The sequence below is a fragment of the Amblyomma maculatum genome, unplaced genomic scaffold (assembly GCF_055883805.1).
Source record: "Amblyomma maculatum isolate TAMU_Amacu unplaced genomic scaffold, ASM5588380v1 scaffold_13, whole genome shotgun sequence".
In the NCBI taxonomy this organism is placed as follows: Eukaryota; Metazoa; Arthropoda; class Arachnida; order Ixodida; family Ixodidae; genus Amblyomma; species Amblyomma maculatum.
The window spans coordinates 14,996,791-15,140,969 of NW_028146738.1; the positions used below are offsets into that span (position 1 = coordinate 14,996,791).

The window sequence follows — 144,179 nt, forward strand, 5'->3', positions numbered from 1 at the left end:
GATCCACGAACATTTTTTTTTTTATTTCGCCTCCGTTGAAATGCGGCTGGAATACGATGCTGCGGCTGCACGGCTTTGTTGATTTTCTGGACGTATGCCACTCGATCTTGCACAACATATACCAGTACACGCCAAATTTTACAGCGCGTACTGAGTAGTGTGCCCCAACCAGCGTGCGACTCCCCGAGTCAGAAGTTTATACCGTTTCCTCCGCTCACGGGCAATCGTCTTATTTTAGCTTCTTGGCGTCTGTACGCCAATGGCCCCATAACAAAACAAATTTCAGTTACATTACTCTCTCGCAGCCAATATCTCCTTCTCTCATCATTCTCCCAGCAAGCGGTACGCTTAGGTCTCCTTCGTGATTGTGGTAGTCTTTCTCGCCGCCCTTGCGCTTATTTTTATTCTTGTTCACATTCGTAGTAGTCGAAGCATCGCACGAGACCACTGAAGTCACTAAATGAGTAAATCACACTCACTGGGATAACAAAACGCGAACGCAGAAGGAACACAGCGGCCGCAACATATACGGCGTCAGCTTCTGCGCCGACTCAGTATTAGCTCCCGTCGGCCGCCAGGTGGCGCCACATGTCTCAGCAAACTCCATTGCAGGTTGCCTATGGCTACAGGTGGTGTAAAACAGGAGTAAGTGGAGGTCAGAGGTCTTTATCTGCGGCGCGCTTTGAAGCAGATAACTAAAGACAACCAAATTTATAGATCATTAGTTTGGTGACGCCGCATCGTCGGTACTTAAGAGAGAAATGACGATAAGATTCCGGGGTGGCGCGGGCCACCAAATGACACCCGTTTATTCCGATGACGATGCTTATATATAGATGAAAGTAGGTTGTGCTCGCAATCCATAAAATAGCGCCCTCTATACTCAACAATTAGCTAATATGATGCTGCTTGTAGTCCTGTTCATTGTAGCATTTCCTCCGTCAGATTGCAATCGTGCACTAACAGCCTACTTATGTGCAAGGATAATCGCATATGTAGCCCTGCAGCCAGGTTGCAGTGCATCTACTTTACAGATGTGTTCTCAGTGGAAAAGAACTAACCGTTCAGCGACATCGTTCAGAATTGGCACTCCTGACGGTAACGGCGGATACTAATAGCCATAGCTAATGTTGCATAGCGGAACTTTAGCTTTGAGTAAACAGCCCTTACATTTCTAGATAACACGAAGATATCGTGCGCATTTTGAAAGGGGATGTCCCATATGAGGCAATCCGGATGGGCAGCGGTCGCGGTGGAGGGAAAGGGTAGGGAGGTAAGGCTGTGTGGCATGGTGTCTGTGTGGCATGGGTTCTGCGAAATTTATTTTGAGAGCTCACGTTCTAAGACAAACAGTTATAACCTCTTAACCTTGCGTTTTGTGGTCTGTGACCAAATTTCAAACATTTTGAGAGAAGCAGACGGAAGGGCCACGTACGAATTGACTTGTGGGGTGCATTGCCAGCCAGGAAGGTGTAGAAGACACGAAAGGCCACACTGTTGAGAGAGTGCAGAAGCAAGCTGCGCTTCAAATTATTGCGCCGGTCTGCCTTTGGGTTGAAATAAATGTTGCGCAGCAGTTCGGCCACTTTCAACGACAACTGCGGCTTGTCGTCAGGCATTAGTGGCAGCAGCTCTTTAGGCTCTACCACATCCCAAAGCTTAAATTCATAGTGCTCAATATTACAATTTGGCCGAAATTTGTCACGAGACCACGCTCTCTGAAAATAAATTTCTGCCAGCTTTGTCTTACAAAAGTTGGAAAATGCGATGAAACCGCAGTGGCAGCACACGGGGTAATTCAGTTTTGATGCTTTCAATGTTGCGAGAAGTTTATTCAACCTTAATTACTTCATAGAATACAGAAACTGACAAAAAACTCAATAATTCTTCAGTAATTTCATCAGCTAATCAGCGTGACATAGTCATACGGGAATAACTGCTGGCTGATGCTGTTAACTACGGCAACAAGAACAAGACATGCTAAGGGCTGCTTTTGCATAGATATCTGTTACTTGATTGCAGGTTTTAATGAGTCACGGATGATGTCTGTCACTTTGAGCACACATAAACAAATGGCATTGAACATGATCTGGAGTCTCCAAAGTTTGGCTTCAGGATAAAGATGAACGCAGCATCTTTTCATAAAGGCCAACATAGACTTATTGTCAGCGTCCTTTTAAAAAAGAGCACTCAAAGTGATTTGTCCGCACCAATATTGGTGCCTGCCAACATATGTTTACCGGCATGCATTGTAGTCAAACAACTAATTATTCAACAAAACCATCGTACCTTGAATCCAGGCACTCTCCGTGATTCTAGCAGAAGAGAGACATAGGACAGCTGAACGAGATCAACATCATCTAAGCTCCCCTTGTTTTTGGCAATGAGGGTTTTAAGCAGTTTGTGTGCCTTTGGGTTCCTGTTCATGAAGGAGAGTCCCTGTAGGAAAGTATTGACAGATTCCCGAGTGTATGATCGTGCAAAGAAAGAAGATGCTCTGCTGAAGGGCAATATAGTCAGTATAACAACACCGATGGCCTGAATTTGCATGAAAAATCAATAATCATAAGAAATGCAGGAAGGAGAACAGTACGATGACGGAGGTTTGATCGGGTCGACATTCGTCCATGATCATAATGGCTATGGCTACAGGTGGTGTAAAACAGGAATAAGTGGAGGTCAGAGGTCTTTATTTGCGGTGCGCTTTGAAGCAGACAACTAAAGACAACCAAATATATAGATCATTATTGTGGTGGCGCCGCAGCGTCGGTGCCCAAGAGAGAAATGACGATAAGATTGCGGGGTGGTGCGTGCCACCAAATGACACCCGTTTATTCCGATGACAATGTTTATATCCCCTTTAGGTTGCATAATGCGATGCTTTTTTTACTAGCAGCGAAACGAGCTGCGAACACATTGTGAAATTTGCAAAGTTCGTTTCCGAGTGCTCGTTCTCTCTGGGCATGGAAATCTCAGTTGCGAAGTGCCTAATGTGAAACATTCAGAAACGAAACTGGCCGCCTGTGGCTCCGCCAAGCACATGTTTTCTTTGCCATCCAACATTTAGGATCCCTTTGAGTTCTATTCGCGATAAAAGGACGTACGCGATTTCTAAACAAATCTACCTCCCACTGCAGGAATGTGATCGCAGTGCACATTTTTCATCCTCCGGAATTTCATACGCGTCATGACGCTTGAAATTTCTCGAATGGGCTTCGGCGGCGATGCCTGCATTTCTGTTCTTGCTCTTTTCTCGCTTGTCAACGCTTTTCTTCAATAACGGCAACATTCTTGTCATTGAAATGTCGCTGGTAGTTTTCCTCTCCACTGTCGCTTCATGGTATGACAATACTGCACCAGTGGTTCCGGTTTCTCGGCATTCCTCGCAGATTCTCGTTTGTGCGCATGCGCTTTGCTACCCGCTTAATTAATATCACGTGATTTGTGCCTTTATTATTCCAAACACACTGTGAGTTGCATGTAGTCGAAAACCACAACATCCACATAATGGGAAAGACTCCCCCGGCATAGATATAAATACCCGCTTTAACCAAGCCTGCTGGCTAGATTTACATCTCATCCTGCACATCTGATATCGAAGCCCGAGTTGCAGCGCCTTCCAGTTCGACCATGTCATGTGGTATCATGACGTCGCACAACCCGACAACCAGTCGCTGCGCAGCCGCCTCACCCGCGCGATGTCAGTGTTATGCCCTTGAGTTTCCGCTCGCAGCGCCAACGCTGGATTTTCTGGAGAACGGGGCCGTTATTGTTGATGGTAAGAAAATATATCTCCTGGACAGTGTATACCGAGGGGCCCCGAAGCATTCCTTCCCTCTTCGTTATTTTATAAATATGTTAACGCGCGAATATATTGCCAGTGGGCGCTCGGAGCGAAAGACTAAGCGAATCGGCTCCGCATTTGTAGGAGATAGCTAGAATTCGGACCGTGGAATTTCGCCAGTACCGGTTCAGTTAAGCTAGCCCCAGTCACCAACATCGTGACAATATGCATTTGCTGCCCGCCCGAGAAAGTCGAAATAGGGCTTAACGACCCTTATAGCTGCGAAAATGTGATATCAGTTTCTGGTTTTTCTTTCCCGTGAATATTATTCCATCACGCTCAGAATGGCGACAAAGTCCTAAATTGAGCTTCCCCATGCTGCACCAGTGGTTCCGGTTCCCGTCTCGGCTGCGGGAGGTGGTTAGTTCGAAACCCACCGCCGGACACCCACCGGTAAAAATGGGTACAAGCGTCCCCCGGCCTGGCGCTCGGCTTTTCCAGGGGTGTGCGTTTGGGAGAAGCTCCGTAAACCCCGCTGCGCGCCCCTCCTCCGCAGTGGGCCCAAACCCAGTTTCGAACCTCGCAGCCTGCAAAGGTGGTTCTGTTTGTCTTTCAAAGGTACTTCCTTTGACCCCTCACCTGAAGTGCTCGGCTCACTCAGCAGTCCTCACCTGAAGTGAAGGACTGCTGCAGCTGAGGCTCTAAGGGAGCACTTCAGGTGAGGGGTCAAAGGAAGTACCTTTGAAAGACAAACAGAACCACCTTTGCTCGGCTTTTCCAGGGGTGTGCGTTTGGGAGAAGCTCCGTAAACCCCGCTGCGCGCCCCTCCTCCGCAGTGGGCCCAAACCCAGTTTCGAACCTCGCAGCCTGCAAAGGTTCGATTTTTTTTTTTTTTTTTTTTTCACATCTACATTTTTAATGACAATTGAGATTACCCAGCCACCTTAGGAACCAAGGCCTTTACCACACGATTTGTCAGTTCTGATGAAACGTGATCCGCATCTCTGTAGGGATTTGCTGGAAAGAACTCTGATCGCCGTTCAGCCAGAAACAATAATAACCCATTAATGAAGGTTTCGAGTTGCTTGGCTCTTTTTTTTTTCAATGCCCATCTTCCGCAGCAGTTCACGCAGGTTTACAAAGAGCCTCAAGAAGTGGTGTGCTCCATATAGCAATGCTGGGGTTGCTGAATTCTCTACTAACAGTTCGCTCGACAGTATTGTACAGTCAAACTTGCTGTATGTCGTGCTCGGAGCAGCTTCAGATCTGTTTTCAGGTAGTGGGGGCGCAGGGGAACCAGCATCAGTGGTTCGCCGCCGCCTTCGGTCCGCCAACAGAGCGACAGGTGTTGCGTCAGAAAGCTCCCTCTGTGGAGAAGAATCATTGGGGTCATAAGTGCCCTGCAGGCCGTCAGCATTTGATGTTGATGCAACGTCTGATGCTGTTTCCAGTGGTTCCGGTTCATTTTGACTGGTGACTTTCCTTCCTTCATTGATTTCAGTAATGCGGGAACTCCTGATGGCGCGACCAAGAGACGTCAACAAACTGTGCTGAAGGTTCTCTTCCTTGTACAATAACAAATGAGGCAGGACGTGGGAAAACGTTATTCGTAGTTATTACTTCTTACAAAAACAGAAGTGCTTACAGGGAGGGGGTTAGCGAGGATGGGCACTTTACAAAGTATTTACATGCGGAAAAGCGCATGCAGTCATGGTATTCAATACAAACTATGCAGGGCTTCGGGCATGCAACGTGGGATAGTTCTATCTTTTTTGAACGTCGACCTGTCGGAGGGAGGCATGCAACCTTGTATAGTTCATATCGCTGATGCGGGTAAAAATGACATAGGGTCCATCATTATGGGCCAAGTCTCTGGTGAAGGCCACGCTGTCGTAGCCGTTACGAAAGCCAGACAGCGTTGCCCGGAGCATAAATTACATGCTAACAGCATTTACTGCAACATTCCTTGAATGGCTCTTGTGAAGCAACGGTTCGCAGGTGTGCCAGCTGTCGAGCTTCTGCGAGGGTATCGGCGACACAGGGTTCTTCACTTAGCGAAAACAGCGATATGATGTCCAGGGGGTGGCGTTTTGGCGAGGCCCACAGAAGAAAGGGCTCTAGCCCGTCGCCGATCACTTATTATGACCTGCGGTGGTTCTTTGCGTGAGATCACTGAGTGGTGCAGAAAGAGCGAGACTTAAGGAGCTGTTGCTGCAACTACAGCCGAAATGTAATAACCAAAGTGGTCGGTGTCACAATCAGTGGGGGTTAGGGGAAGACGTGGCAGTGCGTCGGCCGCTTTTATACTCCTGGAAACGAAGGGCCCATCGTACCCAGCAAGCCTTCACAAAGTTGTTACGCCAAAGGCCTTCGGGCAAAACGGGACATATGGGACGTCAGGGGCACCCTGTCAGCTGTCAGTCGTCCCTCTCTCTGCGCGCGCCACACCACTTTGTCTTGTTTCCTATCACATAGCTCTTCTTTACAACCCGTTACAATATGTCTTTTGTTCAATGCTCCCCCGAGTGTTTACACCCCCAGTGGCTTACTTGAAGGTCTTCAGCATATCGTTTATCTAAGGGAAACTCGTCAAGCTAATTTACGTGTTATTCCACTAATTTATGCGCTAGGTAGTCTGTCTGTGGCATGAATCGCGTGTGAATCGCTATACAAGGAAGGAAATAGTGAACATTGAAAACATGAAATATTCTTCAAAACTTCAAAGTTTATTTAGAAATAAATAAATCATTTGATTATACAGAAGGTTACAGAAAGAGGTCACAATGTTTGGAACTGTACTGCGACCTCTATGTACAAACGAAGGAAAGAGCTAATAACAACATGAAGCAACATTACATAGTTTAAAACTTGTTAGCGAAATTTAAATAGCTCTGCAAAGTCCGGAGCATAATAATGATGCATAATATCGGTGACACCTCCTAAAGGCAAGTAAATATGTTCTGCACGGTTAGCGGAGTGAATCGCTTAATTATAATACCGATTTCAACGCTTGAGATAAATACCTTTTAAAATTGCATTTAGGCAGCAAGGCTAATAAACCAAGGAAGAGCTGAACGCGATTAAACCCAAGTGGATAAAGCGAAAGCGCGCGACTCTTGATTGGATGTCTGCGGTCCTGAAAGACACCACAGCCGGGTCTAGACGACACGAAGGTGTCGGGGACAGTTTGAAGCGGGAAGTTATGCGTAGTTAATAATCCTCATAGCAACGATAGAAGTAAACCTAGTTTGCATGTGTCATTGAGTGTCAGGAAAACGACATGTGATATGAAGGTGATACTGCAAAGTTATTGGACGGTGTTTAAGTGCTGATAGAAAATTGTAACAAAATAATGAGGTTGTGACAAGGAGGTTATAGGGGAGTTTTGTACGGTTAACTGCGTTAAAGGAGAGGGTGAGTTCAATGTGGGTGCTTTTGGAATGCAAGGGTTCTGCGAATCTTAGTTTGAGAACTCACGCTCTAGACAAACAGTTATAACCTCTTAACCTTGAGTTTTGTGGTCTGTGACTAAATTTCAAACATTTTGAGAGAAGCAGAAGGAAGGGCCACGTGCGAATTGACTTGTGGGGTGCGTTGCCAGCCAAGAAGGTGTAGGAGACACGAAAGGCCACACTTTTGAGAGAGTGCAGAAGCAAGCTGCGTTCCAAATTTTTTCCCCGGTCTGCCTTTGGGTTGAAATAAATGTTGCGCAGCAGTTCGGCCACTTTCAACGACAACTGCGGCTTGTCGTCAGCCATTAGCGGTAGCAGCTCTTTAAGCTCTACCACATCCCAAAGCTTAAATTCATAGTGCTCAATATTACAATTTGGCCGAAATTTGTCACGAGACCACGCTCTCTGAAAATCATTTTCTGCCAGCTTTGTCTTACAAAAGTTGGAAATAGAAAAGTTGGAAAATGCGATGATAGCCGCAGTGGCAGCTCACGGGGTAATTCATTTTGGATGCTTTAAATGTTGCGAGAAGTTTATGAGGAAAGGAAAAGTGACCTCTGTGGAAACCAGCATTGCTTAGAGAAGGATCTCGGCAGTAGTAGAAAGGCTCGTGCAATCCTCTTAGTATCATGCAGCATTCACTAATAGGACGTCTTTTTTATAAACGAACACTACAACAAATTTGAACTATGGCTGTGCATTACAGAACGAGCTGTGAAAGTGGTCCAACCTTAATTACTTCATAGAATTCAGAAACAGAAAAAAAAAAATAATTCTCCAGTAGTTTCATCAGCTAATGAACATGATATGGTCATGCTGGAATAACTACTGGCTGATGTTGTTAACTAAGGCAACAAAATGAAGACATGCTAAGAGCTGCTTTTGCATAGGTATCTGATACTTGATTGTAGGCTTTTAATGAATCACGGATGATGTCGGTCACTTTGAGCACACATAAACAAGTGGCATTGAACATGATCTGGAGTCTCCAAAGCTTGGCTTCAGGATAGAGATGAACTCAGTGTCTTTTCATAAAGGGCAACATAGACGTATTGTCAGCGTTCCTTTAAAAAGAGCACTCAGTGATTTGTCCGCACAAATATTGGTGCCTGCCAACATGTTTACAGGCATGCATTGTAGTCAAACATCTAATGATTCAACAAAACCATCGTACCTTGAATCCAGGCACTCTCCGTTATTCTAGCAGAAGAGAGACATAGGACAGCTGAACGAGATCAACATCATCTAGGCTCTCCTTGTTTTTGGCAATGAGGGTTTTAAGCAGTGTTTGAGGCTTCGGATTCCTGTTCATGAAGGAGAGTCCCTGTAGGAAAGTATTGACAGATTCCCGAGCGTATGATCGTGCAAAGAAAGACGATGCTCTGCTGAAGGGCAATATAGTCAGTATAACAACACCGATGGCCTGAATTTGCATGAAAACTCAATAATCATAAGAAATGCAGGAAGGAGAACAGTACGACGACGGACGTTTGATCGGGTCGACATTCGTCCATGATCACAACGGCTATGGCTACAGGTGGTGTAAAACAGGAGTAAGTGGAGGTCAGAGGTCTTTATCTGCGGCGCGCTTTGAAGCAGATGTCTAAAGACAACCAAATTTATAGATCATTAGTGTGGTGACGCCGCATCGTCGGTACTTAAGAGAGAAATGACGATAAGATTCCGGGGTGGCGCGGGCCACCAAATGACACCCGTTTATTCCGATGACGATGCTTATATATGGATGAAAGTAGGTTGTGCTCGCAATCGATAAAATAGCGCCCTCTATACTCAACAATTAGCTAATATGATGCTGCTTGTAGTCCTGTTCATTGTAGCATTTCCTCCGTCAGATTGCAATCGTGCACTAACAGCCTACTTATGTGCAAGGATAATCGCATATGTAGCCCTGCAGCCAGGTTGCAGTGCATCTACTTTACAGATGTGTTCTCAGTGGAAAAGAACTAACCGTTCAGCGACATCGTTCAGAATTGGCACTCCTGACGGTAACGGCGGATACTAATAGCCATAGCTAATGTTGCATAGCGGAACTTTAGCTTTGAGTAAACAGCCCTTACATTTCTAGATAACACGAAGATATCGTACGCATTTTGAAAGGGGATGTCCCATATGAGGCAATCCGGATGGGCAGCGGTCGCGGTGGAGGGAAAGGGTAGGGAGGTAAGGCTGTGTGGCATAGTGTCTCTGTGGCATGGGTTCTGCGAAATTTAGTTTGAGAACTCACGTTCTAAGACAAACAGTTATAACCTCTTAACCTTGCGTTTTGTGGTCTGTGACCAAATTTCAAACATTTTGAGAGAAGCAGACGGAAGGGCCACGTACGAATTGACTTGTGGGGTGCGTTGCCAGCCAGGAAGGTTTAGAAGACACGAAAGGCCACACTGTTGAGAGAGTGCAGAAGCAAGCTGCGCTCCAAATTATTGCGCCGGTCTGCCTTTGGGTTGAAATAAATGTTGCGCAGCAGCTCGGCCACTTTCAACGACAACTGCGGCTTGTCGTCAGGCATTAGTGGCAGCAGCTCTTTAGGCTCTACCACATCCCAAAGCTTAAATTCATAGTGCTCAATATTACAATTTGGCCGAAATTTGTCACGAGACCACGCTCTCTGAAAATAAATTTCTGCCAGCTTTGTCTTACAAAAGTTTGAAAATGCGATGAAAGCCGCAGTGGCAGCACACAGGGTAATTCAGTTTTGATGCTTTCAATGTTGCGAGAAGTTTCTTCAACCTTAATTACTTCGTAGAATACAGAAACAGACAAAAAACTCAATAATTCTCCAGTAATTTCATCAGCTAATCAGCGTTACATAGTCATACGGGAATAACTGCTGGCTGATGCTGTTAACTACGGCAACAAGAACAAGACATGCTGAGGGCTGCTTTTGCATAGATATCTGTTACTTGATTGCAGGTTTTAATGAGTCACGGATGATGTCTATCACTTTGAGCACACATAAACAAATAGCACTGAACATGATCTGGAGTCTCCAAAGTTTGGCTTCAGGATAAAGATGAACGCAGCATCTTTTCATAAAGGCCAACATAGACTTATTGTCAGCGTCCTTTTAAAAAAGAGCACTCAAAGTGATTTGTCCGCACCAGTATTGGTGCCTGCCAACATATGTTTACCGGCATGCATTGTAGTCAAACAACTAATTATTCAACAACACCATCGTACCTTGAATCAAGGCACTCTCCGTGATTCTAGCAGAAGAGAGACATAGGACAGCTGAACGAGATCAACATCATCTAAGCTCTCCTTGTTTTTGGCAATGAGGGTTTTAAGCAGTTTGTGTGCCTTTGGGTTCCTGTTCATGAAGGAGAGTCCCTGTAGGAAAGTATTGACAGATTCCCGAGTGTATGATCGTGCAAAGAAAGAAGATGCTCTGCTGAAGGGCAATATAGTCAGTATAACAACACCGATAGCCTGAATTTGCATGAAAACTCAATAATCATAAGAAATGCAGGAAGGAGAACAGTACGATGACGGACGTTTGATCTGGTCGACATTCGTCCATGATCATAATGGCTATGGCTACAGGTGGTGTAAAACAGGAATAAGTGGAGGTCAGAGGTCTTTATTTGCGGTGCGCTTTGAAGCAGACAACTAAAGACAACCAAATATATAGATCATTATTGTGGTGGCGCCGCCGCGTCGGTGCCCAAGAGAGAAATGACGATAAGATTGCGGGGTGGTGCGTGCCACCAAATGACACCCGTTTATTCCGATGACGATGTTTATATCCCCTTTAGGTTGCATAATGCGATGCTTTTTTTATTAGCAGCGAAACGAGCTGCGAACACATTGTGAAATTTGCAAAGTTCGTTTCCGAGTGCTCGTTCTCTCTGGGCATGGAAATCTCAGTTGCGAAGTGCCTAATGTGAAACATTCAGAAACGAAACTGGCCGCCTGTGGCTCCGCCAAGCACATGTTTTCTTTGCCATCCAACATTTAGGATCCCTTTGAGTTCTATTCGCGATAAAAGGACGTACGCGATTTCTAAACAAATCTACCTCCCACTGCAGGAATGTGATCGCAGTGCACATTTTTCATCCTCCGGAATTTCATACGCGTCATAATGCTTGAAATTTCTCGAATGGGCTTCGGCGGCGATGCCTGCATTTCTGTTCTTGCTCTTTTCTCGCTTATCAACGCTTTTCTTCAATAACGGCAACATTCTTGTCATTGAAATGTCGCTGGTAGTTTTCCTCTCCACTGTCGCTTCATGGTATGACAATACTGCACCAGTGGTTCCGGTTTCTCGGCATTCCTCGCAGATTCTCGTTTGTGCGCATGCGCTTTGCTACCCGCTTAATTAATATCACGTGATTTGTGCCTTTATTATTCCAAACACACTGTGAGTTGCATGTAGTCGAAAACCACAACATCCACATAATGGGAAAGACTCCCCCGGCATAGATATAAATACCCGCTTTAACCAAGCCTGCTGGCTAGATTTACATCTCATCCTGCACATCTGATATCGAAGCCCGAGTTGCAGCGCCTTCCAGTTCGACCATGTCATGTGGTATCATGACGTCGCACAACCCGACAACCAGTCGCTGCGCAGCCGCCTCACCCGCGCGATGTCAGTGTTATGCCCTTGAGTTTCCGCTCGCAGCGCCAACGCTGGATTTTCTGGAGAACGGGGCCGTTATTGTTGATGGTAAGAAAATATATCTCCTGGACAGTGTATACCGAGGGGCCCCGAAGCATTCCTTCCCTCTTCGTTATTTTATAAATATGTTAACGCGCGAATATATTGCCAGTGGGCGCTCGGAGCGAAAGACTAAGCGAATCGGCTCCGCATTTGTAGGAGATAGCTAGAATTCGGACCGTGGAATTTCGCCAGTACCGGTTCAGTTAAGCTAGCCCCAGTCACCAACATTGTGACAATATGCATTTGCTGCCCGCCCGAGAAAGTCGAAATAGGGCTTAACGACCCTTATAGCTGCGAAAATGTGATATCAGTTTCTGGTTTTTCTTTCCCGTGAATATTATTCCATCACGCTCAGAATGGCGACAAAGTCCTAAATTGAGCTTCCCCATGCTGGGATTACTATTCTTGTTTTTATTTACTTCTTACAAAAACAGAAGTGCTTACAGGGAGGGGGTTAGCGAGGATGGGCACTTTACAAAGTATTTACATGCGGAAAAGCGCATGCAGTCATGGTATTGAATACAAACTATGCAGGGCTTCGGGCATGCAACGTGGGATAGTTATATCTTTTTTGAACGTCGACCTGTCGGACGGAGGCATGCAACCTTGTATAGTTCATATCGCTGATGCGGGTAAAAATGACATAGGGTCCATCATTATGGGCCAAGTCTCTGGTGAAGGCCACGCTGTCGTAGCCGTTACGAAAGCCAGACAGCGTTGCCCGGAGCATAAATTACATGCTAACAGCATTTACTGCAACATTCCTTGAATGGCTCTTGTGAAGCAACGGTTCGCAGGTGTGCCAGCTGTCGAGCTTCTGCGAGGGTATCGGCGACACAGGGTTCTTCACTTGGGGAAAACAGCGATATGATGTCCAGGGGGTGGCGTTTTGGCGAGGCCCACAGAAGAAAGGGCTCTAGCCCGTCGCCGATCACTTATTATGACCTGCGGTGGTTCTTTGCGTGAGATCACTGAGTGGTGCAGAAAGAGCGAGACTTAAGGAGCTGTTGCTGCAACTACAGCCGAAATGTAATAACCAAAGTGGTCGGTGTCACAATCAGTGGGGGTTAGGGGAAGACGTGGCAGTGCGTCGGCCGCTCTTATACTCCTGGAAACGAAGGGCCCATCGTACCCAGCAAGCCTTCACAAAGTTGTTACGCCAAAGGCCTTCGGGCAAAACGGGACATATGGGACGTCAGGGGCACCCTGTCAGCTGTCAGTCGTCCCTCTCTCTGCGCGCGCCACACCACTTTGTCTTGTTTCCTATCACATAGCTCTTCTTTGCAACCCGTTACAATATGTCTTTTGTTCAATGCTCCCCCGAGTGTTTACACCCCCAGTGGCTTACTTGAAGGTCTTCAGCATATCGTTTATCTAAGGGAAACTCGTCAAGCTAATTTACGTGTTATTCCACTAATTTATGCGCTAGGTAGTCTGTCTGTGGCATGAATCGCGTGTGTGTTGATACAAGGAAGGAAATAGCGAACATTGAAAACATGAAATATTCTTCAAAACTTCAAAGTTTATTCAGAAATAAATAAATCATTTGATTATACAGAAGGTTACAGAAAGAGGTCACAATGTTTGGAACTGTACTGCGACCTCTATGTACAAACGAAGGAAAGAGCTAATAACAACATGAAGCAACATTACATAGTTTAAAACTTGTTAGCGAAATTTAATTAGCTCTGCAAAGTCCGGAGCATAATAATGATGCATAATATCGGTGACACCTCCTAAAGGCAAGTAAATATGTTCTGCACGGTTAGCGGAGTGAATCGCTTAATTACGATACCGATTTCAACGCTTGAGAAAAATACCTTTAAAAATTGCATTTAGGCAGCAAGGCTAATAAACCAAGGAAGAGCTGAACGCGATTAAACCCAAGTGGATAAAGCGAAAGCGCGCGACTCTTGATTGGATGTCTGCGGTCCTGAAGGACACCACAGCCGGGTATAGACGACACGAAGGTGTCGCGGACAGTTTGAAGCGGGAAGTTATGCGTAGTTAATAATCCTCATAGCCACGATAGAAGTGAACCTAGTTTGCATGTGTCATTGAGTGTCAGGAAAACGACATGTGATATGAAGGTGATACTGTAAAGTTATTGGACGGTGTTTAAGTGCTGATAGAAAATTGTAACAAAATAATGAGGTTGTGACAAGGAGGTTATAGGGGAGTTGTGTATGGTTAACTGCGTTAAAGGAGAGGGTGAGTTCAATGTGGGTGCTTTTGGAATGCAAGGGTTCTGCGAAACTTAGTTTGAGAACTCACGCTCTAGACAAACAGTTATAACCTCTTAACCTTGAGTTTTGTGGTCTGTGACTAAATTTCAAACATTTTGAGAGAAGCAGAAGGAAGGGCCACGTGCGAATTGACTTGTGGGGTGCGTTGCCAGCCAAGAAGGTGTAGGAGACACGAAAGGCCACACTTTTGAGAGAGTGCAGAAGCAAGCTGCGTTCCAAATTTTTGCGCCGGTCTGCCTTTGGGTTGAAATAAATGTTGCGCAGCAGTTCGGCCACTTTCAACGACAACTGCGGCTTGTCGTCAGGCATTAGTGGCAGCAGCTCTTTAGGCTCTACCACATCCCAAAGCTTAAATTCATAGTGCTCAATATTACAATTTGGCCGAAATTTGTCACGAGACCACGCTCTCTGAAAATCATTTTCTGCCAGCTTTGTCTTACAAAAGTTGGAAATACAAAAGTTGGAAAATGCGATGAAAGCCGCAGTGGCAGCTCACGGGGTAATTCATTTTGGATGCTTTAAATGTTGCGAGAAGTTTATGGGGAAAGGAAAAGTGACCTCTGTGGAAACCAGTATTGCTTAGAGAAGGATCTCGGCAGTAGTAGAAAGGCTCGTGCAATCCTCTTAGTATCATGCAGCATTCACTAATAGGACGTCTTTTTTATAAACGAACACTACAACAAATTTGAACTATGGCTGTGCATTACAGAACGAGCTGTGAAAGTGGTCCAACCTTAATTACTTCATAGAATTCAGAAACAGAAAAAAAAAATAATTCTCCAGTAGTTTCATCAGCTAATGAACATGATATGGTCATGCTGGAATAACTACTGGCAACGAAGGCAACAAAATGAAGACATGCTAAGAGCTGCTTTTGCATAGGTATCTGATACTTGATTGTAGGCTTTTAATGAATCACGGATGATGTCGGTCACTTTGAGCACACATAAACAAGTGGCATTGAACATGATCTGGAGTCTCCAAAGCTTGGCTTCAGGATAGAGATGAACTCAGTGTCTTTTCACAAAGGGCAACAGAGACGTATTGTCAGTGTTCCTTTAAAAAGAGCACTCACAGTGATTTGTCCGCACAAATATTGGTGCCTGCCAACATGTTTACAGGCATGCATTGTAGTCAAACATCTAATGGTTCAACAAAACCATCGTACCTTGAATCCAGGCACTCTCCGTTATTCTAGCAGAAGAGAGACATAGGACAGCTGAACGAGATCAACATCATCTAGGCTCTCCTTGTTTTTGGCAATGAGGGTTTTAAGCAGTGTTTGAGGCTTCGGATTCCTGTTCATGAAGGAGAGTCCCTGTAGGAAAGTATTGAGAGATTCCCGAGCGTATGATCGTGCAAAGAAAGACGATGCTCTGCTGAAGGGCAATATAGTCAGTATAACAACACCGATGGCCTGAATTTGCATGAAAAATCAATAATCATAAGAAATGCAGGAAGGAGAACAGTACGACGACGGACGTTTGATCGGGTCGACATTCGTCCATGATCACAACGGCTATGGCTACAGGTGGTGTAAAACAGGAGTAAGTGGAGGTCAGAGGTCTTTATCTGCGGCGCGCTTTGAAGCAGATAACTAAAGACAACCAAATTTATAGATCATTAGTTTGGTGACGCCGCATCGTCGGTACTTAAGAGAGAAATGACGATAAGATTCCGGGGTGGCGCGGGCCACCAAATGACACCCGTTTATTCCGATGACGATGCTTATATATAGATGAAAGTAGGTTGTGCTCGCAATCCATAAAATAGCGCCCTCTATACTCAACAATTAGCTAATATGATGCTGCTTGTAGTCCTGTTCATTGTACCATTTCCTCCGTCAGATTGCAATCGTGCACTAACAGCCTACTTATGTGCAAGGATAATCGCATATGTAGCCCTGCAGCCAGGTTGCAGTGCATCTACTTTACAGATGTGTTCTCAGTGGAAAAGAACTAACCGTTCAGCGACATCGTTCAGAATTGGCACTCCTGACGGTAACGGCGGATACTAATAGCCATAGCTAATGTTGCATAGCGGAACTTTAGCTTTGAGTAAACAGCCCTTACATTTCTAGATAACACGAAGATATCGTACGCATTTTGAAAGGGGATGTCCCATATGAGGCAATCCGGATGGGCAGCGGTCGCGGTGGAGGGAAAGGGTAGGGAGGTAAGGCTGTGTGGCATGGTGTCTGTGTGGCATGGGTTCTGCGAAATTTAGTTTGAGAACTCACGCTCTAAGACAAACAGTTATAACCTCTTAACCTTGCGTTTTGTGGTTTGTGACCAAATTTCAAACATTTTGAGAGAAGCAGACGGAAGGGCCACGTACGAATTGACTTGTGGGGTGCGTTGCCAGCCAGGAAGGTGTAGAAGACACGAAAGGCCACACTGTTGAGAGAGTGCAGAAGCAAGCTGCGCTCCAAATTATTGCGCCGGTCTGCCTTTGGGTTGAAATAAATGTTGCGCAGCAGTTCGGCCACTTTCAACGACAACTGCGGCTTGTCGTCAGGCATTAGTGGCAGCAGCTCTTTAGGCTCTACCACATCCCAAAGCTTAAATTCATAGTGCTCAATATTACAATTTGGCCGAAATTTGTCACGAGACCACGCTCTCTGAAAATAAATTTCTGCCAGCTTTGTCTTACAAAAGTTGGAAAATGCGATGAAACCGCAGTGGCAGCACACGGGGGATATTCAGTTTTGATGCTTTCAATGTTGCGAGAAGTTTATTCAACCTTAATTACTTCATAGAATACAGAAACAGACAAAAAACTCAATAATTCTCCAGTAATTTCATCAGCTAATCAGCGTGACATAGTCATACGGGAATAACTGCTGGCTGATGCTGTTAACTACGGCAACAAGAACAAGACATGCTAAGGGCTGCTTTTGCATAGATATCTGTTACTTGATTGCAGGTTTTAATGAGTCACGGATGATGTCTGTCACTTTGAGCACACATAAACAAATGGCACTGAACATGATCTGGAGTCTCCAAAGTTTGGCTTCAGGATAAAGATGAACGCAGCATCTTTTCCTAAAGGCCAACATAGACTTATTGTCAGCGTCCTTTTAAAAAAGAGCACTCAAAGTGATTTGTCCGCACCAGTATTGGTGCCTGCCAACATATGTTTACCGGCATGCATTGTAGTCAAACAACTAATTATTCAACAAAACCATCGTACCTTGAATCCAGGCACTCTCCGTGATTCTAGCAGAAGAGAGACATGTCAGCGTCCTTTTAAAAAAGAGCACTCAAAGTGATTTGTCCGCACCAGTATTGGTGCCTGCCAACATATGTTTACCGGCATGCATTGTAGTCAAACAACTAATTATTCAACAAAACCATCGTACCTTGAATCCAGGCACTCTCCGTGATTCTAGCAGAAGAGAGACATAGGACAGCTGAACGAGATCAACATCATCTAAGCTCTCCTTGTTTTTGGCAATGAGGGTTTTAAGCAGTTTGTGTGCCTTTGGGTTCCTGTTCATGAAGGAGAGTCCCTGTAGGAAAGTATTGACAGATTCCCGAGTGTATGATCGTGCAAAGAAAGAAGATGCTCTGCTGAAGGGCAATATAGTCAGTATAACAACACCGATGGCCTGAATTTGCATGAAAACTCAATAATCATAAGAAATGCAGGAAGGAGAACAGTACGATGACGGACGTTTGATCGGGTCGACATTCGTCCATGATCATAATGGCTATGGCTACAGGTGGTGTAAAACAGGAATAAGTGGAGGTCAGAGGTCTTTATTTGCGGTGCGCTTTGAAGCAGACAACTAAAGACAACCAAATATATAGATCATTATTGTGGTGGCGCCGCCGCGTCGGTGCCCAAGAGAGAAATGACGATAAGATTGCGGGGTGGTGCGTGCCACCAAATGACACCCGTTTATTCCGATGACGATGTTTATATCCCCTTTAGGTTGCATAATGCGATGCTTTCTTTATTAGCAGCGAAACGAGCTGCAAACACATTGTGAAATTTGCAAAGTTCGTTTCCGAGTGCTCGTTCTCTCTGGGCATGGAAATCTCAGTTGCGAAGTGCCTAATGTGAAACATTCAGAAACGAAACTGGCCGCCTGTGGCTCCGCCAAGCACATGTTTTCTTTGCCATCCAACATTTAGGATCCCTTTGAGTTCTATTCGCGATAAAAGGACGTACGCGATTTCTAAACAAATCTACCTCCCACTGCAGGAATGTGATCGCAGTGCACATTTTTCATCCTCCGTAATTTCATACGCGTCATGACGCTTGAAATTTCTCGAATGGGCTTCGGCGGCGATGCCTGCATTTCTGTTCTTGCTCTTTTCTCGCTTATCAACGCTTTTCTTCAATAACGGCAACATTCTTGTCATTGAAATGTCGCTGGTAGTTTTCCTCTCCACTGTCGCTTCATGGTATGACAATACTGCACCAGTGGTTCCGGTTTCTCGGCATTCCTCGCAGATTCTCGTTTGTGCGCATGCGCTTTGCTACCCGCTTAATTAATATCACGTGATTTGTGCCTTTATTATTCCAAACACACTGTGAGTTGCATGTAGTCGAAAACCACAACATCCACATAATGGGAAAGACTCCCCCGGTATAGATATAAATACCCGCTTTAACCAAGCCTGCTGGCTAGATTTACATCTCATCCTGCACATCTGATATCGAAGCCCGAGTTGCAGCGCCTTTCAGTTCGACCATGTCATGTGGTATCATGACGTCGCACAACCCGACAACCAGTCGCTGCGCAGCCGCCTCACCCGCGCGATGTCAGTGTTATGCCCTTGAGTTTCCGCTCTCAGCGCCAACGCTGGATTTTCTGGAGAACGGGGCCGTTATTGTTGATGGTAAGAAAATATATCTCCTGGACAGTGTATACCGAGGGGCCCCGAAGCATTCCTTCCCTCTTCGTTATTTTATAAATATGTTAACGCGCGAATATATTGCCAGTGGGCGCTCGGAGCGAAAGACTAAGCGAATCGGCTCCGCATTTGTAGGAGATAGCTAGAATTCGGACCGTGGAATTTCGCCAGTACCGGTTCAGTTAAGCTAGCCCCAGTCACCAACATCGTGACAATATGCATTTGCTGCCCGCCCGAGAAAGTCGAAATAGGGCTTAACGACCCTTATAGCTGCGACAATGTGATATCAGTTTCTGGTTTTTCTTTCCCGTGAATATTATTCCATCACGCTCAGAATGGCGACAAAGTCCTAAATTGAGCTTCCCCATGCTGGGATTACTATTCTTGTTTTTATTTACTTCTTACAAAAACAGAAGTGCTTACAGGGAGGGGGTTAGCGAGGATGGGCACTTTACAAAGTATTTACATGCGGAAAAGCGCATGCAGTCATGGTATTCAATACAAACTATGCAGGGCTTCGGGCATGCAACGTGGGATAGTTCTATCTTTTTTGAACGTCGACCTGTCGGAGGGAGGCATGCAACCTTGTATAGTTCATATCGCTGATGCGGGTAAAAACGACATAGGGTCCATCATTATGGGCCAAGTCTCTGGTGAAGGCCACGCTGTCGTAGCCGTTACGAAAGCCAGACAGCGTTGCCCGGAGCATAAATTACATGCTAACAGCATTTACTGCAACATTCCTTGAATGGCTCTTGTGAAGCAACGGTTCGCAGGTGTGCCAGCTGTCGAGGTTCTGCGAGGGTATCGGCGACACAGGGTTCTTCACTTAGGGAAAACAGCGATATGATGTCCAGGGGGTGGCGTTTTGGCGAGGCCCACAGAAGAAAGGGCTCTAGCCCGTCGCCGATCACTTACTATGACCTGCGGTGGTTCTTTGCGTGAGAGCACTGAGTGGTGCAGAAAGAGCGAGACTTAAGGAGCTGTTGCTGCAACTACAGCCGAAATGTAATAACCAAAGTGGTCGGTGTCACAATCAGTGGGGGTTAGGGGAAGACGTGGCAGTGCGTCGGCCGCTCTTATACTCCTGGAAACGAAGGGCCCATCGTACCCAGCAAGCCTTCACAAAGTTGTTACGCCAAAGGCCTTCGGGCAAAACGGGACATATGGGACGTCAGGGGCACCCTGTCAGCTGTCAGTCGTCCCTCTCTCTGCGCGCGCCACACCACTTTGTCTTGTTTTCTATCACATAGCTCTTCTTTGCAACCCGTTACAATATGTCTTTTGTTCAATGCTCCCCCGAGTGTTTACACCCCCAGTGGCTTACTTGAAGGTCTTCAGCATATCGTTTATCTAAGGGAAACTCGTCAAGCTAATTTACGTGTTATTCCACTAATTTATGCGCTAGGTAGTCTGTCTGTGGCATGAATCGCGTGTGAATCGCTATACAAGGAAGGAAATAGCGAACATTGAAAACATGAAATATTCTTCAAAACTTCAAAGTTTATTCAGAAATAAATAAATCATTTGATTATACAGAAGGTTACAGAAAGAGGTCACAATGTTTGGAACTGTACTGCGACCTCTATGTGCAAACGAAGGAAAGAGCTAATAACAACATGAAGCAACATTACATAGTTTAAAACTTGTTAGCGAAATTTAAATAGCTCTGCAAAGTCCGGAGCATAATAATGATGCATAATATCGGTGACACCTCCTAAAGGCAAGTAAATATGTTCTGCACGGTTAGCGGAGTGAATCGCTTAATTACGATACCGATTTCAACGCTTGAGAAAAATACCTTTAAAAATTGCATTTAGGCAGCAAGGTTAATAAACCAAGGAAGAGCTGAACGCGATTAAACCCAAGTGGATAAAGCGAAAGCGCGCGACTCTTGATTGGATGTCTGCGGTCCTGAAGGACACCACAGCCGGGTCTAGACGACACGAAGGTGTCGGGGACAGTTTGAAGCGGGAAGTTATGCGTAGTTAATAATCCTCATAGCCTCGATAGAAGTGAACCTAGTTTGCATGTGTCATTGAGTGTCAGGAAAACGACATGTGATATGAAGGTGATACTGTAAAGTTATTGGACGGTGTTTAAGTGCTGATAGAAAATTGTAACAAAATAATGAGGTTGTGACAAGGAGGTTATAGGGGAGTTGTGTACGGTTAACTGCGTTAAAGGAGAGGGTGACTTCAATGTGGGTGCTTTTGGAATGCAAGGGTTCTGCGAAACTTAGTTTGAGAACTCACGCTCTAGACAAACAGTTATAACCTCTTAACCTTGAGTTTTGTGGTCTGTGACTAAATTTCAAACATTTTGAGAGAAGCAGAAGGAAGGGCCACGTGCGAATTGACTTGTGGGGTGCGTTGCCAGCCAAGAAGGTGTAGGAGACACGAAAGGCCACACTTTTGAGAGAGTGCAGAAGCAAGCTGCGCTCCAAATTATTGCGCCGGTCTGCCTTTGGGTTGAAATAAATGTTGCGCAGCAGTTCGGCCACTTTCAACGACAACTGCGGCTTGTCGTCAGGCATTAGTGGCAGCAGCTCTTTAGGCTCTACCACATCCCAAAGCTTAAATTCATAGTGCTCAATATTACAATTTGGCCGAAATTTGTCACGAGACCACGCTCTCTGAAAATCATTTTCTGCCAGCTTTGTCTTACAAAAGTTGGAAATACAAAAGTTGGAAAATGCGATGAAAGCCGCAGTGGCAGCTCACGGGGTAATTCATTTTGGATGCTTTAAATGTTGCGAGAAGTTTATGGGGAAAGGAAAAGTGACCTCTGTGGAAACCAGCATTGCTTAGAGAAGGATCTCGGCAGTAGTAGAAAGGCTCGTGCAATCCTCTTAGTATCATGCAGCATTCACTAATAGGACGTCTTTTTTATAAACGAACACTACAACAAATTTGAACTATGGCTGTGCATTACAGAACGAGCTGTGAAAGTGGTCCAACCTTAATTACTTCATAGAATTCAGAAACAGAAAAAAAAAATAATTCTCCAGTAGTTTCATCAGCTAATGAACATGATATGGTCATGCTGGAATAACTACTGGCTGATGTTGTTAACTAAGGCAACAAAATGAAGACATGCTAAGAGCTGCTTTTGCATAGTTATCTGATACTTTTGTAGGCTTCTAATGAATCACGGATGATGTCGGTCACTTTGAGCACACATAAACAAGTGGCATTGAACATGATCTGGAGTCTCCAAAGCTTGGCTTCAGGATAGAGATGAACTCAGTGTCTTTTCATAAAGGGCAACAGAGACGTATTGTCAGCGTTCCTTTAAAAAGAGCACTCACAGTGATTTGTCCGCACAAATATTGGTGCCTGCCAACATGTTTACAGGCATGCATTGTAGTCAAACATCTAATGATTCAACAAAACCATCGTACCTTGAATCCAGGCACTCTCCGTTATTCTAGCAGAAGAGAGACATAGGACAGCTGAACGAGATCAAATCATCTAGGCTCTCCTTGTTTTTGGCAATGAGGGTTTTAAGCAGTGTTTGAGGCTTCGGATTCCTGTTCATGAAGGAGAGTCCCTGTAGGAAAGTATTGAGAGATTCCCGAGCGTATGATCGTGCAAAGAAAGACGATGCTCTGCTGAAGGGCAATATAGTCAGTATAACAACACCGATGGCCTGAATTTGCATGAAAACTCAATAATCATAAGAAATGCAGGAAGGAGAACAGTACGACGACGGACGTTTGATCGGGTCGACATTCGTCCGTGATCACAACGGCTATAGGCAACCTGCAGTGGCCAGGCGGCGCTAGTGGAGCGCAGCGTTGGCGGCGCCGAGTAATCTGAGTAGGCTGGCGCGGTCGGGTTGCGTTCGCGTTGTACGGCTAGAAGCATCTCGGCTCTCATTTTCTGCAGTTTTAAGGCAATCGAATGCCTTGAGAGCTACTTCCGAAAACCAATACTGACGAAAGGACACCGCCTGTTCGAGAATGCTCATGTTTAAAACGTGAACGGTGTCGACGTCACCGCGAAGTGCGCGCCGCTCGCGACGGAACACCCGCGCGCACAGCTTTGAATGTCGCGTGAGTAGACGGAATTTTTTTTAACGAAATTTATTCTCTCAGGGCATTAGTCGGATATGTGATGATGAATTAAGAAATCATTAAATGAATGAAAAATGTTGTAAACGTAGCTTTTCATTCACCTATTGCGTTCACACCTCATACCCAAACATTGAAAGTGCAGAGAGAACCTGAGAAGAGATTGATCGCCGTTTCTTCTTTTTTTGTTCTTGCTGTTTGATTACAGCAGCATAATAATTTCCTCGCGGTTTTGCTTTAAAGTTTAATACCATGACGAACACTTTTGTTCGTGGTGCACCTTTCGACAGTGCCGCGGAAGTTACAGGAGGCATGGTGCGGTACCCGCTACGGATGTCGTGGCGATTGCAAGCACTGTGCGGTTGTAGCGTGCGTCATCAACGAAAACTGTGCGTGCCGGGGGCGGGGAGTAGGGAGCCTCCTACACCGTTGGAAAAATAAAGCCCTTAACAACAACAATAACTGGCATGCATTTTGTATCTTCGTACCTCAAGCTTGGGGAAAGCCGGCGGGAAATGCTGGCACTCAACGGCAAAGCTTCGTAACGGAGGTCGTTAAGAGTTAAAATTTTTTACTGTTGTTACTAATGATGAAATATTCTATCGTCTAAGACAAGAGACTCTTGAGTAGCTTGAGCAGTCGGTGAAAGAAATATTTGGCGCGGAACAATAGAACGAAGTTCCATTCTCAGCGTACACAGTATCACGGGCCTCTACACTCCACCACTTCAACTTTTTCAGCACCTTAAGAACTAATTTACAGATAAATATGCTTATTGAAATCTGTAATTGGAAGTTTTGAAGATATTTTGGCTTTGTGGTTCCGAATAGACACCGCATTAGAAATCCGGTTCACAGATCCACGAACATTTTTTTTTTTTATTTCGCCTCCGTTGAAATGCGGCTGGAATACGATGCTGCGGCTGCACGGCTTTGTTGATTTTCTGGACGTATGCCACTCGATCTTGCACAACATATACCAGTACACGCCAAATTTTACAGCGCGTACTGAGTAGTGTGCCCCAACCAGCGTGCGACTCCCCGAGTCAGAAGTTTATACCGTTTCCTCCGCTCACGGGCAATCGTCTTATTTTAGCTTCTTGGCGTCTGTACGCCAATGGCCCCATAACAAAACAAATTTCAGTTACATTACTCTCTCGCAGCCAATATCTCCTTCTCTCATCATTCTCCCAGCAAGCGGTACGCTTAGGTCTCCTTCGTGATTGTGGTAGTCTTTCTCGCCGCCCTTGCGCTTATTTTTATTCTTGTTCACATTCGTAGTAGTCGAAGCATCGCACGAGACCACTGAAGTCACTAAATGAGTAAATCACACTCACTGGGATAACAAAACGCGAACGCAGAAGGAACACAGCGGCCACAACATATACGGCGTCAGCTTCTGCGCCGACTCAGTATTAGCTCCCGTCGGCCGCCAGGTGGCGCCACATGTCTCAGCAAACTCCATTGCAGGTTGCCTATGGCTACAGGTGGTGTAAAACAGGAGTAAGTGGAGGTCAGAGGTCTTTATCTGCGGCGCGCTGTGAAGCAGATAACTAAAGACAACCAAATTTATAGATCATTAGTTTGGTGACGCCGCATCGTCGGTACTTAAGAGAGAAATGACGATAAGATTCCGGGGTGGCGCGGGCCACCAAATGACACCCGTTTATTCCGATGACGATGCTTATATATAGATGAAAGTAGGTTGTGCTCGCAATCCATAAAATAGCGCCCTCTATACTCAACAATTAGCTAATATGATGCTGCTTGTAGTCCTGTTCATTGTAGCATTTCCTCCGTCAGATTGCAATCGTGCACTAACAGCCTACTTATGTGCAAGGATAATCGCATATGTAGCCCTGCAGCCAGGTTGCAGTGCATCTACTTTACAGATGTGTTCTCAGTGGAAAAGAACTAACCGTTCAGCGACATCGTTCAGAATTGGCACTCCTGACGGTAACGGCGGATACTAATAGCCATAGCTAATGTTGCATAGCGGAACTTTAGCTTTGAGTAAACAGCCCTTACATTTCTAGATAACACGAAGATATCGTGCGCATTTTGAAAGGGGATGTCCCATATGAGGCAATCCGGATGGGCAGCGGTCGCGGTGGAGGGAAAGGGTAGGGAGGTAAGGCTGTGTGGCATGGTGTCTGTGTGGCATGGGTTCTGCGAAATTTATTTTGAGAGCTCACGTTCTAAGACAAACAGTTATAACCTCTTAACCTTGCGTTTTGTGGTCTGTGACCAAATTTCAAACATTTTGAGAGAAGCAGACGGAAGGGCCACGTACGAATTGACTTGTGGGGTGCATTGCCAGCCAGGAAGGTGTAGAAGACACGAAAGGCCACACTGTTGAGAGAGTGCAGAAGCAAGCTGCGCTTCAAATTATTGCGCCGGTCTGCCTTTGGGTTGAAATAAATGTTGCGCAGCAGTTCGGCCACTTTCAACGACAACTGCGGCTTGTCGTCAGGCATTAGTGGCAGCAGCTCTTTAGGCTCTACCACATCCCAAAGCTTAAATTCATAGTGCTCAATATTACAATTTGGCCGAAATTTGTCACGAGACCACGCTCTCTGAAAATAAATTTCTGCCAGCTTTGTCTTACAAAAGTTGGAAAATGCGATGAAACCGCAGTGGCAGCACACGGGGTAATTCAGTTTTGATGCTTTCAATGTTGCGAGAAGTTTATTCAACCTTAATTACTTCATAGAATACAGAAACAGACAAAAAACTCAATAATTCTCCAGTAATTTCATCAGCTAATCAGCGTGACATAGTCATACGGGAATAACTGCTGGCTGATGCTGTTAACTACGGCAACAAGAACAAGACATGCTAAGGGCTGCTTTTGCATAGATATCTGTTACTTGATTGCAGGTTTTAATGAGTCACGGATGATGTCTGTCACTTTGAGCACACATAAACAAATGGCATTGAACATGATCTGGAGTCTCCAAAGTTTGGCTTCAGGATAAAGATGAACGCAGCATCTTTTCATAAAGGCCAACATAGACTTATTGTCAGCGTCCTTTTAAAAAAGAGCACTCAAAGTGATTTGTCCGCACCAATATTGGTGCCTGCCAACATATGTTTACCGGCATGCATTGTAGTCAAACAACTAATTATTCAACAAAACCATCGTACCTTGAATCCAGGCACTCTCCGTGATTCTAGCAGAAGAGAGACATAGGACAGCTGAACGAGATCAACATCATCTAAGCTCCCCTTGTTTTTGGCAATGAGGGTTTTAAGCAGTTTGTGTGCCTTTGGGTTCCTGTTCATGAAGGAGAGTCCCTGTAGGAAAGTATTGACAGATTCCCGAGTGTATGATCGTGCAAAGAAAGAAGATGCTCTGCTGAAGGGCAATATAGTCAGTATAACAACACCGATGGCCTGAATTTGCATGAAAAATCAATAATCATAAGAAATGCAGGAAGGAGAACAGTACGATGACGGACGTTTGATCGGGTCGACATTCGTCCATGATCATAATGGCTATGGCTACAGGTGGTGTAAAACAGGAATAAGTGGAGGTCAGAGGTCTTTATTTGCGGTGCGCTTTGAAGCAGACAACTAAAGACAACCAAATATATAGATCATTATTGTGGTGGCGCCGCAGCGTCGGTGCCCAAGAGAGAAATGACGATAAGATTGCGGGGTGGTGCGTGCCACCAAATGACACCCGTTTATTCCGATGACAATGTTTATATCCCCTTTAGGTTGCATAATGCGATGCTTTTTTTACTAGCAGCGAAACGAGCTGCGAACACATTGTGAAATTTGCAAAGTTCGTTTCCGAGTGCTCGTTCTCTCTGGGCATGGAAATCTCAGTTGCGAAGTGCCTAATGTGAAACATTCAGAAACGAAACTGGCCGCCTGTGGCTCCGCCAAGCACATGTTTTCTTTGCCATCCAACATTTAGGATCCCTTTGAGTTCTATTCGCGATAAAAGGACGTACGCGATTTCTAAACAAATCTACCTCCCACTGCAGGAATGTGATCGCAGTGCACATTTTTCATCCTCCGGAATTTCATACGCGTCATGACGCTTGAAATTTCTCGAATGGGCTTCGGCGGCGATGCCTGCATTTCTGTTCTTGCTCTTTTCTCGCTTATCAACGCTTTTCTTCAATAACGGCAACATTCTTGTCATTGAAATGTCGCTGGTAGTTTTCCTCTCCACTGTCGCTTCATGGTATGACAATACTGCACCAATGGTTCCGGTTTCTCGGCATTCCTCGCAGATTCTCGTTTGTGCGCATGCGCTTTGCTACCCGCCTAATTAATATCACGTGATTTGTGCCTTTATTATTCCAAACACACTGTGAGTTGCATGTAGTCGAAAACCACAACATCCACATAATGGGAAAGACTCCCCCGGCATAGATATAAATACCCGCTTTAACCAAGCCTGCTGGCTAGATTTACATCTCATCCTGCACATCTGATATCGAAGCCCGAGTTGCAGCGCCTTCCAGTTCGACCATGTCATGTGGTATCATGACGTCGCACAACCCGACAACCAGTCGCTGCGCTGCCGCCTCACCCGCGCGATGTCAGTGTTATGCCCTTGAGTTTCCGCTCGCAGCGCCAACGCTGGATTTTCTGGAGAACGGGGCCGTTATTGTTGATGGTAAGAAAATATATCTCCTGGACAGTGTATACCGAGGGGCCCCGAAGCATTCCTTCCTTCTTCGTTATTTTATAAATATGTTAACGCGCGAATATATTGCCAGTGGGCGCTCGGAGCGAAAGACTAAGCGAATCGGCTCCGCATTTGTAGGAGATAGCTAGAATTCGGACCGTGGAATTTCGCCAGTACCGGTTCAGTTAAGCTAGCCCCAGTCACCAACATCGTGACAATATGCATTTGCTGCCCGCCCGAGAAAGTCGAAATAGGGCTTAACGACCCTTATAGCTGCGACAATGTGATATCAGTTTCTGGTTTTTCTTTCCTGTGAATATTATTCCATCACGCTCAGAATGGCGACAGTCCTAAATTGAGCTTCCCCATGCTGGGATTACTATTCTTGTTTTTATTTACTTCTTACAAAAACAGAAGTGCTTACAGGGAGGGGGTTAGCGAGGATGGGCACTTTACAAAGTATTTACATGCGGAAAAGCGCATGCAGTCATGGTATTCAATACAAACTATGCAGGGCTTCGGGCATGCAACGTGGGATAGTTCTATCTTTTTTGAACGTCGACCTGTCGGAGGGAGGCATGCAACCTTGTATAGTTCATATCGCTGATGCGGGTAAAAATGACATAGGGTCCATCATTATGGGCCAAGTCTCTGGTGAAGGCCACGCTGTCGTAGCCGTTACGAAAGCCAGACAGCGTTGCCCGGAGCATAAATTACATGCTAACAGCATTTACTGCAACATTCCTTGAATGGCTCTTGTGAAGCAACGGTTCGCAGGTGTGCCAGCTGTCGAGCTAGCTTCTGCGAGGGTATCGGCGACACAGGGTTCTTCACTTAGGGAAAACAGCGATATGATGTCCAGGGGGTGGCGTTTTGGCGAGGCCCACAGAAGAAAGGGCTCTAGCCCGTCGCCGATCACTTATTATGACCTGCGGTGGTTCTTTGCGTGAGATCACTGAGTGGTGCAGAAAGAGCGAGACTTAAGGAGCTGTTGCTGCAACTACAGCCGAAATGTAATAACCAAAGTGGTCGGTGTCACAATCAGTGGGGGTTAGGGGAAGACGTGGCAGTGCGTCGGCCGCTCTTATACTCCTGGAAACGAAGGGCCCATCGTACCCAGCAAGCCTTCACAAAGTTGTTACGCCAAAGGCCTTCGGGCAAAACGGGACATATGGGACGTCAGGGGCACCCTGTCAGCTGTCAGTCGTCCCTCTCTCTGCGCGCGCCACACCACTTTGTCTTGTTTCCTATCACATAGCTCTTCTTTGCAACCCGTTACAATATGTCTTTTGTTCAATGCTCCCCCGAGTGTTTACACCCCCAGTGGCTTACTTGAAGGTCTTCAGCATATCGTTTATCTAAGGGAAACTCGTCAAGCTAATTTACGTGTTATTCCACTAATTTATGCGCTAGGTAGTCTGTCTGTGGCATGAATCGCGTGTGAATCGCTATACAAGGAAGGAAATAGCGAACATTGAAAACATGAAATATTCTTCAAAACTTCAAAGTTTATTCAGAAATAAATAAATCATTTGATTATACAGAAGGTTACAGAAAGAGGTCACAATGTTTGGAACTGTACTGCGACCTCTATGTACAAACGAAGGAAAGAGCTAATAACAACATGAAGCAACATTACATAGTTTAAAACTTGTTAGCGAAATTTAAATAGCTCTGCAAAGTCCGGAGCATAATAATGATGCATAATATCGGTGACACATCCTAAAGGCAAGTAAATATGTTCTGCACGGTTAGCGGAGTGAATCGCTTAATTACGATACCGATTTCAACGCTTGAGAAAAATACCTTTAAAAATTGCATTTAGGCAGCAAGGCTAATAAACCAAGGAAGAGCTGAACGCGATTAAACCCAAGTGGATAAAGCGAAAGCGCGCGACTCTTGATTGGATGTCTGCGGTCCTGAAGGACACCACAGCCGGGTCTAGACGACACGAAGGTGTCGGGAACAGTTTGAAGCGGGAAGTTATGCGTAGTTAATAATCCTCATAGCCACGATAGAAGTGAACCTAGTTTGCATGTGTCATTGAGTGTCAGGAAAACGACATGTGATATGAAGGTGATACTGTAAAGTTATTGGACGGTGTTTAAGTGCTGATAGAAAATTGTAACAAAATAATGAGGTTGTGACAAGGAGGTTATAGGGGAGTTGTGTACGGTTAACTGCGTTGAAGGAGAGGGTGAGTTCAATGTGGGTGCTTTTGGAATGCAAGGGTTCTGCGAAACTTAGTTTGAGAACTCGCGCTCTAGACAAACAGTTATAACCTCTTAACCTTGAGTTTTGTGGTCTGTGACTAAATTTCAAACATTTTGAGAGAAGCAGAAGGAAGGGCCACGTACGAATTGACTTGTGGGGTGCGTTGCCAGCCAAGAAGGTGTAGGAGACACGAAAGGCCACACTTTTGAGAGAGTGCAGAAGCAAGCTGCGTTCCAAATTTTTGCGCCGGTCTGCCTTTGGGTTGAAATAAATGTTGCGCAGCAGTTCGGCCACTTTCAACGACAACTGCGGCTTGTCGTCAGCCATTAGTGGTAGCAGCTCTTTAAGCTCTACCACATCCCAAAGCTTAAATTCATAGTGCTCAATATTACAATTTGGCCGAAATTTGTCACGAGACCACGCTCTCTGAAAATCATTTTCTGCCAGCTTTGTCTTACAAAAGTTGGAAATACAAAAGTTGGAAAATGCGATGAAAGCCGCAGTGGCAGCTCACGGGGTAATCCGCCTTTTGCGCGAGTTTTCTGCGCATGCGCGAAGCCCCAGCGGCGACTGATGAAAACACATTGAGAGGCGTCGACGGCGCTTCTCGTCGCCGCACTCATAGCCAACGCACGGGGGCTGGAGGCGCGGTACGTTCACAGCCTCGGTAAAACGATGCCGACCACCTGTGCCGCTTACGGCTGCCACTCTCGAGGCGTGCCGGGATGCAAGACGCGTTTTGTTAGGTTTCCTTCGGCGAGCCGCGACCTGCAACGGCGTGAAGCTTGGATTAGGGCAACCAGGCGTCAAGACGTGAATGGGCGACCTTGGCAGCCGACTGCGTGCTCTCGACTGTGCGAAAAACACTTCGTTACAGGTACGTATGCATCTAAAGGAAATGTGCATGATGAAAAGTATCTACCGGAGTTTGCACCACCAGTGATAGCCGCAATGAGCACTTGTTCGGCGCGTCTGATGGCGATGTATTTTGTCGTTTATTTTTTTTATGTGCGAAGGGGCTGGGTAGTGCAGATATCACAGGTGGCTGTGTGCTCTAGACCGTAATATTTAGCATGTTTTATCGCGACTGCCGTCTGACTAAAAAAGAAAAAGTTGGACGTTTGTTGTGATGCACCGCCGTTCGCGAGCCGAGTGGTTGAGCTGGTCATGAGGCTCGCGAACGGCAGTGCATTAAAACGCCGTATTTTTTTTTTTCTTGTTAGTGAGGTGGCAGTCACGATAAAACATGCTCAATATTACGGCCTAGCGCACACAGCCGCCTGTGATACCTAAGCTACCTAGCCCTTTCGCACATAAAGATAAGAAGGGACAAAATACATCGCCTTCAGGCCCCGGTGCAACTGAAGCAATCACGCACCGAAGAAATCCTCATTGCAGCTATCACTGGTGCGCTACAGCCTGGGTGAAAACTCCAGTAGGTACTTTTCATCATGCCTATTTCGCTTAGATGCATACATACCTGTAGTATGTGTTTTTGCCGCTCGGAGCATATGACACACTTGCACGACGCACAGTATTTTTTTTTTTTTAATTGAAGGCTTGCCTTCGTGCACGCCAAAGCATCCGGATTTTGTTCCTTTGGTGTACGAATTATCAGATGCACTTCGTTAGGGAGCTTGATAATCGTCGTCTTCGTCCAACCGTTTGCAACGTCAAGGAAACCGCCCGGCACAATAAATGAGTCTCCTGGAGGGTTCATGCTCGTTCACTTGCAGAGTGGATCGCTCTGGACGTAGAACAGGGTTGGTTCCTGACCGAGATGCGCATCAGATATGTAGGAGATTAACATGTGTCACCAAGTTGTTGATTCCGCAGAAATCGCGGCGGAGGCAGAAATGAACGTTGGAGATCCTTTCACAACAGAATGACCATTCTCTGCGCACTGAGAACCTTTTCACCACTGCGACTACATCCGTTCTGACTCCAGAAACCGGCTACAGCTCTGAATCATCCATTGCCAGAAAAATGCAGCGCGTTTCCTGCAGGTATGCATTCCGGCTGGGACAATGCCCTTTTCACGGGGTGTGTATATGTGACTCTCTGCCAGCTCTGAATCATCCATTGCCAGAAAAATGCAGCGCGTTTCCTGCAGGTATGCATTCCGGCCGGGACAATGCCCTTTTCACGGGGTGTGTATATGTGACTCTCTGCCGATCTTCGTGGATGAAATCCTATAGCTGCACGGTTGTAGATGACGCGAGGAGGAAGCGACGCCCGTTGCACCATGCCGGCGCCGCGGTGACCGCATTGTGCTCGGTAACTCAAGACACCCCGCGCATATGCGCCGCTCAAAGTCACAGGAGACGATTCCACCTAGCTCTGCAGCATCAACAAACCCCTGGCTGCTTTGCCCTTTGAGATCCCTCTCTCTCTCTCTCTGCCCCCCCGCTCTCCTGTCTGCCGAAAACCTGCACGCTGAGAGCGTCTCATTCTGTCACGTCGAACACGGCCCGCGCTACACGCTCTTACAATACGAAGATAGTATATGCGTACGTGCGTTATGAGTGGATTGTGAAAACGCTCTACCTTCCCCCATACTGCGTGAACATGATATGCTGCAATCACTGTCACTACTTTCCGCTACGAGGCCAAAAAAGGGGGGAAGCTTTCGCTTTCTACCAGCGTTGGCGTGGCAATTTCGTATGGTGCGCTCTCGCGTCGTCTGCTACACTGCCGCTCAATGTGTTTCCCGCCCGCTCCCGCATGATGGCGCCACATCCTCGCGCAAAAGGCGGATTCATTTTGGATGCTTTAAATGTTGCGAGAAGTTTATGGGGAAAGGAAAAGTGACCTCTGTGGAAACCAGCATTGCTTAGAGAAGGATCTCGGCAGTAGTAGAAAGGCTCGTGCAATCCTCTTAGTATCATGCAGCATTCACTAATAGGACGTCTTTTTTATAAACGAACACTACAACAAATTTGAACTATGGCTGTGCATTACAGAACGAGCTGTGAAAGTGGTCCAACCTTAATTACTTCATAGAATTCAGAAACAGAAAAAAAAAAATAATTCTCCAGTAGTTTCATCAGCTAATGAACATGATACGGTCATGCTGGAATAACTACTGGCTGATGTTGTTAACTAAGGCAACAAAATGAAGACATGCTAAGAGCTGCTTTTGCATAGTTATCTGATACTTGATTGTATGCTTTTAATGAATCACGGATGATGTCGGTCACTTTGAGCACACATAAACAAGTGGCATTGAACATGATCTGGAGTCTCCAAAGCTTGGCTTCAGGATAGAGATGAACTCAGTGTCTTTTCATAAAGGGCAACAGAGACGTATTGTCAGCGTTCCTTTAAAAAGAGCACTCACAGTGATTTGTCCGCACAAATATTGGTGCCTGCCAACATATTTACAGGCATGCATTGTAGTCAAACATCTAATGGTTCAACAAAACCATCGTACCTTGAATCCAGGCACTCTCCGTTATTCTAGCAGAAGAGAGACATAGGACAGCTGAACGAGATCAACATCATCTAGGCTCTCCTTGTTTTTGGCAATGAGGGTTTTAAGCAGTGTTTGAGGCTTCGGATTCCTGTTCATGAAGGAGAGTCCCTGTAGGAAAGTATTGACAGATTCCCGAGTGTATGATCGTGCAAAGAAAGATGCTCTGCTGAAGGGCAATATAGTCAGTATAACAACACCGATGGCCTGAATTTGCATGAAAACTCAATAATCATAAGAAATGCAGGAAGGAGAACAGTACGACGACGGTGATCGGGTCGACATTCGTCCATGATCACAACGGCTATGGCTACAGGTGGTGTAAAACAGGAGTAAGTGGAGGTCAGAGGTCTTTATCTGCGGCGCGCTTTGAAGCAGATAACTAAAGACAACCAAATTTATAGATCATTAGTGTGGTGACGCCGCATCGTCGGTACTTAAGAGAGAAATGACGATAAGATTCCGGGGTGGCGCGGGCCACCAAATGACACCCGTTTATTCCGATGACGATGCTTATATATAGATGAAAGTAGGTTGTGCTCGCAATCGATAAAATAGCGCCCTCTATACTCAACAATTAGCTAATATGATGCTGCTTGTAGTCCTGTTCATTGTAGCAGTTCCTCCGTCAGATTGCAATCGTGCACTAACAGCCTACTTATGTGCAAGGATAATCGCATATGTAGCCCTGCAGCCAGGTTGCAGTGCATCTACTTTACAGATGTGTTCTCAGTGGAAAAGAACTAACCGTTCAGCGACATCGTTCAGAATTGGCACTCCTGACGGTAACGGCGGATACTAATAGCCATAGCTAATGTTGCATAGCGGAACTTTAGCTTTGAGTAAACAGCCCTTACATTTCTAGATAACACGAAGATATTGTACGCATTTTGAAAGGGGATGTCCCATATGAGGCAATCCGGATGGGCAGCGGTCGCGGTGGAGGGAAAGGGTAGGGAGGTAAGGCTGTGTGGCATGGTGTCTGTGTGGCATGGGTTCTGCGAAATTTATTTTGAGAGCTCACGTTCTAAGACAAACAGTTATAACCTCTTAACCTTGCGTTTTGTGGTCTGTGACCAAATTTCAAACATTTTGAGAGAAGCAGACGGAAGGGCCACGTACGAATTGACTTGTGGGGTGCATTGCCAGCCAGGAAGGTGTAGAAGACACGAAAGGCCACACTGTTGAGAGAGTGCAGAAGCAAGCTGCGCTTCAAATTATTGCGCCGGTCTGCCTTTGGGTTGAAATAAATGTTGCGCAGCAGTTCGGCCACTTTCAACGACAACTGCGGCTTGTCGTCAGGCATTAGTGGCAGCAGCTCTTTAGGCTCTACCACATCCCAAAGCTTAAATTCATAGTGCTCAATATTACAATTTGGCCGAAATTTGTCACGAGACCACGCTCTCTGAAAATAAATTTCTGCCAGCTTTGTCTTACAAAAGTTGGAAAATGCGATGAAACCGCAGTGGCAGCACACGGGGTAATTCAGTTTTGATGCTTTCAATGTTGCGAGAAGTTTATTCAACCTTAATTACTTCATAGAATACAGAAACAGACAAAAAACTCAATAATTCTCCAGTAATTTCATCAGCTAATCAGCGTGACATAGTCATACGGGAATAACTGCTGGCTGATGCTGTTAACTACGGCAACAAGAACAAGACATGCTAAGGGCTGCTTTTGCATAGATATCTGTTACTTGATTGCAGGTTTTAATGAGTCACGGATGATGTCTGTCACTTTGAGCACACATAAACAAATGGCATTGAACATGATCTGGAGTCTCCAAAGTTTGGCTTCAGGATAAAGATGAACGCAGCATCTTTTCATAAAGGCCAACATAGACTTATTGTCAGCGTCCTTTTAAAAAAGAGCACTCAAAGTGATTTGTCCGCACCAATATTGGTGCCTGCCAACATATGTTTACCGGCATGCATTGTAGTCAAACAACTAATTATTCAACAAAACCATCGTACCTTGAATCCAGGCACTCTCCGTGATTCTAGCAGAAGAGAGACATAGGACAGCTGAACGAGATCAACATCATCTAGGCTCTCCTTGTTTTTGGCAATGAGGGTTTTAAGCAGTGTGTGTGCCTTTGGGTTCCTGTTCATGAAGGAGAGTCCCTGTAGGAAGTATTGACAGATTCCCGAGTGTATGATCGTGCAAAGAAAGAAGATGCTCTGCTGAAGGGCAATATAGTCAGTATAACAACACCGATGGCCTGAATTTGCATGAAAACTGCATGAAAAGTGCTCGCTCCAGGAGGTGCCAAGAACCACCTGCAAAATGACAATAATACCGATTTCACAGGAAAAGGCGCAGTATGTCATACTTGTTCTGCGGGCACCTGAAGGGAAGCGGAGAGAGAAAGGGATGCCGTAGTGGAGGGCTTTTGAGTAATTTTGACCACCTTTGAAACTCTCACGCGCACTGACATCGCACAACTCACGGGCGCATCTTCAATTTGCCTCTATTAAAACACGGCTGTCAATAGTGAAGGTAGAATCCCGGTACTCTGGAAAAGCAGTAAGTAGGTCGTCTTAACCATTGCATCTACACGACGGGGCATGCGGGCAGAAAGTAGCCTTTTGTTATTCGCAAATGGAAGCGGTCAGGTCACGTGCAACTTCGTTAGCCTTGTCATAAAGCTCCAACAAGTCCATCATTAAGAAGTATACGATTGTATTGTCAATACGCCCTAAGTTTTTAATTTGAAATCATTCGTTTGCTTATAAGCCACATGTCAATGCCCCACCTATAGACTGCCATCTTGAGTCTTTACAAGCACACCCAGCTGACAGCCCCTTTTAGGAAGCAGTCAAACTCGGATATCTCGAACTCGAAGGGGATCGCGAAATAGTTGGATATATCGATAATTCGATATGCACAAATCGGCTTGAGACTCCGCTTGCCATCGTGAAAAATGATACTGTATTATTCGCGTAATCAACCCACTCGCATGATGAATCCACCGCCTATTTTTGCCCCCGAAAATTGTAAAAAAATAGCGTTCGGTGGCGCGCGCGTCCCTCCGTTTCGACCGTCGCATCCAAAGCTCGTTTATTGGCAGCGCCCCAAGATGCTGCGCAGCGATAACGTCAAAGCGTGTTTATCTTTGGACTATACTTTTGAGTAGTAAAAACATTTAAACAGAGGAGTTCGAGGCACGCAGGCCCCTGGGCCCCCGCACGGCCTCACTACACTCAAACGGTAATGTTCCTACAGTTCATGACGTCGGCAACTCTGTCTGTGGCGGTCTTCTGCCGGAGCACGCAGGCCCCTGGGCCCCCGCACGGCCTCACTACACTCAAACGGTAATGTTCCTACAGTTCATGACGTCGGCAACTCTGTCTGTGGCGGTCTTCTGCCGGACCGGGTCCTCGGAGCGTAGCAGGGTCTCCCATTCGTCCCAGGCGGTGAGGTGCTCCAGAACCCACGGAGGAGGATACTTTGATAGATCCTGTGGTGGCAGGGAGCGAACTTGGCAGAGTGCCCGTGATGGCTAAATTGCACAAGACTGGTTTGATTTATCATGACGCGCTTGGGGCGGGCGTAGTCCACTGCCACAAAATCATTGGAAAGCGTGATAGCTGCTAATGCCATTTGATAGCTGCTAATGCCCATATGGGAGAGGCCTTCGCCCTGCAGTGGGTATAGTCCGGCTGCTGCTGCTGCTGCTGCTGCTGCTGATGATGATGATGAATGCTAAAAGCCGGTGCCATGATCGCAGCTGACCGCGTGTTTTCGTGATTCATAGATGCAAGAGTGAACGACACTCACTCACACACACACAAAATCTGCCGCTTCTTAACGTCCGCAGCCGCCTTAGCTTACTCTGCGCCGCACGTTTATCACGACGGACGGCAAGGATGAACGGCTCTCGCAAAAAAAAAAGAAAAACCTCTTCCGTTTCTTGTCCGCAGCCGCCTTAGCTTACGCACGTTCAACATACGAGACGCGCATCGCATGCCGCCGTGCGTAGTGCGTGCTGCGAACGAAGACTGGGGAAAAAGAGAGGAAGGGGAGAGAGAAAGCTCGGCAGAAGAGTGGGCACACCCTCACACCCTTGCGCTTTGCTCTATCGCGTTTTTCCCTCCTCGTTCTCACCGGTTCTCTCTGACGTTCATTCGCGCACATGGCTTGCAAACGTCGCGTGCTGGCGCGGGGAAAACGATAACCGCAGATGCGCGCGCCTTTGGCGAAAGGGCTTGGCGCTGCCCTAGAACAGCCGTCGCCGAACTGTGCCCTCTCATTCCTTCCGCGCTTGGCTTGAAAATGTCACGGGGCAAACGGCCGAGGGTAATGCAAGGAGGTTAACCTCCTTGGGGTAATGCCATCATCTTTGGGGAAGGCGCACCGTTCAATGCGTGGTGCGGAGTTCGATATATAGAATGACCGGTGAAATTGAGTTTGATATACGACACAGTTTTCTTACACTTTTACTTGAGATTTTCAAGGGGATATTCCGTGAGTTCGATATAACCAAAATTCGAATTATCCGGGTTCGACTGAAAGAAGCCCGCATACTTACGAATCCCGACGCTTGAATTCTTGTTTGCAGCGAGCGGTACATGCGTTTCCGTTCTCCGAGATCTATGCAGTTCCCTCTGGAAGTGTGTCGGACGACACGGACGGTCACTGGGCGGCAGGCTGGGAGATCTATCTGCACATGCGGCGCAAGCGCAGGTCAACACGCTGCTGCGCAGCTCAGAAAGCAAACGGCAACGCAGCACACCGTGTAAAAAGACGATGGTCTCTTCTCGAACACACACTACTGCGTCCGCTAATCGCGCTCAGCAAAAGCCAAACCACAGATCTTTGATGCTATTATTACTTCCACTCGCCACCAAATATTTATAACTTTTACTTTATTTTTCTTTTTTTTTTTTTTTGCTGGAAGGTTTAACTTCAGATTTTTTTTTATATACCCTGCCACTGGAATGTAGCCTGGTAGGCAAGGCAGAAATGGAATTGACAGTTGTAGTTCATTAAGCAAATTGCGGCTTATGCAATCTCTGACGACAAGAAAAAAAAAAAAGGCTCATACATGCACCGCACACGTTTTTTGTGAAAAACCTTCATTTTTAGGGAAATAATCCTCTTTATTATTAGAATGCCTTAATTTGTAGTGTTAAAGGTCGCGCTCGACTTCTCCAAAGCATTCATTAGAGCCAGCTATTCCTAAACAGGATGAAATGGAATTAATGATTTCATATGAGGGATCGAATGCCGGTTTGCCCAGTCTCAGAAATCGAGAGAAAATAGAATAGCACAGAGCACAATAAGCGTGCACAGCATTGCTAATAGCTTTTTAGGAAACCTCCATTAAAAAAAAGAAATACCTCGTGTACATCTACCTTAAAAGCCCGCGTATAATACAGACCCGCATATAATACGGGGTGTAATTTCGGAATAGCAAATAAGGAGAAAAGTTCTGATTCGTGTGTAATGCAAGCGAGGAATGATCAGCAGAAGACACTCGCGTAATGGGTCCCATTTTTTTTTTCTTTCGAGAAACATCGACGTCAGTTGGGGGGAGGGTTCAATGCACGGGAACAAGGGGTCTTTTTTTTTCCCGATCAGTCGTCAAAGAAAGCACGCGGTAGCCGCGATTATGACGCGGGACGCGGGCTTTTAGCATCGTTCGCTTCAAAATGCGTTTGCTGCTACACACGTTCCAGACTTTGTGGCATTGGGCATGCCCACCTCACTGATTGCGAGCGCACAGAGCACCCCGACCAGACCGCCGGCATTCCCGCGAAGGCCACCGGCACTCTGCCGAGTTCCCTCCTCCCCCCTCATCTCTAGAGCTAACGACATACCGTGATGTCGCTGCGGGAAATCTGGCGCGCTGCCAACAAATACACTGGACGGCGACAGCGCGAGAAAAGGAAGGACACTGTTACGTTTGGGGTCGCGAGTGCCGGGGTAGCGTACCGCTGCCAGCAGTTATTGTTCGGCGCGCGGCCCCTCGGTAGTGTTGGCCTGGCGGCTCCGTGGACGGCGGACGGCATCAAAGGTGCCTGCAAAGACGAGGCGTCTTTTAACGAAACAACCTTTACTACAACATCGTGAAGATACGGGCAGAGAAGCTGACCCGGAGAGAATACAGACACTCTCACACAGCTGGTGTCTAGCGTCATCTCAACGGCGCGTCAAAGTACCCACTGAGCACAGAATATCTTGTAGCTGTCTTGATATGTCTATATTGGTCACATATATCTTGAGCTATCAAAGACATCTACAAGACGTCGCTTGGTGCTAGTCTAGAAGACATCATCGGCAAGATGTCTGGAATCTGTCTAGTGAAGAATTTTTATGTCTTCAGCTACGCAAGACAGTTATTAGCCGGCTTACGCCAGATGTCTTCTAGAGTTCTGCTTCAGAAGTCTACCATACTTCCTAACAAGACGTTTCAGGGTCACATATGTGCCTATAGTGCAATATGTACACAATTTAACTGGACGACACTGTTCTGCATACTCTAAGTATAAATTGTCGAAGGTTTGTTCTAGCAATTTTTCAGCTTGCAAAATACTGTATCCAAAGTGCCTGCGCTTTTGAATTAAGCATGCAATTTGGGCTGTTTCCAGCATGCAGGACCAATATGGCATCAAGAAATGCTGTTTAGGCGATGGGTATCTGAACATAATGTACTACAAAAGCCGCTGACACCTTCATTTCTGCAGCCGATAGCCACACGCGTACTGTGTTCGACCTCGCTGGGCGCAGTCCAGTCCGCCGGAAGACTCCAAACTCCGAGTGTTCACAACGACAAAGTAAGCTAGCGATGTATCCGTGTGTGATAAAAGCGAGTAGTTCGCACAGAGGAAAGATTTGCTGCGCTGATGTTAATACGGAACGCCAGCTATGCACGATCCGCCATTCCCAAACTTCGCGCGCCGTGGCCTTTTCGCACCCCTCCTCTTTACAGCGAGATAGAAAATAGTGCGCCAAAATAATTACGCAAGACGCAGGTTGTATTTACCGTTTTGAAACAAATACGTCATAAGCAACAGTTACATTTTACTTGTATATCTTGTTTCATGAAATATATTTCAGATTTCTATTGTTTTTAAAGTTATTGTATCAATGCGCTGCTCGGCGGCTGGCCATTTCAAATTTTCGTCGTGTCTAGTCGTGTCTGCACGTTCGTTAGGCCGTTGGTGTGTGACTGCGTTGAAAATGTATCCCGCACAGCGGCTGCTACTTCTGGCTGCAAGGCAAGCTTCGCTGGGTGAGTAAGAAATTGTTTCTTCTTAATGAGTCACTTAATGGAGCAGTAAAGTGACTGAGTGCTTTCTTTTTCCGATAAAAATGCTGCAAGGACCGTTGTTTGCATCCGCCGGCGCAGGCTGTATGGGCGAGCAAGATAGCGCGCGCGGACCGTTTAGTCAGTACGAAAGGCGGTGTTTTATGGCGCATCTACAGTTTTGTGCATGCAGGAAGGCTTTTCGCTTGTAATTCCACTCGCCGCGTTTCGTGAACTGCCATTGGCGGCGGAACCTCGCGATGTAATTCTTCAAAATGAGCTTGGCGATCCGACGTCTTTCGTTGATTGCCGCTGGTTCTAACACTTTCCCAGGAAACACAACTGAGCACGAAAGTCTGCATGCTTAGTGTGGCCTTCACTCTGCAGCAAGATACAGAAAATACGCACCGTCGAGTGGAAGCCGCGCATTGTTTGTCAGCCTGCAGAGCTCTATACGCGCTAAGTTATGCCGCGGTTGCGAAAAAGAGAACGATCTCGGTAAGGTGCATTCTGGCCACAGCGACTCTCCCAACTGCTAGCAAAATACTCTCGGCCTGTTCACAGGCACAAGTTTAAACACATAGCGAGATAGGAACGGCGTACAAACATTCTGCAGTGATTTAATTTTAATAGTTCATAAAATGTTTACAGTCAGCCATTACATTGCCGTGATTAAGTGATTTTACATTTTCATATAGTCAGGAAGCACAATTTAGTTCTTTTTAAGTTCCTGAACTGCATGCTGTGTGATGTGCTGGTGCTCTATTTGCTTTGGTCCTCAGGTTTATTGTGTTTTTTTTTTTTTTTTTATTGGCGGAAATGTTTTAAGAAATTAAGCTTCAGTTGAATTGGTACAGAAAGAAATCGAAAGCAAATCTTTCGGACGGACCTCATATAACGAAAAGCCTATTATAATACACAAAAACATATCAATTTCATTTGTTTTCTTGCTTCAGGGCCAATAGACTCTTCCTATCCAGAACTGGGAAAAGAAAAGAGAGTACTGAATCATAACTTACTTTTAAGGCGTATAGAATGTAGCCATGTTATAAGTGGGTTCAGTGTATGCCTTCTGGCTGTCCTCAACAACAAAGCTGTGACTCCACGCAAACCTTTTGATAGCATATGGACTCCTCCCGAAGTGAAGGTGTTTGGCATCAAAGGTGAAATTCCTTCATTTAATTTCAGTTCAGTTCAGTCATTCAGTCGTGTCTGACTCTTCGTGACCCTATGGACCATGTCACGCCACGCTTTCCGGTCTCTCACTATCTTCCTAACATCACATAACTTCCTCTGCAGTGCCTCGAGGATGCCATCTAACCATCGTGTTCGCTGCCTACCCCTTCTCCGGCGACCCTCAACCTTTTCCAGCATCAAATCTTTCTCCAGCGACTCCTCTCTTCTCATCAGATGACCAAAGTAGCTGAGCTTTAACTTTAGAATTAATTAACTTAGAATTAACTTTAGAATTTAGAATTTAATGCTCTTTTTCACATTGTGCTGTTGTGTCTGTGTTTGGTGCTCTTGTTATTTTGTGTCTGCACGAATTTTCATGTAAACAAAACACTTACCCAACAGCTCAAGCAAGTGAGCTATGCATTCTTTTTTTTTTTTGCTCTGGGTGCATGGTCACTGTTTAAAATATTGCTTTCATTTGTTCTAGGAAAAACTGGTGATGCATACATACATAGGTACCTACATATATACATGCATAGATACATACATAGGTAATGCATCCATACATAGATACATGATACATAGATTTATTTCTTCTCTACATATGTCGAATGAAACACTTAGCAAACTCAGAGGCAGGAACTTTACCCAGCATAGAAAGTGACTCTCAATAAAAAAAAAGAAATGTATAAATCAGGAAAATGGTGGTTCTCTTCAGGTGTGTCTGTTGGTGAAGACAAGAAAATGTTTTAGCCTTCGAGGTCATCAAGGAGTTATTAATATACATGTATTATACTCAGCACTATTTTGTGCTGCTAGTGCGTGTCTTGGTTAAACATATTTCTATTGTGTACTCAGTACTCTCAACCTTATGTGACATATTTTGAGGTTAAATTCTTATCCTATGTTTTGTAGTCAGTGATTTGCTTTATTAAACTTCACAAGAAATCTTTAAAGCATTGGAACACCTTGCAGGTTGCCACCACCTCCACGGCTGCCTAGCAACTATCCTTTTCCTGTCTGTGCTGCAAACACAACTTAGCAATGAGGGCCACAGGACTGACATCTCACTGGGCAGTCGTGGGCTACTGACTGAATACACAGGTATGGTTTGACTGTGCCAAAAACTTAGAGTTGCCAACAGTGGGACTTTTTCCTTCTGTTTGGGAGCTCATATATCTAAATTGTGCTTTTGATTTTAATCCTGGCAGGTGTGACATGGAAAGCCTTCAACACCAATGAAACTTAGTTTTGCCGACGTCACAAAAGAGTGGTTGGTGTTTGCCTTGTGACAAAGACCAAGTCCACATCTAAAGGCGCTGCACAGCCACCATGAACAGTGCCACAATAGCAAGCAGCTGGGATCAAGGCACCTTCTGTGCTCATTTACAACTCAAGTTTGAAGCTTTGTAATTTTGCAAAGGTAGGCCTCCAACAATTGACAGAGAGGAGCCTCCCAATCAATTGAGCCACAAAGGAATTCCCCCTTTCATGGCAGTAGGTGACAAAAAGAGGCAGTGCAGCTGGTGTTCAGTACCGATAAAGAAAAAGCTGCCCAGCCTAGTTAGCTGTGGACAAGGGCTGGAGTGGTACCAGTGTTGAGAACGATCTGATTGGCAGAAAAGCCTCCTTTGAGGGATATTCGCCCCTTCATTCTTAATTTGTAACTGACTGCAGTGGATCTGATAGCCCCGGAAGTTTTCTTTCTTTTTTTTTTTTTTTTCAATTTTCTCTGCCCTCTAGGGTTGTACAGAATAACAGATGCACAACCCATGCCAGCTCCCTCACTTTACGATGCTTTCATGCCAGAATGTTGGCAGTGGTATTCAGACCTTGTTTTTTTTTCGATGCCTTTTCTCCATGCATAATAACAGGCTATTTAGCGTAACACAGTCGCACACAAGACAGAGGACACCATCAGCACTTACAACTGTTCAGCGGAAAGCAGCCGATATACATAGCCTACTCAGGTGATGCGCACGGGTACAAGGCAACATGGAAACAGCACCATTTTGTCAAACTATGCGTGAGAAATTTTTCTTCAGTCTCATAAGAAAAACCAATTTGCTGCTGACACAGCTGTAACCTGCTTTTTTATATGAAGGGCTTCTAGTGTTTCATGAGCCGTTACCCACAGTTTTCACAATTGGTGCAAACCCTACGGTGCAAGAGAAGTCGCTCACCTTCATTGTTAATGTCTTTTGCATGTTCCCTAAGTTGGCCATTGACGCAGAATCCTGCTTGTGCAAAATAAGATTTTTCTACATGACAGTAGAATTTTATAGACGGTGGTGCACTTTACGAAATGCTGGCCATGTCTCTTCTGACAGCCGACCTGTTTGCTTTCGTAGCTTATGTGATGGCTTAGCTGAGCAAGCTTTCAGGGAGCAGAGGATACCATCTATACATTAAACAGGTTTGAGCTGTGTCAGTGACACTCCAGCTTTTCTTTGAGGCTGAACAGATATTTCTCATACCTGCTTTGATAAGATTGGTGCTGTTTTCCTGTTGCCTTGTACATGTGCACATCAGTAGTGAAAGCTATGCATCGACTGCTTTCCCCTAAATAAACAGTTGTAGTAAGTGTGGTGTCTTCTTTCTTGTGTGTGTCTGTGTTATGCTAAATACCTTTTTTATTTCTGAAAAACCAACTATCTCAGCAGTTAACTTCCTTCTTTTTATACCAGCAGAATGTGAAGAGCAGCACGGTGTGCAACACTGAATTTTATTCTCTCTTTTTTTTTTTTTTTGCTGTGCCTTCTGTACTCCTCGCAAGCTGTTTGCTGCACTACAAAAGGTAAGGGCAGTTGGTGCCATCATGGCTGGTTCATGCTGCCCTTATCTTTTGTAGTGCTGCAAACAGCTTTTGATATGGAATATAGTGGTTGGTATGTACAATGACAGGGATGCAAACCTTTTGCTCCTTCCTTTTTTTTTTTCCTTATGGTGCCTTCTAGTGTTTCTTGTAGAGTGATGTATGACCCTTACCTGCTACCTTTTCCTTAGTACTTTTTAGTTATGATAGTAGAATGTAACTATGACAGGCATGTAGCCATTGCATTTTTTTTCAGTGCATTCTAGTCATGCTAACAGGAACAGCAGCAGTGAAGCAGTCTTGGCTTCTTTTTTTGCAGTGTAGATTTTTTAATGGATTTGATGTCGTGCCTATTGCCCAAGTGTTTGTGCAGTTTCTACAAGATGTATGTATGACCAGCATTCAGTTGGTGACATGCATGCACATATAGTATGAAATGCAACACGTGATGATGCTCCTTTGTGAAAGCACCTTTTTCTGTATACTGAAGCTTTTTCATTCGAATTTGTTGCTTTGTTTTATTTTGTACAAACATTATGCAGATAGTTCGTTCAACCACTCAACCAGTTTTGTACACTTTTGCATACCTATCCCTGTTTATTTCTAGTCATTTCCTGTTGTTTGGAGTATGGATGTCATTTTTTGTAAACAGATCATTTTAAGCTTGGAGAGAACTGCATTATTATTTTGTCATTTTCATACCACTTGTAGTGTCTAGTTTCTGTGCTTGTAACTTCGTAGTGCATTGTTGAAAAAAAATCAAATATATGATTTACACATTTTGTTTCCTAGCACCTTTTGTAGTTATTGCCGAATCTCCCAAAGAGCACCCAACCATGGCTGTCCACCGTACAGTGTGGCATGTTTTGTAACAAAGAATGTGTACAGTTCTCACTTACTGTTTGCAGTTTTAATGTCTGTGAGAATGAATGACAATGTGCATCATTCTTTACATGTCATGTGTTCATGAGTTGGCTCTTTCTGGTGTTTTCTTCCTTGGTACAATATTAGGCTTCAAAGAACCACATTTTTTCATTTGCATACTGTTGCTTGTGGCTTTCCTTGCTTTTAACATGCATGAGATTGTTTAAGTTGCCTATTTGCAATGTATAATGTTGAGGAAATTAAAGAGTTCTGTAGTTTACTCATCTCATTTTCTAGCATTGGGTGCAGTTACTACCAAACTTTCTAAAGAGCACCTGATGGCCATTAACAGTGAAATGTGGCACGCTTTGTAATAAAAACATACAGTTCTCATTACTAGACAACAGTTGTAGTGCATGAGAATTAATGATTTACAATTGTACATCAGTTTAGCTTGCATCATAACTGAATGTGTGAAAGAGCACTATGGGTGTGTTACGGCAATGCAGCTTTAGTTGTAGTAGCATCTGATTAGACTATATTTTTTGTCTGGCAGTGGTGTTGAAAACCTCTGCAAATACATAAGCATTTCAGACAGTTTTGCGAGAAATAGCAGGGAATAAATAATTTAGAGCATTGCAGGAGATTCTAGAGCTCATTTTAGACATTCAGAATCTATTTTAATGATCTCTAGATGCTGACTTGCAAGACGTCTTGCAGCTTAAAAAAGTGGGTGCATTAGCTGAGCTAGAAGGCAGCTACAAGAAGTACCAAGACATATAAAAACATCTTTCATATCTTGTCAAAGCATCTTTTAAATGTCTATCAGCTGTCTTGGGTGCCACTTCAGATGTCTATAAGGTGACTTGTTTATGTTGGGCAAGATGCCTTATAGCTATCTGCTAGACTGACTTACGTTTAGTAAGTTATTTGTCTTCCAGATTTCTAGGAGATATCTTGCAAGACGTCTTGTAGCCTAAAAAAGTGGGTGCATTAGCTGAGCTACAAGATCACTACAAGAAATATCAAGACATCTGGCAATGTCTTGCATATCTTGTCGAGACATATTATATACGTTTAGTAGCCATCTCAGAGGTCTACTGAGACATCTATCGGGCATCTTGCTTGTCTTGGCAAGACAGTTTATAGCCGTCTCATAGATGGGTTGGTGTTTACTGGGTAGTTTCTATCCCAGCGGATTCGGCCGCTGCTTTTTATAGTTCTTCCAGTTCACAGGGAAAGGGTAAACCCTCACAGGAAAGGGAGAGCCAAACATGTTGGTTCACGACGAATGACTCAATCGCAGGTGTTCCGACCACATCTCCTCCACCTCCTGCAGACAGGAGAGGGCGACGCACTTTCCCTCGAGCTCCAGGCTTGGCCAGCTTTTGCACACACACGCACGCACACACATTTGACGCGTGGCAGGAGCACGCTGAGACTTGTCGACGGGAGGAAGCGTTGCGCGGCCGATGAACGGCGTCGAAATGGCCGATCCGCTCGCGGTTCTGCCTGTTGCTATGCGGTGGCCGCGTCAGCTGTCCCACTTCTCGGTGGAGAAACGTAACAACACGCTAACGGCTGGCGGTTTTATTATTTTTTTTTGCCAAGTTCTCAGCGGCAAAAATGGGAGGCGGGTTCCTTATGCGAGTGGTTCCATTACGCAAGTAAATACGGTATTTATTTGCGCTTGAAATTGATCAATGAAAAAAAAAAGATTGAGATATTGCTTAGAACTGCTACTTTCAATCTAGTGACAGGAAGCTTAAGATTCACTGAGACAGTAAGCGAACAAAAAAAAAAAAAATGCTACAAGCAATGCTTGCTGTCAAGTCATTCGCAGAATATTCGACGGCATCTTGTGTCAGCAGGCTAGAACATGACAACTTGCGATGTCGTTTCACCTGTTTCCCGGCTACTGGAGACCGCCTACTTTGTAAAATAGCTTGGGAGGCCTTCAGAAATACTTAGGACGCCGGACAGATCCAGCAGCCGTCTGTGCCCTTGGGGAAGCGGTCTCTGTGAGAAGAGGTCACTCACTGTGCGGAGGAGCGGGGTCTGCAGTAGCTAGATCACTCAGTTCCTTTGCTAAGGATGAATGTGCCACTGTGCACTCCTGCGAAAGGGCTCTTCTCCACTAGGTGTGTAGAAATAAAGTAATGGTGTAGCAGTGAAAACAGGGATACAGATGCACATATTGTTACTTACACAATTGGCATAATTATGGAGGCAGCAGGAGCACAACTCTGAATCAATAGAAATCATAAACCAAAATGTATTCATGTTTGGCAGCACCGGGAATGCAAGCATGGTCATCTACTTTATTCAGTGTTATAATGAAGTAATTTTTTTTAAAGTAGGATCTTTTGATATAAAATAGGAACTTATGTGCCATTTTAGGTTAACTTAAGCGGTATTCCATATTTTTGCGCCACCAGCCTTTATAAAGCACTGGCTTTAATAGTTGCAAGCAACAGGAAGGGTTCAAGTTTACATCGCTAGCATTTCTTGTGTTCTTGGTGTGTATAGGAAATGGTTTATACTGAAGAGGGTGAGCTGTTACTATTGCATTTGCAGGGAGCACACTTTCATTTCTGATCGAATATTCTGAAATGATGTCTTCTGTAGTTAACACCTATTGAATGTTGGGTGTGTGCCTTCTTGATCTGCCGGCTTGCTTGCTTTTTGAATTACGTACCTTGTTGCCTTAGTCATGATCACCTGTACATCTTTCACGTAGGGGCGGGTGGTAACTGGGTCAGCAGGGAAAAAGTTTTTTGAAATTACAAATATTGTAGGTGGTCTGTAGGTTAGCTTCCCAGCTACTAATGTTCGCACTTCTGAGAAAGCCCCTTACCAGATTACTTTGACAACCATTTTTGTCATGATTTGCTGCTTTTGCTTCGCATAGGAAAATGTGCGTTTCTTCAGAGTGCTCAGTGACTTTAAGGGTAAGATTGCAGCGGTAACCTTTACACTGGTATTTTAAATTTTCCTGTTTCTTTTTTTTTTGTAACAATATTTATTGCCTCAGGGCATCTTTGTGCTATGTGATGAATGAAGAAATGATGAAATGAATGGAAAAAGGCTGGCTTATTTTATGAAGTCTAGGAATGAACGATGATGTGGTCCCTGTGTCGAGTCAATACACGAGGCAGGATTACTTGCTGAAAGGCCAAAGACCAGCTATAATCAGGCGCCAGATTCATGTTGGCTTCAGTGCTGGGCAGTCCTACAGGATGTGGTGAATGTCGGCTGCAACATTTTCATTTTTACATATTTGGCACCCTGGACAGGGATATTTCGGAAGTTAGACCACATCCGAGTGACAGCTGGTGTGAAGGCAACCCTCAGATCCTACTATCATGCACCAGTTCATTGATATGTTGAGCTGCGCATTCTGTAACACTATGACCAATGTTATTCGTGGAAGTCATTGTAATGGTCCTCGTAGCTTGCGGTCCCCACGACCACTCATTCTCCTTGTACAGAAGGCTGCGTAGAGTCGCGCTCATTGACGCTGCACCTGGAAGAAACCTAGCAAGATGGTTCATCATTGCTAGAAGAGAGCGAACTTTTGTTACGTTCTGCGGCCTCAGAAATTCTTGGATGGCCCGCACTTCAAAATGCGGCTGCACGCCACCAGCGCCAAAAATCATGCCAAGGAAGGATACTTCTTGCACTGAAAAACAGCATATTTCCTTGTTCAGCGTCACTCCTTCCCGCTGTAGTTTTTCGAGCACCTTATGTAAGCGAGAGTCGTGCTCTGCCTTATTTGCGCCGAACACAAGAATATCGTCCATGTAGTTCAAAACACCGTCTAACCCTTCCAAGACTTGCGTGAACTTCCTCTGAAAAACTTCTGGTGCCGAGGTTATACCAAATGGTAGTCTGCGATAGCAGTACCTGCCGTATGATGTTATGAAAGTGGTGAGCGTTTGGCACACCTCCGCAAGTTGGATTTGGTAAAATCCTGAGCTTGCGTCCAGTTTCCAGAACACTGAGGCTTTCTGAAAACTTCCCATGATCTGCTCCACGGTTGACAATTGGAGGCGCTCTCTTTTTACGAACTTGTTTAGTTGAGTGCGGTCGACTCAAATCCTGACTGCGCCGGATGGCTTCAAAACTGGCACAATTGGCGCACACCATTCGGTCAGATCCTCGACCTTCCTAATCATGCCTTCCCACTCAAGCCTGTCAAGTTCCTCCTTAACCGCTTGCTTCATCGGGATGGGAATCCTGTGCGCGGTTGACACTGCGTAGGGGATTGCATTTTCTACCAAACGTATCATGTGCTCTTCTGCTAAATATCCAATTCCTTGAAACAGCCCTGGGTACTGTTTCGCAACCTAGTCGGACGTTTCTAGTTCGTCTAAAAATCGAACTACTCCAAGTGCATTTATTGCAGGAAGCCCTAGTAAAGGCATGCGCAAGTTTTTTACGACGTACACTGTCTACTCGCAGCGATTGTCCTTCCATGCGATTTCGGCTTGAAACTTTCCGCACGTGTCAATGCTTGCGTCACTTGGTCCCCTTAGATTTCCTGCTTTCTCAAGATAGCTCGGTATTCCTGGAAAATTTGCCCCCACGACCGTGACAGCACCAGTATCAACTTTCATTTTTACTTCATGGCCGTTTATCTGCACCATCACGAAGTGCGCAGACTACTTGCTTTGTCGCGGTGTAACTGTGCAGAGGAATATGCGCTCGTTATCAGGTGCCATTATCCCGTCCAGTTTTCTTTCTCTGTTCTTAATGCGACAAGCCTTTTTGAAATGCCGGAACTTCTGGCAGTAAAAGCATTTTTGCTGCTTCGCTGGGCAACTAGTTCGCGGGTGCATCGAACCTGCGCAATAAGTGCAACTTTTTTCAGAAGCGGGCTTCATGCGACGCGCCAGGGTACAGGGTCCTTCAAAATATGTGCGAACACGGCGAAGCGTGCCCGCGCTCCGCGGAGCGTCAGCGCATCCGGCGCGGTCGCGCATCGAAACAATGTGGTGCATGCGCACAGCAGACTGGAGGCGGTGCTTCGTGTCGTCTGCTACAGCACGGAAGCGCGCCGTGCTTGCTTTGCTGGGAAGCGCACCTACACTGTGTGCTGACAGCGCCCAGACGCACCGAGTTGGCAATGTCGCATTTTACTGACTGCATCGCGTTGTTGGTTCCGCATGCGGCCACTCAGCAGCGCGTGTTCCCAGTGCAGCGTACTCGGTTAAATGCAGGTGTTTCAAATTTCTCAGCTCTATTCTGGATTAGTTTATGCTGTTAAATGCCCAAAAGACACTCACGCTATGGGAGACGTCGATGTAGTAGAGGGATCTGAATCATTTCGACCCCGGCGATACTTAGCATGCATGGATATAGCACATTAAATGACCGTCTTTCCTTTCTACAACCCCACTACAACAACTACAACCCCACACATCAGGTATCCTTTCATGGACAAAAAAAGTTTGACATCAAGGTAACGCATCTAATTGAGAACGCAAAACTGATTGTAGGAAATAAAATTCATGATCCACCGAGTCTGTTCAGGGTTTGCTCTTGCGTGGAGTTTTATTTTCTCCTATGTGCTGCTCTTAAACGAGTTCCATGGCCAAGGTCAGTAGCTGGTGGGTTCGCCACCTGCGTTTATGACGGCTTTCATCCTGTTCTGGAGGGACCTGTATAGGGACCTACAAAGGCTTGCATTGGACCTTAGCCGCTCCCACTCCTCTTGGACAACAATCCATAGTACGTCCGCTGAGAGGCCGTGCAGCTGTCGGCCGGTCATAGCGCTCTTCATTACGCCCCAAACATCCTCTATAACATTTAGGTCAGGGGACTGAGCAGGCCATTCCAACACTGCGATGTCGCGGAGCACAAGAAATGCAGCGACTTTTTTCGATTTGTGTATTGGGGAGTTATCATGCTGCAGAATGAAGTCGCTGTCCGGAAATGGTCCTCCTAGAAGGTACGGGAAGAGCACATCGTCCAGGATTGAGCAGTAGGCCTCTCCATTGAATCGGCTCTCTAGACGAACCAGGGGTCCCAGGCCTTCGACGGTCACAGCGCCCCAAACATTCACAGCGGACTGGCCGCTGGCAGCGACTTGCTGCATGTACTCAGGCATATATCTGCAGAATACGAAAAAAACATTTGTTAGCGTTGGTAAAAAAATGCAGGTGCAACCAACAAGCTAGAAGGAACAGAAATATCAATTAATATCTTTTAGGATTGTCTAGCGGTCATTACCGGGCCACCTAACACAATCACAAGAAAAATTGCGAACGAGGCCATTCTTTTATGAATTCACTTGTTTTGAGAGATCATCAAATGTTCCGAGACTCAGGCAAAGCATGATTCCTGCGTATGCCACAGTCTAAATATTGGCTCTCTATCCGCACCTATTTCTTGATGAATGAATGAATGAATGAATGAATGAATGAATGAATGAACTTTATTTCCGTCATCATGGAGCCTCACGGTCGGGGTGGAGCAATTAGGAGGGGGTGCCTCCCAGCCGGCTCTCAGCACTGGAGACCGCGGAGAGAGTATTGCAGTAAGCTGTCTCCGCCTGACGGCTGATGAGCCTTTGCTGATCCGGGTCGTGGCTCCGGATCAGCTCTTCTCAGGTGGCAAGGTCTGGGATGCTTTGTGATTTAGCCCCAGGTGAGTCCTGACACTCCAAATTATGTGATTTTGCGAACTCATTCTGTGGAAGCTACTGCAGAGCTCAGGCTCCCACTGTCTTCATCGTGTAGTAAGGAGTACGAAAAGAATCTGTTGACCTGAAGCCTCCTCCGGGCCCTGCACTCCTTTGGAGTGAGTGACCTATCCGGAACTGAGAATGTTATCCTATTCAATCTAGGTGTTTCGGTTTTTCTTTATACGTTATGCGAGGGTCTTTATTCCCACTCAGGGGCACTTCCAGAGCAGCTCGGATGTATAATTCTCGAGCGAGTCTGTGAGCAGCCTCATTCCCCGGAATACTCTCATGAGCAGGAACCCACCCATATTAGGGAGTCCTCTCTGCTTCAGGGGTAATTTGGCGGCTTGACTGGAGACCACCCCCTTACAAAAGTTGTGAACAGCTGCCTTACTGTCAGACAAGATGATCTTGGCTTTGGTACTGACCCACGCTAGGGCAATAGCAGCCTCGTTTGCCACTAACAAATTCCTAATATTAATCGATCCTACAGTCACTTTCTCCCCATTCCCATATTTCGTGATGAACAATGTACGCGCCAACTTATAGTATTCGATGTTTATAGATTTAAGCCATAACTGACAAAAACTGAAACTTCAGTTATTATGGTTGCAACGTTCGTCACTAATCAGAGCTGTACTGTTATTTTAGACAATTGCTTTATTTTTATCGAAGTGTAAAATGAAATGTTGCTTAATGTACGCGCTTTGCAAAACTACAGTTGCTAGGCCACTGCAAAAATTATTATTGATACTTGCTAGAACAAGCATATAAACGTTTAAACCTTAATAACAGTAAATACTAGTGCCTAAAATGATCCTTCATTTTAGGATACACTTGCTTAAATGATTACACTCACCGGCAGTTTTCAGGCCGCCAGACTCGCTGACGCTGGTCCCACCTGGTCGTGAAAGCAGATTCATCAGTAAATACGACCTTTCCCCAGTGCTCCTCTGTCCAGTGCTCATGATCTCGGGCAAATGCCAGGCGCTTGTCCTTGTTCTTCGCGCTCACAAGTGGCTTCTGTACAGCTATCCTTGACTTGAGGCCAGCCGCGCACAGGCGACGCCTCACTGTTGCGTTCGACACACCCGGAAGCCCGACAGTGTTCTTAATTTCAGTTGAACTGGCAGTGGGCTTGTCCACAGCGGCCGCAACTATGTTCATGTCGTCGTCTTCATTGGTGACTTTGGGACGGCCTGTCCGCGGACGATCCGTGATCCTTCGCTCCTTTCGGTATGCCCGAACGATCCGATTCACGGTCGAAAGTGGTCGATTTGTTAGCACTGATATCCTCCTCTGGGAGTATGCTTGTTGGCTTAGCGCTACAATTTGCCATCTTTCGCTCTCCGGGACACCAGACATCGCTTGCTCTCCCTAGCTTCGGCGAAAAATGACGCCCCCCAATACTGTTACACCGCTTTTATTACTGGGGCAGCGTAAGAAATAAGCATGAAAAGAAAAAAGTGACATCATTGCTTTAAAACTGATAGCTTGGTGTTTGCAGCCGATGAACATAAAGAATGTGCAGTGGATCGTGCTTTCACAAGTCATCCGAGAATCATTCACTAGTACAGAGCAGTCGCTTAGCTTGGCACGAATTTGCAGCAGCTTATCAGCCGCGCAAAGCAAGCAAAGCAAAGCTTCCCAGCAAAGCAAGCATGGCGCACTTCCGTGCTGTAGCAGACGACACGAAGCACCGCCTCCAGTCTGCTGTGCGCATGCGCCACATTTTTCGATGCGCGACCACGCTGGATGCCCTGACGCTCCGCGGAGCGCGGGCACGCTTCGCCGTGTTCGCACATATTTTGAAGGACCCTGTACATTCCATTCTCTCATCTGTTCTGTTTTCTTGCTTTTTACTGTTGCGACGTATGTTTCAGCACTTGTACCTTCCCGCTGTTTCAAGTCTGCTTGCTGCTGCTTTATTGTTTCGCTTCTTCGGGCTCTTGCTAGTGCGGTGGCCAATGTTAGCTTAGGGTCCATTTGAAGCTTTTCCGACGGCGCTTCGTCCAGAAGGCCAACCACAAAGCTCCAGAAGGCCAACTACAAAGCGATCCCTTATTAAGTGGTCCTTCATGTTATCGAAGTCGCATCGCTCTGCTAACTTGTGGAGGTCAATTGCAAATTCGTCTACTGTTTCCCCTGGCTGTTGATGACGTCTGTTAAAACGGGTGCTCTTGTGCACTGTGTTCTTCGTGTGAATGAAATAGGCTTCAAACTTTGCCTTTACGACCTTGAAACTCCTCAGGTCTCCGTCTTTTACCGCTAAAGAGCGAAGAATCTCCCCACGTTGCCTTCCGCCCCATTATGTAAAGAAGGGTTCTTACTTGAATTTCTTCCGTTTTCTTGCTGAGACCAGTTGCGAAGCTGCAGTCTTCGAATTCCTCGATCCAAGAGGGCCAGTCTGCAGCGTTGTGGAATTCAAATGGCTGCGGAGGCTTGTGATCCGATGCTCGTTGCTGCCGTGACTTCCGTGAAGACTTGCACCACTTCCAAGCTACTGCTCCGCTCTGTCGGACTGCATACGACCCTGACTGTCTATTTCGGGTACCCCCCCGACTTCTGACAACATGTCTGACACGCATCGTAAGGGCAATAGTAAAGGGAATGCCCCATTTTATTCCGATGATGTGCAATATATACAGAAGGGCTAGTCACATGACTTTTGTGATAAGTGCTGGAAGTCTGAGCCAAAGAAGTGTGCTCGTTTTTTATCTGCAGGCTGACGTCACAGTTTAGTGCCTTTACACGTTTCATTTCAATTGCTTTTGGATGCATGTTTCGAGGATACCTGCTGCTGTAATGCTCTCTTCTCAGCAGCGAAAGCGGTGAGGTAAGAACAGCATGCAGCCTTACAGATCTAACAGTCTGACTTGGCTGCTCTGATCTGCAGCCGTCCCATTCAAGCCAAACTTGGTGCTCACTTCAGGAGTGGGGGCAGGACAATGCAGAGGCACACCGAGTAGTCCCTGCTTGATGATTACCGTTGAAATGGAAGCTTCACTACGCCGTCTTAGGCCAAGGTTAGCGACAGGCTTACATTTGACCTTCAGTGAGAGCCACGGTGGTTTTGCTGCCACAACTGAAGCCGTCGTGCATATGCACACCTGTTGTCAGATCGCATGACTCATTGCATGCATGGCTGCAATTTAATGAGGTGAGCACCACTTGCCTAGACAGTATGCACTTCGTCATTCATTCGAGCAAAGCTGGGCTATCTTGAAACATTACGCAGATGACCTCGCAACGACGTCAACTATCTATAAGTTTTACTTTGTATAATTAGGTTGAGAAGAGCTATGCCTTCAAAAATTTTATTAGGTCTTTGTGCATGTCGTTTGTGGCCAGCACTGGTCTCTAGGGTCTTACTGATGGCAAAATTCATTGGCCAAATGCCTTATGTTATGAACTGGAGTGAATATATCAGACATTGACATCCAGTGCATTTTTGGTCTGTTCACTCATTTTGATGTCATTGAGGCATATGACACTTCATTCAGCTTGCCACTAAAAATAGCGTTTTTTGCTGCTTTAAGGCACTGCTCTCGTCCCCATTTCTTCCAATGACACTGGCTGCTGAAGCAGGTTTATCACTGCAGCGCAGGAGAATGTAATTTTTCTGCACCCATGGTTTTCACACTGGCTTTGCTCATGGGCTCTGAAATGGGACCACAAACTGCCAATCTTGGCTGGGGTCTATCATGGTTCTATTTCGAGCTACTGAGCTTTCGCCATGGTGGTTGAAGCAGTTATTCTCCAGAGAAGACAGAGAACTCACTAATATTGAGGCTCCAATGTACTCACAGTATTTCGTTGTTTAAGCACCGCGAAAAACGGGACAAATTGAAGATGGGAAATGACACAAGCACTGTTATCAGTTAATTTTTATGTTCAGGAAAGGCATCTGTAGAAACACCAGACACAACGACAAAAAAACCCCCACAAAAACATTTCAGACATGCACAGAGAAGGCGAGTCAAGTCGTCCTTAAAGTAAAAGCTATATCGTAATATCTAAATCCTTCTGTTACTTTCTAGTCTGCACATCTCCTTATGTACTAGATTGACAGAGGGCGTCAGCCTCTGGTTTGATTTGATATGCCTGCGCCAGGTCTGCAATCCGTTCTGGGTGAATAAACAAGATACTAGTCTTATGCAAGTTTTTAAATTTCAAAAATGCCTTTAATTCAATTAAGCGTCTTATTTCGTTCCAAAAACTCCGGTTTTATGGAATTCGAGGCGTGGTGCTCCAGTTGATCTGCACTTATTTATCCGGAAGGTTCCAGTACACATGCTTCAATGGTTTTCATTCCCAACAAAAAGAGAGAACTTTTGTGTTCCACAGGGTTTCATCTTTGGGCTGTTGCTTTTTATTATATACATCAATGACAGTGTACATATTCCACTCACCCCAGATATTATTTATGCTGATGATACCAGCTTTTCTTCTCGTAATAATCTACCTGTTCTTGTATGCCAAGCTAACAGATGGTTGAGCGAATTGTTATGAGTGAGTTCAAACCAACTGCAGCTAAATGTAGATAAAATGAAATACGCCATCTTTAAACCTAGAAACAAATCTGATGATGCATTAATTAATATTAAGTTTAATTACTCTGTAATAGACAGGGTAAGTACATCTACGTTCTTAGACGTTCGCTTCGAGGAGTATTTGAGCTGGACGCCTCACATAAATAGGATACACGCGAACATATTTAGATCTGTAGGCGTGCTTCACGAAATCAGGCATTTAATACCTGTCTGGTTAAAGCATCAATTCTACGATTCCCTTGTCTTGTCTCACCTTAACTACTGCTTACTGATCTGGGGTTCTACCACTAAGATTAACATAGATCGACTGATTGTTCTCCAGCAGCGAGCCATACGCTGCATTGAAAACCTCGAGCAGCTGCAACACACGGCCCCGGTGTTTCTAAGGCACAGCCCGTTTAAAGTTAACCAGTTATACCAACTGAAACTTGCTACATATATCAGAAACCGAACTTTAATAGATCCATCTAGCATATCCAGCTTGCGCTTGCCCAGTAATACACTGTACGACATGAGACATAGCTTGTTAAAACTGCCTGCTGTAAGGAGGAGTTATGGTGCCCAAATACTGATGTACCTAATCCCCAACTTTCTCAACACTCGCCCATTTTTACTAGATACCATGCAGCAATTTAGATCATCTGGAAGCTTTAAAAAGTCCTTCAAAACTTGCATGCTGTCGGTTTCAATGCCATGAGTATTTTCTGTCTTAAAATGCTACAAATGTATACATGTGAGAAAACTTGTGTAATTGTGCTGTATGTTTTCACTAGCACTTGTATAACCAATAAATCTGTCATTTGTGCTTGCCGTCCTGTGTATGAGAGACAGGGCCCTCATCAGGCAGAGAGTATCCACCTTTTACCCTGTCATGCAAGACCAACTGTGCCTGAAAGAATGCCTCAAATAAATGTATGGACGAAATCTAATTCGAGTGGAGGGGACAAAGTTTGCGCTGTTCAGTCCACCATAAAAGTTGTGTGGCTAGCATTTTCTCTGCAAGCTTGCACAGCGTTGGTGTTATGAAGATTGGTTGTAACTTGGCGAGGTCCATTGGAGGCTGTCCTGGTTTGGGGATAGGAATCACAACAGTGCATTTCCAGTTCTCATGTACAACACCATGCAGCCATACTTTGTTTATGATGTCTAGTAGTTGAGGGAGTGCAGTGCTACTAGGTTCTTGTAAACCTTATACTGAAATTTATCTGGTCCAGCCCGTTTTTCATTATGTATCATCAATTGCTGCCTGCAGCTCAAGCATAGAGAAGGGACTCACAATTCCATCTGCTCCTGCAGCAGATTGTAGTTTTTGTGCATCTGCTGGGACCCCTGCCAAATTAAAACTAGCAGCAGAAGGAGGCAATGCATCATAATTAACTGCAAAGCATATTGTTGCTACTGCATCAGTAGAATGCCGACATGTTTTATTGCACATAACATTCACCAAAGTGAGGCATTTAAGGATTTAGTTGAAAATTGTTCACACCACGCATGCCGTTGGCATCACAAGAGATCGCATTCATATTTGTGAGCCTTAGCAGTAAGATAATGCTGTCGTGTACGTGCCTGCACTGAAGTAGGATCTCACATAGCACCCAGCCAGCTCGGCTTGATGGCAGGCAGCCCACAAGTTAAGTGGAACAAGATCTGGTGCCGGTTGACTAACATCAATCCAGCTAGTAGTCGTAGCACTGTTTAGTGCTCTATGCGCTCAACAAGGGGGTGACGACAAATCTGAGGCCAGACTGTCGAGACATGAGAAAGCTGTCCCAGTTGATCACAGGATGTTTGTGGTGTAAAGAGCAGAGACGTGAGGGATGGAGACTGATGGTAATAGAGTGGTGATTACTTCCCTAGCAGTCTGGCTTCATGTACCTTGAGGGAGCTTCTGGGCCCAACCACCATGTTAAGTCCGGAGGATAGGCAGCACTTCGTATGTCACCTCCAGGCCGTGTTGCTGTCGCAGGGAGGTTGAGCAGAACAAACGGCTTCAGTGAAGGCGTCCCACACATGTTTGTTATGAGGGCTTGAAGTGGGGTACCCCCATTCAGGTGAGGAGTGTTGAAGTTGCCTCTGACTAAAATCAGACATCTGGGGTTTTGCTGACAGGTACCTAATAACCAGCCAAGGTTGATACTATCTCAAATGGCAACTCCGGCTGGTCTGACATAAAATGAAACAATCACCAGTTCCTTTTAGAAATTTCACAGCTACTGCTACTACCTGTTGATATGATGTGCACCAGGTTACGGGAGGAAGGAGTATATGACAATGCATATCGACATATACCACAGTCTTTCCTGGGAGAGCAGCAGTCTGCATGTGACGGTTGGTCGTTGGAGACTTAGTCCCTGAAGCCCGGAATTCATGGCAAGGCATTTGTTTCCTGCAGAGCTTGTCAATTTATAGTTGGGTCTTGAGCTCTCCCACCTTCGTGGAAATGCTTCTACAGTTCCACTGCAGTACACCAGAACGACCAGTATTTGCCATATTCAGGTACTTGTCCACACACTGCAATATCACAGATGTCAAGTTTGACAACTGGTTGACTAGATATCGGAAAAGCTATGCTGCAGAGTTATCTGTGGGCATTATGGTACACTGGGATAAGGCAGTAAATAACTGTTGCACAGGAGGAAGATGACGGCACTGTGCCATTGATAGATTTGGTGGCTAATTCTGCAGCTTGTCTACATCATGCAAACATTATGCCAATGTTATCAGAGCTTGCTGACCTCTGAGACGAGCGATTTGCTCATCCACTGAAGCCATATCATCTGCCAGTAGTTCGGTGCGCTGCTGTATTTGCTGTTTTCGTTGGTGTTTCGTGAGCACCGTATCGCTAGACTTCGGCTTAGCCGGAAATGCACTCGAATCGGGCTCAGGAAGCTCTGGCCACTCATTATCCCAATGGAGAGCGGCAGATTGGATGTCTGCACTGGTGTCATGTCTCGTGTTGGCCAATGCTTAGTGTTCGGAAGGTGAGCCTTCTTTGTTGCTTTTTGCTTTTTCGGACAACTTGGAGATGTTATCTCATGGTCGTCTGATTTGCAGAGGCCGCATATGTACGCAAGTTTTCGTTCAGAAGCGCCTTTATTGACCATAGCGATAGGGCAAGATTTGTGCATGTGCCCAACCTGGAAACAGTTGTAGCAATAAACCACACTCTGTTTATATGGCCGAGGCCTTAAAATGCAGCCCTAATAGTACAGGCAGGCTGGCAGTGTCAGAGGGCCTTGCAATGTGACGATGCAAGAATGCCATTTCGTGTTGTGCCTGTGTTGTGTTGCCATTTGCCATTTGTGTTGTGTTGTGCCTGGATGACACGTTAAGCGTGGTTGGATCCTTATTTATGTTGACATAAACAATGCAACGCTGCAAGTCAGTGCCTTCAACTAGATACACCCAGACAGGCACCCAGATCTAACTTGTGATTGAAATACACCTAACATTTGCATACATTACACCGCAGTGAGTGTCGGGAGGCATAGTGTTTGACTTCCTGGCCATGAAACCCCGAAAACCTCTGGTTCCAAGATGTGTCCAAGTTAGCCTTGAGAATCCCTTTTGGTATATCTGTTGGACTTTTGGCTTGAGATTTACTCATCACTTTATAACATGTCGATCTTGGTGTAGGCACAACCTGGTTTTCAATCGTTAAGACAGGATCGCTTGTTTTGAAAGCCCTCTCATGCAAAAGACGAATTCGGTCAATTGTCTACCGAAGGGCGCTTGTGCAAGGCACAGGGGCTTGTTGACATGGATGGTGGTGCTGATAAGTCTGTTGGAGAGCACATCTCATGCTGCACCTTTGGGGATCCATTCGGATATTTTGATTGGGTGGCCATGCCATGCTCTGCCCAGGGAAAAAATCACAGGCTGTTGGGCATCTTGGGAAGGCAGGATTGGTATTGCTGTTGATGAACTGGGAGCACTAAGTTGGACCTGGGACCGAGGCTCAGGTGTCAACTGCGGGGCTGGCGTTGCAGCGAGCAACGCTGTTAAATCTACCTCGGCCAGCGTGGCAGTGGAAGCACCAGGTATAGCCTCAGTGCCCAGCTCAGGTGCAATCATGCATGGGTACCATTTGCTGGAGGTCTCTCAACCTGATGTCGAAAGGACATTTGTAGCCTCCTCGGAAGACAAGGATCCACTTGAGATATGGCTCATTTACGTGGATGGCGAGGTTGTCAGAATAGGGATACAGAGCCTTTTTAACGGGAACACCTTGCTCTAGGCAGAATGCTTCCAATGATGAAGCGGCGGCAACAGTCCTGACAGATGTCACTTTCATGCACCCTGAATGCTTCTTTGGGAAATAAGACTTTTCTGAGAGCAATGGCAGAGTTCCATTACTTTGTGAAAATTCCGTCCTCTTTCAAATTTTTGTCTTTTAAGAGTAGTCAGGACAAAATGATCCTGTCAGATATTTTTTGCCTCAGTGCTTATGGGTTTCCCAAGAGCCCCCTTGAACTTTAATATATGCAGTTCATGCTGCATGACAGTGGTATCCTATCAATAGCAGGGGCAGAGCTGATAAGCTGCCACCTGCATAGCGCCAGTGGGAAAGGAAGTCTGCACTCGTTACAAAGAACAGGCAACATTGCATCTGTGTTATGAGGTTTCACCATGCATCACGAATACTGCATGCATTACTATAGGAAGGTCACATTTGTGGCACTCCTGTGGTTGTCATTTCACGTATTGTTAGTGATGGCAGTAAGTTATGTAAAGCAGCAGCTATTGTCACTACCTTGTCATTGAATTATTTATACTTCTAAGTCAGCAACTACTTGTTTGGCAATCCACAGCTCAGGGGATGATGGCGGGCAAGTGAAAGCAAGTCAAGGGCTAAATAACCAACAAAGGCGTTTGGCAACTTGAAAGCCAGTTTATAACATAAGCAGAAACATGGCTGATACTACCACATGCTGATGTGAACTTGACGTGGGCATAAATAAAAGTTTGAGAAGGTCGTCACTGATGTCGCAATCATCTATGCATTAAAGCAAGTGCTCACCTTTTATTGTAGACAAATGTTCTGTTGTGCTGCATGGGGCAACCATGTTTGGTTGGCTTGAGAAACACTCCTCTTTCGACTCTGCTTACCAAGCATGGCCATTCATGTGTCTGTTACTTGTGTGCTGTGAAGTGTGCCAAGCACCTTCTCTACTTTCATGTCAAATGAGCTTACAGAGATGCTGGTGTCGAAAAGAACTTTAAATAACGTGCCAAAATGCAGGTGGCACTGCTCCACTGACACATCCAGTGTAAGAGTGCGGCACCACCTGAGCTGGTGCAGCCAAATCGAGGAGACTGTACGTGAATACATCCATTGTTCAAGATATCTGAAGTACCACAAAAGCTGTGCCTTATCTCTGCTTTTGAAATGGTTTCCGACAAAAGCTGGCATGATTTTTTAAAATTTAGTTCAGGGTTGTCCACTACTGTCTGTTAGTGTTTTGGTCTGATTTGATGGAAATGAAGTTGCCATTCCAACGGAAATTTTTTATGCTTCCATGAATTTTGTTGTAATAGAATCAATGGTAGTTTATGAGCAAAATAAATTTAGGGTGTATTGAGTTGAATAGAACTGTCTGCCAGGTATTTTAAGACTTGATATCTGCAGCTGCCTGGTGCACCTTATGGGCAGCTGTGGCAATCTAAGAGCAGTTTAGTCATGTTGCAGCCACATCAGCGAGGCAGTCCTGTTGTCCAACAAATCTGATAATTACCCCCCACCCCAAGACATGGAAGAGGCCTCTTTTGTAAGGGTCTTTATCACCCATTCGATAAGTTTGATTCATTACCCGCTTTCCATCCTCTTGTGCAGTGACTGTTGGGTCTGTGGCCTCACAATAGTATGATGGCTAGGGGTTTACAGGGCTGCCGTGCAGGAGCTACCTGCCACCCTCCAAATCTGATCATGAATAGTGCAGACGGAAGTGACCAAACAAACTTACAAGCTGTGTATGGCTCTCTATGGGTCCAAGTGAGGCTCGTGACTGCCCTTTCCTGTCCCCTTTGACCACATTTCTGCAAACCTGACACATACAGCATGCAGCCAGAAACTTTCATCAATATATGATGGCTACCATTTCAGCAGCACCGCACGAAAATCGATGGTCTATATGAGCCAGCATCATCACAAAGCATCATTGCAACATGCTTGTTTAGTGCCTTCACACGTTCCATTTCAATTGCTTTTGGAAGCATGTTTCGAGCATACCTGCTGCTGTAAGGCTCTCTTCTCAACAGTGAAAGTGGTGAGGTCAGAACAGCATGCAACCTTACAGATCTAACAGTCTGACTTAGCTGCTCTGATCTGCAGCCTTCCCATTCAAGCCAAACTTGGTGCTAACTTCAGGAGGGGGGCAGGACAATGCAAAGGCACACCGAGTAGTCCCTGCTTGATGATTACTGTTGAAATGGAAGCTTCACTACGCCATCTTAGGCCAAGGTTAGCGATGGGCTTACATTTTACCTTCAGTGAGAGCCACGGTGGTGCTTGTGCCATAACTGAAGCCGTTGTGCATGTTGTCAGATCGCATGACTCATTGCATGCATGGTTGCAGTTTAATGAGAGCACCGCTTGCCTAGACAGTATAGGGACCGGGTGCCCATTGTATGCTGCCACCGTCGCCTCGGCGGAATAGCGGCGCCCGCGGTGGAGTGCCAAAGCAGCGGAGTGCTGAGGTAGCTGAGCGGCGCAGTCGTTTTTGTTCTGCAAGGCGTTTTTGAGCATATCCCTACCCGTCAGTTTGTGGTGTGGCTTTGAGAGCTTTTATTTATTTTTATTTTTATTTATTTAAGCGTGCTGTAAGCCTTGCTAGGCTTTTACAGGAGTGGGTGAACTAATGGGACCATTATACAAAATGAAAAATATCAGAAACACAAAAAATGGAAAACACACAAGTAATTGCAAGGAGTATTTTTCGACCGGGAATCTTAAAAAAGGAAAGGGCCGTCCTCGTCAAGGCCTGTTTCTTTTTTTGAAATCGCCCGGCGCATGGTATTTCTGTTATGTACTCGAAAATGCCGCACGCGTGATTTCACCATGCGCTAGGAACACCTTCGTTAGGCGCTTGTAAAGACGACTTCAAAGACTGGAATTGCGCCTGCACTGCGCATTCATCGTATATTAGGTCTAGTCGAAACCTGCCTGTAGATCAATATACCGCCAAGCTGTGTAGCCGGGGCGCCATAGTAGTGGTAGTTGTAATGGTCAGCGTTCATGTAAAATGAAAATGATGCAGCACCTGTCTTTTTTTGGGAAAGCTTGGCTCAAATGATTCAAAGTAGAATAATAGCAAATGACATTCCAGTTTCAGCCTTGCAACGAGAGCTGGAAAAGGAGAAAAATAAACAGGCAAGGCAAAAGTAGGATCCTATTTATGGTCGGAAAAGCTAACACACATATATTTCCAGGACTTCTTGCACAATTATGCTACGATAGCTCACTGAACCCGGCCTTGAGACTATCAAACTTAATCATAATATAAGCGAAATGAGTAATACCACCTCAGCATCATTTTTACATATATGACAATGCTCTTGTTGAACACGTCTGAGCTGCTACATATAAATGACTTAGAAAATAATATACTATAAATACCTTTCTCTCGACATGCTGCGGGGAGGTTGTGAAAAGAAAAAAATTAAATTTCCTGCTATCAGCGGCCCTATTTTTTTTTGGACGCCTGCTATGATAGAAATATCTTGGTAGTATTTGGCTTTTGCTTATTTAGGCGTTCTCTCAGCGCAGGAAGTTCAGTTCGATTGACCGCAGTTGCCTTGAACATTTGAAGGCAATAGTTCAATACTGTCAAACTGTTAAATACAATCGAAAAAAGAAAACACACACTCACACACACACAGTGTGATGTGTTGTAAGATAAGCCACCAATAACTAAGAGAGCGTTCTATTTTTAAATGAATCCCTCTGATGGCTCGTTCACTAAGGTGTTCTACTTCCTCAGCGTATCACAAACGTTTGGGGCCGATACCTGACCGTGACACCTGATGAGTGTGAGGGGATACGACCATGTAGGTAGTTTTCTATTTGCACGTAAAGGAATCTGGATAACTGAAAGCCATTCCTTTTACAACCTTGCCACTGCAGCTTGCCGGACTGCCTCTAAATCTGTTCACATTGGCCATAGAAGCAATTTTTGAGAGAGGTAAAACGGTCTTGTCTTACTACGCCACAATCATGAAATCTCACGTTCACTAAAATGCCAATGAGAAACACATGTATTTAGGAGGGCCCGGAAATGGGCGCTGCTGAGAAGATACGTAAACCTGTATCAGGAGCAACGTGAATGCAACAAAAAAGAATTGCTACACGGCCTTCGAAATTAAAAAAGAATTCTATGTTTATGCTCGTTTCCACAAATTAAATTGTTTTTTTTTCTTGTTCGACTTTTATATGAAGCCTATAGCAGATTTTGTGACCATGCGGTATTGATTGAGCTATGAAATGAGTGATTTGATTAAGCGAAATAGACATGCCACAAACAAATGTTAACAAATGCTAAGAGTATCAACGCAGAGCTCTCAGCATATTTTAATTGGTTGTCAAACGAAGATAGGAAAAAAGACAAGATTAAGGTTAAGAGGAATTGTTCCTGTCTTCTATCTGCTCTTTCTGTTTAGAGAAACAAGTAAATTATAACTATATGTCAGCGAAAGGAGCTGCACAAACATTGTCTCTGCCCATCACTGAATATCGTAATGCAGCCCGAACGATGATGGTGGCGCTGCTTTTTCTTTTTCTGTGCTAAGGTTTTCTTGTACACAGGCAGGGAAATGCTAGCGTTGTAACGTACGCTGTTGGGTTACTTCGATTTCCAATTGTCAATAAAGTGACTACAGATGAAGGAGTGCGGCTTCGACTTTGAGGCTCTCGTGTTGTCCTCCTGGGGAACAGAAGGCACAAAGCATCCGGTAGCAACCGGAATTTAAAAAATTCAGCACTTTCCATGACCACACAGTAACCAAATACGTAGATTCGTGCCTCTGCCTTTCAAAGAACCATGCTTAGGTCACCCGCCACTCATGCTTGTGTAGAAACCTGTGGAAATGATTAGACTTTGTCCGACGAGTTTGCGTAACAAAAGCACCACGTTTCGGCAGCCTTGTTTGGCCAGTCTTAGTTTCACTGGACATATTCACACTAGGCGAACTTTCTGCTCTCTTTAGAATATATTCACGCAAAACATCATGTAAGCCTCAGGATTTCCAATTTCCACACAAACCAACGACAAACAGCACGCTCCAATGCGCCGGCTGCGGCCGGCTCATGCCAGCGATTGAGCGAAGCGCCGAGAGGCGGCGCCACCCATTCAGCTGTCCGGTCCCTATGCTTTTTGCCATTCATCCGAGCGAAGTTGGGCCATCTTGGAACATTACGCAGATGACCTCGCAATGTCGTCAGCAATCGATAAGCTTCATGGCTGCAGTTTAATGAGGAGAGCACCGCTTGCCTAGACAGTATGCACTTCGTCATTCATTCGAGCAAAGCTGGGCTATCTTGAAACATTACGCAGATGACCTCGCAACGACGTCAACTATCTATAAGTTTTACTTTGTATAATTAGGTTGAGAAGAGCTATGCCTTCAGAAATTTTATTAGGTCTTTGTGCATGTCGTTTGTGGCCAGCACTGGTCTCTAGGGTCTTACTGATGGCAAAATTCATTGGCTGGAGTGAATATATCAGACATGGACATCCAGTGCATTTTTGGTCTGTTCACTCATTTTGATGTCATTGAGGCATATGACACTTCATTCAGCTTGCCACTAAAAATAGCGTTTTTTGCTGCTTTAAGGCACTGCTCTTGTCCCCATTTCTTCCAATGACACTGGCTGCTGAAGCAGGTTTTTCACTGCAGTGCAGGAGAATGTAATTTTTCTGCACCCATGGTTTTCACACTGGCTTTGCTCATGGGCTCTGAAATGGGACCACAAACTGCCAATCTTGGCTGGGGTCTATCATGGTTCTATTTCGAGCTACTGAGCTTTCGCCATGGTGGTTGAAGCAATTATTCTCCAGAGAAGACAGAGAACTCACTAATATCGAGGCTCCAATGTACTCACAGTATTTCGTTGTTTAAGCACCGCGAAAAACAGGACAAATTGAAGATGGGAAATGAAACAAGCACTGTTATCAGTTAATTTTTATGTTCAGGAAAGGCATCTGTAGAAACACCAGACACAACGACAAAAAAAACCCCCACAAAAACATTTCAGACATGCACAGAGAAGGCGAGTGAAGTCTTCCATAAAGTAAAAGCATATCGCAATATCTAAACCCTTCGGTTACCTTCTAGACTGCACATCTCCTTATGTACTAGATTGACAGAGGGCATCAGCCTCTGATTTGATTAGATATGCCTGCACCAGCTCTGCAATCCATTCTGGGTGATTAAGCGAGATACTAGTCTTATGGAAGTGGGGGACTAGTCCTTGCAGTACCTCCAATGCAATACTAGGTTAGACGATTCAGCAACATGCTCATGTAGTTTATTCCAGTACTAAAAAGGATCCTGCAAGAAAGAGCAGCAAAAGACATTAGTGTGGGTTGAATATGAACGATTTCCTCTAAGGTGACAAGACAGGAGCTCAATCTACCTCGAGGCCAGAGATAAGTTACTCTTTTAAAGTTCGTTTCACCATGAGTGATTTGGTACAGGCTTTGAGGAAAAGCACTGCACTGTGGCATTCATTCTCTTCTACTTCATTCTGAATTCATAGCCAAGTTTGCACATTGCCCGTTCTGCCCCAGTTTCATTGTACGTCGTTAAAATTTCATTCAAACAAATCCCCCAAACGGAATGTCACTGGGGAAATACTAAAAACAGAAAACTGCTTGTGAAGTTTTTCATCAAGCTACTGAATTATATCATTCTGAGCCTTCAACTGCGCCTGATAAGCGCATCTACCATTACATGGCGCTTACATAATCGGCATGTTTCAGGGTTTCAAAGTAGAGCTGCTTCTACTCTGCATTCACTCTGTGAAAGTCTGTTGCGGTATGGTTTTAAATGTCGAGGTGAAGTGTCACAGAATAGGCGGCATCCATTAATTTGCCCTTGTTGCATTTATACACACACGGAATTGTTCTGTAAACCCCATATGTTCACGGGACCTGTTATGTGACCATCGGCCGGGCGCGCAAGAACGCGTACGTGCATGTTGCCTCGGAACATTATAGCTTTCCCTGTGTGAGCTACAACTGTCTCCATGCTCGAGAAGAAGAGTACATGCTGGCTGTGTCGTACGTTCCCCACTCAGTTACCCCTACTACGTCCAAAGTATAGAGCTTTCTTTGTATATCCGTATATTCTTTTTCCCTGGCAATGTGACCCCCAGAAGAACCGAAGTTAGGGGCGTACGTGACTGTTGTTTTTGTTGTGCGTTATGTTTTTCAAACTTAAGATGGCGGCCATGCAGTGCTGAAGTGTGGTGTGTCTATGTGCGCCTTCCTCTGTGAGTGAACTACTTTGTGCGCTCTATGTTTGTGTTTTGTTTCGGACCCCGACCCTGTGCACAAGGCTTCGTCGACAAGGGTTTAAAAAGGAGCCACCGAGGCCCCAAAGTCAGTCCGCCCAGTTCGCTCACGAAGAAGGAAACCCGAGCTGCCGCGTGCTCCCGGGGGGTACCCGAGCGCCACCGCCGGAACCGCATCCTCAGACCGCAGGCTGCACCGGAAGGACCGTCGCTTTCGGGTGCCGCCCGTCTGCGTCATGTCATTGATGGACTGCCACCGCTCTCCCCGGTCAGTTGTATGTTCGAAACTGTCCTGAACCTTCTTTCCCTTACTGTTACTTGAATTGTTACGTCCATCCCTGAAAAGCATGACCTTGTATATGTAATTCGAGGTATTTAATTAGATTGTTTCTTCACTCATGTCGTTGCGTTTTAGAATGTTAATTGCTGCCCTCTAAATGTTTTGTGTATGCCTCGTTCTGAGCCTATAAACCTCTTCTTATTGTTGTTTCAAGTCAACGCGTCTTCGCCTCATTCTCCACATTTGCTTACTGGCTACGCCGGGCATCGAACGACCACCCCCCCTTTTTTGTCATGTCTTGGTGATGGCCTGCGGTGATTACCGAGCACGTGAAAATTAAACTGGCGTCCGTGAACAGGACATTCGATTCAAAGGGAACGTGGCAAACGGAGAGAGAGACGTGTTGATTCTTGAGGTGTGCCTCCGTAGACTGGAAGAGTGTTGTGCGTGAACAGGATTTTTTGTGGCGAGCTTCTATTTGAATTGTTGAAAGTGTTTTCGTAGATAGAAGCATGGATTTTGAAAAGTTGATCGCGATGGGTGGCCAGCTTGGCTTGAGTGGCACTGAGCTTAGGAAATGGGTAGAGGATAAGCAGCATGAGGAGCGAGCATCTGCTAGACAGGCAGCAGAGGAAGAGCGTTCAGCCGCAAAGGAAGCTGACGAACGTCAGATTGAGATGATGCGCTTGAGAATTCAGTGCCAGCAACTGGAGGAGGAGACCAGAGAAAAGGAAGGGTGCCAAGAAAAGGGTGAAGTAAAGCTAAACGCAAGTAAACTCCTTATCTCATTTGATGAAAAAAAGGATGATTTAGATGCGTACGTAAGACGTTTTGAAAGCCTTGCGAAAAGCCTGAAGTGGCCAGAGAGCCAGTGGTCGACGGTTCTGGCTACTTATTTGAGTGGGGAAGCACTCAGTGTTTACAGGCGTTTGCCACCAGGGTATGCAGCCGACTACACCACAGTTAAAACAGCCCTTTTGAAGAGATTTCGTTTCACGGCGGACGGCTTCAGACACAAATTCAGTTCCGGAAAACCGGCAGATGGAGAAACCGCAGCTCAGTTCTCAGCGCGTCTCAGCCACTACTTTGATCGCTGGATCGAGCTGTCAGGTACAAAAACTGAATTCAAAGACCTGCGAGATCTCCTGATTAGGGAAATGTTTCTGCATGGATGTCATTCCCACATGGCGCTGTACCTGAAGGAAAAAAAGGCGAATACGCTGGAAGAGATGCTGGATTTAGCTGACCAGTTTTTAGAGGCTCAGGGAAGTCTAAATCTCGGTAAATCAAAGAAAGACAGCCGAGACGATACCGGGAGGCTCGAGGCAGACGAAAAAAGAGTAAGTCAAAGAACAACTCCCCGATGTTATCTTTGCAACCGCACTGGGCATCAGGCTTCACAATGCCGGACTCGCGCCACTAACTACAGCCCCACCTGCTTCAAGTGCGGGCGAAAGGGTCACAAGGCGGATGCGTGCCATGCAGGGCCAAACGATAGGACACAGGCGTCATGTGTTTACTCGCCCACCCAGGAAGTAAATAGGGAAAGCATTCGCGATGGCTATGTGGAGCTCAAAAACGGGGAGAGAATCCCTGTTGTGAATGCAGTTATGATGACGCGACCAATAGTTTCTGGTCGGACTGCCGGTGGTGGCGGGCTCATATGAAGGTAAAGAAATTTCCGTATTACGGGATACCAGATGTAATACAGCCATTGTGAGGAAAGAGCTCGTCCACTACGAACAGCTGACTGGAAAGAGCAGGCCTGTTTACTTAGTCGATGGAGCGGCGAAAATGCTGCCCGAGCGCAGGTTGAGGTTGACACCCCGCATTTTTCGGGGATCATCACCACTCTCTGCGTGGAGGAACCTCTTTACGATTTAATTCTGGGAAATATAGAAGGAGCAAGGGCACCTGATGACCCGAAGGAGGTGGTTGAAAAACCAGTTTGTAGCGAGCCCGTCGACCAGGAAGCTGTAGCAGCAGTTGTCACTCGCGCACAAACCGGGAAGCAATCAAGAGAGTTCCAAGCGCTCAAAAAGCCTGATGTCGCGGAGGAGCCGAAAGGAAAGAGTTACGCGGATCAACAAGCAGAGGACAAGTCGTTCGAGTCTTGTTTTTCCCAAATTGGCAAGAAGCTCACGTGCCGGGACGCCGAGCTCAAGATAGAATTCAGGTGGGAAGATTACACTCGGAAAACTGGGCAGGTGCTGCATCAGCTGGTTGTCTCAAAATGCCACCGCGAGGCGGTATTGAAAACCACACACGACGGAATAATGGCCGGGCATTTGGGCCCGCAGAAGACCAAGGACTGGATATTGGAAGAATTTTTCTGGCCGGGCATCACTGCCGACGTGAAAAGATTTGTTGCTTCATGTGACATCTGCCAGCGAACAATCCCGAAAGGCAGGGTACCCCGGGTGCCGCTAGGAAAGAAGCCACTAATTCAGACCCCCTTCAAAAGAGTGGCCATAGACATTGTGGGTTCAATTCAGCCCCCTTCCAAGCACGGCAATCGGTATATCCTGACCCTAATGGACTATGCAACCCGATACCCAGAAGCCGTAGTGCTGCCAAGTGTGGAAACTAAGAGTCGCTCAGGCGCTGGTAGAGATGTTCTCTTGGTTTGGAGTCCCTAACGAAGTTATAAGCGACCGGGGCACCAATTTCACTTCCGACTTGATGAAGGAGGTGGCCAGGCTTCTCTCTATACGCCAGCTTCACACGACGCCGTACCACCCGATGGCGAACGGGATGGTGGAGAAATTTACTGGCACCCTGAAATTAATGTTGAAGAGAATGTGCTCCGAAAAGCTTAGAGATTGGTACCGCTACCTAACGCCGTTGCTCTTCGCATACAGGGAAGTGCCGCAAGGAAGTCCCGGTTTTTCACCCTTTGAGTTGCTGTATGGACGACAAGTGAAAGGACCCCTGGCGATTTTGAAGTTGTGAACTAACTGCCAGCTCGACGAGGAGGCGAAGACAATGTATCAACATGTTTTCGACCTCCAGAATCGTCTAGAAGAAACTTGTAAGCTAGCTCACGAGGAGCTCGCAAAAGCCGGAGCACGCTACGCGAAAATGTACAACCGAAAAACCAAAGACAGGATGTTCTAGGAGACAAGGTTCTGATTTTGCTGCCTTCGAGATCAAGGAAAAGAAAGGTGAAGCAGACTACGTAATTGAGACAGCAGGAGGGAGAAAGATTTTTCACGCCAACATGCTTAAAAGATACGAGGAGCGAGAAAGCCAGCCAAGAGAAACGGTATGCCACGCGGTCTGCGGCATCACTGAATCGGACAGCGATGGGGCTATTCCTATTCCGGCTTGTCAGAAGACAGAGGGCGAACAAGATGTGAAGCTTTCTGATAGCTTGATGTTGGATGAACGACAGCAGCTTTGAGGTGTAATTTCAGAACATGCTCGCATTTTCTCCGACGTTCCGGGAAAAACGGACTGGGCTGAATATCGGTTAGAGCTCACCACCAGCACTCAGTTGCACGTAAGGCAACATCCCCAGGGAAGTAGCATACAGCACAATTGAGAGAGAGTGCTTGGCATTGGTTTGGGGGATTCAATTTTTCTCCTACTTGTACGGGCTGCCCTTCCTTGTTCAAGCGGACCATCAACCGCTGAGCTACATGCAACGGGCCGAGCAACTAAATAGCAGGGTCCTGCGCTGGAGCTTGCTGCTCCAAGAGTATCAGTTCATAATCGAGCATATAAAGGGCAAGGAAAACATGGGAGCCGATTATCTTGGCAGGTTATAGATTCTTTCGCATGATATTCACTGTATTGACATTCAAATTCAAATGCTGTATCATACGCGTAGGTTTACTTATGTGCTAGTTTTATATAACGGTTATGATTCTCCCGCAAGCTTAATTGTGTATAGTATAGGCCCGTGTGCCGCCTTCTGTGTGTCTAAAATATTATGCGATAATATTCCGAAAGTGGGGGGCCGTGTCACAGAATAGGCGGCATCCATTAATTTGCCCAGGTTGCATTTATACACACGCGGAATTGTTCTGTAAACCCCATATGTTCACGGGACCTGTATATGTGACCATCGGTCAGGCGCGCAAGAACGCGTACGTGCACGTTGCCTCGGAACAGTGTAGCTTTCCCTGTGTAAGCTACAACTCTCTCCATGCTCGAGCAGAAGAGTAGGTGCTGCCTGTGTCGTACGTTCCCCACTCAAAGTCACCCCTACTACGTACAATGTGTAGAGCTTCCTTTGTATATCCGTATATTCTTTTTTCCCTGGCAATGTGACCCCCCAGAAGAACCGAAGTTAGGGGCGTATGTGACTGTTTTTGTTGTGCGTTATGTTTTTCAAACCTAAGATGGCGGCCATGCAGTGCTGAAGTGTGGTGTGTCTATGTGCGCCTTCCTCTGTGAGTGAACTACTTTGTGCGCTCTATGTTTGTGTTTTGTTTCGAACCCCGACCCTGCGCACAAGGCATCATCGACAAGGGTTTAAAAAGGAGCCGCCAAGGCCCCAAAGTCAGTCCACCTAGTTCGCTCCCAAAGAAGGAAGCCCGAGCTGCTGCGTGCTCCCGGGGGGTACCCGAGCGCCGCCGCCGGCACCGCATCCTCAGACCGCAAGCTGCACCAGAAGGACCATCACCTTCGGGTGCCACCCGTCTGCGTCGTCTCAGTGATGGACTGCCGCCGCGCTCCCCGGTCAATTGTATGTTCGAAACTGCTCTGAACTTTCTTTCCCTTACTGTTACTTGAATTGTTACTTCCCTCCCGGAAAAGCATGACCCTGTATACGTTATTCAAAGTATTTAATTAGATCGTTTCTTCACTCATGTCGTTGCGTTTTAGAATGTTAATTGCTGCCCTCTAAATGTTTTGTGTATTCTTCGTACTGAGCCTATAAACCTCTTATTGTTGTTTCAAGTCAACGCGCCTTCGTCTCATTCTCCATGTTTGCTTACCGGCTACGCCGGGCATCGAACGACCACCCCCTCTTTTGTCATGTCTAATTAAATACAAAAAGGCAAGGGCTAAGGCTCGAAATATTCGACGTGATGCTGAAAAAAGGTCTTCAATAAACAGTTCCGTCACAGCAAAGAAAATGTGGGAGCAAGTCCACAAACTCAATGGCAAATTCTCTCCTTTTGCAGTTCCTTTCCTTACACCCCCTGATGCACAAACAAGTATACTCGAGCAGGCTGACCTATTGGGAGAACACTTCTCTCATGTTTCTAGTTCCCTACATTACACAGACTCCTTCTTAAAGTATAAAAACACAGCAGAAAAACAGAGACTTCTTACAAATGGTTACACCGGGCCCTACAATTACAGTTCAGGAACTCCATAGAGTATTAACTAATGGCAAGAAAAATGCACCAGGCCCCCGATGAGATACACTATCAAATGCTAGCCCATCTGTCTGAACCTGCAGTAGAAGCACTCCTGAAAATTTTTAACAAAATCTGGGTGTCAGGCAAAATGCCTGATGCTTGGAAGAAGGCTGTCATTGTACCATTCCTGAAGCCTGGAAAACTGCCAAACTCTCCTACTAGTTACAGGCCAATAGCCCTAACTAGCTGCCTTGCCAAATCATTCGAAAGCATAGTCAATACCAGGTTAATGTTCATTCTTGAAGCTCGTGAACTCCTTGATACCCACTAGTGCGGCTTCAGAAGAGCTTGTTCAACACTGGATCATCTAGTTCGGCTTGAAAACACAGTCCGAGAAGCCTTCATACATAAACAGCACTGTCTCGCAGTTTTCTTTGATATGGAAAAAGCGTACGACACCACCTGGCGATTTGGGATACTTCGCGATCTGGCAGACCTTGGAATCCGCGGCAGAATGTTGAACTGCTTAAAAGATTTTTTGTCCGACCGCTCGTTACAAGTACGCCTCGGTTCTACACTCTTGAGGAACTTTACACAAGAGAACGGAGTACCGCAAGGATGCGTATTAAGTACTACACTTTTCATTGTAAAAACGAATTCCATAGCCAAAGTAATCCCACAGTCTGTTATGTACTCACTTTATGTTGATGACCTCCAAATCGCATGCACATCATTCAGCCTATCGACGTGTGAATGACAGATGCAACTAGCATTAAAGAAACTGAGTAATTGGGCAGAAAAAAATGAATTTAGGTTCTCGCCTCAGAAAACGGTTGCCGTTCTTTTCTCTCTGAGGAGAGGCCTGCAGCTCAATCCCACCCTGCACCTAAATGAAACCATACTCTCGATAAAGCAAGAACACAAATTTTTAGGACTAATGTTTGACAAGAAGCTCACATTCCTCCCACACATAAACAGCCTGAAAGTCAAAGCCTCTCGAGCGCTCAACATCCTTAAAGTACCCTCAAGGAGACACTGGGGTTCTGATAAGGCATGTCTTCTCCATATCTATCGCTCAGTGGTACGCCCCTGTTTAGATTACGGGTGCGTGGCCTATGGGTCAGCAAGACCGTCATACCTTAACGGCTGGACCCAGTACATAACCTGGGTCTGCGTCTTTCAACTGGTGCATACAGGACATCGCCGGTGACAAGTCAGTATGTAGAAGCAAACGAACCGCCACTAAAATACAGGAGGACCATGCTTACACTTTCATACGTCCTGAAAATTCGCTCATTACCGAAACATATTTGTTACTCCATACTTAAAAACTGCCCCTCAAGAACACTGTGCATCAATAAACCTCGATCCATCAGACCTCTCATACTCCGTTTTGAAGAGCAGTGCCGGGAACTCAACTTGCTGGATGCACTTCCTGATATTGCACGGAGACCTGACCCTCTGCCACCTTGGTACAACTTCACTGCTGTATGTGACTTCACATTAACTCAATTTCGCAAAGCACAAACACCGCATGAACACATTATACAAGAGTTCTTGGCATTAAATGAGAAATACAGTGATCACAAGGCATTTTATAGAGATGGTTCAAAGACAATATTTCATGTAGGCAGTGCAGGAATAGAAGACAAACAGGAAAAAACAGTAAGGTTACCACAGTGTGCCACAATATTTACTGCCGAATGCTACGCCTTTTCCCTAGCAATAGATAAAATAGTCTACAAAAACATCAAAAACAGTATCATCTATACAGACTCTCTGAGCGTACTCTCATCACTACATCAAAAAAATGCTACAGAACCTTTAGTAGGGGACATAGTCCATTATGCAGTGATAGCAAAAACACAAGGACTTAATATCAAATTTTGCTGGGTGCCAAGCCACGTTGGAATCAGCGGTAATGAGAGGGCTGATGCATGTGCTGCGGCCGCCTCCAATGCTCAAGTACAGAAGGTGAAAATTCCACATAATGATGCCATAATATTCATACAAAGAACACTTGAGACAAAAGTGGCAGGCTGCATGAGATAACGAAGTTAATAACAAGCTACACTTAGTAAAGCCAGTTATAAAAGAATGGAAAACATGCAGCCATCAAGAACGTTTTATTGAAGTAATCTTATGCCGCCTTCGTATCGGACACACCCACCTGACTCATAACTTCATCCTAGCAAAGAAAGACAAACCAATTTGCGAACACTGCGGAGAGGTGGTCACCATAAACCACATCCTAATATCCTGTATAAAACTCGATCAACATAGAAAAAAGCATTTCCCACAGTTCTATGACAACTACATTCCCCTACATCCTAGCTTACTCTTAGGAGAAAATTCACTGGTTAAAACGTCTTCTCTCATTGATTTCTTAAAAGATGCCAACATCCTAAACCGACTTTAGTGTAATAAAATAATCGCTCGCTTCCTTTCACCAAACAGATACGCAAACCCCGAGTTTGGCGCATGATGGCCTTAGTTGCCTATGTGCCACAAAACACAACACACAAATATGTGCAGTACCAGATATTGCAGTGTTGGTGAGGAGCATGTTTCATGATGCTGACTTGCCTAAGGTTATCTTACTTCTGCTGTTTACACATGATGTAATCATATAGACGTAGCATCCAAATGTACCTTGGCATCCAGAGTTGAATCGAGGACCGGTGCTGGCATTTCATCTGAATCATCACCTAGTTCTATGTCCATCGCTTCTTATGAGTCCATGCTGAAGGAGCAGGATGGAACTGTAGGGATCTCCTCCTCCTGGCTTGTCCTCATGGGCTGAAAAAATCCAGCTGGAGGGCACTTGTCCCCCAGTGCTAGCTGGCCAAGCTCATGACAATCAGCTGTTGTCAACAGCGGGCTGTTGGGGAAGAGGCCACCAAATGCTTTCTGCATGACAGCCTGATGCTTGTAGAAGGCAGACTGCCCAGCAGCTGCATGTACCAGTGTCAGTCGCACCAAGTAACTTCTAGTACCGGTGGAGTTAGGTAGATGATATGCTCTGTCTTCATCCTCAGGCATACTTTCTTTTGGAATTTCAGGCACTCGATGCAGATGTTCGAAGCTCACTTGGTGCAATGGTTCTCTATGGTGTGAATGCCTCAGCAATTGGTTTTTGAAATATTGTTCCCAATTTTGAATTACAAATTCGACCAGTGCTATGACATTGTAGGTCTTTGTGTGACATAACACTAAATCTTTTAGTATGCTATTTGTAGCTTCTGAATAATTGTTGGTGTTTTGTCCCCTGGTGATTACTTCTGCTCAGTACGTAAGCACCCATTCATGCTGGTTCTGGAATAATGCTTCAACCCTACGCACGTAGGCAATGTGAGGAAGAGAGAGTAAATCTTTCCACTTCATTCTTCGCATACAGGATCTATAACACAAATGGGAATGATAAGTGGGGTATTGATCGCTTTTGAGTGCATTACAGTAATCGCATAGCTTTACTGCCATTGCATTAAAGGCCCTGTTCTCCAAAGAGTCTGGTGTCGGTGTTGGCATCGGCATCATGAGTGAAAATTTATGAGCATGCCTCTGGCAGGTGGTAGCTAACAGGTGGCATGGCCAAGCATTGTTGGACAGGTCGTGTGGCATCATGGCACTATATGATATAGCCAAGTTGGAAGGTGTTGCCAACTCAGGCTTCTGTTTTGACATGGTCGGGTGAGATAGGAATCAACACCTCTTGGCCTATTGGATGCTGAGTCGGACATGCTATTAGTTAGCCATGCAATGCAGAGGACGTGGGGGAGAGGCAACATGTCAGCACTGGTATGCATGCTGCTAAAAGGATTCGACTCCTCCCAAAACCGTTCAACTCGCTAGTCGGACATCGAGGTGCTTTGTGTTGCAGCCCTTTCCAGCAGTGCAACAAATATGCGTAGACGTTCTCCCTCTTTTTCTCTTCTGCACTCACTTGCTGCTTCCCTACTCCTCTTGCTTTCGCTTTGAGAGGCTAAAGTCAGATTTTAACCCTGCAAGACTGTGCCTAGTCAGGCCAGAGCTGTTGCGTGACCCTTCTATAATTTTTTGCTGGTGTGAGTTGCGTTGACCCTGAAAGTCACTTTGCAGACCCCTTTTGAGAAGCACTGATTTAATTAATATCATTGCATAGGGTAAGCGCTTGTCCTCGAGTGGCTTTTTTTCTGCAAGCTTCTTAAAACAGTTACCAGAAAGTTGTAAAATTTGTATACCTTTCAGAAAGCTCTTGTAAAAAAGCGGGTGCCTCATGAAAATTTGTGAGAGGTCTACCGCAGCGATAACAGTGGCTGACGCTGAGATGTCTTGGTGCACAGATGACTGAAGTGGCGATTGACATCGGATGTAATGTATGAACGGCCCATGGCTAGGGGCAAGAAAGTGGGTGCGTGCCAGTAGATGGCATGGAGTGCAGTTTTCCCATGCACTCCCATGTCTCGCAATATTGCGGTCGCAGCAATACAGAGAAGAGCATGGATATGGAAAGTAGTAAATACAGTGCAACCGTACATACAAAGCACTCAACAGGGGACAGTCCACAAGGTTGTGTGAACAAGCTGAAATAAATGTAGTACTACATTCAGTCGGCAGTCAGACCAGTGTCTGTCATTTTCATCCCGTCCATTGTGCTGCTTTCTATTCAAAATGCTTTAAACATCAACTTCTCTTGCAATAAATAGACAATGAAGAATTGAAAATGCACTTCAGTGCCATGCAGCACTGTAATCAAACTTTGAACAGAGTGAAATGTTTCAACATTGCATGTTTAGCAATTTCTGCACTGCTAGGTGGCACGAATAGGCTCTTGAAGTGCATTCTTTGTGTTGTCCCCAACTCTGTATACTTTTTCATAAATGCATACAAATACACACAAAGTTCGAACATGCACCACTGAAGCAGGCAGGAATTGGAAGCATACACTAATTATGGGCACCTATGTGCCTATGTGAGCGCATCAGTTCAGCTACGGAAACCATTTCATTTGTCTTGTAGGAGTAGTTTGATCTATTGGTTCTCGCATAACTGCAAAATAGTTATCAGCTAGCAGTTCTTTCTTTCAGAAAAACCTGTACATCTTTGTTCCCGAAACACAAAGGGTACTGCTTCTTGAGAAGGTGAAATGCCAGCCCGTAGCCCTCCTTGCTGTGGGAGCTGTGAACAATTACTGCTATGGGCACAGCACCTGCCTTGGTGGATTTTAGGAGGACTGTTGCCGTGCTCTTGGTTGTGTCACACGACGCTGTTGAATCGACGAAGCTGACTTGTGATGATTCCAGCTCTTGTGTCTGTCGCATGATGGGCGTCACTACCAGTAAAGTGCAGAAGTCATCTCCCATGCTGCTGACACAGACTTCTGTTCCGGCAGAGACAGAGCATGGGCAATAATGTTTTGAGACACACAAAGTGTAAGCAAGACAAGCAACTTCAGTCGAACTATTCTCTCATATTCATTGTCTTCTTTACAGCAAGTATTGTGACATTCTCTACAAAAGTACTTAATCTTCTATTCTTCTTGTTGCTCTGCCACCAGCTGCAAGCTGCTTACAGGACAGAAATACAGCACCAGTATTTTTGGACATTTCGCAGCATGTAAATAACTAGGAGCAATTGGAGGAAGCAGTTATACTTCTAATGGTGCATGACTATTTAACTTGAATGGAGACAGTTCACCAGTTTTTGTAAGTACAGAAATTGAAGCTTTATTGCAAGTACAGAAATTGAAGCTTTATTGCACATTAAATGTCGTAAAATAACTTTAGCTATGAAGAATTTTCTCTATTTTATACAACTTATTACTCATTTTTGGCAGGGGCACTCGTTCCAAAATATTATGCAGCTTATAGATAAATATTCAAATGCAAGGTGGCTACTTACAGAAGAAACTAACTCGTAGTACACCATCAACTTTGCCAAACTTAAACACATGTGAATATCATGAATTTAAAAATAGTGTTAAATTTGTCAGCCACAAAGCATCTTCCAGTTTTCAGTACCTAGCAATTAGGCTTAGGAATAAACTTTCAGGTTGAACAATATTTCAGATACAAAAAGAACAAAAAATGGATATCTTCTGGGCTGGACGGTTCTATATTTTTATAGCGCACTTACATGCAATGTGCCTAGAATAGCACATGCATATCTTTTGAATGTAATATTGCAAAAATCAAATCCAAACACAATTTGCTTAGCGGCCGGGAGTCAGTTGGGGAAAGTCAACGGTTTCAATATGTGTGCAAGGAAATGCATGCAGGTAAATGAAGGGGAAATGAGGGTGCTCGTTATAATACATGAAGGAAAGAAGCCAACAGTCGGCGAGGCCAAGGAAAGCATTTGTATTTGTCTTTTTTTAATTTTTATATGGATAATCAATTTAGTAATGTAATCTGTTTAGGGGAAAGATAATTAAACACAAGGTAGAAGAAAAAACAACGTGCCGATGGTGGGGACCGAACCCACGACCTCCGAATATCGCGCGCGATATTCGGAGGTCAATGGGTTCTGCTGTCACCATGTCACTGATGACATGGTGACAGCAGTATCTGTCATGTGTTTTTCATACTTTAGAAGAAGAATTATTTTTTATGGTTATAACAGGCAGATTTTGTTATAAAGGAATACACTGGTGACATGCAGCTAAAGCAGCTACATTGTTCTGTTTTTTTTTTTTTTTTTTTTTTTGTTGCATTTTGGTGCTGCGTTTATTACAAAACCAGCAAATGCCACCGCGAAAACAAGTGAAACCCACCCGTCGCCTCTGCATCAGGCGTGGAGCGAGCAGTGAGCAGGTCACGCCCCTTGAGGCAGCAGACAGCATAACTCCAGGAGAAAAGTTCCCATTGCTCCCGCAGCGATTGAGAAGGCCATAAGAAAAAGCGCGCACTCTCTTGAGACCAGCCATGCACTTTCTTTCCGATCGTTGCACTTCAGTGTAAGGTTGCTTACTCCAAATGTGCATATAAGACACTTATTTCTATACCCTTGTGCCTTAGTTGCAGGGCATAGCGGAAAGCATGTGCTCTTCTAGCAGTTTAGCTTTGCTGCACAACAGGAATCCAAAAGGCAGGCTCTCTTCTCAGGAAAAGCACTATATTATGCTAAGAATATGGCAGCCAATATTAGCCGTTCTTGATATTGCCTTCATATGCATTCCTACTATTAGAGCACTCTGTCCGATTGAAGTGATTGATTTCTGAAGGCTGTGGCTAAGCAAGTTTACTATAGCACTTTTCTCGCATCTTTTGGGCCTCCATCAAAATTATGTTCATCATACCGTAGACACCTTTTACATTCAAAAAGATTGCATGGTGTAACAAGCCAGCAAGTCCAGAGTGAGCTTTTATATAGGCAGCATTTATAGATTGCGTGACCTATGCCTGAAATGCATAGCAAGGAAACAATGAAGTACAGCTCAAAGTTTTAAGTTTTGGCGAAATTTTTGAAACCAGAACTCTCGATAACACATGCAGCCTACAGTAGTGACATAGTACCTGAGGAATTGTACTGCTCAGTAATAGTTTGGGGGCTAGATTTCAGCCATGGTAGCTGCATTTTCTTAGCAGGAGCATGCAAAAATGCCATTCATTGATACTTGGGTATGCATTCAGTTCCAGAGCCCCATGCAGTAAAAATAATTTGAGAGCCTACCACTTCATAGTGCATCAGAACAAGAGTAGTTTGGCCATGTCAAACACGAAGCATGATTTCAGCTTGAGGTTCAAGGTTTAGTTCTTGTGGATAAGACCAGATAATCTTAGAAGCTGTTCAATGCAGGATTAAAGTAAAATTTACACCCTAGAAGCCATACTAAAACAGCGCAATTCAGTAAAACCTTTATTATGTAAGTAAGAGCAACTGCTGTTAGTTATGTGTTGGCATAAATGCTCAGTTAGTGTGCAACAGCAAGGACTTGGAAAGCTGCACTGTGATGCACTATATAACATATGAGGTTTCAAAATGAACTAACTTACCATGCGCTGCATACTGTGGCATCTTTTCTTGCAGCTTCCCTACTGGATTTCCATGTGGCCCACTTTTCATATGTCCATTTCTCATGCCAGTGGAAAACGGTCCTTTTGCTCGTGTTTAGCATCCCATCTTGCCACTGAGCAGGCATTCATGGTGCTGGAGGGCATCATTCCTTCTTCAAAATAACCATGAAATAGCGTCCTTGTCTCGGGACTTTCACGTAGCATCTCGAGGGCATCTGCCAATTCTGTGCTGTGATTGTGCTGTGCTGACAGCTTGATGACGGCTGCTGGAGGGACCTCCTTGCAAAGAAAAGGAAAATTTTTTTGGTGTTTCAGTTCACTTTCTTTATTTTATGTCCAATTTTGCTTGACATTCTGTGCTGCGCTTTGCTCATGTTTTGTTTTGACTTTGGTGCTGACACTGCCAGACTTTGTGAAAAACCATCCTGCAATGAGAAAATACCTTCAACTTTTCATGTCAACTTGTATTCTTCACAAATGAAAACAACTCTATAAAAATACAGCTCAGATGTACCAATTGCTGGGTTAAGTGTAAGGTTAAGCCTGGATGTAGCTACATCTTCATATAGGTTGCCTGTAAGCTACGAGATGCCTACCATACCATAATTATTAGACCACAGATATCTGCAGAGCAAGGATGCAGTGACCAGTATTGGTTTGGTTCGGTTTGTGGGGTTTAACGTCCTAAAGCGACTCAGGCTATGAAGTGACCAGTATTAATGTAATTGTTACTGTGCTTGTCTCATTCTGACATGCTTCAATCTAGGTGGATAATCACAGCAAAATGCTTATGGCCAAACCTCGCAACATATGAGCCACCAATTTAAAACGCGGCTAATTGCTGTGCATTTAGTTAGCCAAGGTACTGAATGCATGGTGTTCTGTCAGTGTACAGCCTACACATTTGAAACTAAGCTCAAAGCAACCTCTGTGCGCAACTTATTACTTGCTGATGCCTAGACAACTATGATTCAGCTACCTGTCATTAAGGTGCCTAGTTAACTGGGGTTCAGGGAAAAGTTGCGAATTTTAGCCTTTTTTGTGGAATTGTGTGTTAGCTGCTACATTTTCTTTTTTTATGGTATTGTGTTGACATCAGCAGGAATGACAGATGGGAATTTGATTAATTTTATTTTGAAAAATTACTGTTGCATTATTATCCTTGCCCTCATATGCTCAAGCAAGCTAGTGCGGGGAGCCCTGCATGAGACTTACAGTAGTTGGCTCAATCGTACTGTGGGAGAATCAACGCATGATACTAACTCCTGCAGAAAACAACACTAGCGTGTTTGCATCAATATAATGCAAGCTTCTTTTTTCCATAAAACATAATCTACAAAAAGTGCCTTATACCTGGAAGCAATGTACGAATTTAGGCTTTTCTTTTTTTTTCTTCTTTTTTTTACTGCTCCAAGGTGCCTACAGCAAGCTTATCCACCAGGCTGGAGTGTCGCGAGGAAAAGGCAACTTCTTGGTGACCTTTTGTCATTGAGGCGAAGTGTGTGGGTAGCATGAAAGGGTGGTCACGAACGTGCAAAGAAGGGGGCATGAGCCAAAATAAGTAAAACAAATTTGTGCAAAGGAAAAAAGTAAAAGGGCAAATGATAGTAGTATTGAGGCAAGAAGGGGCAGCATGGCCGCCACTGCTAGAAAAGCTTCCTACTGAGTATGTCATACTTCCTTTTACAGTTACTGCCGAAAGAATGTAGGGGCCTTACCTATTCTATCCCACGCATCACTTTCTGCATGCTATTGGGTGTAGTGACGGACAGCATTTCTTAACTCTGAATAACTGAGATAATCGTGGGCACTGATACTTCTCATCCAACATATGCAGTCATGGGCTTCTTTGAGCGCCAGTATGACAGTTTGCGCGGAGCAAGTTTTTAATCCTTCAAGAGAAAGCACCAGACATTGTATACAGTGATGGTATCATACAATATATAATAACTCTCTTATCCTGTTACTCGCACAAGAAAAAAAAGGCAGGCGTGGCAAGAAAGAAAAAAGCATTACATATACTCACCGTTTACAGCCTTTCGCTTTCGTTTTAGCTGCAATTCAGGACGTATTTGTACTAGCTCCATACCGCCGCACCCATTGTTCGGCGGCTTCTCTGTCCGTCAAATTGCATCATAGTACCTTCATATCAGAGTTTGATGCTTCGGCGTCCTCCACGCACTCGAGTGCGAGCATCCGACATTTCTCTAAGCAGTGAGGACACACGGTACCTGAGCGTTGGCTGGGTCGCGTTGACTGATTTATTTCGCGCTCAGTAAAACACGGCAAGAGAAGGAAAAAAAAAGGTATGAGAACCAGCCACGAAAACGAAACAAGACACATAGCGAACCTACACTACCCACCATGCCTACACTACTATAGGTGGTTACCAGGAAGAGCGGGCACTCGACAGCGATCACCATTTCCTTATCTGTGCCTCCTTGTTTCACGTTTTTTTTTTTTGCATAAGCCGCTCAAAGCGACGCGAGCCGCCACGGATGCAAAACGCTTACGGTAAAAGAGACGTGTAAATTGAAAACCAGCAGATGCGACATGGCAGAGAAGCTTCATGGAGAGCAAAGCTGGTGCGGTGTCGAACTTAGCGCGCCGTACTTGACGAACGGGATGAAAGGACCTGTGAAGCGTGAGGGGAGAGCTGCGCGATCGGAGAGGTCGTGCCAGTGCCGAGATTTCTTTTTTTTTCGCTCCAGGCGCACGGCGTCGTCCTTCCTAGCCCTGCGCAAGATGGTTTAGCTGGCTATTACTGCGAGTAGACGCTGTAGTTTTTCTTCGCTTTCTTTTTCCCCGAGCCACGCATTTTTTCCATATGGTTTGGGATGGCTCCTTGAGCTTTACAGTTTGTGTTAATTGTGAATAGGACGTTAATGAAGTTTTAGCGCGAACATAGCTTGTCATGGGTGAAAGAACACATGACGTCGCGAGCACGCGTGGTGGTTACTAAATAAATCTATATAACGAAGCCATCGCACTTTTGCTGCTGAGTTGCTGTTATGGTGAGTGCAAATTCCTGTTGTTACTTCTGTTCACATTTCTCTCCGCACCGCTACTTGTTCTTTGTGCTTCTGCTGTTTCATTGTTTTTTTTTTTTTAGAGCAGGATACGTTGCCGTTCAACTTAACAATCAGTTTTTTCATTGCAGAACAAAAGTACTGCAATCGAGCGGCCGCAACAAGACAAATGCACCGCCGAATTCGCGCACTCGATAGACCAGCTGGACGTAAAGCCCCTTGCGCCGTCATTCATTTTCTTTACTTTTTGTTGCGTCAGATGCCAGGCGCCCCGTTTGCTTTTTAGGGAGGAAAAGGGCGCGTAAAAGAGTGAAAGTGGGACGAGAACGCATGGAGAATTGAAATAAGTGTGTGGGAGGGGGGGGGGGGGGGGGAGCGAGGAAATCACGATCGAAAAACCCAACAGGAGTTTTTGTAGTAGCGACAAAACACAAAAGAAAGGTTTGTTGTAACTACAAACTTTTCGACCTCGAAACAAACTTTGTTGCGACAACAAAACACTTTGTAGTATCGAAAGAACTTTTCTTTCCATACTGCAAACCTTTTTGTTGTTACAAGTTTTTTTTTTTGTCGTGACGAAAAGCGTGTTGTATGCTTTCGTTGTTTACGTATCTTGTTGTCGACACTCTTGTAGTGATCCAAAAGAAATTTTTCCACCGGCAGGTGGTCTTGTCGCGACTACAAGATATCTTCGCAACAGGTACCGTTTTCACAACAAAACGTGTGTGTTGTCACAAGCAGATAGCCAAAACAACCCCAGCCCACCTTAGTTGCGCGAGAGCCGTCAAGAAATTGTTCGTCGCCGTATGCGCAGTTTTCCTTGTCTCCAAAGGCACGGCCGCATGATAAATATGTGGAGCTGTCCATGCAGCTGGTCCTATGAGCAAGAGCAATTCGTGTGCCTCGATTTGTGTGCTGGCGTTGAAGCAGCTCGCTTGCGCTGGAGTGTTCTCGATCGCAGAGAATTTATTTTATTTCAAGCATCAAGCATGCATGGTAGGAGAATACTTCCAATGATAGTGAAAACTTGCTGGTTCAGATCGCGCTTCTGTGCTGCCGAGGCGATACATATATAACGCGAAAATGCCGAGCGGCGTGGCAGATGTCATTGCATGGCGTTGTGCGGTAGACGATCGGCACCTGCCCTTACTGTTATGCTAGCCAAGAATGACATTTATTATACAAGTGGTGTCTTCAGGCACACATTTTAAAATCTGCGCAACATAAATTTTTGCACCAGCATATGCAGCTCTATAGGCCAACGAACGCACGTGCACGTTCATCGCATGTCAGCCCGGTGCAAAAAAATCATCGCTACATCAGCAGCTGATGTGTTCTCAGCTTTCTTACAATAGCTCCATGTCTTAGTTAATCGAAAATCTCTTCTGCCATGATGCACGCAATCATGAGAGTAAGCTGTCGAGCTAATGGTATATACATTGCAAACTGCTTTCTACACATAATATGGCTTGTTGTTCCTAGCTGCTGTTTTGGTCACCTAGTATATATTACTGGACCACTTAAGTGATAAATTTGGACAGTTTATAGTACAATTCACCAAAATTGATTTTCTGTTATATTCCTCTAATGGATACTAAATTGATAATTGCTTAATTTTGAGGGGTGGTACGTTATAGTGCAGCTGCAATTAAACTACCATGATTGTTTTCTGCACTCGAGTTTTAGCCATATCGTTAGTGAAAAAGTAAGTTGGGGGGGGGGGGGGATGAATTAAAAAGCTGGTCTCAGGGAATATTTTAACATTACATTTGCTTAATGGTGCTGACATATCAGGAATTTGCTTTCTTCTTTTCATGTGGTGCAGTTTTATAAATACACCGGTGATTTTAAAGGACTTATCAGTGTAGACAATCTGCCGCTCAACATTCAAAGACAATTACCGTTGTAAAATTGCTTTAGAAAGGTGGTACTCAAATAACTGAGGAATGAATGCCAAATGTATGTACAAGTTACATGCAATGAATGGGAACTATGTTAGGGGATATGTGTTTTTTTTTTTAACACAGCTTGCCGAAACTTCAGTCACCGCATTTAGTAATGCTGTATTGCTTGCTCTTATAGTTGGTCTTCACGAGGTGAACACTCAGCCAGTAAAAGGAACTTTTCCATGGGGAAATGTTCTAGAATTAGTGAAAATGGTATATATGGAATTGAACAATATATGAAAAGTAATAAAACAAGGGACAAAGCGGAGAATTTTCTTATGAAAGCTCCTTATTTGCTGCCTATAGTTTCAAAGTGCAAAAACAAATGAAATGCAATCATCACAAGCCAGTGCCACTCTATATTGCATTCATATCATGAGGCAAGCAGCTATAACAAAAGGCCCATGTTCCCCCAATGCATTGCCTTTTTAAGAGGAGAAATAAACATACACATTAGTCCAGAAAAGCAAAGCATACAATCCTTGTTTCTGACAAGTTCATCAAAAAGTTGGACTATAGAGCTTACCAGAATAATTCTCGACAGCCCCTAGCAAACAAACAATAAAGTTCTCAGTAGGCTTCAACCTATAGAACCAGATGTCAAGTTGTCGTAGCAGTGAGAAGACTTTAATTGTGCAGAACCAGTTGCACATTGCCCCGCCGGGGTGGCGCAGTGGTTACGGCGCTCGACTACTGTTCCCAAGGATGCGGGATCGAATCCCGGCCTCGGCGGCAGCTTTTCGATGGAGGCGAAAAGCAAGGCGCCCGTGTGCTGTGCGATGTCAGTGCACGTTAAAGAACCCCAGGTGGTCGAAATTTCCGGAGTCCTCCACTACGGCGTCTCTCATAGCCTGAGTTGCTTTGGGACGTTAAACCCCACAAACCAACCAACCAACCAACCAGTTGCACATTGAAGATGATTAAATGTGACTGAACTATCACTGAGGTCTTCATTTAAATTGTCATTTTACAAAACATTGTGGGCTAGTTGGTTCATCGCAAGGGGGAACAGCGCAAGCTATACACGGACAAAAGGGGAGGACGAGACACACAGCACTGTCAGAGGAAGGAATGCCCGATGTACTAGAAATGAACTTGAACAAAACGTTGCGGGCTAGTTGGTTCATCGCAAGGGCGAACAGCGCAAGCTACACACAGACAAAAGGGGAGGACGAGACACACACAGCACTGTAAGACTGTACAACACAGCAAAAGGCAAGAGAAGCCAGAGAAAGTTTAGGACGAGCAGTAAATGGAGCAGTAAATGCAGTACAATTAGCACTTATCAGCTCTTACTCCATTGAAATCACCACTTTGCAATATAACAAAAATGGAGATCTTCTAGTCAGTGGTGCCCCTCACCCCCTGAAAACAAATGAAACTAAAAAACTGTGTGGTCAGTTTCCTCCCCTCTTTTATGCTGAAAATTGTACTCATATTAATGAAGTTCTTAAGCTTTGCAGTTGTATAGTGGGTTCCTCCCAAAATGCCAAATCAACACTGGATCACCTGACATGTACATCGGCACTAACCGGAGTCCTTTTACATTTCTTGTGACGAAAACCCACCCTTCAAGTGAATTTGAGCAATTTCCAAGTGAACTTGGTTCCAAACACTGCCATAATAATAAGTGAATAATAAGCACTTGTTTGGAGCTTGTACAAGGGAGCTGACATTAAAATTTTTCTGCTAGAGGTTTGTTACCAAATCATATCACATACATTAGCTGTCCAAAGGCCTGCCATGATGGATCTGTGGTTACGGTGCTTGACTGCTGAACACGAGGACCGGTTCTACCCCACCCATGCCAGATAGCTGCTTGTCAATGGAGGCAAAAAGAAAGGTGCCCTGTACTGTGCAATGTCAGTGCATATTAAAGAACTCCAAAATTGTTGAAATTTCTGAAGCCCTCCACTACGGCATCTCTCATAGCCTGAATCGCTTTTGGAAATTGAACTCAACAAACCAAACAACTAACTTTTAAAGAATTTTTGTAGCAGATCCAAACTTTTCAGCTTGCTTCTCCACTATCCACAGTGAACATAATTAGTCAATTTTATAGTTGTTGGGCACATCAGAAACATAGCTAATGCCAGCACCTTGAAGAAAAACACACTGGTCTGAAATGTCATCACTTGAATGCAGGCACAGATTCCTTCCTGGTGGAGGGCTGTAACACTTGTGGATGTTATTCCTTTGAAATTGCAATGAGTTGTTACTAGCTCCTGGCAAACTAACACAATCTTCCTGGTATCAAGTAATATAGAGCAAATGTCATTTACTAAGCAGTGAACACCATCTTTCATTTTAACACAAGAAGAAAAAGTTTTCACGGCTCGAGTATAGGAGGTAGTGGTAACTGTTACGTTATTAAACTGAAGACGAGAATAGTGAACAATGCTTGGAACAGTGCCATACTTTTGAATGAAAAGGCCTTCTATTGTGCTGCCCACCTGCACAGACAGCAGTGGGGCTCCGAGGACACGGACTTTGGAGTTGACACAAGAGCGTGTGTTCATGATCTTGTTCCATTTGTTTTTCAAAAAGGTTGACAAGCTTACATACTTGCTCGCTGTCTCTAACCATGCCCTCATCACACACCATTCAGCAATCTGGAGTGGAACTCCCTGGGCTGCTTTTACGAGCTTGAGAAGCTGTCCATTGCCGTTCTCAAAGGGAAATGTGGATGTTCCCCACAGTGGGCCTTGCATTTCCACACTTTTAGCAAGGTGAAGAAGTTGGTGCACATATGTTGCAGCAGTGGCTCCATATAATGTGTACACCCTGCTAACAAATGATGACAACATGCTGTCAGCTTCCCGCAAGTTGGCATCGGTGACAGATGTCTGCAGGAGGAGAAACACTCCCTGACACAGTGTACTAAAGTGGCTCAGATAGGTCGGTGGTAACACATCTTTCAGACAAGGTAACGAATAATAAAGAAGCCTATAGAGCCACTCAGTGGCTTTCCAATGAGCCCGGTCAGAGATAGGCCGTGGCAGTCGAGAGAAGGCAATTGGGGGTTTCATTTTAGTGATGGCACTGTCCAACTCTGATGGAGTGTCCAATGTAATATGCTTCCCCAACTGCTGAGAGCCACAGTTCGAGCAATTGTTTAACAATGCCTTCAAGGACACAATGCATGTAGTCAGGAGGCATACACCACCACACAAGATTGAATCTTTCAAGCTTCATGAGTGGTGATGGCCCCTTCACTCCATTGATTGGCTCTCTTCGTACGTATGCTTCATGCATGTCTTCCAGCATGCCACTGTGCGTCCTTGGTGCTGGTGCATTTCTTCCTGGGATATAGCGAAGCTCCCCTGTAAAAAGAAAACTAGTATTATGTTGCAGGAAAAAACATTCCTATTGTCCTGGCTAATCATTTGATAAAAGTATATTCTGCTGCAGCTAAGTTGTTTTGACCTATTGCTATGTGACATCGGTGTAAACATCGTAAGACTGTGATAGCATTTTTTTTTCAGGTTGGGGTACTACTGTTTCCTGTGCCATAAATCTATATTAAATACTGCCAGAAAATGACACAAATCTAGGCCCCTAACTAGAAAAGCCCTTCATTTTGTGAAATTAGGAAGGTAAACACAGCTAGGAAGAACCCTATTCTATATATAGTAAAACCTCAATAATTCGAACTTGCACACCTCGAAATCCTGGATAAATAAAAAAATTTCTATGGTCCCGTAATTTTTAATGTAAATTTAACTGCACAATTCGAAGCAGCCACTTGCACCCACCCCATTAATTTGAAAATTTTCAGTGCCTCGCTAGAATGCTCGATCCTAGTTTTGCCTCAAACCAATGAAGCAACGACACCTCAGAGCTGCAAAGTTAAGCCACAAAGCGACAGTTATGCCTGATAGGTCGTAGCGCCCAAACCCTAGAGCGTCCTGCACAGATAAACACTCAGTAGTATGACTTGCGATCACCGAAGTGTGCCACTGCAAAGGTGGAGGCATTGGAACTAAGAGGGGGGGGTGGCAGAGTGTTAGCCACATGGTCCGCATGTTCCAGCATGTTCTCGCAATGAAACTTACATGGGCCAGGTTTTTATGGTGATACAAATTGAAAACAAAGTTAATTTCAACATTTTTCTCGGCCCCAGCGAATTGGAATTAATGATATCTTACTGTAATTCAAGTTTCTCATGTCATTCCTGAAGTAAGTTTTGTTACTAAACATTGATTTTGCTACACAAAATTACAGGCATCACCATGTAACTACATGCGAGGAAAAAATTTGGTTTTCCAATTTATTACAAATTATTTACTGCATATATTATCATAAACATGCAATACACTTTGCAATATGTGCTACACCTGCCTACCTGTGCTGGAAAGCAATCATATCTAACGTGCAAATGCTTGGCAGCAGGCCTTTGTTAATGAAGGTGCCAGGTAATGCAATGACAATAAATGTTAAGTGCTTGGGTTTGATTTCTTGCTTCTACCAGGTACTATATGTACTTTTTAAACTCCTTCATGAATGAGGCTATGCTATAGATAACCTTGAAAAGGGGGTTTGAAGCAGTTGACACCCCACCAGAATTCGTGGTGCTTTCAGCTGTATCAACTGGCAAATAGCTTGAAGGTGGCATAAGAACTGTGAACATACTGAGCATATGGATTACAAAATTATCAATTGAGAGGCCCTTGCCTTAAGTGCTGCCCCTGTTCCAGACTCAATGTCTCATCACATTGTCTCTGCTGAAACCATCCAGTTGAAATAATTACTTGACCACACAATAAAAAAAAAACAGCCACAAGAGGTCGATCAGGTGAATGCGAAAAATCTCAGCACAGTTAACTTCAACACTGGAAATATTATACAGGTGGCACACAGGGAAGCTGTAAGCGTTCCCGTGGCATATGTCACAATAATATTTTAATATAAAGTAAAATGGTTATCGTTGCACCAAGAATTGATTCCTTGCGGCTCTTCCCTTCTCAAATCCGATATGGTAGATCCTTGCCACATTTTTACATGTAAAAACCTTTCTGTCCAAAGCACTAGCTATGTTCTTATTACTACAATTTGTTGGTATTCATCATCACACCTTCCACAGGTCTGGCTATCTGTTAGCAATATTTCAGCAACATACAAATGTGACAGTACCTAGAAACATACCACCATTTCACAGCTTTATTCACTACACATATGTCACATTATTATATACATATATATGATTACTTAACTCTGTCTCATGATAGTTTTTCCATCAACCTTACCTATGTCTATAACCAATGGCAGCAATAAGTACACACAACCCAGCTTTTCTGTTTTTCTTATGCTAAAACAAATCATTATATCATTCAACAAACACTTTTACTCAATTCAGGTTTAGTTAAGAACAGAAAAGTTGGTGCGTAATGTAATTAGAAAGGCACCATGACAGTGAAAAGCTGTGCACCATCTACTTACCATCTACAATGGTTCCTTCTTCAAGACACCAGGTGCATCCAAAATAGCCATTAAACTGTTTGATGTTCAGTAATGCAGCCTGTGCAGGCGAGTCAACACAACAGCAAGTCGCGTACACCTTGGATGTCATAGTCTGGTCCAGCATGGTGCCAAGTAATGCCCCCAAGCTTGTTGAAGGCTTCAACAAAAGCTTTCATAAACAGCAAGGCTGGTGGATGGAATTTGGCAAACCACAAGGCCGCAATGACCACATTTTGAAATCGCACATTAAATGGAAGCTCATTGATGAACAGTTGCACAGGCCACACGATGGACTTGTTCGACTTGAACACTGGTGATTCATCAGTATTCAAAGTCACAGTCAAGTCGCACCACTTCATCTTCAACTGCGACCTCATGCTTGTATAAAGGCGGCCATTTGTGATGCTGTAAACCCCATAAGACGGCGATGACAGTTTTTGCAGGTTGCTGTACAACTGTTGTAGATGTTGTATAATTTTATCGTGAAGTTGGCACCTGATGTCAAAGATAAGGAAGCTGCCTTTTCTAGTGAGCTGTTGATGACCTAAAAACCTGTTGGTCATCATTGCCATTCCTTATGCCAAGGTGTACTCGACAGGTGGCACAAAAAAGTGCATATCCAGTGATTTCAGCTTGTTGTGCCACAGTTTTCTAAACATATATTTGCTCTGTGGTAACACATCAGTGCCACAGAGTGTTCAATAGGACCAGCAGCCCCTCCACTTGTGACCATGACAGGCCCGCATGTACGACATAGGCCAGAATCAGCAGCATGCTTGGGCCTTGGTTAAATCCTGATTTGGTAACGTTTCTTCTGAGCACTTCTCCATATAATCTTTGAGCTCACAGTTTTCCAGGTCTTCAACATTGGTTCTTTCATCGCGATGTTGCGAACTCCCGCTGTCGTCTGTGTCATCATCGCAGTCCACGTAGTCATCATTGTCTTCTCGCGGCGATGCATTCTCGACTGTCGGCGACGGGGGCAGGAGAGCAGGGGCAGGGTCAGGAGCCGCACTGGCGGCGTTTGCACGCGTATCGCATCCATTTTCCGGGAGGTCAGCGAGTGCGTCGTCAGCGTACTGCTGCTTCTGTAGGTTTCGTTGGTAATGGGCAGTCTGTTTAGGGATCCGGCAAGGCTCCCCCGGCTCCAGATAGCGGCGATACCTCTTCTTCAATGGCATGCTGGTACGCAGACTTCTCGGCTTACAGAAATAGGAGGTACAGAGCCACAAGATGCTTCCAGCCAACCTGCAGACTAATTAACCTGTACGGCACACCTAGGAAAAAAAGTTACCCGAATGCACACTCGCTAAAAAAGCTCTTCCAGGGAAGTTCCGTGCGCACTGGTGAAGCACCGATGGGATAAAAGGCTGGTCACCCTGGCTGGGCGGATGAACAAGGGTTGAGCTAGTTGAACCAAGGAGGAGGAGCTGTGGCTCCTTTGTATCGGGTGAGCGCAGGTGCGCGTCCTCGGAAAGTAGAAAGAAGAGAGGTGAGAAAACAGAGGGGAAGGCTCGAGTTGATGGTTGAAGGGGAGTGGTGGGTAGGGGCTGTTGGCACCGAATGAGTGCCCACCACATGCGAAATCGGACTTTCGTCTCGTGGATGTTACGGCGTGTCTGTTCAAAGCCCAGTGCACTCGTCTTTGAATGGAACACGTACAACACGTGCAGTGGCGTACGTCATATCGTTCGACGAAAGCCGCCGTGGCGGGCACTACCCTTCAACCTCCTCTGATCCTTTCATCCCTCTCCTCTATTTTCTCATCTCTTATTCTTTCTATTTCATTGAGCACGTTTTTGCCTTTATTTTATTCACCAGTCAGATAACCTAGCTCCATTCGGTTATAGCTTGGTGAGCCCATTTCTCCTCCGTTTTCGCTAGCATTCCATCCATTAATCGACCTTGGAAGCACAGCGACCATGCTTTGGTCTCAGTGGTGTTGCGATGACAGGTGAAACTCCCAACTAGTGAAGCTTTAAGGGATAAGTTACAAGTTCATTCTAATTATTGTAGCTAAAAAAAAACTGCGCTCTCCAGATCAGGAGAGTGGTAGAAGAAGGGACAAGAGCCACGTGCTGTCAGACTTGGGCTCAGGAGTTGCGCTCAGTGATGAAAGAATAAATACTTCATAGAACTGCTAACCTTTTTTCTTTCATTTAGTGCCCGTTCTAATTTCCTTTTTACATATGCCTTTATGCCCTGAGGCAATAAATGAAGTTATTAAATAAAAAAAAGTTGGTCCAGGTCCCTTCTCCAAACAGCACTCTACAGCATGGTGACCCCCGAACGTGATACTTGCGGCCCTTGTTGAGTATTGACACGGCACGGAGCGATGAGCGGTTAGACCTGGCGAAGTATTGCTTTCGCAATAAAAAAAAATGAGGAGGGTTCAACGCTGCTGAACCGAATATGGAGCGAAAGCATTAGCTACGGGTGACCGTGCGTTCTTCTGTTGGGCGCAGCGCCGGCTCGGGGACCACGGACACGGCACGGAGCGATGAGCGGTTAGACCTGGCGAAGTATTGCTTTCGCAATAAAAAAATAAAATGAGGAGGGTTCAACGCTGCTGAACCGAGTATGGAGCGTAAGCATGAGCTGCGGGTGACCGTGCGTTCTTCTTTTCCTTCTTCTGTTAGGCGCACCGCACGCTGCAACGAGTGGTTAGACGCGGCGGAGTATTGCTTTCGCAATACAAAACATCACGAGGGTTCAACGCTGCTGAACCGAATATGGAGCGAAAGCATTAGCTGCGGGTGACCGTGCGTTCTTCTGCTCCTTCTTCTGTTAGGCGCACCGCACGCTGCAACGAGTGGTTAGACCCGGCGGAGTATTGCTTTCGCAATACAAAACATCAGGAGGGTTCAAGGCTGCTGAACCGAATATGGAGCAAAAGAATTAGCTGCGGGTGAACGTGCGTTCTTCTCCTTTTCCTTTTAGGCGCAGCGCCGTCTCGGGGTCCACGGACACGGCACGCAGTGATGAGCGGTTAGACCTGGCGTAGTATTCCTTTCGCAATAAAAAAATAAAATGAGGAGGGTTCAACGCTGCTGAACCGAATATGGAGCAAAAGCATTAGCTGCGGGTGACCGTGCGTTCTTCTTCTCCTTTTTCTGTTAGGCGCAGCGCCGGGTCGGGGACCACGGACACAGCACGCTGCAACGAGTGGTTAGACCTGGTGTAGTATTGCTTTCGCAATAAAATAAAGTAAAATGAGTAGGGTTCAACGCTGCTGAATCGAATATGGAGCGAAAGCATTAGCTGCGGATGACCGTGCGTTCTTCTCCTTGTTCTGTTCGGCGCAGCGCCGGCTCGGGGACCACGGACACGGCACGCAGCGATGAGCGGTTAGACCTGGCGAAGTATTGCTTTCGCAATAAAAAATAAAATGAGGGTTCAAGCTGCTGAACCGAATTTGGAGCGAAAACATTAGCTGCGGGTGACCATGCCTTCTCCTGTTAGGCACAGCGCCGGCTCGGGGACCACGGTCACGGCACGCAGCAACGAGTGGTTAGACCTGGTGTGGTATTGCTTTCGAAATAAAAAAATAAAATGAGTAGGGTTCAACGCTGCTGAATCGAATATGGAGCGAAATCATTAGCTGCGGGTTACCGTGCGTTCTTCTTCTGTTAGGCGCAGCGGCGGCTCGGGGCCAACGGTCACGGCACGCAGCAACGAGTGGTTAGACCTGGTGTGGTATTGCTTTCGTAATAAAAAAACAAAATGAGAAGACTTCAACGCTGCTGAACCGAATATGGAGCGAAAGCATTAGCTGCGGATGACCGTGCGTTCTTCTCCTTTTTCTGTTAGGCGCAGCGCCGGCTCGGGGTCCACGGACACGGCACGCAGCGATGAGCGGTTAGACCTGGCGTAGTATTGCTTTCGCAATAAAAAAAAATAAAATGAGGGTTCAACGCTGCTGACCCGAATATGGAGCGAAAGCATTAGCTGCGGATGACCGTGCGTTCTTCTTCTCCTTCTTCTGTTAGGCGCAGCGCCGGCTCGGGGACCACGGACACTGCACGCAGCGATGAGCGGTTAGACCTGGCGAAGTATTGCTTTCGCAATAAAAAAAAAATGAGGGTTCAACGCTGCTGAACCGAATATGGAGCGAAAGCATTAGCTGCGGGTGACCGTGCGTTCTTCTGTTGGGCGCAGCGCCGGCTCGGGGACCACGGACACGGCACGCAGCGAAGAGCGGTTAGATCTGGCGTAGCATTGCTTTCGCAATAAAATATTACCTGAGTAGGGTTCAACGCTGCTGAACCGAATATGGAGCGTAAGCATGAGCTGCGGGTGACCTTGCGTTCTTCTTTTCCTTCTTCTGTTAGGCGCACCGCACGCTGCAACGACTGGTTAGACCCGGCGGAGTATTGCTGTCGCAATACAAAACATCAGAAGGGTTCAACGCTGCTGAACTGAATATAGAGCGAAAGCATTAGCTGCGGGTGACCGTGCGTTCTTCTGCTCCTTCTTCTGTTAGGCGCACCGCATGCTGCAACGAGTGGTTAGACCCGGCGGAGTATTGCTTTCGCAATACAAAACATCCGGAGGGTTCAACGCTGCTGAACCGAATATGGAGCAAAAGCATTAGCTGCGGGTGACCGTGCGTTCATCTTCTCCTTTTTCTGTTAGGCGCAGCGCCGGCTCGGGGTCCACGGACACGGCACGCAGCGATGAGCGGTTAGACCTGGCTTAGTAATACTTTCGCAATAAAAAAATAAAATGAGGAGGGTTCAATGCTGCTGAACCGAATATGGAGCGAAAGCATTAGCTGCGGATGACCGTGCGTTCTTCTTCTCCTTCTTCTGTTAGGCGCAGCGCCGGCTCGGGGACCACGGACACGGCACGCAGCGATGAGCGGTTAGACCTGGCGAAGTATTGCTTTCGCAATAAAAAAAAATGAGGAGGGTTCAACGCTGCTGAACCGAATATGGAGCGAAAGCATTAGCTGCGGGTGACCGTGGGTTCTTCTGTTGGGCGCAGCGCCGGCTCGGGGGCCATGGACACGGCACGCAGCGAGGAGCGGTTAGATCTGGCGTAGCATTGCTTTCTCAATAAAAAAATAAAATGAGGAGGCTTCAATGCTTCTGAACCGAATATGGAGCGAAAGCATGAGCTGCGGGTGACCGTGCGTTCTCCTTCTGTTAGGTGCAGCGCTGGGTCGGGGACCACGGTCACGGCACGCAGCAACGAGTTGTTAGACCTGGCGTATTATTGCTTTCGCAATAAAAAAAAATGAGTAAGGTTCAACGCTGCTGAACCGAATATGGAGCGAAAGCAATAGCAGCAGGTGACCGTGCGTTCTTCTTCTATTAGGCGCAGCGCCGGCTCGGGGACCACGGTCACGGCACGTAGCAACGGGTGGTTAGACCTGGCGTAGTATTGCTTTCGCAATAAAAAAATAAAATGAGGAGGCTTCAATGCTGCTGAACCGAATATGGAGCGAAAGCATGAGCTGCGAGTGACCGCGCGTTCTCCTTCTGTTAGTTGCAGCGCCGGCTCGGGGACCACGGTCACGGCACGCAGCGAGGACCGATTAGACCTGGCGTATTATTGCTTTCGCAATAAAAAAAAAATAAAATGAGTAGGGTTCAACGCTGCTGAACCGAATATGGAGCGAAAGCATTAGCTGCGGGTGACTGTGCGTTCTTCTGCTCCTTCTTCTGTTAGGCGCACCGCACGCTGCAACGAGTGGTTAGACCCGGCGGAGTATTGCTTTCGCAATACAAAACATCAGGAGGGTTCAACGCTGCTGCACCGAATATGGAGCGAAAGCATTAGCTGCGGGTGACTGTGCGTTCTTCTGCTCCTTCTTCTGTTAGGCGCACCGCACGCTGCAACGAGTGGTTAGACCCGGCGGAGTATTGCTTTCGCAATACAAAACATCAGGAGGGTTCAACGCTGCTGCACCGAATATGGAGCGAAAGCATTAGCTGCGGGTCACAGTGCGTTCTTCTTCTCCTTCTTCTGTTAGGCGCACCGCACGCTGCAACGAGTGGTTAGACCCGGCGGAGTATTGCTTTCGCAATACAAAACATCAGGAGGGTTCAACGCTGCTGAACCGAATATGGAGCGAAAGCATTAGCTGCGGGTCACAGTGCGTTCTTCTTCTCCTTCTTCTGTTAGGCGCACCGCACGCTGCAACGAGTGGTTAGACCCGGCGGAGTATTGCTTTCGCAATACAAAACATCAGGAGGGTTCAACGCTGCTGAACCGAATATGGAGCGAAAGCATTAGCTGCGGGTCACAGTGCGTTCTTCTTCTCTTTCTGTTAGGCGCACCGCACGCTGCAACGAGTGGTTAGACCCGGCGGAGTATTGCTTTCGCAATACAAAACATCAGGAGGGTTCAACGCTGCTGCACCGAATATGGAGCGAAAGCATTAGCTGCGGGTGACCGTGCGTTCTTCTGCTCCTTCTTCTGTTAGGCGCACCGCACGCTGCAACGAGTGGTTAGACCCGGCGGAGTATTGCTTTCGCAATACAAAACATCAGGAGGGTTCAACGCTGCTGCACCGAATATGGAGCGAAAGCATTAGCTGCGGGTCACAGTGCGTTCTTCTTCTCTTTCTGTTAGGCGCACCGCACGCTGCAACGAGTGGTTAGACCCGGCGGACTATTGCTTTCGCAATACAAAACATCAGGAGGGTTCAACGCTGCTGAACCGAATATGGAGCGAAAGCATTAGCTGCGGGTGACCGTGCGTTCTTCTGCTCCTTCTTCTGTTAGGCGCACCGCACGCTGCAACGAGTGGTTAGACCCGGCGGAGTATTGCTTTCGCAATACAAAACATCAGGAGGGTTCAACGCTGCTGCACCGAATATGGAGCGAAAGCATTAGCTGCGGGTCACAGTGCGTTCTTCTTCTCTTTCTGTTAGGCGCACCGCACGCTGCAACGAGTGGTTAGACCCGGCGGACTATTGCTTTCGCAATACAAAACATCAGGAGGGTTCAACGCTGCTGAACCGAATATGGAGCGAAAGCATTAGCTGCGGGTCACAGTGCGTTCTTCTTCTCCTTCTTCTGTTAGGCGCACCGCACGCTGCAACGAGTGGTCAGACCCGGCGGAGTATTGCTTTCGCAATACAAAACATCAGGAGGGTTCAACGCTGCTGAACCGAATATGGAGCGAAAGCATTAGCTGCGGGTGACCGTGCGTTCTTCTTCTTCTGTTAGGCGCAGCGCCTGCTCAGGGACCACGGACACGCACGCAGCGATTAGCGGTTAGACCTGGCGTAGTATTGCTTTCGCAATAAAAAATAAAATGAGGAGGGTTCAAGCTGCTGAACCGAATTTGGAGCGAAAACATTAGCTTCGGGTGACCGTGCCTTCTCCTTCTGTTAGGCACAGCGCCGACACTGGAACCACGGTCACGGCACGCAGCAACGAGTGGTTAGACCTGGTGTAGTATTGCTTTCGCAATAAAATAAAGTAAAATGAGTAGGGTTCAACGCTGCTGAATCGAATATGGAGCGAAATCATTAGCTGCGGGTGACCGTGCGTTCTTCTTCTCCTTCTTCTGTTAGGCCCGCAGGGGGCATCTGCTAAAGCAGATGTTTGGTGTACCGTGCGACACCACGGACCCCGAGCACCCACGCTTAGCCGTGCGTGGCATCGTCGTGTCTGGGGAAAAGGGGATCCTGGTGGTTGAGCCAATGCCGAGTGTTTGGACCCTTAAGGCCCCTCGGTGGAGGCAACACACCACTTTGGCCCACGCTTCCCATAGACGGCACCTTCGGGCTGACCCACCCGGAGGAAATCGGCAGTCGCGTTTTCCTATCCTCCCCTCCATCTTTCACTTTCCTATCCTCTTTCTCAGAACTTTCCTGTCTTCTCCTCCCTTCTCGCTTTTTTCCTTTTTCCTGGCGGCGAGGGTTAACCTTGTGTGGCTAACCACCCTGCGTTACGCCGTATTTGGTTATAGTCAGAGTGTACAGCTGACGTGGCCAGGACTCTTTGTACAAGCTCCTTTCCCGTCCCCTTGTTGGGCTCCATGGTGGGTGGCTGCCACTTTGGCCGAAAAATATCACATTTTATGGCTGCTTCTCTTTCTGGAACTGATCGCCCTCTCAAAAGAGGGCGGACCGATGTAACCCATGAATTTTTCCAAAAAAAACAAAGAAGTTTTCCCAAAGTACTATGTGATACATAGTGAAGAAGAGCAAAAATCAGCGAGAATTATCTCCCCGTTCATAGTTGAGAAATCACTGACAAGTGCACTAGGTGCAGGTTACAAGGTGAAAAAACTGGCAAGTGGAGACCTACTGCTTGAATTGAAAGACTACATGCAATACTTGAAACTGTCCAACATTGAGTCTATCGGGGACATACCTGTCTCGATCACTGCTCATCGATCACTGAACACTGTCCGAGGTGTGATTTCAGAAAATGATTTCATACACTTGACAGAAAATGAACTGTTAGAAGGACTTGCTGATCAGAACGTTGTAAATGTCCAGAGGATTAAGATAAGAAAAGAAAACAAAGAAATCCCGACAAAGCACATTGTCCTTACATTTGCTTCCAGTGCTCTCCCTGACACCATTGAAGTAGGCTACCTGAAGATAAGTGTAAGACATTATATACCGAACCCTAGGCGATGCTTTAACTGCCAGAAATTCGGACACGGCTCACAGAGTTGTCGCGGTCGCCGAACTTGTGCGAAATGCGCTTCAAAAGAACACTCAACTGATGAATGCACCGAAACCACATTGCAGTGTGCTAACTGTGAAGGAGAACACCCTGCTTATTCAAGGTCTTGCCCCACGTGGAAAACTGAAAAAGAAGTAATCACTATCAAAACAAAAGAAAACTTGTCATATAAAGAAGCGCGACAAAAACTGGCCACTACTCCTGCTTTTCAGTTCACTGCAAAACCAAGTTATTCTGGTATGGCACAACAGCGCGGGGTGCCACACCAACATTTAGCACCTGCCCAGGCCACACAGAGTGAGCCTCGGGCAGGGCTACCCGCGCCCCAGGTGGAAGTGGCTCATGCTGCTCCCCCACCTCCATCTCAAAAGAAGGCTATGCAGCCCTCCGGGTTGACAAGCCTGAAGGCCTCTCCTCATGAGGCGAGGCCTAACACGAAAGAAAACTTATCTGGGGCGCGCTCCTCCGCTGCCTCTGAAGAGGAGGCAATGGACACGAGCCCCGGTAGGGCTGTGCCTTCGACGTCAGACGGACGACGGCACAGCTTAGACCGTCAAAAAAAAGACAGGCCCCGAGTCGTTGGGCCAAAAAAAAACCTAATCTAGTTTTTCACATTTTTCATAAAATAAGATGGCGTGTATAATACATTGGAATTGTAGAGGACTACTAAATAATTACAGCGACATAAAGGACATCCTGGCTACATTCTCCCCATTGGCTTTGTGTCTCCAGGAAACCAACTTAGGTCCTCAGAACAAAAATTTCCTTAAAAATTACAAAATCATCCGCCGGGACCGGGAGCTGTCCAGCAGACTCTCGGGTGGTGTAGCCATCGTCGTGAAAACTGGAATCGCTGCTCAGGAGCTGGCTCTTAATACCAGACTTGAAGCGGTAGCAGCCACAATATTAACACATAAAACCATCACAGTATGTTCACTATACCTCCAACCACACATCAAGATAACACTAGATGATTTAGAAGACCTTTTACAACAGCTTCCCGAGCCATATCTTTTAGTTGGTGATTTTAATGCTCATTCGTGTCTTTGGGGCAGCGAGCAAACAGATACTCGTGGTCAGCTTATAGAAGATTTTATTTTATGCAGCAACGTGTGTCTCCTAAACTCTGGCAATCCAACATACTACTCCCCAGCCACAGGCAAAGCGAGTTGTTTAGATCTGTCTTTTAGTTCACTTTCTATTTTTACCGATTTTAAATGGGAAGTTTTAAATAATCCGTACGGAAGCGACCATCTTCCTGTCATGATCAGCTTATCATCCTCACCATCAGTCATCCCGACAAAACCCAGGCGGTGAAAACTGCATTTAGCTGACTGGTCTTTGTTCAGGCAAGAAGCCAATCTAAATGAAATATATTCAGAGAAAATTGATATAGACAAAATGAATGAAATATTTACAGCATGCATTCTTGCGGCAGCACGTCTATCTATTCCCCAATCCACAGGCGTAGTGCACCAAAACCACAAAGTCTGGTGGACACAGGACTGTAAAGAAGCCAAAAAAGAACAAAATAAAGCCTGGGGTATTTTTCGGAGATACCCAACATATGAAAATCTGACAGTTTTTAAAAAAGCAAGAGCCAAAGCTCGATATATTCGTCGTAATGCCGAAAAAAAATCATGGCAGAAGTATGTTACATCTATAAACAGCTCCACAACATCAAAAAAAATGTGGGAACAAATTCATAAGCTAAATGGCAGCTTCTCCCCATTCACAATTCCAATCCTCACAGCCCCTAATACACAGACAAGCATCGAAGAACAAGCTAATATATTAGGTGTGCATTTCCACAAAATTTCGAGTTGTGCACACTATACAAAAACATTCTTAAAGTACAAGGACAGGATTGAAAAATATAGGCTTCCTACGAGGGGCAGCACGAATACACCTTACAATAGGTTGATTACGCTGCAAGAACTGAAAGATGTTCTCGCTTGCGGTAAAAAAACTGCACCTGGTCCTGATGAGATTCATTATGAGATGCTCGCCCATCTATCAGAAGCATCTGTAGAAGCGCTTCTAAAGTTTTTTAACAAAATCTGGGTGCTAGCTAAAATACCGGAGACTTGGAAAAGAGCCATAATTGTGCCGTTCCTAAAACCCGGCAAGCCGCCGACCTGTCCTGGGAGTTACAGGCCTATAGCCCTAACTAGTTGTTTAGCAAAATCTTTTGAAAGTATTTTAAACACTAGATTAACCTTTATTTTAGAATCAAGTAAACTTCTTAATATTCATCAGTGCGGTTTTAAGAAAGGATGCTCAACTACGGACCACCTAGTACGCCTCGAAAACACTGTCCGCGAGGCGTTTATACATAGACAGCATTGTCTCGCTGTTTTCTTCGATCTAGAAAAGGCATATGATACAACTTGGAGATTCGGCATCCTACGTGATCTAGCAGCTTTGGGCATCCGTGGTCGAATGCTCAGTGTTTTAAAAGACTTTCTTTCACATCGTTCATTCCAAGTGCGCCTCGGTACCACCTTGTCAAGAAGCTTCATTCAGGAGAATGGAGTACCTCAGGGGTGCATTCTAAGCACAACGCTTTTTGTTGTAAAAATCAATTCCATTACCAATGAAATCCCAAATTCCATTATGTGTTCACTCTACGTAGATGACCTCCAGATAGCCTACACCTCTTCCAATATATCAACGTGTGAGAGACAAATACAAATAACAATAAATAAACTAGTGGCATGGGCCGACAAAAATGGGTTTCAGTTTTCCCCCCAAAAGACGGTGGCAGTTATGTTTTCACTCAAACGGGGTATTCAGAACAACCCTGTCTTGCACTTAAATAGAACCGAATTACCATTAAAAGAAGAGCACAAATTCCTAGGCATTACTTTCGATAAAAAACTCACATTTCTACCTCACATAAACACACTAAAAAAGAAAGCCTCAAAATCTCTTAACATACTGAAAGTTCTTTCGCGGAAACATTGGGGTTCCGACAGGGCATGTCTTTTACATGTATACCGTTCTGTTGTACGCTCCCGCGTGGACTATGGGAGTATAGTGTACGGTTCAGCTAGGCCTTCATATCTAAAAAAACTGGACCCTGTACATAACTTAGGTCGGCGCCTTGCATGCGGTGCATACAGAACATCCCCTATAAGCAGCCTGTATGTAGAAACAAATGAGCCTTCACTGGAAGACAGACGAATAGCCCTCACGTGTGCTTACATTCTAAGAATAAGGTCACAGAAAAAACACCTCTGTTATCCAGTTGTCACAACTTGCCCCTCTCGATTAATTTTCACAAATAAACCTAAAGCAACAAGGCCACTGATCATGCGATTCGAAAGCATGTGCAGTGAGCTGCAGGTCCTGGACACCTTGCCTGATGTCGCACAAAAAAAACAGCCCTCTACCTCCATGGTACAGTCTGCCTGAAATCTGTGACCTCACTCTCACACAGTTTCCAAAAACCAAAACCCCACAAGAGCACATTATTCAGGAATTCTTAAACTTGCAGGAAAAGTACAAAAACTTCACAGACTTTTATACCGATGGATCTAAAACTGCTGTGTACACTGGAAGTGCAGTTGTGCAAGGAGATTCTGTGGAAATCATAAGACTTCCACACTGTGCGTCTATTTTCACTGCTGAATCCTATGCCATTTCTGTTGCCGTAGAGAAAATATTAAAAGAGAATGTCATAAACAGCATTATATTTACAGACTCTCTAAGTGTTCTCACAGCTCTAAATTCCAGAAATGCAGCTGCTCCTTTACTTGGAAACATAATACACAATATAACAACAGCCATAGCTCGAGGATACAACGTAAAATTCTGCTGGGTCCCGAGTCACATGGGCATTAAAGGCAATGACAGAGCAGACACATGTGCTGCTGAAGCCCGCGACAAGCAAATAAAGAGCATAAGCATACCTTACAAAGACTGTACGAAACTTGTACATCTCAAATTAAAAGAAAAATGGCAGTCTGCCTGGGACAGTGAAGTGGGAAATAAACTACACTTAGTGAAGCCCATTTTGGGAGAATGGATGTCGTGCCGGCATAAGGAGCGTTTTATAGAAGTGATCCTATGCCGTCTCCGCATTGGACACACGCACCTGACACACAATTTTTTGTTGAAGAAAGAAGAGAAACCACGATGCGAAAAATGCGGAGAAGAACTAACTATTAACCACATTTTATTCACATGCGCAAGTCTTGAAAAGATAAGAAAAAAAATTTTTGCAAAATTTTACAAAGAATACATTCCTTTTCACCCTAAACTGATTTTAGATGATGATGGACTTGTTGATTTATCTTGTGTTTTTAGTTTCATAAGGGAAGCAAATGTTTTACACAAACTGTAGGAAAAAATGAAACATACGTCACTAAGAGAAACTGAAACCTTGTGCTAGGCACATCATGGTGTTGGCAGCTTAAGCGCCATTGGATCTAAAACAACCCAAGTTTTTAAAAGGAGATTTTTTAAACAAATTAGTTTTAACACACTCATTTTCCCATTTCTTGCAAAACAAAACTTTCACCTTGCTCGTGGCGCATGATAGCCTTAGTTGCTTATGCGCCAAAAAACCCAACACAACACAACACATATTCCTGTACAAAGCTAGAAGAACTAAGAAAGAAGCATTTTCCAATATTTTATTCAGAATATATTCCTCTTCACCCTAGCTTACTCATAGGAGAAAATGCTCTTGTTAATATATCATGTGTTTTTATGTTCTTAAAAGATGCCAACCTTCTTAACAAATTATGAGTTTTAACTACCATATTACCATCTGCTGCATGGACAGCAGATCTCATCATGTGTTTGGCGCATGATAGCCTTAGATGCTTATGCGCCATAAAACACAACACACAACAACACACAACAATCTTTCGCAATAAAAAAATAAAATGAGAAGACTTCAACACTGCTGAACCGAATATGGAGCGAAAGCATTAGCTGCGGGGGACCGTGCGTTCTCCTTCTGTTAGGCGCAGCGCCGGCTCGGGGACCACGGTCACGGCACGCAGCAGCAAGTGGTTAGACCTGGTGTAGTATTGGTTTCGCAATAAAAAAAATAAAATAAGTAGGGTTCAACGCTGGTGAATCGAATATGGAGCGAAATCATTAGCTGCGGGTGACTGTGCGTTCTTCTCCTTCTTCTGTTAGGCGCAGCGCCGGCTCGGGGACCACGGTCACGGCACGCAGCAGCAAGTGGTTAGACCTGGTGTAGTATTGGTTTCGCAATAAAAAAAAATAAAATAAGTAGGGTTCAACGCTGGTGAATCGAGTATGGAGCGAAATCATTAGCTGTGGGTGACCGTGCGTTCTTCTTCTCCTTCTTCTGTTAGGCGCAGCGCCGGCTCGGGGACCACGGTCACGGCACGCAGCAACGAGTGGTTAGACCTGGCGTAGCATTGCTTTCGTAATAAAAAAATAAAATGAGAAGACTTCAGCACTGCTGAACCGAATATGGAGCGAAAGCATTAGCATCGGGGGACCGTGCGTTCTCCTTCTGTTAGGCGCAGCGCCGGCTCGGGGACCACGGTCACGGGACGCACCAACGAGTGGTTAGACCTAACGTAGTATTGCTTTCGTAATAAAAAAATAAAATGAGAAGACTTGAACACTGCTGAACCGAATATGGAGTGAAAGCATTAGCATCGGGGGACCGTGCGTTCTCCCTCTGTTAGGCGCAGCGCCGGCTCGGGGACCACGGTCACGGGACGCACCAACGAGTGGTTAGACCTAACGTAGTATTGCTTTCGTAATAAAAAATAAAGTGAGAAGACTTCAACACTGCTGAACGGAATATGGAGCGAAAGCATTAGCTGCGGGGGACCGTGCGTTCTCCTTCTGTTAGGCGCAGCGCCGGCTCGGGGACCACGGTCACGGCACGCAGCAGCAAGTGGTTAGACCTGGTGTAGTATTGGTTTCGCAATAAAAAAAAAATAATTAGGGTTCAACGCTGGTGAATCGAATATGGAGCGAAATCATTAGCTGTGGGTGACCGTGCGTTCTTCTCCTTCTTCTGTTAGGCGCAGCGCCGGCTCGGGGACCACGGTCACGGCACGCAGCAACGAGTGGTTAGACCTGGCGTAGTATTGCCTTCGTAATAAAAAAATAAAATGAGAAGACTTCAACACTGCTGAACCGAATATGGAGCGAAACCATTAGCTGCGGGTGACAGTGCGTTGTTCTTCTGCTCCTTCTGTTAGGGGCAGCGCCGGCTCGGGGACCATGGACACGGCACGCAGCGATGAGCGGTTAGATCTGGCGTAGTATTGCTTTCGCAATAAAAAAATAAAATGAGGAGGGTTGTATGCCGCTGAACCGAATATGGAGCGAAAACATTAGCTGCGGGTGACAGTGCGTTGCTCTTCTGCTCCTTCTGTTAGGGGCAGCGCCGGCTCGGGGACCATGGACACGGCACGCAGCGATGAGCGGTTAGATCTGGCGTAGTATTGCTTTCGCAATAAAAAAATAAAATGAGGAGGGTTGTATGCTGTTGAACCGAATATGGAGCGAAAGCATTAGCTGCGGGTGACAGTGCGTTGTTCTTCTGCTCCTTCTGTTAGGGGCAGCGCCGGCTCGGGGACCATGGACACGGCACGCAGCGATGAGCGGTTAGATCTGGCGTAGTATTGCTTTCGCAATAAAAAAATAAAATGAGGAGGGTTGTATGCTGTTGAACCGAATATGGAGCGAAAGCATTAGCTGCGGGTGACAGTGCGTTGTTCTTCTGCTCCTTCTGTTAGGGGCAGCGCCGGCTCGGGGACCATGGACACGGCACGCAGCGATGAGCGGTTAGATCTGGCGTAGTATTGCTTTCGCAATAAAAAAATAAAATGAGGAGGGTTGTATGCTGCTGAACCGAATATGGAGCGAAAGCATTAGCTGCGGGTGACAGTGCGTTGTTCTTCTGCTCCTTCGGTTAGGGGCAGCGCCGGCTCGGGGACCATGGACACGGCACGCAGCGATGAGCGGTTAGATCTGGCGTAGTATTGCTTTCGTAATAAAAAAATAAAATGAGGACGGTTGTATGCTGCTGAACCGAATATGGCGCGAAAGCATTGGCTGCGGGGGACCGTGCGTTCTCCTTCTTTTAGGCGCAGCGCCGGCTCGGGGACGACGGTCACGGCACGCAGCAACGAGTGGATAGACCTGCTGTAGTATTTCTTTCGCAATAAAAAAATAAAATGAGAAGACTTCAACACTGCTGAACCGAATATGGCGCGAAAGCATTAGCTGCGGGGGACCGTGCGTTCTCCTTCTGTTAGGCGCAGCGCCGGCTCGGGGACGACGGTCACGGCACGCAGCAACGAGTGGATAGACCTGCTGTAGTATTTCTTTCGCAATAAAAAAATAAAATGAGAAGACTTCAACACTGCTGAACCGAATATGGAGCGAAAGCATTAGCTGCGGGGGACCGTGCGTTCTCCTTCTGTTAGGCGCAGCGCCTGCTCTGGGACCACGGTCACAGCACGCAGCAGCAAGTGGTTAGACCTGGTGTAGTATTGGTTTCGCAATAAAAAAAATAAAATAAGTAGGGTTCAACGCTGGTGAATCGAATATTAAGCGAAATCATTAGCTGCGGGTGACCGTGCGTTCTTCTCCTTCTTCTGTTAGGCGCAGCGCCGGCTCGGGTCCACGGTCACGGCACGCAGCGATGAGCGGTTAGATCTGGCGTAGTATTGCTTTCGCAATAAAAAAATAAAATGAGTAGGGTTCAACGCTGCTGAACCGAATATGGCGCGAAAGCATTAGCTGCGGGGGACTGTGCGTTCTTCTTCTGTTAGGCGCAGCGCCGGTTCGGGGACCACGGACTCGGCACGCAGCGATGAGCGGTTAGATCTGGCGTAGTATTGCTTTCGCAATAAAAAATAAAATGATAGGGTTCAACGCTGCTGAACCGAATATGGAGCGAAATCATTAGCTGCGGGTGACCGTGCGTTCTTCTTCTGTTAGGCGCAGCGCCGGTTCGGGGACCACGGACACGGCACGCAGCGATGAGCGGTTAGACCTGGCGTAGTATTGGTTTCGCAATAAAAAAATAAAATGAGGAGGGTTCTACGCTGCTGAACCGAATATGGAGCGAAAGCATTAGCTGCGTATGACCGTGCGTTCTTCTTCTCCTCCTTCTGTTAGGGGCAGCGCCGGCTCGGGGACCACGGACACGGCACGCAGCGATGTTAGATCTGGCGTAGTATTGCTTTCGCAGTAAAAAAAATAAAATGAGGAGGGTTCAACGCTGCTGAACCGAATTTGGAGCGAAAGCATTAGCTGCGGGTGACAGTGCGTTCTTCTTCTTCTTCTGTTAGGCGCAGCGCCTGCTCAGGGACCACGGACACTGCACGCAGCGATGAGCGGTTAGATCTGGCGTAGTATTGCTTTCGCAATAAAAAAATAAAATGATAGGGTTCAACGCTGCTGAACCGAATATGGAGCGAAATAATTAGCTGCGGGTGACCGTGCGTTCTTCTTCTGTTAGGCGCAGCGCCGGTTCGGGGACCACGGACACGGCACGCAGCGATGAGCGGTTAGATCTGGCGTAGTATTGCTTTCGCAATAAAAAAATAAAATGATAGGGTTCAACGCTGCTGAACCGAATATGGAGCGAAATCATTAGCTGCGGGTGACCGTGCGTTCTTCTTCTTCTTCGGTTAGGCGCAGCGCCGGCGTGGGGACCACGGTCACGGCACGCAGCAACGATTGGTTAGACCTGGCGTAGTATTGCTTTCGTACTAAAAAAATAAAATGAGAAGACTTCAACACTGCTGAACCGAATATGGAGCGAAAGCATTAGCTGCGGGGGAACGTGCGTTCTCCTTCTGTTAGGCGCAGCGCCGGCTCGGTAACCACGGTCACGGCACACATCAACAAGTGGTTAGACCTGGTGTAGTATTGCTTTCGCAATAAAAAAAATAAAATGAGAAGATTTCAACACTGCTGAACCGAATATGGAGCGAAAGCATTAGCTGCGGGGGACCGTGCGTTCTCCTTCTGTTAGGCGCAGCGCCGGCTCGCGGACCACGGTCACGGCACGCAGCAACAAGTGGTTAGACCTGGTGTAGTATTGCTTTCGTAATAAAAAAATAAAATGAGAAGACTTCAACACTGCTGAACCGAATATGGAGCGAAAGCATTAGCTGCGGGTGACCGTGCGTTCTTCTTCTCCTTCTTCTGTTAGGCGCAGCGCCGGTTCGGGGACCACGGACACGGCACGCAGCGATGAGCGGTTAGATCTGACGTAGTATTGCTTTCGCAATAAAAAAATAAAATGATAGGGTTCAACGCTGCTGAACCGAATATGGAGCGAAATCATTAGCTGCGGGTGACCGTGCGTTCTTCTTCTGTTAGGCGCAGCGCAGGTTCGGGGACCACGGACACGGCACGCAGCGATGAGCGGTTAGACCTGGCGTAGTATTGGTTTCGCAATAAAAAAATAAAATGAGGAGGGTTCTACGCTGCTGAACCGAATATGGAGCGAAAGCATTAGCTGCGTATGACCGTGCGTTCTTCTTCTCCTCCTTCTGTTAGGGGCTGCGCCGGCTCGGGTACCACGGACACGGCACGCAGCGATGTTAGATCTGGCGTAGTATTGCTTTCGCAGTAAAAAAAATAAAATGAGGAGGGTTCAACGCTGCTGAACCGAATTTGGAGCGAAAGCATTAGCTGCGGGTGACAGTGCGTTCTTCTTCTTCTTCTGTTAGGCGCAGCGCCTGCTCAGGGACCACGGACACTGCACGCAGCGATGAGCGGTTAGATCTGGCGTAGTATTGCTTTCGCAATAAAAAATAAAATGATAGGGTTCAACGCTGCTGAACCGAATATGGAGCGAAATCATTAGCTGCGGGTGACCGTGCGTTCTTCTTCTGTTAGGCGCAGCGCCGGTTCGGGGACCACGGACACGGCACGCAGCGATGAGCGGTTAGATCTGGCGTAGTATTGCTTTCGCAATAAAAAAAATAAAATGATAGGGTTCAACGCTGCTGAACCGAATATGGAGCGAAATCATTAGCTGCGGGTGACCGTGCGTTCTTCTTCTTCTTCGGTTAGGCGCAGCGCCGGCGTGGGGACCACGGTCACGGCACGCAGCAACGATTGGTTAGACCTGGCGTAGTATTGCTTTCGTACTAAAAAAATAAAATGAGAAGACTTCAACACTGCTGAACCGAATATGGAGCGAAAGCATTAGCTGCGGGGGAACGTGCGTTCTCCTTCTGTTAGGCGCAGCGCCGGCTCGGTGACCACGGTCACGGCACACAGCAACAAGTGGTTAGACCTGGTGTAGTATTGCTTTCGCAATAAAAAAAATAAAATGAGAAGATTTCAACACTGCTGAACCGAATATGGAGCGAAAGCATTAGCTGCGGGGGACCGTGCGTTCTCCTTCTGTTAGGCGCAGCGCCGGCTCGCGGACCACGGTCACGGCACGCAGCAACAAGTGGTTAGACCTGGTGTAGTATTGCTTTCGTAATAAAAAAATAAAATGAGAAGACTTCAACACTGCTGAACCGAATATGGAGCGAAAGCATTAGCTGCGGGTGACCGTGCGTTCTTCTTCTCCTTCTTCTGTTAGGCGCAGCGCCGGCTCGGGGACCACGGTCACGGCACGCAGCAACGAGTGGTTAGACCTGGTGTAGTATTGCTTTCGCGTTAAAAAAAATGAGTAGGGTTCAACGCTGCTGAACCGAATATGGAGCGAATGCATTAGCTGCGGGTGACAGTGCGTTCTTCTTCTCTTTCTTCTGTTAGGCGCACCGCACGCTGCAACGAGTGGTTAGACCCGGCGGAGTATTGCTTTCGCAATACAAAACATCACGAGGGTTCAACGCTGCTGCACCGAATATGGAGCGAAAGCATTAGCTGCGGGTGACCGTGCGTTCTTCTTCTCCTTCTTCTGTTAGGCGCAGCGCCGGCTCGGGGACCACGGACACGGCACGCACGATGAGCGGTTAGACCTGGTGTAGTATTGCTTTCGCAATAAAAAAATAAAATGAGAAGATTTCAACACTGCTGAACCGAATATGGAGCGAAAGCATTAGCTGCGGGGGACCGTGCGTTCTCCTTCTGTTAGGCGCAGCGCCGGCTCGCGGACCACGGTCACGGCACGCAGCAACGAGTGGTTAGACCTGGTGTAGTATTGCTTTCGCATTAAAAAAATAAAATGAGTAGGGTTCAACGCTGGTGAATCGAATATGGAGCGAAAGCATTAGCTGCGGGTGACCGTGCGTTCTTCTTCTCCTTCTTCTGTTAGGCGCAGCGCCGGCTCGGGGACCACGGTCACGGCACGCAGCAACAAGTGGTTAGACCTGGTGTAGTATTGCTTTCGCAATAAAAAAATAAAATGAGAAGATTTCAACACTGCTGAACCGAATATGGAGCGAAAGCATTAGCTGCGGGGGACCGTGCGTTCTCCTTCCGTTAGGCGCAGCGCCGGCCCGGGGACCACGGTCACGGCACGCAGCAACGAGTGGTTAGACCTGGTGTAGTATTGCTTTCGCGTTAAAAAAAATGAGTAGGGTTCAACGCTGCTGAACCGAATATGGAGCGAATGCATTAGCTGCGGGTGACAGTGCGTTCTTCTTCTCTTTCTTCTGTTAGGCGCACCGCACGCTGCAACGAGTGGTTAGACCCGGCGGAGTATTGCTTTCGCAATACAAAACATCACGAGGGTTCAACGCTGCTGCACCGAATATGGAGCGAAAGCATTAGCTGCGGGTGACCGTGCGTTCTTCTTCTTCTTCTGTTAGGCGCAGCGCCTGCTCAGGGACCACGGACACGGCACGCAGCGATGAGCGGTTAGACCTGGCGTAGTATTGCTTTCGCAATAAAAAAAAAATAAAATGAGTAGGGTTCAACGCTGGTGAATCGAATATGGAGCGAAATCATTAGCTGCGGGTGACCGTGCGTTCTTCTTCTTCTGTTAGGCGCAGCGCCGGCTCAGGGACCACGGACACGGCACGCAGCGATGAGCGGTTAGATCTGGCGTAGTATTGCTTTCGCAATAAAAAAATAAAATGAGGAGGGTTCAACGCTGCTGAACCGAATATGGAGCGAAAGCATTAGCTGCGGCTGGCAGTGCGTTCTTCTCCATCTTCTGTTAGGGGCACCGCACGCTGCAACGAGTGGTTAGACCCGGCGGAGTATTGCTTTCGCAATACAAAACATCAGGAGGGTTCAACGCTGCTGCACCGAATATGGAGCGAAAGCATTAGCTGCGGGTGACCGTGCGTTCTTCTTCTCCTTCTTCTGTTAGGCGCACCGCACGATTCAACGAGTGGTTAGACCCACCGGAGTATTGCTTTCGCAATACAAAACATCAGGAGGGTTCAACGCTGCTGCACCGAATATGGAGAGAAAGCATTAGCTGCGGGTGACCGTGCGTTCTTCTTCTTCTGTTAGGCGCAGCGCCGGCTCGGGGACCACCGTCACGGCACGCAGCAACGAGTGGTTAGACCTGGCGTAGTATTGCTTTCGTAATAAAAAAATAAAATGAGAAGACTTCAACACTGCTGAACCGAATATGGAGCGAAAGCACTAGCTGCGGGGGACCGTGCGTACTCCTTCTGTTAGGCGCAGCGCCGACTCGGGGACCACGGTCACGGCACGCAGCAACGAGGGGTTAGACCTGGTGCAGTATTGCTTTCGCATTAAAAAAAATAAAATGAGTAGGGTTCAATGCTGGTGAATCGAATATGGAGCGAAAGCATTAGCTGCGGGTGACCGTGCGTTCTTCTTCTCCTTCTTCTGCTAGGCGCAGCGCCTGCTCAGGGACCACGGACACTGCACGCAGCGATGAGCGGTTAGACCTGGCGTAGTATTGCTTTCGCAATAAAAAAAAATAAAATGAGTAGGGTTCAACGCTGGTGAATCGAATATGGAGCGAAATCATTAGCTGCGGGTGACCGTGCGTTCTTCTTCTTCTTCTGTTATGCGCAGCGCCTGCTCAGGGACCACGGACACTGCACGCAGCGATGAGCGGTTAGACCTGGCGTAGTATTGCTTTCGCATTAAAAAAAAATAAAATGAGGAGGGTTCAACGCTGGTGAATCGAATAATGAGCGAAATCATTAGCTGCGGGTGACCGTGCGTTCTTCTTCTCCTTCTTCTGTTAGGCGCAGCGCCGGCTCGGGGACCACGGTCACGGCACGCTGCGATGAGCGGTTAGATCTGGCGTAGTATTGCTTTCGCAATAAAAAAATAAAATGAGTAGGGTTCAACGCTGCTGAACCGAATATGGCGCGAAAGCATTAGCTGCGGGGGACTGTGCGTTCTTCTTCTGTTAGGCGCAGCGCCGGCTCGGGGACGACGGTCACGGCACGCAGCAACGAGTGGATAGACCTGCTGTAGTATTTCTTTCGCAATAAAAAAATAAAATGAGAAGACTTCAACACTGCTGAACCGAATATGGCGCGAAAGCATTAGCTGCGGGGGACCGTGCGTTCTCCTTCTGTTAGGCGCAGCGCCGGCTCGGGGACGACGGTCACGGCACGCAGCAACGAGTGGATAGACCTGCTGTAGTATTTCTTTCGCAATAAAAAAATAAAATGAGAAGACTTCAACACTGCTGAACCGAATATGGAGCGAAAGCATTAGCTGCGGGGGACCGTGCGTTCTCCTTCTGTTAGGCGCAGCGCCGGCTCGGGGACGACGGTCACGGCACGCAGCAACGAGTGGATAGACCTGCTGTAGTATTTCTTTCGCAATAAAAAAATAAAATGAGAAGACTTCAACACTGCTGAACCGAATATGGAGCGAAAGCATTAGCTGCGGGGGACCGTGCGTTCTCCTTCTGTTAGGCGCAGCGCCGGCTCGGGGACGACGGTCACGGCACGCAGCAACGAGTGGATAGACCTGCTGTAGTATTTCTTTCGCAATAAAAAAATAAAATGAGAAGACTTCAACACTGCTGAACCGAATATGGAGCGAAAGCATTAGCTGCGGGGGACCGTGCGTTCTCCTTCTGTTAGGCGCAGCGCCGGCTCGGGGACGACGGTCACGGCACGCAGCAACGAGTGGATAGACCTGCTGTAGTATTTCTTTCGCAATAAAAAAATAAAATGAGAAGACTTCAACACTGCTGAACCGAATATGGAGCGAAATCATTAGCTGCGGGTGACCGTGCGTTCTTCTTCTTCTTCTGTTATGCGCAGCGCCTGCTCAGGGACCACGGACACTGCACGCAGCGATGAGCGGTTAGACCTGGCGTAGTATTGCTTTCGCATTAAAAAAAAATAAAATGAGGAGGGTTCAACGCTGGTGAATCGAATAATGAGCGAAATCATTAGCTGCGGGTGACCGTGCGTTCTTCTTCTCCTTCTTCTGTTAGGCGCAGCGCCGGCTCGGGGACCACGGTCACGGCACGCAGCGATGAGCGGTTAGATCTGGCGTAGTATTGCTTTCGCAATAAAAAAATAAAATGAGTAGGGTTCAACGCTGCTGAACCGAATATGGCGCGAAAGCATTAGCTGCGGGGGACTGTGCGTTCTTCTTCTGTTAGGCGCAGCGCCGGCTCGGGGACGACGGTCACGGCACGCAGCAACGAGTGGATAGACCTGCTGTAGTATTTCTTTCGCAATAAAAAAATAAAATGAGAAGACTTCAACACTGCTGAACCGAATATGGCGCGAAAGCATTAGCTGCGGGGGACCGTGCGTTCTCCTTCTGTTAGGCGCAGCGCCGGCTCGAGGACGACGGTCACGGCACGCAGCAACGAGTGGATAGACCTGCTGTAGTATTTCTTTCGCAATAAAAAAATAAAATGAGAAGACTTCAACACTGCTGAACCGAATATGGAGCGAAAGCATTAGCTGCGGGGGACCGTGCGTTCTCCTTCTGTTAGGCGCAGCGCCGGCTCGGGGACGACGGTCACGGCACGCAGCAACGAGTGGATAGACCTGCTGTAGTATTTCTTTCGCAATAAAAAAATAAAATGAGAAGACTTCAACACTGCTGAACCGAATATGGAGCGAAAGCATTAGCTGCGGGGGACCGTGCGTTCTCCTTCTGTTAGGCGCAGCGCCGGCTCGGGGACGACGGTCACGGCACGCAGCAACGAGTGGATAGACCTGCTGTAGTATTTCTTTCGCAATAAAAAAATAAAATGAGAAGACTTCAACACTGCTGAACCGAATATGGCGCGAAAGCATTAGCTGCGGGGGACCGTGCGTTCTCCTTCTGTTAGGCGCAGCGCCGGCTCGGGGACGACGGTCACGGCACGCAGCAACGAGTGGATAGACCTGCTGTAGTATTTCTTTCGCAATAAAAAAATAAAATGAGAAGACTTCAACACTGCTGAACCGAATATGGAGCGAAAGCATTAGCTGCGGGGGACCGTGCGTTCTCCTTCTGTTAGGCGCAGCGCCGGCTCGGGGACGACGGTCACGGCACGCAGCAACGAGTGGATAGACCTGCTGTAGTATTTCTTTCGCAATAAAAAAATAAAATGAGAAGACTTCAACACTGCTGAACCGAATATGGCGCGAAAGCATTAGCTGCGGGGGACCGTGCGTTCTCCTTCTGTTAGGCGCAGCGCCGGCTCGGGGACGACGGTCACGGCACGCAGCAACGAGTGGATAGACCTGCTGTAGTATTTCTTTCGCGATAAAAAAATAAAATGAGAAGACTTCAACACTGCTGAACCGAATATGGAGCGAAAGCATTAGCTGCGGGGGACCGTGCGTTCTCCTTCTGTTAGGCGCAGCGCCGGCTCGGGGACGACGGTCACGGCACGCAGCAACGAGTGGATAGACCTGCTGTAGTATTTCTTTCGCAATAAAAAAATAAAATGAGAAGACTTCAACACTGCTGAACCGAATATGGAGCGAAAGCATTAGCTGCGGGGGACCGTGCGTTCTCCTTCTGTTAGGCGCAGCGCCGGCTCGGGGACGACGGTCACGGCACGCAGCAACGAGTGGATAGACCTGCTGTAGTATTTCTTTCGCAATAAAAAAATAAAATGAGAAGACTTCAACACTGCTGAACCGAATATGGAGCGAAAGCATTAGCTGCGGGGGACCGTGCGTTCTCCTTCTGTTAGGCGCAGCGCCTGCTCTGGGACCACGGTCACAGCACGCAGCAGCAAGTGGTTAGACCTGGTGTAGTATTGGTTTCGCAATAAAAAAAATAAAATAAGTAGGGTTCAACGCTGGTGAATCGAATATTAAGCGAAATCATTAGCTGCGGGTGACCGTGCGTTCTTCTCCTTCTTCTGTTAGGCGCAGCGCCGGCTCGGGTCCACGGTCACGGCACGCAGCGATGAGCGGTTAGATCTGGCGTAGTACTGCTTTCGCAATAAAAAAATAAAATGAGTAGGGTTCAACGCTGCTGAACCGAATATGGCGCGAAAGCATTAGCTGCGGGGGACTGTGCGTTCTTCTTCTGTTAGGCGCAGCGCCGGTTCGGGGACCACGGACTCGGCACGCAGCGATGAGCGGTTAGATCTGGCGTAGTATTGCTTTCGCAATAAAAAAATAAAATGATAGGGTTCAACGCTGCTGAACCGAATATGGAGCGAAACCATTAGCTGCGGGTGACCGTGCGTTCTTCTTCTGTTAGGCGCAGCGCCGGTTCGGGGACCACGGACACGGCACGCAGCGATGAGCGGTTAGACCTGGCGTAGTATTGGTTTCGCAATAAAAAAATAAAATGAGGAGGGTTCTACGCTGCTGAACCGAATATGGAGCGAAAGCATTAGCTGCGTATGACCGTGCGTTCTTCTTCTCCTCCTTCTGTTAGGGGCAGCGCCGGCTCGGGGACCACGGACACGGCACGCAGCGATGTTAGATCTGGCGTAGTATTGCTTTCGCAGTAAAAAAAATAAAATGAGGAGGGTTCAACGCTGCTGAACCGAATTTGGAGCGAAAGCATTAGCTGCGGGTGACAGTGCGTTCTTCTTCTTCTTCTGTTAGGCGCAGCGCCTGCTCAGGGACCACGGACACTGCACGCAGCGATGAGCGGTTAGATCTGGCGTAGTATTGCTTTCGCAATAAAAAAATAAAATGATAGGGTTCAACGCTGCTGAACCGAATATGGAGCGAAATCATTAGCTGCGGGTGACCGTGCGTTCTTCTTCTGTTAGGCGCAGCGCCGGTTCGGGGACCACGGACACGGCACGCAGCGATGAGCGGTTAGATCTGGCGTAGTATTGCTTTCGCAATAAAAAAATAAAATGATAGGGTTCAACGCTGCTGAACCGAATATGGAGCGAAATCATTAGCTGCGGGTGACCGTGCGTTCTTCTTCTTCTTCGGTTAGGCGCAGCGCCGGCGTGGGGACCACGGTCACGGCACGCAGCAACGATTGGTTAGACCTGGCGTAGTATTGCTTTCGTACTAAAAAAATAAAATGAGAAGACTTCAACACTGCTGAACCGAATATGGAGCGAAAGCATTAGCTGCGGGGGAACGTGCGTTCTCCTTCTGTTAGGCGCAGCGCCGGCTCGGTAACCACGGTCACGGCACACATCAACAAGTGGTTAGACCTGGTGTAGTATTGCTTTCGCAATAAAAAAAATAAAATGAGAAGATTTCAACAAAGCATTAGCTGCGGGGGACCGTGCGTTCTCCTTCTGTTAGGCGCAGCGCCGGCTCGCGGACCACGGTCACGGCACGCAGCAACAAGTGGTTAGACCTGGTGTAGTATTGCTTTCGTAATAAAAAAATAAAATGAGAAGACTTCAACACTGCTGAACCGAATATGGAGCGAAAGCATTAGCTGCGGGGGAACGTGCGTTCTCCTTCTGTTAGGCGCAGCGCCGGCTCGGTAACCACGGTCACGGCACACATCAACAAGTGGTTAGACCTGGTGTAGTATTGCTTTCGCAATAAAAAAAATAAAATGAGAAGACTTCAACACTGCTGAACCGAATATGGAGCGAAAGCATTAGCTGCGGGGGAACGTGCGTTCTCCTTCTGTTAGGCGCAGCGCCGGCTCGGTAACCACGGTCACGGCACACATCAACAAGTGGTTAGACCTGGTGTAGTATTGCTTTCGCAATAAAAAAAATAAAATGAGAAGATTTCAACAAAGCATTAGCTGCGGGGGACCGTGCGTTCTCCTTCTGTTAGGCGCAGCGTCGGCTCGCGGACCACGGTCACGGCACGCAGCAACAAGTGGTTAGACCTGGTGTAGTATTGCTTTCGTAATAAAAAAATAAAATGAGAAGACTTCAACACTGCTGAACCGAATATGGAGCGAAAGCATTAGCTGCGGGTGACCGTGCGTTCTTCTTCTCCTTCTTCTGTTAGGCGCAGCGCCGGTTCGGGGACCACGGACACGGCACGCAGCGATGAGCGGTTAGATCTGACGTAGTATTGCTTTCGCAATAAAAAAATAAAATGATAGGGTTCAACGCTGCTGAACCGAATATGGAGCGAAATCATTAGCTGCGGGTGACAGTGCGTTCTTCTTCTTCTTCTGTTAGGCGCAGCGCCTGCTCAGGGACCACGGACACTGCACGCAGCGATGAGCGGTTAGATCTGGCGTAGTATTGCTTTCGCAATAAAAAATAAAATGATAGGGTTCAACGCTGCTGAACCGAATATGGAGCGAAATCATTAGCTGCGGGTGACCGTGCGTTCTTCTTCTGTTAGGCGCAGCGCCGGTTCGGGGACCACGGACACGGCACGCAGCGATGAGCGGTTAGATCTGGCGTAGTATTGCTTTCGCAATAAAAAAATAAAATGATAGGGTTCAACGCTGCTGAACCGAATATGGAGCGAAATCATTAGCTGCGGGTGACCGTGCGTTCTTCTTCTTCTTCGGTTAGGCGCAGCGCCGGCGTGGGGACCACGGTCACGGCACGCAGCAACGATTGGTTAGACCTGGCGTAGTATTGCTTTCGTACTAAAAAAATAAAATGAGAAGACTTCAACACTGCTGAACCGAATATGGAGCGAAAGCATTAGCTGCGGGGGAACGTGCGTTCTCCTTCTGTTAGGCGCAGCGCCGGCTCGGTGACCACGGTCACGGCACACAGCAACAAGTGGTTAGACCTGGTGTAGTATTGCTTTCGCAATAAAAAAAATAAAATGAGAAGATTTCAACACTGCTGAACCGAATATGGAGCGAAAGTATTAGCTGCGGGGGACCGTGCGTTCTCCTTCTGTTAGGCGCAGCGCCGGCTCGCGGACCACGGTCACGGCACGCAGCAACAAGTGGTTAGACCTGGTGTAGTATTGCTTTCGTAATAAAAAAATAAAATGAGAAGACTTCAACACTGCTGAACCGAATATGGAGCGAAAGCATTAGCTGCGGGTGACCGTGCGTTCTTCTTCTCCTTCTTCTGTTAGGCGCAGCGCCGGCTCGGGGACCACGGACACGGCACGCACGATGAGCGGTTAGACCTGGTGTAGTATTGCTTTCGCGTTAAAAAAAATGAGTAGGGTTCAACGCTGCTGAACCGAATATGGAGCGAATGCATTAGCTGCGGGTGACAGTGCGTTCTTCTTCTCTTTCTTCTGTTAGGCGCACCGCACGCTGCAACGAGTGGTTAGACCCGGCGGAGTATTGCTTTCGCAATACAAAACATCACGAGGGTTCAACGCTGCTGCACCGAATATGGAGCGAAAGCATTAGCTGCGGGTGACCGTGCGTTCTTCTTCTCATTCTTCTGTTAGGCGCAGCGCCGGCTCGGGGACCACGGACACGGCACGCACGATGAGCGGTTAGACCTGGTGTAGTATTGCTTTCGCAATAAAAAAATAAAATGAGAAGATTTCAACACTGCTGAACCGAATATGGAGCGAAAGCATTAGCTGCGGGGGACCGTGCGTTCTCCTTCTGTTAGGCGCAGCGCCGGCTCGCGGACCACGGTCACGGCACGCAGCAACGAGTGGTTAGACCTGGTGTAGTATTGCTTTAGCATTAAAAAAATAAAATGAGTAGGGTTCAACGCTGGTGAATCGAATATGGAGCGAAAGCATTAGCTGCGGGTGACCGTGCGTTCTTCTTCTCCTTCTTCTGTTAGGCGCAGCGCCGGCTCGGGGACCACGGTCACGGCACGCAGCAACAAGTGGTTAGACCTGGTGTAGTATTGCTTTCGCAATAAAAAAATAAAATGAGAAGATTTCAACACTGCTGAACCGAATATGGAGCGAAAGCATTAGCTGCGGGGGACCGTGCGTTCTCCTTCTGTTAGGCGCAGCGCCGGCTCGCGGACCACGGTCACGGCACGCAGCAACGAGTGGTTAGACCTGGTGTAGTATTGCTTTAGCATTAAAAAAATAAAATGAGTAGGGTTCAACGCTGGTGAATCGAATATGGAGCGAAAGCATTAGCTGCGGGTGACCGTGCGTTCTTCTTCTCCTTCTTCTGTTAGGCGCAGCGCCGGCTCGGGGACCACGGTCACGGCACGCAGCAACAAGTGGTTAGACCTGGTGTAGTATTGCTTTCGCAATAAAAAAATAAAATGAGAAGATTTCAACACTGCTGAACCGAATATGGAGCGAAAGCATTAGCTGCGGGTGACCGTGCGTTCTTCTTCTCCTTCTTCTGTTAGGCGCAGCGCCGGCCCGGGGACCACGGTCACGGCACGCAGCAACGAGTGGTTAGACCTGGTGTAGTATTGCTTTCGCGTTAAAAAAAAATGAGTAGGGTTCAACGCTGCTGAACCGAATATGGAGCGAATGCATTAGCTGCGGGTGACAGTGCGTTCTTCTTCTCTTTCTTCTGTTAGGCGCACCGCACGCTGCAACGAGTGGTTAGACCCGGCGGAGTATTGCTTTCGCAATACAAAACATCACGAGGGTTCAACGCTGCTGCACCGAATATGGAGCGAAAGCATTAGCTGCGGGTGACCGTGCGTTCTTCTTCTTCTTCTGTTAGGCGCAGCGCCTGCTCAGGGACCACGGACACGGCACGCAGCGATGAGCGGTTAGATCTGGCGTAGTATTGCTTTCGCAATAAAAAAAAATAAAATGAGTAGGGTTCAACGCTGGTGAATCGAATATGGAGCGAAATCATTAGCTGCGGGTGACCGTGCGTTCTTCTTCTTCTGTTAAGCGCAGCGCCGGCTCAGGGACCACGGACACGGCACGCAGCGATGAGCGGTTAGATCTGGCGTAGTATTGCTTTCGCAATAAAAAAATAAAATGAGGAGGGTTCAACGCTGCTGAACCGAATATGGAGCGAAAGCATTAGCTGCGGCTGGCAGTGCGTTCTTCTCCATCTTCTGTTAGGGGCACCGCACGCTGCAACGAGTGGTTAGACCCGGCGGAGTATTGCTTTCGCAATACAAAACATCAGGAGGGTTCAACGCTGCTGAACCGAATATGGAGCGAAAGCATTAGCTGCGGCTGGCAGTGCGTTCTTCTCCATCTTCTGTTAGGCGCACCGCACGCTGCAACGAGTGGTTAGACCCGGCGGAGTATTGCTTTCGCAATACAAAACATCACGAGGGTTCAACGCTGCTGCACCGAATATGGAGCGAAAGCATTAGCTGCGGGTGACCGTGCGTTCTTCTTCTTCTTCTGTTAGGCGCAGCGCCTGCTCAGGGACCACGGACACGGCACGCAGCGATGAGCGGTTAGACCTGGCGTAGTATTGCTTTCGCAATAAAAAAAAAATAAAATGAGTAGGGTTCAAAGCTGGTGAATCGAATATGGAGCGAAAGCATTAGCTGCGGGTGACCGTGCGTTCTTCTTCTTCTTCTGTTAGGCGCAGCGCCGGCTCAGGGACCACGGACACGGCACGCAGCGATGAGCGGTTAGATCTGGCGTAGTATTGCTTTCGCAATAAAAAAATAAAATGAGGAGGGTTCAACGCTGCTGAACCGAATATGGAGCGAAAGCATTAGCTGCGGCTGGCAGTGCGTTCTTCTCCATCTTCTGTTAGGGGCACCGCACGATTCAACGAGTGGTTAGACCCACCGGAGTATTGCTTTCGCAATACAAAACATCAGGAGGGTTCAACGCTGCTGCACCGAATATGGAGAGAAAGCATTAGCTGCGGGTGACCGTGCGTTCTTCTTCTTCTTCTGTTAGGCGCAGCGCCGGCTCGGGGACCACCGTCACGGCACGCAGCAACGAGTGGTTAGACCTGGCGTAGTATTGCTTTCGTAATAAAAAAATAAAATGAGAAGACTTCAACACTGCTGAACCGAATATGGAGCGAAAGCACTAGCTGCGGGGGACCGTGCGTACTCCTTCTGTTAGGCGCAGCGCCGACTCGGGGACCACGGTCACGGCACGCAGCAACGAGGGGTTAGACCTGGTGCAGTATTGCTTTCGCATTAAAAAAAATAAAATGAGTAGGGTTCAATGCTGGTGAATCGAATATGGAGCGAAATCATTAGCTGCGGGTGACCGTGCGTTCTTCTTCTTCTTCTGTTATGCGCAGCGCCTGCTCAGGGACCACGGACACTGCACGCAGCGATGAGCGGTTAGACCTGGCGTAGTATTGCTTTCGCATTAAAAAAAAATAAAATGAGGAGGGTTCAACGCTGGTGAATCGAATAATGAGCGAAATCATTAGCTGCGGGTGACCGTGCGTTCTTCTTCTCCTTCTTCTGTTAGGCGCAGCGCCGGCTCGGGGACCACGGTCACGGCACGCAGCGATGAGCGGTTAGATCTGGCGTAGTATTGCTTTCGCAATAAAAAAATAAAATGAGTAGGGTTCAACGCTGCTGAACCGAATATGGCGCGAAAGCATTACCTGCGGGTGACCGTGCGATCTTCTTCTGTTAGGCGCAGCGCCGGTTCGGGGACCACGGACACGGCACGCAGCGATGCGCGGTTAGATCTGGCGTAGTATTGCTTTCGCAATAAAAAAATAAAATGATAGGGTTCAACGCTGCTGAACCGAATATGGAGCGAAATCATTAGCTGCGGGTGACCGTGCGTTCTTCTTCTGTTAGGCGCAGCGCCGGTTCGGGGACCACGGACACGGCACGCAGCGATGAGCGGTTAGACCTGGCGTAGTATTGGTTTCGCAATAAAAAAATAAAATGAGGAGGGTTCTACGCTGCTGAACCGAATATGGCGCGAAAGCATTAGCTGCGGGTGACCGTGCGTTCTTCTTCTGTTAGGCGCAGCGCCGGTTCGGGGACCACGGACTCGGCACGCAGCGATGAGCGGTTAGATCTGGCGTAGTATTGCTTTCGCAATAAAAAAATAAAATGATAGGGTTCAACGCTGCTGAACCGAATATGGAGCGAAATCATTAGCTGCGGGTGACCGTGCGATCTTCTTCTGTTAGGCGCAGCGCCGGTTCGGGGACCACGGACACGGCACGCAGCGATGAGCGGTTAGATCTGGCGTAGTATTGCTTTCGCAATAAAAAAATAAAATGATAGGGTTCAACGCTGCTGAACCGAATATGGAGCGAAATCATTAGCTGCGGGTGACCGTGCGATCTTCTTCTGTTAGGCGCAGCGCCGGTTCGGGGACCACGGACACGGCACGCAGCGATGAGCGGTTAGATCTGGCGTAGTATTGCTTTCGCAATAAAAAAATAAAATGATAGGGTTCAACGCTGCTGAACCGAATATGGAGCGAAATCATTAGCTGCGGGTGACCGTGCGATCTTCTTCTGTTAGGCGCAGCGCCGGTTCGGGGACCACGGACACGGCACGCAGCGATGAGCGGTTAGATCTGGCGTAGTATTGCTTTCGCAATAAAAAAATAAAATGATAGGGTTCAACGCTGCTGAACCGAATATGGAGCGAAATCATTAGCTGCGGGTGACCGTGCGATCTTCTTCTGTTAGGCGCAGCGCCTGCTCAGGGACCACGGACACTGCACGCAGCGATGAGCGGTTAGACCTGGCGTAGTATTGCTTTCGCATTAAAAAAAAATAAAATGAGGAGGGTTCAACGCTGCTGAACCGAATATGGAGCGAAAGCATTAGCTGCGTATGACCGTGCGTTCTTCTTCTCCTCCTTCTGTTAGGGGCAGCGCCGGCTCGGGGACCACGGACACGGCACGCAGCGATGTTAGATCTGGCGTAGTATTGCTTTCGCAGTAAAAAAAATAAAATGAGGAGGGTTCAACGCTGCTGAACCGAATTTGGAGCGAAAGCATTAGCTGCGGGTGACAGTGCGTTCTTCTTCTTCTTCTGTTAGGCGCAGCGCCTGCTCAGGGACCACGGACACTGCACGCAGCGATGAGCGGTTAGATCTGGCGTAGTATTGATTTCGCAATAAAAAAATAAAATGATAGGGTTCAACGCTGCTGAACCGAATATGGAGCGAAATCATTAGCTGCGGGTGACCGTGCGTTCTTCTTCTGTTAGGCGCAGCGCCGGTTCGGGGACCACGGACACGGCACGCAGCGATGAGCGGTTAGATCTGGCGTAGTATTGCTTTCGCAATAAAAAAATAAAATGATAGGGTTCAACGCTGCTGAACCGAATATGGAGCGAAATCATTAGCTGCGGGTGACCGTGCGTTCTTCTTCTTCTTCTGTTATGCGCAGCGCCTGCTCAGGGACCACGGACACTGCACGCAGCGATGAGCGGTTAGACCTGGCGTAGTATTGCTTTCGCATTAAAAAAAAAATAAAATGAGGAGGGTTCAACGCTGGTGAATCGAATAATGAGCGAAATCATTAGCTGCGGGTGACCGTGCGTTCTTCTTCTCCTTCTTCTGTTAGGCGCAGCGCCGGCTCGGGGACCACGGTCACGGCACGCAGCGATGAGCGGTTAGATCTGGCGTAGTATTGCTTTCGCAATAAAAAAATAAAATGATAGGGTTCAACGCTGCTGAACCGAATATGGAGCGAAATCATTAGCTGCGGGTGACAGTGCGTTCTTCTTCTTCTTCTGTTAGGCGCAGCGCCTGCTCAGGGACCACGGACACTGCACGCAGCGATGAGCGGTTAGATCTGGCGTAGTATTGCTTTCGCAATAAAAAATAAAATGATAGGGTTCAACGCTGCTGAACCGAATATGGAGCGAAATCATTAGCTGCGGGTGACCGTGCGTTCTTCTTCTGTTAGGCGCAGCGCCGGTTCGGGGACCACGGACACGGCACGCAGCGATGAGCGGTTAGATCTGGCGTAGTATTGCTTTCGCAATAAAAAAATAAAATGATAGGGTTCAACGCTGCTGAACCGAATATGGAGCGAAATCATTAGCTGCGGGTGACCGTGCGTTCTTCTTCTTCTTCGGTTAGGCGCAGCGCCGGCGTGGGGACCACGGTCACGGCACGCAGCAACGATTGGTTAGACCTGGCGTAGTATTGCTTTCGTACTAAAAAAATAAAATGAGAAGACTTCAACACTGCTGAACCGAATATGGAGCGAAAGCATTAGCTGCGGGGGAACGTGCGTTCTCCTTCTGTTAGGCGCAGCGCCGGCTCGGTGACCACGGTCACGGCACACAGCAACAAGTGGTTAGACCTGGTGTAGTATTGCTTTCGCAATAAAAAAAATAAAATGAGAAGATTTCAACACTGCTGAACCGAATATGGAGCGAAAGTATTAGCTGCGGGGGACCGTGCGTTCTCCTTCTGTTAGGCGCAGCGCCGGCTCGCGGACCACGGTCACGGCACGCAGCAACAAGTGGTTAGACCTGGTGTAGTATTGCTTTCGTAATAAAAAAATAAAATGAGAAGACTTCAACACTGCTGAACCGAATATGGAGCGAAAGCATTAGCTGCGGGTGACCGTGCGTTCTTCTTCTCCTTCTTCTGTTAGGCGCAGCGCCGGCTCGGGGACCACGGACACGGCACGCACGATGAGCGGTTAGACCTGGTGTAGTATTGCTTTCGCGTTAAAAAAAATGAGTAGGGTTCAACGCTGCTGAACCGAATATGGAGCGAATGCATTAGCTGCGGGTGACAGTGCGTTCTTCTTCTCTTTCTTCTGTTAGGCGCACCGCACGCTGCAACGAGTGGTTAGACCCGGCGGAGTATTGCTTTCGCAATACAAAACATCACGAGGGTTCAACGCTGCTGCACCGAATATGGAGCGAAAGCATTAGCTGCGGGTGACCGTGCGTTCTTCTTCTCATTCTTCTGTTAGGCGCAGCGCCGGCTCGGGGACCACGGACACGGCACGCACGATGAGCGGTTAGACCTGGTGTAGTATTGCTTTCGCAATAAAAAAATAAAATGAGAAGATTTCAACACTGCTGAACCGAATATGGAGCGAAAGCATTAGCTGCGGGGGACCGTGCGTTCTCCTTCTGTTAGGCGCAGCGCCGGCTCGCGGACCACGGTCACGGCACGCAGCAACGAGTGGTTAGACCTGGTGTAGTATTGCTTTAGCATTAAAAAAATAAAATGAGTAGGGTTCAACGCTGGTGAATCGAATATGGAGCGAAAGCATTAGCTGCGGGTGACCGTGCGTTCTTCTTCTCCTTCTTCTGTTAGGCGCAGCGCCGGCTCGGGGACCACGGTCACGGCACGCAGCAACAAGTGGTTAGACCTGGTGTAGTATTGCTTTCGCAATAAAAAAATAAAATGAGAAGATTTCAACACTGCTGAACCGAATATGGAGCGAAAGCATTAGCTGCGGGGGACCGTGCGTTCTCCTTCTGTTAGGCGCAGCGCCGGCTCGCGGACCACGGTCACGGCACGCAGCAACGAGTGGTTAGACCTGGTGTAGTATTGCTTTAGCATTAAAAAAATAAAATGAGTAGGGTTCAACGCTGGTGAATCGAATATGGAGCGAAAGCATTAGCTGCGGGTGACCGTGCGTTCTTCTTCTCCTTCTTCTGTTAGGCGCAGCGCCGGCTCGGGGACCACGGTCACGGCACGCAGCAACAAGTGGTTAGACCTGGTGTAGTATTGCTTTCGCAATAAAAAAATAAAATGAGAAGATTTCAACACTGCTGAACCGAATATGGAGCGAAAGCATTAGCTGCGGGTGACCGTGCGTTCTTCTTCTCCTTCTTCTGTTAGGCGCAGCGCCGGCCCGGGGACCACGGTCACGGCACGCAGCAACGAGTGGTTAGACCTGGTGTAGTATTGCTTTCGCGTTAAAAAAAAATGAGTAGGGTTCAACGCTGCTGAACCGAATATGGAGCGAATGCATTAGCTGCGGGTGACAGTGCGTTCTTCTTCTCTTTCTTCTGTTAGGCGCACCGCACGCTGCAACGAGTGGTTAGACCCGGCGGAGTATTGCTTTCGCAATACAAAACATCACGAGGGTTCAACGCTGCTGCACCGAATATGGAGCGAAAGCATTAGCTGCGGGTGACCGTGCGTTCTTCTTCTTCTTCTGTTAGGCGCAGCGCCTGCTCAGGGACCACGGACACGGCACGCAGCGATGAGCGGTTAGATCTGGCGTAGTATTGCTTTCGCAATAAAAAAAAATAAAATGAGTAGGGTTCAACGCTGGTGAATCGAATATGGAGCGAAATCATTAGCTGCGGGTGACCGTGCGTTCTTCTTCTTCTGTTAAGCGCAGCGCCGGCTCAGGGACCACGGACACGGCACGCAGCGATGAGCGGTTAGATCTGGCGTAGTATTGCTTTCGCAATAAAAAAATAAAATGAGGAGGGTTCAACGCTGCTGAACCGAATATGGAGCGAAAGCATTAGCTGCGGCTGGCAGTGCGTTCTTCTCCATCTTCTGTTAGGGGCACCGCACGCTGCAACGAGTGGTTAGACCCGGCGGAGTATTGCTTTCGCAATACAAAACATCAGGAGGGTTCAACGCTGCTGAACCGAATATGGAGCGAAAGCATTAGCTGCGGCTGGCAGTGCGTTCTTCTCCATCTTCTGTTAGGCGCACCGCACGCTGCAACGAGTGGTTAGACCCGGCGGAGTATTGCTTTCGCAATACAAAACATCACGAGGGTTCAACGCTGCTGCACCGAATATGGAGCGAAAGCATTAGCTGCGGGTGACCGTGCGTTCTTCTTCTTCTTCTGTTAGGCGCAGCGCCTGCTCAGGGACCACGGACACGGCACGCAGCGATGAGCGGTTAGACCTGGCGTAGTATTGCTTTCGCAATAAAAAAAAAATAAAATGAGTAGGGTTCAAAGCTGGTGAATCGAATATGGAGCGAAAGCATTAGCTGCGGGTGACCGTGCGTTCTTCTTCTTCTTCTGTTAGGCGCAGCGCCGGCTCAGGGACCACGGACACGGCACGCAGCGATGAGCGGTTAGATCTGGCGTAGTATTGCTTTCGCAATAAAAAAATAAAATGAGGAGGGTTCAACGCTGCTGAACCGAATATGGAGCGAAAGCATTAGCTGCGGCTGGCAGTGCGTTCTTCTCCATCTTCTGTTAGGGGCACCGCACGATTCAACGAGTGGTTAGACCCACCGGAGTATTGCTTTCGCAATACAAAACATCAGGAGGGTTCAACGCTGCTGCACCGAATATGGAGAGAAAGCATTAGCTGCGGGTGACCGTGCGTTCTTCTTCTTCTTCTGTTAGGCGCAGCGCCGGCTCGGGGACCACCGTCACGGCACGCAGCAACGAGTGGTTAGACCTGGCGTAGTATTGCTTTCGTAATAAAAAAATAAAATGAGAAGACTTCAACACTGCTGAACCGAATATGGAGCGAAAGCACTAGCTGCGGGGGACCGTGCGTACTCCTTCTGTTAGGCGCAGCGCCGACTCGGGGACCACGGTCACGGCACGCAGCAACGAGGGGTTAGACCTGGTGCAGTATTGCTTTCGCATTAAAAAAAATAAAATGAGTAGGGTTCAATGCTGGTGAATCGAATATGGAGCGAAATCATTAGCTGCGGGTGACCGTGCGTTCTTCTTCTTCTTCTGTTATGCGCAGCGCCTGCTCAGGGACCACGGACACTGCACGCAGCGATGAGCGGTTAGACCTGGCGTAGTATTGCTTTCGCATTAAAAAAAAATAAAATGAGGAGGGTTCAACGCTGGTGAATCGAATAATGAGCGAAATCATTAGCTGCGGGTGACCGTGCGTTCTTCTTCTCCTTCTTCTGTTAGGCGCAGCGCCGGCTCGGGGACCACGGTCACGGCACGCAGCGATGAGCGGTTAGATCTGGCGTAGTATTGCTTTCGCAATAAAAAAATAAAATGAGTAGGGTTCAACGCTGCTGAACCGAATATGGCGCGAAAGCATTAGCTGCGGGTGACCGTGCGATCTTCTTCTGTTAGGCGCAGCGCCGGTTCGGGGACCACGGACACGGCACGCAGCGATGAGCGGTTAGATCTGGCGTAGTATTGCTTTCGCAATAAAAAAATAAAATGATAGGGTTCAACGCTGCTGAACCGAATATGGAGCGAAATCATTAGCTGCGGGTGACCGTGCGTTCTTCTTCTGTTAGGCGCAGCGCCGGTTCGGGGACCACGGACACGGCACGCAGCGATGAGCGGTTAGACCTGGCGTAGTATTGGTTTCGCAATAAAAAAATAAAATGAGGAGGGTTCTACGCTGCTGAACCGAATATGGCGCGAAAGCATTAGCTGCGGGTGACCGTGCGTTCTTCTTCTGTTAGGCGCAGCGCCGGTTCGGGGACCACGGACTCGGCACGCAGCGATGAGCGGTTAGATCTGGCGTAGTATTGCTTTCGCAATAAAAAAATAAAATGATAGGGTTCAACGCTGCTGAACCGAATATGGAGCGAAATCATTAGCTGCGGGTGACCGTGCGATCTTCTTCTGTTAGGCGCAGCGCCGGTTCGGGGACCACGGACACGGCACGCAGCGATGAGCGGTTAGATCTGGCGTAGTATTGCTTTCGCAATAAAAAAATAAAATGATAGGGTTCAACGCTGCTGAACCGAATATGGAGCGAAATCATTAGCTGCGGGTGACCGTGCGATCTTCTTCTGTTAGGCGCAGCGCCGGTTCGGGGACCACGGACACGGCACGCAGCGATGAGCGGTTAGATCTGGCGTAGTATTGCTTTCGCAATAAAAAAATAAAATGATAGGGTTCAACGCTGCTGAACCGAATATGGAGCGAAATCATTAGCTGCGGGTGACCGTGCGATCTTCTTCTGTTAGGCGCAGCGCCGGTTCGGGGACCACGGACACGGCACGCAGCGATGAGCGGTTAGATCTGGCGTAGTATTGCTTTCGCAATAAAAAAATAAAATGATAGGGTTCAACGCTGCTGAACCGAATATGGAGCGAAATCATTAGCTGCGGGTGACCGTGCGATCTTCTTCTGTTAGGCGCAGCGCCTGCTCAGGGACCACGGACACTGCACGCAGCGATGAGCGGTTAGACCTGGCGTAGTATTGCTTTCGCATTAAAAAAAAATAAAATGAGGAGGGTTCAACGCTGCTGAACCGAATATGGAGCGAAAGCATTAGCTGCGTATGACCGTGCGTTCTTCGTCTCCTCCTTCTGTTAGGGGCAGCGCCGGCTCGGGGACCACGGACACGGCACGCAGCGATGTTAGATCTGGCGTAGTATTGCTTTCGCAGTAAAAAAAATAAAATGAGGAGGGTTCAACGCTGCTGAACCGAATTTGGAGCGAAAGCATTAGCTGCGGGTGACAGTGCGTTCTTCTTCTTCTTCTGTTAGGCGCAGCGCCTGCTCAGGGACCACGGACACTGCACGCAGCGATGAGCGGTTAGATCTGGCGTAGTATTGATTTCGCAATAAAAAAATAAAATGATAGGGTTCAACGCTGCTGAACCGAATATGGAGCGAAATCATTAGCTGCGGGTGACCGTGCGTTCTTCTTCTGTTAGGCGCAGCGCCGGTTCGGGGACCACGGACACGGCACGCAGCGATGAGCGGTTAGATCTGGCGTAGTATTGCTTTCGCAATAAAAAAATAAAATGATAGGGTTCAACGCTGCTGAACCGAATATGGAGCGAAATCATTAGCTGCGGGTGACCGTGCGTTCTTCTTCTTCTTCTGTTATGCGCAGCGCCTGCTCAGGGACCACGGACACTGCACGCAGCGATGAGCGGTTAGACCTGGCGTAGTATTGCTTTCGCATTAAAAAAAAATAAAATGAGGAGGGTTCAACGCTGGTGAATCGAATAATGAGCGAAATCATTAGCTGCGGGTGACCGTGCGTTCTTCTTCTCCTTCTTCTGTTAGGCGCAGCGCCGGCTCGGGGACCACGGTCACGGCACGCAGCGATGAGCGGTTAGATCTGGCGTAGTATTGCTTTCGCAATAAAAAAATAAAATGAGTAGGGTTCAACGCTGCTGAACCGAATATGGCGCGAAAGCATTAGCTGCGGGGGACTGTGCGTTCTTCTTCTGTTAGGCGCAGCGCCGGTTCGGGGACCACGGACTCGGCACGCAGCGATGAGCGGTTAGATCTGGCGTAGTATTGCTTTCGCAATAAAAAAATAAAATGATAGGGTTCAACGCTGCTGAACCGAATATGGAGCGAAATCATTAGCTGCGGGTGACCGTGCGTTCTTCTTCTGTTAGGCGCAGCGCCGGTTCGGGGACCACGGACACGGCACGCAGCGATGAGCGGTTAGACCTGGCGTAGTATTGGTTTCGCAATAAAAAAATAAAATGAGGAGGGTTCAACGCTGCTGAACCGAATATGGAGCGAAATCATTAGCTGCGGGTGACCGTGCGTTCTTCTTCTGTTAGGCGCAGCGCCGGTTCGGGGACCACGGACACGGCACGCAGCGATGAGCGGTTAGATCTGGCGTAGTATTGCTTTCGCAATAAAAAAATAAAATGATAGGGTTCAACGCTGCTGAACCGAATATGGAGCGAAATCATTAGCTGCGGGTGACCGTGCGTTCTTCTTCTTCTTCGGTTAGGCGCAGCGCCGGCGTGGGGACCACGGTCACGGCACGCAGCAACGATTGGTTAGACCTGGCGTAGTATTGCTTTCGTACTAAAAAAATAAAATGAGAAGACTTCAACACTGCTGAACCGAATATGGAGCGAAAGCATTAGCTGCGGGGGAACGTGCGTTCTCCTTCTGTTAGGCGCAGCGCCGGCTCGGTAACCACGGTCACGGCACACATCAACAAGTGGTTAGACCTGGTGTAGTATTGCTTTCGCAATAAAAAAAAATAAAATGAGAAGATTTCAACACTGCTGAACCGAATATGGAGCGAAAGCATTAGCGGCGGGGGACCGTGCGTTCTCCTTCTGTTAGGCGCAGCGCCGGCTCGCGGACCACGGTCACGGCACGCAGCAACAAGTGGTTAGACCTGGTGGAGTATTGCTTTCGTAATAAAAAAATAAAATGAGAAGACTTCAACACTGCTGAACCGAATATGGAGCGAAAGCATTAGCTGCGGGTGACCGTGCGTTCTTCTTCTCCTTCTTCTGTTAGGCGCAGCGCCGGTTCGGGGACCACGGACACGGCACGCAGCGATGAGCGGTTAGATCTGACGTAGTATTGCTTTCGCAATAAAAAAATAAAATGATAGGGTTCAACGCTGCTGAACCGAATATGGAGCGAAATCATTAGCTGCGGGTGACCGTGCGTTCTTCTTCTGTTAGGCGCAGCGCCGGTTCGGGGACCACGGACACGGCACGCAGCGATGAGCGGTTAGACCTGGCGTAGTATTGGTTTCGCAATAAAAAAATAAAATGAGGAGGGTTCTACGCTGCTGAACCGAATATGGAGCGAAAGCATTAGCTGCGTATGACCGTGCGTTCTTCTTCTCCTCCTTCTGTTAGGGGCAGCGCCGGCTCGGGTACCACGGACACGGCACGCAGCGATGTTAGATCTGGCGTAGTATTGCTTTCGCAGTAAAAAAAATAAAATGAGGAGGGTTCAACGCTGCTGAACCGAATTTGGAGCGAAAGCATTAGCTGCGGGTGACAGTGCGTTCTTCTTCTTCTTCTGTTAGGCGCAGCGCCTGCTCAGGGACCACGGACACTGCACGCAGCGATGAGCGGTTAGATCTGGCGTAGTATTGCTTTCGCAATAAAAAATAAAATGATAGGGTTCAACGCTGCTGAACCGAATATGGAGCGAAATCATTAGCTGCGGGTGACCGTGCGTTCTTCTTCTGTTAGGCGCAGCGCCGGTTCGGGGACCACGGACACGGCACGCAGCGATGAGCGGTTAGATCTGGCGTAGTATTGCTTTCGCAATAAAAAAATAAAATGATAGGGTTCAACGCTGCTGAACCGAATATGGAGCGAAATCATTAGCTGCGGGTGACCGTGCGTTCTTCTTCTTCTTCGGTTAGGCGCAGCGCCGGCGTGGGGACCACGGTCACGGCACGCAGCAACGATTGGTTAGACCTGGCGTAGTATTGCTTTCGCATTAAAAAAAAATAAAATGAGGAGGGTTCAACGCTGCTGAACCGAATATGGAGCGAAAGCATTAGCTGCGTATGACCGTGCGTTCTTCTTCTCCTCCTTCTGTTAGGGGCAGCGCCGGCTCGGGGACCACGGACACGGCACGCAGCGATGTTAGATCTGGCGTAGTATTGCTTTCGCAGTAAAAAAAATAAAATGAGGAGGGTTCAACGCTGCTGAACCGAATTTGGAGCGAAAGCATTAGCTGCGGGTGACAGTGCGTTCTTCTTCTTCTTCTGTTAGGCGCAGCGCCTGCTCAGGGACCACGGACACTGCACGCAGCGATGAGCGGTTAGATCTGGCGTAGTATTGCTTTCGCAATAAAAAAATAAAATGATAGGGTTCAACGCTGCTGAACCGAATATGGAGCGAAATCATTAGCTGCGGGTGACCGTGCGTTCTTCTTCTGTTAGGCGCAGCGCCGGTTCGGGGACCACGGACACGGCACGCAGCGATGAGCGGTTAGATCTGGCGTAGTATTGCTTTCGCAATAAAAAAATAAAATGATAGGGTTCAACGCTGCTGAACCGAATATGGAGCGAAATCATTAGCTGCGGGTGACCGTGCGTTCTTCTTCTTCTTCTGTTATGCGCAGCGCCTGCTCAGGGACCACGGACACTGCACGCAGCGATGAGCGGTTAGACCTGGCGTAGTATTGCTTTCGCATTAAAAAAAAATAAAATGAGGAGGGTTCAACGCTGGTGAATCGAATAATGAGCGAAATCATTAGCTGCGGGTGACCGTGCGTTCTTCTTCTCCTTCTTCTGTTAGGCGCAGCGCCGGCTCGGGGACCACGGTCACGGCACGCAGCGATGAGCGGTTAGATCTGGCGTAGTATTGCTTTCGCAATAAAAAAATAAAATGAGTAGGGTTCAACGCTGCTGAACCGAATATGGCGCGAAAGCATTAGCTGCGGGGGACTGTGCGTTCTTCTTCTGTTAGGCGCAGCGCCGGTTCGGGGACCACGGACTCGGCACGCAGCGATGAGCGGTTAGATCTGGCGTAGTATTGCTTTCGCAATAAAAAAATAAAATGATAGGGTTCAACGCTGCTGAACCGAATATGGAGCGAAATCATTAGCTGCGGGTGACCGTGCGTTCTTCTTCTGTTAGGCGCAGCGCCGGTTCGGGGACCACGGACACGGCACGCAGCGATGAGCGGTTAGACCTGGCGTAGTATTGGTTTCGCAATAAAAAAATAAAATGAGGAGGGTTTTACGCTGCTGAACCGAATATGGCGCGAAAGCATTAGCTGCGGGTGACCGTGCGTTCTTCTTCTGTTAGGCGCAGCGCCGGTTCGGGGACCACGGACTCGGCACGCAGCGATGAGCGGTTAGATCTGGCGTAGTATTGCTTTCGCAATAAAAAAATAAAATGATAGGGTTCAACGCTGCTGAACCGAATATGGAGCGAAATCATTAGCTGCGGGTGACCGTGCGTTCTTCTTCTGTTAGGCGCAGCGCCGGTTCGGGGACCACGGACACGGCACGCAGCGATGAGCGGTTAGATCTGGCGTAGTATTGCTTTCGCAATAAAAAAATAAAATGATAGGGTTCAACGCTGCTGAACCGAATATGGAGCGAAATCATTAGCTGCGGGTGACCGTGCGTTCTTCTTCTTCTTCGGTTAGGCGCAGCGCCGGCGTGGGGACCACGGTCACGGCACGCAGCAACGATTGGTCAGACCTGGCGTAGTATTGCTTTCGTACTAAAAAAATAAAATGAGAAGACTTCAACACTGCTGAACCGAATATGGAGCGAAAGCATTAGCTGCGGGGGAACGTGCGTTCTCCTTCTGTTAGGCGCAGCGCCGGCTCGGTAACCACGGTCACGGCACACATCAACAAGTGGTTAGACCTGGTGTAGTATTGCTTTCGCAATAAAAAAAATAAAATGAGAAGATTTCAACACTGCTGAACCGAATATGGAGCGAAAGCATTAGCGGCGGGGGACCGTGCGTTCTCCTTCTGTTAGACCCCGCAGGGGGCATCTGTTAAAGCAGATGTTTGCGTGTGCTGTGCGACACCACGGACCCCGAGCACCCACGCTTAGCCGTGCGTGGCATCGCCGTGTCTGGGGAAAAGGGGATCCTGGTGGTTGAGCCGATGCCGAGTGTTTTGGACCTTTAAGGCCCCTCGGCGGAGGCAACACACCACTTTGGCCCACGCTTCCCACAGACGGCACCTCCGGGCTGACCCACCCGGGGGAAATCGGCAGTCGCCTTTTCCTGTCCTCCCCTCCATCTTTCACTTTCCTATCCCCTCTCTTACAACTTTCCTGTCTTCTCTTACCTTTCTTCGTTTCTTCCTACTTCCAGGCGGCGAGGGTTAACCTTGTGTGGCTAACCACCCTGAGTTACGCCATATTGGGTTATAGTTACGGTGTACAGCTGGCGTGGGCAGGACTTGATTGCCAACTCCTGTCCCGTCCCCTCGTTGGGCTCCATGGTGGGTGGCTGGCCCCGCAGCCGAACAATATACTTTTTTTATGGCTTCCTCTTCTTCTTCAACTGATCGCCCTCCTTCGAAACGAGGGCGCACCGACCAAACTGCCCAGTTCTTTTTGAAAACGAAGAGCACCTTCCCACACTTTCATGTAGTTCATAGTGAGCACTCAGAAAAGACAGCAAGACAAGCCTCACCGTTCATTGTCGCAAAGACACTGACTGAAGCTATAGGCAAGGGTTACAAAATCAAGAAGCTTGCAAATGGAGACCTGCTGTTGGAACGTTTATATCATCATCAGTATGAGAAACTCTCAGGAGTCAGCGCTTTTGGTGACATTCCTGTTGTGATTAGCCCACATCGTTCTTTGAATACTGTTCGCGGTGTTCTTTCTGACCAAGATTTAAAGTACATGACAGAGGAGGAGTTGCTGGAAGGGCTGAAAGAGCAACACGTGACAAATGTATACCGAATAAAAATAAGACGTGACAACAAAGAAATCGAGACTAAACACTTTGTCCTTACCTTTGCACTGAGCGTACTCCCCGAGTCTGTGGAGGTGGGGTACACAAAACTCAACCTAAGACCATACATTCCGAACCCACGACGTTGCTTTAACTGCCAGAAGTACGGTCACGGTGCTCAGAGCTGCCGAGGCCGACTCACTTGTGCAAAGTGTGCTGCACATGAGCACCAAACCGATGACTGTCAAGCTCAACCCCATCTCTGTGCAAACTGTCAGGGCAACCATCCTGCTTATTCGCGTAGCTGTCCGGTGTGGAAGACTGAAAAGGACATAATCACTCTAAAGGTAACAGAAAACATCACGTTCACCGAAGCACGCAAACGATATTCAATCCAACACCCTTCCTATTCCTCTGTGGCGCAGCAGGGCGCGGCACCACAGGAGTCTTCAGCACCTACCCAGGCAACGAAAATTGAGTCTGGGGTGGTGCCATCCGCGCCCCTGGTGGAAGTAGCTGGTGCTGCTCCACTACCCCCAAAACAGGCTGCGCTGACCCCCAGGTCAGCGGGCCCGAAGGCCTTGTCCCAAGGGGCAAGGCCTAAAACAAGTGCACCCGTGCCTTCTGCACGAACGTCCAACACATCTGAGGATGTGATGGACACATCTCCCTCCTCGCCGCCGCGTCAGCGGCGGCAAAGCTCTCTCGAGCGAAAACGAAGGGACAAAGTCCCAATAACAGGTCCAAAGGACCCAACTGCCTAGGTTTTTAAACCATCCTCAACTAATATTTTACTATGGCATTTTTAGTTCACTGGAACTGTCGTGGACTTTTAAACAATTACACTGACATAACAGATATATTAGGTTCTTTTTCCCCAGTCGCATTGTGTCTCCAGGAGACAAACCTTGGACCACAGAATAAAAACATCCTTAAAAAGCATCAAGTCTTTCGTTGCGATCGACAAAACCCAAGCAGACTCTCAGGCGGCACTGCTATTGTGGTCCAAGGTGGTTTTCCAACCCGAAAAATCGACCTTAAAACCACATACGAAGCAGTTGCAGTCACAGTGCTCCATTTTAAAGCCATAACAATATGCTCCATTTACATTGACCCTCATCTAACCGTTACACTTCATGACTTAGAAACTCTTTTAATACAACTACCAGAGCCATATCTTTTAGTTGGGGATTTTAATGCTCACTCCTATTTTTGGGGAAGCAGACAAACCGACGTCAGAGGTCAGGTTTTAGAAAGTTTTATTCTGTGCAACAATGTCTGTTTGTTAAATACGGGGAAACACACATACTGCTCTCCAAGCACTGGCAAATTCAGCTGCCTAGATTTGTCTTTTTGTTCACCAAGTGTTTTTACCGATTTTAAATGGGACGTCCTTGACAACCCCTATGGAAGCGATCATCTTCCAGTCATTATCAGCCTAGCATCATCACCATCAATCACCCTAACAAAACCACGGCGCTGGAAGCTAAATTTGGCCGACTGGGCGCTCTTCCGCGAGGAAGCTGCCCTAGAAGAAATCTTTTCGGACAGTTCTGATGTGGATAAATTAAATGAAACTTTCACAGCACGTATTATTGCCGCCACTTACCTAGCCATTCCACGGACTTCCGGTGTGGTGCGACAAAATCGTAAAGCATGGTATACGCAAGAATGTAGAAAAGCAAAAAAGGAACAAAATAAAGCATGGGGAATTTTACGCCGCTACCCAACACATGAAAACCTGATAAATTTCAAGAAGGCAAAATCTAAAGCTCGGTATATCCGCCGCACAGCTGAAAAGCAATCATGGCAGAGGTATGTATCTTCTATCAACAGCTCAGTTACATCCAAGGACATGTGGGAAAAAGTACATAAACTAGATGGAAAGTACTCCCCCTTCACAGTTCCATTTTTCACAACCTCTGGTGCACAAACCAGTATAGAAGAACAAGCAGACATATTGGGAGAATATTTTGCTGCAGTTTCAAGCTCTACGCACTATACACAATCTTTTTTAAAGTATAAATCAACAGTTGAAAAACAAAAACTCCCAATGACTGGTAGCATGAATGAACCTTTTAATGCTTTAATTACACTAGAAGAAATACATAGAGTACTGTCAGCTGGCAAACACACTGCACCAGGACCTGATGATGTGCACTACGAAATGTTAGCCCATTTATCAGAAACCTCTGTAGAAGCATTGTTAAAACTGTTTAACAAAATCTGGATATCCGGAAAAATTCCTGAGTCCTGGAAGAAGGCCATTGTAGTGCCACTTTTGAAGCCTGGAAAGTCTCCAAATTCTCCAGGTAGTTACAGGCCAATAGCCCTGACGAGCTGTCTTGCAAAGTGCTTTGAAAGTATTCTAAATATAAGATTGATGTTTGTCCTCGAATCCCAAAAACTGCTTGACACTCACCAGTGTGGCTTCAGGAAAACATGTTCCACTACTGACCACCTTGTCCGCCTCGAAAATACAGTTCGAGAAGCGTTTCTACATAAGCAACACTGCCTTGCCGTCTTTTTTGACCTTGAAAAAGCCTACGACACCACATGGAGGTTTGGGATCCTGCGAGATTTGGGAGAGCTTGGAATTCGCGGCAGGATGCTAAAATGTCTAGCTGACTTTCTACATAATCGATCCTTCCAAGTACGTCTTGGTTCCGTACTTTCTAAAAACTTCACACAAGAAACTGGAGTGCCCCAAGGGTGCATTTTAAGTACCACGCTTTTCATAGTAAAAATGAACTCTATAGCTAAAGTAATACCGAAATCCATTATGTATTCAGTTTACGTAGACGATTTGCAAATTGCGTGCACATCATCAAACGTAACTACATGTGAGAGGCAGATTCAGCTAACTGTAAATAAGCTGGCATCATGGGCAGATAAAAATGGTTTCAAGTTTTCCACGCAAAAGTCTGTGGCTGTTCTCTTTTCTCTTAGACGAGGACTGCACACTGACCCCACCATCTACCTAAATGAAATCACACTACCAGTAAAACACGAACACAAATTTCTAGGTTTAACATTTGATAGGAAGCTCTCTTTTCTTCCTCACATAAACGTCCTGAAAAAGAAAGCTTCCAAATCTCTGAATATACTCAAAGTCCTCTCACGCAAACACTGGGGGTCTGACCGGACGTGCCTTTTACACATCTACCGCACAGTCATTCGCTCTTGCCTAGACTATGGCTGCATTGTATACGGATCAGCAAGACCTTCATATTTGAAGCGCTTGGACCCTGTACATAATTCAGGCTTGCGTCTTTCTACTGGTGCTTATAGGACATCACCTATCGCAAGCCTTTATGTAGACACCAACGAACCATCCCTAGAACTTAGAAGGACCATGCTCACATTTTCATATATCCTGAAAATACGCTCCCTACCAAAACATATATGCTACCCCATTGTCACTAAATGTGCCTCCAGAATATTGTCCAAAAATAGGCCTCAGTCAATCAAACCCTTGTTACTTCGATTTGAGGATAAATGCAAAGAATTAGGAATACTAAACGCCCTCCCCAATATTGCATCAAGGCAAAATTCACTGCCACCATGGTACAGCCTTCCTGTTGTGTGCGATTTCACACTAACTCAGTTTTCTAAACATAAAACACCACCTGAACACATCCTGCAAGAATTTCTAGCTCTTAAAGGAAAGTATGACAATTGCACACAATTTTACACGGATGGATCCAAGACAACAAAACACGTAGGAAGTGCAATAGTGCATGGAAAATGGGAAAAAACTGTGAGATTACCTCAATGTGCAAGTATTTTTACAGCTGAATGTTATGCTCTGGCAGTGGCTGTAAGCAAAATAGTAAACGAGAACATTACAAACAGTATTATATACACAGACTCCTTAAGTGTTCTCACAGCCCTTCACCACAAAAATGCAGTTGTACCACTACTCGGAGAAATCATACACAACATATCAACAGCCTCTGCTCGAGGACATAAAATAACGTTTTGTTGGGTCCCGAGTCATGTCGGCATTAGAGGCAATGAGAGAGCAGACTTTTGCGCTGCCCAGGCCCATGGAAAACGAATAAAGAACATAGACATGCCATACAGAGACTGTATGATGCTGGTGCACAACAAGCTAAAGGACGAATGGCAGTCATCATGGAGTAAGGAGGTAAATAATAAACTGCGGTTGGTGAAGCCCACTTTAGGGGAATGGAAATCATGTCGCAATCAAGAACGTTTTATAGAAGTGATTTTATGCCGTCTCCGCATTGGCCACACGCATATGACGCACAATTTTTTGTTGAGAAAAGAAAACAAACCTTTGTGTGAAGAATGCGGACAGCAACTCACCATAAACCACGTTTTACTTTCATGCACAAGATTTGAAATGCTAAGGAAAAAGTATTTTACTCGATTTTATGATGAACACATTCCTTTCCATCCAGCTTTGATTTTAGGTGAAAGCGGACTTGTCGATCTATCATGTGTTTTTAGCTTTTTAAAGGAAGCAAATGTTTTACGGAAACTGTAGAATAAATAGTGTACGCCATTTACAACCTTGTGCTTGGCGCATGATAGCCTGAGCTGCTTATGCGCCATTAAACCCAACACAACACAACCTTCTGTTAGGCGCAGCGCCGGCTCGCGGACCACGGTCACGGCACGCAGCAACAAGTGGTTAGACCTGGTGTAGTATTGCTTTCGTAATAAAAAAATAAAATGAGAAGACTTCAACACTACTGAACCGAATATGGAGCGAAAGCATTAGCTGCGGGTGACCGTGCGTTCTTCTTCTCCTTCTTCTGTTAGGCGCAGCGCCGGTTCGGGGACCACGGACACGGCACGCAGCGATGAGCGGTTAGATCTGACGTAGTATTGCTTTCGCAATAAAAAAATAAAATGATAGGGTTCAACGCTGCTGAACCGAATATGGAGCGAAATCATTAGCTGCGGGTGACCGTGCGTTCTTCTTCTGTTAGGCGCAGCGCCGGTTCGGGGACCACGGACACGGCACGCAGCGATGAGCGGTTAGACCTGGCGTAGTATTGGTTTCGCAATAAAAAAATAAAATGAGGAGGGTTCTACGCTGCTGAACCGAATATGGAGCGAAAGCATTAGCTGCGTATGACCGTGCGTTCTTCTTCTCCTCCTTCTGTTAGGGGCAGCGCCGGCTCGGGTACCACGGACACGGCACGCAGCGATGTTAGATCTGGCGTAGTATTGCTTTCGCAGTAAAAAAAATAAAATGAGGAGGGTTCAACGCTGCTGAACCGAATTTGGAGCGAAAGCATTAGCTGCGGGTGACAGTGCGTTCTTCTTCTTCTTCTGTTAGGCGCAGCGCCTGCTCAGGGACCACGGACACTGCACGCAGCGATGAGCGGTTAGATCTGGCGTAGTATTGCTTTCGCAATAAAAAATAAAATGATAGGGTTCAACGCTGCTGAACCGAATATGGAGCGAAATCATTAGCTGCGGGTGACCGTGCGTTCTTCTTCTGTTAGGCGCAGCGCCGGTTCGGGGACCACGGACACGGCACGCAGCGATGAGCGGTTAGATCTGGCGTAGTATTGCTTTCGCAATAAAAAAATAAAATGATAGGGTTCAACGCTGCTGAACCGAATATGGAGCGAAATCATTAGCTGCGGGTGACCGTGCGTTCTTCTTCTTCTTCGGTTAGGCGCAGCGCCGGCGTGGGGACCACGGTCACGGCACGCAGCAACGATTGGTTAGACCTGGCGTAGTATTGCTTTCGTACTAAAAAAATAAAATGAGAAGACTTCAACACTGCTGAACCGAATATGGAGGGAAAGCATTAGCTGCGGGGGAACGTGCGTTCTCCTTCTGTTAGGCGCAGCGCCGGCTCGGTGACCACGGTCACGGCACACAGCAACAAGTGGTTAGACCTGGTGTAGTATTGCTTTCGCAATAAAAAAAATAAAATGAGAAGATTTCAACACTGCTGAACCGAATATGGAGCGAAAGCATTAGCTGCGGGGGACCGTGCGTTCTCCTTCTGTTAGGCGCAGCGCCGGCTCGCGGACCACGGTCACGGCACGCAGCAACAAGTGGTTAGACCTGGTGTAGTATTGCTTTCGTAATAAAAAAATAAAATGAGAAGACTTCAACACTGCTGAACCGAATATGGAGCGAAAGCATTAGCTGCGGGTGACCGTGCGTTCTTCTTCTCCTTCTTCTGTTAGGCGCAGCGCCGGCTCGGGGACCACGGACACGGCACGCACGATGAGCGGTTAGACCTGGTGTAGTATTGCTTTCGCAATAAAAAAATAAAATGAGAAGATTTCAACACTGCTGAACCGAATATGGAGCGAAAGCATTAGCTGCGGGGGACCGTGCGTTCTCCTTCCGTTAGGCGCAGCGCCGGCCCGGGGACCACGGTCACGGCACGCAGCAACGAGTGGTTAGACCTGGTGTAGAATTGCTTTCGCGTTAAAAAAAATGAGTAGGGTTCAGCGCTGCTGAACCGAATATGGAGCGAATGCATTAGCTGCGGGTGACAGTGCGTTCTTCTCTTTCTTCTGTTAGGCGCACCGCACGCTGCAACGAGTGGTTAGACCCGGCGGAGTATTGCTTTCGCAATACAAAACATCACGAGGGTTCAACGCTGCTGCACCGAATATGGAGCGAAAGCATTAGCTGCGGGTGACCGTGCGTTCTTCTTCTCCTTCTTCTGTTAGGCGCACCGCACGCTTCAACGAGTGGTTAGACCCCAGCGGAGTATTACTTTCGCAATACAAAACATCAGGAGGGTTCAACGCTGCTGCACCGAATATGGAGCGAAAGCATTAGCTGCGGGTGACCGTGCGTTCTTCTTCTCCTTCTTCTGTTAGGCGCACCGCACGATTCAACGAGTGGTTAGACCCAGCGGAGTATTACTTTCGCAATACAAAACATCAGGAGGGTTCAACGCTGCTGCACCGAATATGGAGCGAAAGCATTAGCTGCGGGTGACCGTGCGTTCTTCTTCTCCTTCTTCTGTTAGGCGCACCGCACGCTTCAACGAGTGGTTAGACCCACCGGAGTATTGCTTTCGCAATACAAAACATCAGGAGGGTTCAACGCTGCTGCACCGAATATGGAGAGAAAGCATTAGCTGCGGGTGACCGTGCGTTCTTCTTCTTCTTCTGTTAGGCGCAGCGCCGGCTCGGGGACCACCGTCACGGCACGCAGCAACGAGTGGTTAGA

General features: G+C 46.8%; 1 protein-coding gene across 2 annotated transcripts; it reads left to right on the forward strand.

Moving 5' to 3' along the window:
• Positions 1-40,588: 40,588 nt before the first annotated feature.
• LOC146172281 (uncharacterized) lies at positions 40,589-43,871 on the forward strand. 2 transcript variants are annotated; one of them, XM_084586005.1, is made up of 4 exons: positions 40,589-40,676; positions 41,991-42,110; positions 42,843-42,971; positions 43,079-43,871. In XM_084586005.1, the coding sequence occupies exons 1-4, from the start codon at positions 40,625-40,627 to the stop codon at positions 43,114-43,116; spliced, it is 339 nt and encodes a 112-aa protein (XP_084442131.1). In that variant the 5' UTR covers positions 40,589-40,624; the 3' UTR covers positions 43,117-43,871. The 2 variants fall into 2 exon arrangements, with proteins under 2 accessions (XP_084442131.1, XP_084442132.1); XM_084586006.1 differs by lacking the exon at positions 41,991-42,110.
• The last annotated feature ends 100,308 nt before the right edge of the window (positions 43,872-144,179 follow it).

Bases quoted from the DNA above. Each gene is read 5' to 3' on its own strand.
- LOC146172281 (XM_084586005.1), top strand. From the start codon at position 40,625: ATGTATCCCGCACAGCGGCTGCTACTTCTGGCTGCAAGGCAAGCTTCG. The intron at 42,111-42,842 runs GTAGCTGAGCTT...AACACCTTGCAG, and splicing joins CTTCTCATCAGATGACCAAA to GTTGCCACCACCTCCACGGC. The intron at 42,972-43,078 runs GTATGGTTTGAC...TAATCCTGGCAG, and splicing joins GCTACTGACTGAATACACAG to GTGTGACATGGAAAGCCTTC.